Source organism: Callithrix jacchus, chromosome 5 (genome assembly GCF_049354715.1).
Source record: "Callithrix jacchus isolate 240 chromosome 5, calJac240_pri, whole genome shotgun sequence".
In the NCBI taxonomy this organism is placed as follows: domain Eukaryota; kingdom Metazoa; phylum Chordata; class Mammalia; order Primates; family Cebidae; genus Callithrix; species Callithrix jacchus.
Window position 1 is genome coordinate 46,325,273 of NC_133506.1, and position 141,926 is coordinate 46,467,198.

General features: G+C 47.3%; 4 protein-coding genes and 1 pseudogene across 17 annotated transcripts in view; 3 read left to right on the forward strand and 2 right to left on the reverse strand.

The window, feature by feature from the left end:
- Positions 1 to 367: 367 nt before the first annotated feature.
- BCAS4 (breast carcinoma amplified sequence 4) lies at positions 368 to 90,610 on the forward strand. 6 transcript variants are annotated; one of them, XR_013535255.1, is made up of 6 exons: positions 368 to 625; positions 26,818 to 26,889; positions 38,371 to 38,472; positions 49,556 to 49,690; positions 72,288 to 72,385; positions 85,268 to 85,398. XR_013535255.1 is itself a non-coding variant. In XM_002747669.6 (5 exons), exons 1-5 carry the CDS (start codon positions 446 to 448, stop codon positions 85,388 to 85,390), a joined length of 612 nt encoding a protein of 203 aa, XP_002747715.1. In that variant the 5' UTR covers positions 368 to 445; the 3' UTR covers positions 85,391 to 90,610. The 6 variants fall into 6 exon arrangements, 5 of the variants coding, with proteins under 5 accessions (XP_002747715.1, XP_054111443.1, XP_035154810.1 ...); XM_002747669.6 differs by lacking the exon at positions 72,288 to 72,385 and having other exon boundaries at positions 85,268 to 90,610; XM_054255468.2 differs by lacking the exons at positions 72,288 to 72,385; positions 85,268 to 85,398 and adding an exon at positions 51,392 to 61,497.
- A 7,194-nt stretch (positions 90,611 to 97,804) lies between these two features.
- ADNP (activity dependent neuroprotector homeobox) lies at positions 97,805 to 137,154 on the reverse strand. 5 transcript variants are annotated; one of them, XM_035298920.3, is made up of 5 exons: positions 136,561 to 137,154; positions 134,351 to 134,525; positions 109,954 to 110,066; positions 108,088 to 108,180; positions 97,805 to 101,974 (listed from the first exon to the last, which is right to left on the reverse strand). In XM_035298920.3, exons 3-5 carry the CDS (start codon positions 110,059 to 110,061, stop codon positions 98,864 to 98,866), a joined length of 3,312 nt encoding a protein of 1,103 aa, XP_035154811.1. In that variant the 5' UTR covers positions 110,062 to 110,066; positions 134,351 to 134,525; positions 136,561 to 137,154; the 3' UTR covers positions 97,805 to 98,863. The 5 variants fall into 5 exon arrangements, with proteins under 5 accessions (XP_035154811.1, XP_078228115.1, XP_054111441.1 ...); XM_078371989.1 differs by lacking the exon at positions 136,561 to 137,154 and adding an exon at positions 125,062 to 125,095 and having other exon boundaries at positions 109,954 to 110,072; positions 134,351 to 136,095; XM_054255466.2 differs by lacking the exon at positions 136,561 to 137,154 and adding an exon at positions 133,807 to 133,869 and having other exon boundaries at positions 134,351 to 134,527.
- Positions 119,692 to 126,631, forward strand: LOC118153632 (uncharacterized; annotated as a pseudogene). The gene has a single exon (XR_013535256.1). The product of XR_013535256.1 is annotated as an uncharacterized LOC118153632 (transcript).
- Positions 135,203 to 141,217, forward strand: LOC118153633 (uncharacterized). The gene is made up of 5 exons (XM_078375405.1): positions 135,203 to 135,349; positions 136,107 to 136,112; positions 136,207 to 136,786; positions 137,103 to 137,177; positions 139,399 to 141,217. The coding sequence occupies exons 1-4, from the start codon at positions 135,203 to 135,205 to the stop codon at positions 137,174 to 137,176; spliced, it is 807 nt and encodes a 268-aa protein (XP_078231531.1). The 3' UTR covers position 137,177; positions 139,399 to 141,217.
- The window catches only part of DPM1 (dolichyl-phosphate mannosyltransferase subunit 1, catalytic), a 23,363-nt gene continuing 22,072 nt past the window's right edge, over positions 140,636 to 141,926 (reverse strand). For all 4 annotated transcript variants that reach the window (XM_008996130.5, XM_078371990.1, XM_002747659.7 and 1 more), the window contains one exon: positions 140,636 to 141,215. In XM_008996130.5, the coding sequence (XP_008994378.1) occupies positions 141,111 to 141,215 (105 nt within the window). In that variant the 3' untranslated portion in view covers positions 140,636 to 141,110. The remainder of the gene's footprint in view (positions 141,216 to 141,926) is intronic.

The following is a 141,926-nucleotide window of genomic DNA, read 5'->3' on the forward strand; positions in this document are numbered from 1 at the left end:
AGGATTCCGACTTATTCGGCCTGGCGCGAGGCCTGGCTCCCCGGCTTTTAAAAGCTCCCCGGGGTTCTATTGTCCGCGGGGGGCGGTAGCCCGTGCTTTACCGGGATTCCGATGGGGAGGGGTAGCTTACCCCAGTAGTTCTCAAACTTAGCTTTGGTTCAACAATTCGGTTGGAACCACCTAGCAAACATCAAAAGATCCTGATGCCCAGGTCCCAACCCAGAGACTCTGTGGTCCGGACTTAGGAAATTCTGAAAGAGCTCCAGATGACTGCCATCTGCAAGCTAGTTTGCAAAGCCCTGATGCCCAGGTGCTGCGGGGGCGGACGCAGCGCGCGGCTCTTGCCACTGGGTGGCGCTGCCCGCTCGGCCCGGCGCTCGCGGAGCCGCGAGCTGCAGCCGCGGCGAGCGCACCTGCCCCGCCTCCGCCAGGCCGGCCGCGGGGCATGCAGCGGGCTGGGGGCGGGGCTCTGAGACCCGGGCGCAACTACGGGCTCCCAGGCAGCCTCCGCCAGCTGGACCTCGCCGCCCTCCTGATGCTCCTCGTGGACGCCGACCGGCAGGAGCCCATGCGCAGCGGAGCGCGCGAGCTCGCCCTCTTCCTGACCCCCGAGCCTGGGGCCGAGGTAGGGGACGGGGCTGTGGAGTTGCAGGAGAGGGGTATCGCGGTTGGGGGTCCGGGCTCCGAGTAGGGACCCTCGGCTTCGCTGGAGCATCCTCTCGCTCTCGGAGTTGGGGGGCCCGGGGATTCCCCTTTCCTGGAGGGTGGCTGCGGGGCGCCACCCAGAGATGCGCAGCGGGTTGCCCCTGCTCCCTTCTCTGGGCGACGCGGGGCCCCGGAGGCCCAGGCTCGCCTTCCCTCCCTACCCAGGTCCCCCAGCATCCGCTGGGTCCCGAGACGCCGCCCTTCGCCAGGCCGGCCCTGGGGGAGGGGGACCCCGGGACCGCCCCTGCCCTGGCTGCCCCTGAGCGGTGCCCAGGTCGAGCGGCGCCGCAGGCTGCGGCTGTGCGGGGAGTCCCGAGGCCGTGCTGCGCTGCTGCAGCTCGGAGCGAAACCACCACGCCTCTGTCTGCGCTTTCTATTTTAAAAGCACCAAATGAAAAGCAAATCCAAAACGAGACTCTCTACCTTCCGGCTGAAGGCATCTGTCGACGGTGCTGTGAAAAAGTTATTTACCCGAGTTCACTAGGAGTTATTTACGACCAGAATTTCAACCCATTTTCTTTTTAAACCACAAAAGCAGTTCGAGAGTATTTAAAAATAAAGGCTATGCACCCCTCTCTCTTTTCTCTCCCACCCTAATTCTCATTTCTTAGAAAACCAGCATTAACAGTTTGGTGTAAATCATTCTGGACATTTAAAGTGCATTTACAGGGCCAGGCGAGGTGGCTCATGCCTGTAATCCCAGCACTTTGGGAGGGAGGATCACGAGGTCGGGAGATCAAGAGCATCTTGGCTAATGCGGTGAAACTCCGTCCCTACTAAAACTACAAAAAAATTAGCCAGAAACTCCGACCCTACTAAAACTACAAAAAAATTAGCCGGGCGTGGTGGCAGGCGCCTATAGTTCCAGCTACTCTGGAGGCTGAGGCCGGAGAATCACTTGAACTCGGGAGGCAGAGGTTGCAATGAGCCGAGATCGTGCCACTGCACTCCAGCCTGGGTGACAGAGCGAGACTCCCTCTAAAAAAAAAACAACAACCAAAACACGGCACTACAAATGTAGATTTGTGTATATCTGTATATGTCTAGGCAAAGTATTGGCTCACGCCAGAGGTCTCAGCATTCTGGGAGGCTGAGGCAGGAGGTTGCTTGAGGTGGGGATGAGGATGGTGGACAGGGGTAGGTTGAGGTTGCAGCGAGCCTTGATCATGCCACTGCACTCCAGCTTGGGCGACAGAGTGAGACTCTCTTTAAACAATCTGTCTCGGGCTGGGCGCAGTGGCTCACGCCTGTAATCCTAGCACTTTGGGAGGCCAAGGTGGGTGAATCACCTGAGGTCGGGAGTTCGAGACCAGCCTGGCCATCATGGTGAAACCCCATCTTAAAAAAAAAATCTGTCTCGCCAGGTGTGGTAGCTCACATCTGTAATACCAGCACTATTGGGAGGAAGCTGGCAGATCACGAGATCAAGCGTTCGAGACAAGTCTGACCAACATGGTGAAACCCTGTCTCTAATAAAAATTTTTAAAAATTAGCTGGGCATGTAGTTCCAGCTACTTGGGAGGCTGAGTCAGGAGAATCCCTTGAACTGGGAGGCAGAGGTTGCAGTGAGCTGAGATTGCACCATTGCACTCCAGCCTAGACAACGAATGAAACTCTCAAAAAAAATGCATAAAATCTATCTTTCCATATATATATTTATTACATATATATATTTGATTTTTTCTTTTTCTTTTCCTCTTTTTTTTTTTTTTTTTTTTTTTTAACAATTTTGAGGCCGGGCGCGGTGGCTCAAGCCTGTAATCCCAGCACTTTGGGAGGTCGAGGCGGGTGGATCACAATGTCAAGAGATCGAAACCATCCTGGTCAACATGGTGAAACCCCGTCTCTACTAAAAATACAAAAAATTAGCTGGGCATGGTGGCGCATGCCTGTAATCCCAGCTACTCGGGAGGCTGAGGCAGGAGAATTGCCTGAACCCAAGAGGCGGAGGTTGCGGTGAGCCGAGATCACGCCATTGCACTCCAGCCTGGGTAACAAGAATGAAACTCTGTCTCAAAAAAAAAACAACCAATTTTGAACAGAACAGTTTTTAGTTTTTTAGGTTTTTTTTTTTTTGAGACAGGGTTTCACTTTGTCACTCAGGCTAGAGTGCAGTGACATAATCAAACCTCAGTGCAGCCTCAACCTCCTGGGCTCACACCATCCTCCCACCTCAGCCTCCCACATCACCAGGACCACAGGAACACCACCATGTCACGTTAACTTTTTTTTTTTTTTTTGAGACAGAGTTTCGCTCTTGTTACCCAGGCTGGAGTGCAATGGCGCGATCTCGGCTCACTGCAACCTCTGCCTCCTGGGTTCAGGCAATTCTCCTGCCTCAGCCTCCTGAGTAGCTGGGATTACAGGCATGTGCCACCATGCCCAGCTAATTTTTTGTATTTTTAGTAGAGATGGGGTTTCACCATGTTGGCCAGGCTGGTCTCGAACTATTGGGCCCAAGAGATTCTCCAGCCTCAGCCTCCCAAAGTGCTGGGCCTCCAGCCTCAGCCTCCCAGGCATATACCATTGTGGCTAGCCCATTTATGCTAGTTTTCTTATTATCATTTTTTTGAGATGGGGTTTCGCTGTTGTTGCCCAGGTTGGAGTGCAGTGGTGCAGTCCTGCCTCATCGCAACCTCCACCTCCCGGGTTAAAGTGATTCTCCTGCCACAGCCTCCCGAGTAGCTGGGATTACAGGCATGCACCACCACACCTGGCTAATTTTGTATTTTTAGTAGAGACGGGGTTTCTCCACGTTGATCAGGCTGGTCTCGAACTCCCGACCTCAGGTGATCTGCCTGCCTTGGCCTCCCACAGTGCTGGGATTATAGATGTGAGCCACCTCGCCTGGTCTATATTAGTTTTTTTTTCTTGTATCTGGGAAATCACTGAGCTAACGGCCTATATGAGTTTTAAACAAAACGTCGCTGCTGTAATACTGTCCTGCAACTTGCTTTTTTCTTGACTCAAAATCGCACAGGCAGATGGGCAGGGACGGCAGTGGGAAAGTGTGGGGCTTCATTTTGGTGTGATGAGCATGTTCTGGCTGTTAGATAGTTGTGATGGTTGCACAAATTTGTGAATATACTGAAAATTGTGGAATCGTACACTTTAAAAGGATGAGTTTTGTGGTTTGTGAATTTTATCTCAATTTAAAAAATAACATGGAGGCAGGGCACAGTGGCTTATGCCTGTAATTCCAGCGACTTGGGAAGCTGCGGTGGCAGGATCACTTGAGACTGGGAGTTCAAGACCATTCTTGGTAATGCAGGGAAACCCCTGTCTCTACAAAAAATGTTAAAAGATAAAAATTAAAAGCAGTTTAAAAATTAAAAATTACGTGAATATGTTTCCATAAACACTGTCCGATAGAAACAGAATTGGAGCTACAAATGTGAGCCACCTATGCAGTTTTTAGTGTTCTAGGAGCTATATGAAAAACCGGTGGCCGGGCACCGTGGCTCACGCATGTAATCCCAGCACTTGGGAGGCCAACACGGGCGGATCACTTGAGGCCAGGAGTTTGAGATCAACCTGGCCAACATGGTGGAACCCCATCTCTACTAAAAAAACTAAAATTATTGGGAGGCCGAGGCGGGTGGATCATGAGGTCAAGAGATCGAGACCATCCTGGTCAACATGGTGAAACCTCATCTCTACTAAACATAGAAAAATTAGCTGGGCATGGTGGTGCACGCCTGTAGTCCTAGCTACTCGGGAGGCTGAGGCAGGAGAATTGCTTGAACCCAGGAGGCGGAGGTTGCGGTGAGCCGAGATCGTGCCATTGCACTCCAGCCTGGGTAACAAGAGTGAAACTTGGTCTCAAAAAAAAAAAAAATTAGCCAGGCGTGGTGATGCATGACTGTAACCCCAGCTACCCCGGAGGCTGAGGCACGAGAACCGCTTGAACCTAGGTAGCAGAGGCTGCAGTGAGCCGAGATCACGCCATTGTACTCCAGCCTGGGTGATAGAGTGAGACTGTCTCAAAAAACAAAACCAAACCAAACAACAAAGAAAATCCAGAAGAGAGAGAAAAAAAGAAACAGGTAAATTAATTTCAATATATTTAAAATAACAGTATATCTGGGCCAGGTGCAGTGACTCACGCCTGTTGTCCCAGCCCTTCAGGAGGCCAGAGCTGAAGGATTGCTTGAGTCCAGGGAGTTCCAGACCAACCTGGGCAACATAGTGAGGCCCGTCTCTAGTTAATAAAAAAATAAAAATAAAAAGGATATCCAAAATATTTTCAACATGTGATCAATAGAAAAAAGTTAATGAAATTTCACATTCTGTTCTTTGTCCTGCGTTTTCAAAATCAGGCTTTTGACACTGGACTTTCAGTCTGTCTCAGCTTGGACTGGCCACATTCGAAGTCCCATGAGATGTGTGGCTTCCACGTCTGAGAGCCTGGGTCCCTGTGACTCTCTGACTTCCTAGTGTCCCACGATGAAATGGTAATTGTGCCCATTCCTGAGCACACACTGTGTGGCACCAGTTTGCCAAACTCTGTTCATGGCTATGTCACTGTCATGGCAGTGACCCAGTGACTGGGATGGTGTTATGTTGATTTTATGGCTCAGCATATGGAGGTGCTCACAGGCCAAAGGGGGGCGTGTGGATGTAGTGTAACTGACGAATCCTTCATGAATGGTTCAGGGCTGCTGTGTTTTGCCAGGCAGGGTCCTGGGGGAGGCTCAGCGCTCCCCAGGCACACTTTGGTCTAGTGTCCCAGGGACTCAGCGACAGACAGGTTGTCTGTGACTTTTCACTGTCTTTAGCGTCCTGAGTGCGTTTTTTGTTTCTTCTCTCCCTTACTCTCAGCAGCAAGATGTCATTGTGCCCGGTGGCTAAGTCCCAGATTCATTTTGTCTCTATTAGGAATAGTCTTTAAGAGAAACTGCGTGCATTAATTTCATTTTCTCACTCAGGGCTCTCTTTAGCTCAGTCACAGATTTGCTAATGCTCATTTGTAAGGGACGTGTAATAAAGAGACCCAACTCCCTGTAGCTCCATGCAGCAATAACCCACTTAACACGCCTGCTGAAGTTTATTTACCAAAAGAGACAGAAACTGCGCCAGAGCAGAGTCACGTGCAGCCTCCTTTTAAAGCTTAATTCATTAGCAGATCCCCAAGCTGGAACAGTTTCCAGAGGGGCAGATGAGCAGGAAAAGGGGAACCTGGTTTGCAAACAGGCCTGGACAGCAGCTTCCTCCCTACCAGCCTGTCTCCCAGGGACGCTTTTGCCTCTTCCACAGAGCAGTAGGAATCTCAGTCCAGTCAGCCCCAGCCCTAGGGGGTCCTGGGCCTCCCATGAAGTGGGGCCTGCTTCATTCAGCCTCTCTACATTCCAAGTCCTTCCTGGAGGGGACACCACAGGCGGTGAGACGTGCAAGGCCCTTGCCCCATGGCACTGCCAGACAATAAACATGTAAGAAGGCCAGATGCAGTGGCTCACACCTATAATCCTAGCATTTTGGGAGGGTGAGGTGGGCGGATCCTTTGTGCCCAGGAGTTGGAGAGCAGCCTTGGCAACATGGCAAAATCCTGTGTCTACAAAAATTAGCTGAGCATGGTGATGGTGTGTGCCTGTGGTCCCACCTACTAGGGAGGCTGAGGGAAGATCACCTGGGCTCTGGGAGGTAGAGGTTGCAGTGAGCTGAGATCACATCACTGCTCTTCACCCTGGGTGACAGAGGGAGACCCATCTCAAAAAAGAAAACAAAACCATAACAAATAAGACCTCTAAATTGTAATGAATGCTATGAAGCACACAACATGGGCAGATGTAAGATAAGGCGCCTGTGTGTGCACAGAGATTCAGGAGGGTGAACTGAAGGTTACTGTCTGGGTGGGTGCAATCATGGAGGTCTTCCCTGAAGCAGCACTGTCTTAGGATGAGCCCTGAGCCTGAATGGGAGTTGGCTGGCTGAGGAGAAAAATACCCCAGGCAGAGAGAACAGGTCTTACAAAAGCCCTGGGCATGAAGCTGGGGTGTCTTGGGGGATAGAGAGAAGAGGGGGTTGGGGGTGAAACAGCAGGAGATTCGGCAAGTGAGGGGCACAAGCCCTGCCTGGCCTTCACATGGCTTTCCCCAGACGGAGGAGCTGCGAAAGGGTGGTGCCTTGAGCTGGGTTGGCAGGTGAGTTACTGTTTCCAGGGCCTCTGGGGTTTTCTGTTCAACCAGGTTCCCTGCCACCCACTTTCTGGTATGAACTTCCCCTCACATTTTTTTCTTTTGTTTTTTTGAGACAGAGTCTCGCTCTGTCGCCCAGACTGGAGTGCAGTGGTGCAATCTCTGCTCACTGCAACTTCCACTTCCCAGGTGCAAGCAATTCTCCTGCTTCAGCCTTCCTAGTAGCTGGGATTACAGGTGCATGCCACCATGCCTAACTGATTTTTGTTTCAGTAGAGGCAGGGTTTTGCCATGTTGGCCAGGCTGGTTTCGAACTCCTGACCTCAAGTGATCCACCCGCCTGGGCCTTCCAAAGTGCTGGGATAACAGGTGTGAGCCACCTCGCCCGGCCTGTACCTGGTACTTTTAACCACACATAGATTAGTTCAGGGCCCGCAAACTGGTGGCCTAGAGGCCTCATCCAGCATTTGAACTGGTTCAGAGTTCAGCCCTTGAAGGGTTTTAGAAATTGAAATTTTTCTTGGAAAAATCCGAGTTTCTTATTTATTTTTTAAAATGAACAGTCTGGTGATACTAGGTCCGTGTGCCCTAGTAGTGGCCCTCTGCCGCAGCTGCACTGCTCCTTATTGTCATCCTCATCCTGAAGGCAGTGTCAGTTACCAGTTACCATTTACTCTCTGCTTGAACTTTTGATTTTTCTTTTTTCTTTCTTTTTTTTTAAATGAAATCTCACTCTGTCACCCAGGCTGGAGTGCAGTGGTACAATTTCTTCTCACCGCAACCTTGACCTCCCGGGTTCAAGCGATTCCTGCCTCAGCCTCCTGAGTAGCTGGGACTACAGGTGCCTGCCATCATGCCCGGCCAATTTTTGTATTTTTAGTAGAGACTGGGTTTCATCATGTTGGCCAGGCTGGTCTCAAACCCCTGACCTCAGGTGATCCACCTGCCTTGGCCTCCCAAAGTGCTAGGATTACAGGCTTGAGCCACTGTGCCTGGCAAACTTTTGATTTTTCTAGTCAGGATGAGAGAAAAGGGAAATATTTCTCCAAGCTCTACCTGGAAAAAGTAGAAAAATGTATATTAGCCAAAGGCGGCCTTGAGTTTCAAGAAAAATGTGGGAGAGGCATTTTCTTTGTAGAAGCTAAGAATATTACGTCCAAACTGCAAACATAGTATGCCTACGGGAACCTTCCTAGTTTGCGTCCTATTCTTGTGTGACCTGCTGGTCCCCTTTGGGCATTCAAATTTGGGGTGCTGGATTAGAAGTCTGCAGTGGGGGTCTGGGCAAGGTGGCTCTTGCCTGTAATTTCAGTACTTTGGGAAGCTGAGGCAGGTAGATCACTTGAGGTCAGGAGTTCGAGACCAGGCTGGCCAACATGATGAAACGCTGTCTCTACTAAAAATACAAACGTCGTTGAGCGTGCTGGCAGGTGCCTGTAATTTCAGCTACTTGGGAGGCTGAGGCAGGAGAATTGTTTGAACCTGGGAGGTGGAGGTTGCTGTGTGCTGAGATCGCACCATTGCACTCCAGCCTGGGCAACAAGGGCAAAACGGCATCTAAAAAAAAAAAAAAGTCTGTTGGGTGGTACTCCAGGGCATACTCTACTGTCTCAAATATGTAGTTCCAAGATTTATTCCTTAAAACTTTTTTTGAGATGGGGTCTTGCTCTGTTGCCCAGGCTGGTCTTGAATTCCTGGGCTCAAGCAATCTGCCCACCTCAGCCTCCCAAAGTGCCGGGATTACAGGCATGAGCCACTGCACCTGGCTAGTTTCTTAAATTGTATGGCAAACCTGCATTGTGCCAGACGCTTCATCAGGCACTGGGTGAGACCAGCAAGACAGCGGGGGAGGAAGATGAGCAGACTAGTGACAAACAGAGTGACTAATTGGTGATAAATGCCACGCAGAAGACACCTGAGGGGTGATGCAGGCTGAAGGGAAGGAGGATGCAAAGGGCCACAGGTCAAAGATCTGCCAGCAGATGGCCGGCCACAGGGGAAAGATGATGAATTGGGAGGTGCCTGAGTGGAGGGACCTCAGTGACCACAGCGAGCATCGGGGGAGGTAGACAGGGCCCCACTAGGGCCTGGGTCCCCAGGGGAGAAATCTTGATTCTGTTCTAGGGTCACGCATAAAGGACAGGATCTGATTTATCGACTCGTGCCAGGCATAGTAGCTCACGCCTGTAGTCCCAGCACTTTGGAAGGCTGAGGTAAGAGGATCACTTGAACCCCAAAGTTTGAGGCTGCAGTGAGCTATGAGCGCCCCCTGTACTCTAGCCTGGGTGACAGAGCAAGACCCTGTCTCAAAGATAATAACAAATGAAAAGATTCACAGACTGGTGGCTGTGGTGCTAGAATGAATTGGGGGGACCATAGTGGCAGCAGGGAGACCGGAGGCGGCTGCCGTACCATCCAGGTGGACAAGGACTGAGCTGGCTGCCTCCCTGCACCAGAACCTTCCAGGGCATGAAGAGCCAGGGCCAAGGCAGGTGCTGGGAGAGGCAGCCTCTCTCACATGTGCCTGACTTTCTACCCACAAAACCTCCCAGCGGCGGAGGGAGCCTGCCTCAGGGCTCTGGCAACCTCTTATGACAGGACATGTCCTTGCTTTGGGTGAGGGTCTGCCTAGAGCGTTGGATGAAGGTTCCCCATCTGGCTGATCCTCAGCATCACGCAGAAGCCTTAAAACAAACATGTTAGGCCAGGTATGTTGCCTCATGCCTGTAATTCCAGCATTTTGGGAGGCCGAAGTGAGCAGGTCACTTGAGGTCAGTAGTTCAAGATCAGCCTGGCCAACATGGTGAAACGCCATCTCTATTTAAAATAAAAATAAAAACATTAGCTGGGCATGCCAGTGGGTACCTGTAATCCCAGCTACTTGGGATGCTGAGGCAGGAGAATTGTTTGAACCTGGGAGGTGGAGGTTGCCCTGAGCTGAGATCGCACCACCATACTCCAGCCTGGGTAAGAGAGAGCGAGCCTCCGTCTCAAAAAACAAACAAAACATGTTGGCTGGGCATGGTGCTCATGCCTGTAACCCAGCACTTTGGGAGGTTGAGGTGGGCAATCACTTGAGGCCAGGAGTTTGAAACCAACCTGACTAACATGGCAAAACCCAGTCTCTACAAGAAATACAAAAAAGCCAGGTGTGGCGGTGCGCACCTATAGTCCCAGCTACTTGGGAGGCTGGGGCATGAGAATCACTTGAACCCGAAATGCAGAGGTTGCAGTGAGCCAAGATCGCACCACTGCACTCCAGCCTGGGCGACAGAGCACGACTCCATCTCAAAAAAAAAAAAAAAAAAAAATGTAAAAAATAAAGTAAATTGGAGTTTTTTTTTAAAATATATATATATATTTTTTTTTTTAAGAGACAGGATTTCACTGTATTGCTCAAGCTGGTCTTGAACTCCTGGTTAAACAGTCCTCCCACCTCGGCCTCCCAAAGTGCTGGAATGACAGGTTTTGGCCACCACGCTTAGCTGGTTTTGTTTTTTAAAAAATTTTGTCAAAAACAAAAAATTTCGTCTAAAAATTTAAAAATGTATGCACATGTTACAGATCCAAAACACCCTGTGGCCGTGGAGGGATACAGGAGCACTGCCTTCCCAGTCCTCAGCCCTGTGCTCCTTCCCAGATCCCCCTGCTGTTCATTTCCCATGTCCCCCCTCTGGGCAGGTAAGACAAGGAAGTCCCTACCTCCCGACACCTCCGGCCTCTGCATCAGGCTTTTTTTTTTTTTGAGACGGAGTTTCGATTTTTCTTGCCCAGGCTGGAGTGCAATGGTGTAATCTCGGCTTACTGCAACCTCTGCCTCCATGGTTCAAGTGATCCTCCTGCCTCAGACTACTGAGTATCTGGGATTACAGGCATGTGCTACCACAACCAGCTAATTTTTTTTTTTTTTTTTTTTTTTTGTATTTTTTCAGTAGAGATGGGGTTTCACCATATTGGCCAGGCTGGTCTCAAACTCCTGGCCTCAAATGATCCACCTTCCTCAGTCTCCCAGAGTGCTGGGATTACAGGAGTGAGCCACCATGCCTGGCCCCCTCCCCCCACCTTTTTTTTTTAGTCGAGTTTCACTCTGTTACCCAGGCTGGAGTGTAGTGGCGAGATCTCGGCTCACAGTAACCTCTGCCTCCCAGGTTCAAGTGATTCTCATGCTTCAGCCTCCCCAGTGGCTGGGATTACAGGTGTGCACCTCCACATCCAGCCAATTTGTGTATTTTTAGTAGAGACAAGGTTTCACCATGTTAGCCAGGCTGGTCTCAAACTCCTGACCTCAAGTGATCTGCCTCCCAAAGTGCTGGGATTACAGGTGTGAGCCACCACACCCGGCCTCAGGCCCTCTTCACTCATGTCTTGGAGACCTTTCTATATGAACGCACAGGAGCTACCTGATTATTTTCAGCGGTTAGACAGAATTTTATTGTCTGTCTGAATGACACTTTAGGTAACCATTCCTTTGTTGACAGACAGTTAAGTCATGTGGAATCTTTTGCTGTCACAAAGTGTCCTGCAATAAATATCTCTGCACATACATCATTTTGCATTTATGCAAATATGTAGGATAAATACCCAGGAGGTGTATTACTGCATCTGAGGGCCGCTGCATTTTAGACAAGATCAGGTATGTTTAGGGCAGTGTGGCCATAGACAGCATATGCGTTTTATTTTTTGTTCTTGTGTGTGTGTGTGTGTGTGTGTGTGTGTGTTTTCATGTGTGTGTGTATGTGTGTATATGTGTGTGTTTTCATGTGTGTATGTGTGTATATGTGTGTGTTTTCATGTGTGTATGTGTGTGTTTTCGTGTGTGTATGTGTGTATATGTGTGTGTTCATGTGTGTGTGTGTTTTCGTGTGTGTGTATGTGTGTGTGTTTTCGTGTGTGTGTTTTCATGTGTGTGTATGTGTTTGTGTTTCATGTGTGTGTGTGTGTGTGTGGTTTTTTTCCTTTTTAATCTTTTTTTTTTTTTCTGGCACATGCATTTTAAATGTTGGTTACTGTTGCCAAATTATCCTTCCTGGAAGTCAGGGTCTGTGTGGTTTTAGAGCAGACTAGTCAGCCCTTTCTGGACACTCAGACCTTAAGATCAAGGATCCTTTGGGGACCAGGATGGGAACTCTGTCCTGCCTTGCGGACCTGAGAGGAAAGAGTTCCCTCGTTTCTTCTGGGCGGCGGGTCTTTGTTTAACCTGCCAGCTCCTTCCTGTTTGCAGTTCATACCTAATGCTAACTCAGAGGATCACTTCGTTTGCTCCCTGGCTTCCAGGATCTTTCAACCTTCATTTCATCTCTTGTTTTGTGCATAGAGATGAGGATGCTTTTTCTGCCTGGGCTGAATGGACCTTGCTATTCTAAGAATATTTTTCAGTGGGGTGTGTGTGTGTGTGTGTGCGCGCGCACATGCAGCATTACTGAGATGTGATTTGCATACATACAATTCACCTGTTTAAAGTGTATAATTTAATGACTTTTAGGATATTCAAATAATTGTACAACCATCAACCACAACCAATTTTAGAACATTTTTATGACCCCAAAAGGAAGCACTGCACCCGTTATCTCTCATTCCCCAACTGCCCCCGCCACCACCACGAATCTGCTTTGCGTCTCTATAAATTTGCCTGTTCTGGTCATTTCATATGTGTTTGTGTTTTAAAAACACAGATTGGCCAGAGGTTTGAAGGCCACATTCAGCCTACAGACAGTTGTATTTGGCCATCATAGTGTTTTTAATTTACCAGGCTGGTTTTGAACATTCTGAAATCAAGAGAATTTGCATAAACATCTGGATGACCGTTTGTCTTGAACAAAGTAGGGTTGGCACCTCCCTACCTGGCACACGCTGGGGCCTGGTAGCAGCCACCCCATTTAAATGGGGCCTGGGGTCTCCTGTTTGCTGCCGTCTCCACCACTCCCTGTTGTCTCCCTGACCTGGAGGCTGAATGTCACCTCCTCTTTATGACCCCACTTACACTGCTGTTTTTTCTAGAGATAAGTGAAATCTCTGTCAAAAGTGGCAAACTGGCTGGGCGCAGTGGCTCGTGCCTGTAATCCCAGCACTTTAGGAGGCTGAGGCGTGTGGATCACCTGAGTTCAGTAGTTCGACACCAGCCTGGCCAACATGGTGAAACCCCATCTCTATTAAAAATACAAAAATTAGCCAGGTATGGTGGCGCACACCTGTAGTCCCAGCTACTTAGGAGGACCTAAGGTAGGAAAATCACTTGAACCCAGGAGACGGTGGTTGCAGTAAGTCGAGATTGTGCCATTGCACTCCAGCGTGGGCAACAGAGCAAGACTCTGTCTCAAAAAAAAAAAAAGTGGGAAACAGAAAATGAACAGTTTGCAGAAAGCCATCTTCAGCACAGCTCACTTCTCTTGTATTTATTACCTACATGGCTTCTGTGTCATTTGAGTTTGAAGACCCCAATAGAGTTCTCTTATATGGAGGCCACATCTCACTGGGAGTGACCCAGAGTGACTTAGTAGACGTCTTTAGCTTCTGTCATGAGACAGAGTCTGCGGATTGTTTTTCTCACAATTTTCTTTTTCTTAGACGAAGTTTTGCTCTGTCTCCCTGGCTAGAGTGCAGTGGTATGATCTTGGCTCACTGCAGCCTCTGCCTCCCAGGTTCAAGAGATTCTCGCCTCCGACTAGCCAGGATTACAGGTACCCACCACCACGTGTGGCTAATTTTTGTAGTTTTAGTAGAGACGGGATTTTACCATCTTGGCCAGGCTGATCTTGAACTCCTGATCTTGTGATCCACCTGCCTTGGCCTCCAGAAGTGCTGGGATTACAGGCATGAGCCATTACACCCAGCCTTCTCACAATTTGCAAATGGGGAATCAGAGGCACAGAGATGGTCAGAGGTGCAGTTGAGACCACACAGCATAACATACAAGGCTGGGACTAAGGAGCAGCCCCAGCTGCTGTTCTCAGGCCGCAGCTCTTCCAGGCAGTGCACGTCCTCCCCCACCCCTTCCCTTCTCTCCCTCCTCCCTTTCATCTTCCTTTCTTTTCTGCAATGAATATTCATGACTACTGTATTGATTACCAATCACTGGGTGGCAAACTACCCCAAACCTTAGCAGCTTCAAGCAACTGCTGTTTCATGGGTTCACGCATGGGCTGCATTCAGCAGGAGGACTGGCCACCCTGGCAGGTCTGGCATGGCCTTGCCCATGTGTCTAGCGTTGGTGCTGGCTACTGGCTGGGGCATCTCATTTCTCCTCCATGTGGCCTCTCAACCTCTGGGGCTTCTCTCACTGTGTGGCCTCTACAGAAGAGTTGCCTGGACTTCTTATTTTCTTAAGTTTTATTGCTTAATTTTTAATTTTTGTGGGTATATGGGAGGTACGTATATTCAGGGGGTACATAAGATGTGTTGATACAGGCATGCGGTGTGAAATAAGCACATCATGAAGAATGGGGTATCCATCCCATCCCCTTGAGCATTTATCCTTTGAGTTACAAACAGTCCCATTACACTCGTGTGTGTGTGTGTGTGTGTGTGTGTGTGTGTGTAAGAGAGAGAGAGAGGGAGACTGAGTCTTGATCTGTTGTCCAAGGTGGAGTGCAGTGGCAAGATCTTGGCTCACTGCAACCTCTGCCTCCTGAGGTCAAATGATTCTCATGTCTCAGCCTCCCAAATAACTGGGATTACAGGCATGTGCCACCACACATGGCTAATTTTTGTATTTTTAGTAGAGATGGGGTTTCACCATGTTGGCCAGACTAGTGACCTCAGGTGATCAGACTCCTGACCTCAGGTGATGTTCCCACCTTGGCCCCCCAAAGCGCTGGGATTATAGGTGTGAGCCACCACGCCTAGCCCAATTACACTCTTTATTATTATTTTTTGAGACAGGATCTTACTCTGTCACCCAGGTTGGTGTGCAGTGGTGGAATCTTGGCTCACTGAAACCTCCACCTCCAGGGCTCAAGCAGTTCTCCCACCTTAGCCTCACAAGTAGCCGGGACTGCAGGTATGTGCCACTACGCCCAGCTAATTTTGTTTGTTTGTTTGTTTTTGTTTTGTAGAGATGGGGTTTCACCATGTAGCTCAGGCTGGTCTCAAACTCCTGATCTCAAGTGATTTGCCTGCCTCGGCCTTCCAAAGTACTGGAATTACAGACATAGGCCACTGCACCTGGCCTTTAAGTTGTTTTATTTTTTAATTTCAGTAGGTTTTTGGGGAGCAGGTGGTGTTTGGTTATGTGAATAAGTTCTTTAGTGGTGATTTCTGAGATTTTGGTGCACATGTCACCTAAGCAGTGTACACGGTACCCAATGGGTAGCCTTTTATCCCTCACCCCCTCCCACCCCTTTCCCTAAGTCCCTAAAGTCCAGTGTATCACTCGTACGCCTTTGCATCCTCATAGCTTAGCTCCCAGTTACATGAGTGAGAACATACAAGGTTTGGTTTCCCATTTCCAAGTTACTTCACGTAGAATAATGGTCTCCAGTTACATCCAGGTTGCTGCAAATGTCATGATATTGTTTCTTTTTATGGCTGAGTTGTATTCCATGGTATATGTATGTATATACACCATATGCTTTATCAGCTTGTTGACTGATGGGCACTTGAGCTGGTTCTGTATTTTTGCAGTTGCTTTAAACGTACATGTGCAAGTATCACTTTCGTATAATGACTTCAAGATGCCCAGGGGTGGGATTGCTGGGTCAAACAGTAGCTCTACTTTTAGTTCTTCAAGGAATCTCCACACTGTTTTCCATAGTGGTTGGACTAGTTTACATCCCCGCTAACAGTGTAAAAGTGTCCCCTTTTCGCCACATCCACTGATTTTGTATTTTTAGTAGAGACATTATTATTTTTTGATTTTTTGATTACAGCCGTTCTTGCAGGAGTAAGGTGGTATCACATTATGGTTTTGGTTTGCATTTCCCTGATCATTAGTGATATTGAGCATTTTTCATATGTTTTTTTGGCCATTTGTGTATGAGAATTGTCTCTTCATGTCCTTAGCCACTTTTTGATGGAATTGTTTTTTTCTTGTTGATTTGAGTTCCTTCTTGGTTGAGGATATTAGTCCTTCGTCGGATGTGTAGATTGGGAAGGCTTTCTCCCACTCTGTGGGCTGTCTGTTTACTTGGCTGGTTATTTCTCTAGCAGTACAGAAGCTTTTTAGTTGAATTAAGTCTCATCTATTTATCTTTGTTTTGTTGCATTTGCTTTTGGGTTCTTGGTCATGAAGTCTTTGCCTAAGTGAATGTCTAGAAGGGGTTTTCCAATATTACATTCTAGAATTTGCATGGTTTCAGGTCTTAGATTTAAGTGTTTGATCCATCTGGAGTTGATTTTTGTATAAGGTGAGAGATAAGGATCCAGCTTCATTCTCCTACATGTGGCTAGCCGGTTATCCCAGCACCATTTGTTGAATAGGGTGTCCTTTCCCCACTTCATGTTTTTATTTGCGTTCTCAAAGGTCAGTTGGCTGTAAGTATTTGGGTTTGTTTCTGGGTTCTCTGTTCTGTTCCATTGGTCTGTGTGCCTATTTGTTGTTGTTGTTGCTGAGATGGAGTTTCACTCTTGTTGCCCAGGCTGGATTGCAATGGTGCAATCTCGGTTCACTGCAACCTCTGCCTCCCAGGTTCAAGCGATTCTCCTGCCTCAGCCTCCTGAATAGCTGGGATTACAGGCGCCCGCCACCATTCCTGGCTAATTTTTTTGTATTTTTAGTAGAGACGGGGTTTTATTATGTTGGCTAGGCTGGTCTTGAACTCCTGACTTCAGGTGATCCAGCCGCCTTGGCCTCCCAAAATGATGGGATTACAAGTATAAGCCATGGCGCCTGGCTATGTGCCTCTATTTATTTATTTATTTATTTTCGAGTCTCGCTCAGTCGCCCGGGCTGGAGGGTAGTGGCGCATCTCGGCTCACTGCAACCTCCGCCTCCTGGGTTCAAGTGATTCTCCTGCCTCAGTCTTCTGAGTAGCTGGGATTACAGGTGCCTACCACCACACCCAGCTAATTTTTGTATTTTTAGTAGAGACAGGGTTTCATCATGTTGGTCAGGCTGGTCTTGAACTCCTGACCTTATGATCTGCCGCCTAGACTTCTCAAAGTGCTGAGATTACAGGTGTGGGCCACCGTCCCCAGCCTGTGCCTATTTTTATACCAATAAAATGCTGTTTTGATGATGATGGCCATATATATATATATGTATATATATATATATATATATATGTATATATATGAAATATATATGAAGCATATATATGTGAAGTATATATATGATATATGTTTATGAAAAATATATATATATTTTTAGATGGAGTCTCACCCTATTGCCCAGGCTAGAGTGCAGTAGTGCCATCTCAGCTCACTGCAACCTCTGCCCTCTGGGTTCAAGCGATTCTCCTGCCTCAGCCTCTGCAGTAGCTGGGATTACAGGCTTACACTACCATGCCTGGCTGATTTTTATATTTTAGTAGAATCGTGGTTTCACCATATTGGCCAGGCTGGTCTCGAACTCCTGACCTCAAGCCATCCACCCACCTTGGCCTACCAATGTGCTGGGATTACAGGCATGAGCCACTGCACCCAATCCTTATAGTATATTTTAAAATCAGGTAATGTGATGCCTCCAGATTTGTTCTTTTTGCTCAATTTTGCTTTGGCTATGCAGGTTTTAGAATTGTTTTTTTCTAGTTCCGTGAAGGATGATGGTGGTATTTTGATGGGAATTGCATTGCATTTTTGGTGACTTATGGCAGTGTGGTCGTTTTCACAATATAAATTCTACCCATCCATGAGCCTGGGATATGTTTCCATTTGTTTGTGTCATCAGCGATTTCTTTCAGCAGTGTTTTGTAGTTTTCTTAGAAGTCTTTCACCTCCTTGGTTAGGTATATTCCTAAGTATTTTTTTATTTTTTGTAGCTTTTGTGAAAGGAGTTGAGTTCCTGATTTGATTCTCAGCTTGGTTGCTGTGGTGTATAGCAGTCTACTAATTTCTATGCATTGATTATTGTATCCTGAGACTTGGCTGAATTCATTTCCAGTTGTAGGAGCTTTCTGAAGAGTCTTTAGGGTTTTCTAGGTAAACGATTATGTCATCAGCAAACAGTGACAGTTCGACTTTCTTTTTACCGATTTGGATGCCCTTTCTTTCTTTCTCTTGTGTGATTGCTCTGACTAGGACCTTTAAGTTATTTTAAAATGTACAATTAAGTTATTGTTGATTCTTGTTGTCCCGTGGTGCTGCCTAGACTTTCTTATGTGGCTTCTGGTTCCCGGAGGGTGATCAGAAGCTGCGACGTGTCTCGAGGCCTAGAACTGGAAGTCACAGAGCCTTGCTCCCATCATATCCTGTCGGCCCAAGCAAGTCACAGGCCAGCCCAGATTCGGTGGTGGGGAGGAATGGATCCCATGTCTTCACCGGAGGAGCTGCAAGGTCCTTTTGCAAAAGCAGTGTGGGATGGGAGGGAGTTGGAGGGCCATCTTTGAAACATAAGTACCTATCATTTGCCAGATTTCATTCTAGGCTGTGGGAACTGAAAGTTGAATGAAAGAGATGAAAATCTGTGCCCTCCAGAGGTTTCCTTGTGGTGAGGAGATGACAGGAAACAAGTTGAGAAAAACAGGTGGTATGTTAGGTGGTGACAAATGCTAACAAGAAAAGTAAATTGGGGAAGGAGGACCAGGAATAGGGGAGCTACAGGGTCAGGGAAAGCCTCACCAAGAAGATATATTTGAGCAAAAGCTGGAAGGAAGCAAGAGACAATTTTCACCAGTGAAGGGAGCAGCAGGTGCAAAGGCCCTGGGGTGAGGCTGTGGCTACTGTTGTGGATGGGGGCTGGGCAGCAGGCATGGAGATCAGGAGGAGGTGGAGTCTCCAGATGGGGAAGGGCTGGGGAGGCCTCCTCTTAGGTGTTTCCTGAGAGGGTGGAAGATGAGGAAGGACTCTTAAAAAATTGAAACCAGGCATGGTGGTGCTCATCTGTAGTCCCAGCTTCCCAGGAGGCTGAGGTGGGAGGATCCATGGGGCCTAGGAGTTGGAGGCTGCAGTGAACTATGATCCCACCACTGCACTCTAGCCTGAATGACAGAGTGAGATTATGTCTCTAAGAAAAAAAGTCGATATATGATTCACTTATACATTTATGATTTTAAAGTGTATAATTTGTTGGCTTTTAGTATATTTACTGTGTTGTGTAGACATCACCATGAGCTAATTCCAGAACATTTCCATGACCCAGAAAGAAACCCCATCACCGGCCTGGGCATGGTGGCTCACACCTGTAATCCCAGCACTTTGGGAGGCCAAAGTGGGTGGATCACGAGGTCAGGTGTTCGAGACCAGCCTGGCCAAGATGGTGAAACCCCATCTCTACTAAACACACAAAAAACTTAGGCAGGCATGGTGACACGTTCTTATAATCCCAGCTACTCAGGAGGCTGAGGCAGGAGAATCGCTTGAACCCAGGAGGCGGAGGTTGCAGTGAACCGAGATCACACCACTGCACTCCAGCCTGGGCACCAGAGAGAGAGTCTGTCTCAAAAAAAAAAAAAAGAAATCCCATCACCATTAGCAGTTATTCCCTCCTCTCCCTGCCAGTCCATCCACAGGGGCAACCACAACTCTACTTCTTTCCATCTCTGTGGATTTGCCTTTCTCTTTGGACATTTTTTTTTTTTTTTCTGAGATGGAGTCTCACTCTGTTGCCCAGGCTGGAGTGCAGTGACACAGTCTTGGCTTACTGCAACCTCTGCCTCCAGGGTTCAAGTGATTCTCATGCCTCAGCCTCCCGAGTAGTTGAGACTACAGGCTCATGCCACCATGTCTGGCTAACTTTTGTAGTTTTAGTAGAGATGGAGTTTCACCATGTTGGCCAGGCTGGTTTCAAACTCCTGACCTCAAGTGATCTGACCGCCTCGGCCTCCCAAAGTGCTGGGATTACAGGCGTGAGCCACTGCGCTGGCCTGGACATTTCTTAGAAATGGAATCCTGTCATGTGTGACCTTTTGTGCCCGGCTCTTCTCACTTAGCATTGCATTTTCAAGAATCGTCCATGTTGTAGTGTGCGTCCGTGCTTCATTGCTTTTCACTGACAAATGATATTCTGTTGTATGGATACGCCACGTTTTGTTTGTTCATTCATCAATTAATGGGCATTGGGTTGTTTCTGGGTTTGTTTGTTTTTTTTGAGACAGAGTTTCACTCTTGTTACCCAGGCTGGAGTGCAATGGTGCGATCTCAGCTCACTGCAACCTCTGCCTCCCGGGTTCAGGCAATTCTTCTGCCTCCGCCTCCTGAGTAGCTGGGATTTTAGGCACGCGCCACCATGCCCAGCTAATTTTTTGTATTTTTAGTAGAGACGGGGTTTCACCATGTTGACCAGGATGGTCTCGATCTCTTGACCTTGGGATCCACCTGCCTCGGCCTCCCAAACTGTTTTTTTTTTTTTTTTTTTAAGAGACAGGGTCTCGCTGTGTTGCCCAGGCTGGAGTGCAGTGGCTATTCACAGGCGTGATCCCACTACTGATCAGCATGGGTGTTTAGACCTGCTCTGTTTCTGACCTGGGCCAGTTTACCCCTCCTTAGGCAACCTGGTGGTCCCCTGCTTCCAGGAGATCACCACATTGATGCCACACTTAGTGCAGACACCCGATCCGCATAGCGCACTACAGCACAGAACTCCTGGGCTCAAGCGATCCTCCCACCTCAGCCTCCCAAGTAGCTGGAACTACAGGCACAAGCTACCATGCCTGGCTATTTTTTTTTTTTAATTGAGATGCAGTCTTACGCTGTGTCCCAGGCTGGTGTGCAGTGACGTGGTGTTAGCTCACTGCAAACTCCGCCTCCCACATTTAAGCAATTCTCGTGCCTCAGGCTTCCAAGTAGCTGGGACTACAGGCTTGTGCCACTATGCCTGGCTCATTTTTGTAGTTTTAGCAGAAACAGGATTTCGCCATGTTAGCCAGGCTGGTCTCAAACTCCTAACCTCAAGTGACCTGCCTGCCTTGCCTCCCAAAGTGCTGGAATACAGGCGTGAGCCACTGCACCCAGCCTTTCCTACTTTTTGATTGTAATGAATATTGAGAGCATATGTTTTCACTTCTTTTTTATTTATTTTACTTTTTTTGAGACACGGTCTTGCTTTATTGCCTAGGCTGAAGTGCAGTGGCACCATCATGGTGCCTTGATCATCTGGGTTCAAGCCTTTCTCCTACCCCAGCATGCGAAGTAGCTGGGACTGTAGGCACATGCCACCATGTCTGGCTAATTTTTGTAGTTTTTTTTTTTTTTTTGGAGAGATGGTATCTCACTATGTTGCCCAGGATGGACTTGAACTCCTGTATCAGCCACTGTGCCTGGCCTGTTTTCATTTCCTTTGGGTACACTGCTTGGTCATAAGGTGACTCTGTGTTCCTTTTGAGGAGATGCTGGGCTGGTTATCAGAGCAGCTGCGCCGTTGTACCCGTCCCACCAGCAGTGCGTGAGCTTCCCGTTCCTCCTCATCCTCGCAGCCCTCATCAGTTTCCATTTTTGTGATTGCAGCCATCCCTGTGAGTGCAGAGTGAGGATTTGGGTGGGGAGAGCTTTTGGTTTGGTTTTGAAACGGAGTTTTGCTCTTGTTGCCCAGACTGGAGTGCAATGGCGTGATCTTGACTCTGCAACCTCCACTTCCCGGGTTCGGGTGATTCTCCTGCCTTGGCCTCCCTGAGTAGCTGGGATTACAGGCATGCGCCACCATGCCTGGCTAATTTTGTATTTTTAGTAGAGACGGGGTTTCTCCATGTTGGTCAGGCTGGTCTTGAACTCCCGACCTCAGGTGATCCACTCACCTCAGACTCCCAAAGTGCTGGGATTACAGGCATGAGCCACCGTGCCTGGCCTAGGGCTTTTGTTTTAGCAGGACCGCACAGAGTAGATTGAAGGGTAGTAAGAACAGGAAGCTGGGACCAATGAGCAGGCTACTGCCGTAGTCCTGGCAAGAGATGATTGTGCCTTGTGCCAGGGCGGTTGGCTGTATGGGAGAGAGAGTGAAGCAGCTGGATTTGGGTAGAGACATTTTGAAGGTAGAACTGAGAAGATTTGCTGGCAGATTGGATGGGGTGGGAGATGGGAGAGAAGAGTCCAGGGTGCTTGGAAGTATTTGGCCTGAGCAAGGGGGCGATGGAATTTCCATTTGCGGAGTTAGAGAGGATCATGGGTGGAGGATCTTTTTGCATTTTTTTGTGCCAGTCTCTTGGTGAGCAGGGCCAGCCCCTCTCCGTTTTCTGGGCATTCCCAGCTGGGAAGCTAGTGCTGCCATTGTGAGAAGGGGGGATGTGGGAAAGGAAAGTGAAAACCATGATTTGCAGGTGTTAAAATAAAGCAACCCCACTCACCGTCTCCACCGGCCGTTTCTGAATGTCACTTACAGTTAGCCTCTCACCTCCTCCCCTCTGAGTGAAGCCTTTTCTGCCCAGGGAGCTGCGGAGAACAGCAAGGGCATCCATTTGCTCACAGGCTGTTACAAAGGCACGTGGGCTATAGCTTGGGGACTCTCATTTCTGAGGCCACTTAGGGGATTATCCTGTGAGAAAATTGTCCCATGAGTGATTTGTGGGCATGGCGGGCTGGCTTATCCTGAGTGCTTTCCTGTAAGTTGGGACAATTACAGGACAGTCAGCAAACGCTCTCTACGTTCCCTCCTGCTTTTGGGAACCTCATTAGGTACCAGGGGGTGAGGTGGGGACTGACCATAGCTGACTAGCAGCAATGAAGGGAACACATTCCTTTTTCTTTGCTTTTTTCTGAGAGAAGTCTTGCTCTATCACCCAGGCTGGAGTACAGTGGTGCGATCTCGGCTCACTGCAACCTCTGCCCCACAGGTTCAAGTGATTCTCCTGCCTCAGCCTCCCGAGTAGCTGCGATTACAGGCGCCTGCCCTGCCACACCCAGCTAATTTTTTGTATTTTTAGTAGAGACGGGGTTTCACTGTGTTAGCCAGGATGGTTTCGTTCTCCTGACCCCATGATCCACCCACCTCAGCCTCCCAAAGTGCTGGGATTACAGGCGTGAGCCACCGTTCCTGGCTGAGGGAATGCATTTCTAACCTCCCCAAAGACATCTTGTCTTTGTTTTGAGACAGTCTTGTTCTGTCACCCAGGAGTGCAGTGGCACATCACAACTCACTGTAGCCTCGACCTCCTGGGCCCAAGTGACCCTCCTGCCTCAGCCTCTCAAGTAGCTGAGACCACACAGGCATGCACCATTATGCCCAGGTAGATTTTTTTTTAAATTTTAATTTTAGAGACAAACTCTCCCCCTGTTGCCAAAGCTGGACTGTAACTCCTGGGCTCACACGATCCTCCAGCCTTAGCCTCCCAGTGTTAGGATTATAGGCATGAGCCACTGTACCTGGCCCCAGTAAACATCTGGTTATACATTCTAGCTCTGCAGTTAGAGTGCTCAGGGTCAAATTCTGGCTTTGATATTTATTAGCGGTGTGACCTTGAATAAGGGACTTAACCTCTCTGATCCTCTATTTCTCAATCCATAAAAGGAGGAAAATAGTACTACCTACTGCATAGGGCTCTTGTGAGAAGTAAATGAGGTAATTCAGATACAGTGGTTAGCCCTTGTTTTTATTCTATGGTAAGAGAGATTGGGTGGGTGCAGTGACTCATGTTTATAATCTCAGTACTTTGGGAGGCTGAGGCAGGAGGATTGCATGAGGCCAGGAGTTCGAGACCAGCCTGGGCAACATAGTGAGACCCCTGTCTCTACAAAAATTAAAATACAAAAAAGAGCTAGCTATGGAAAGCAGCCCCTCATCATGCACCTGCTATGTGTCAGCATCCGTTAAATGAGTTAGCCACATTTAGGATGTCAGGTTAACCTCCTGACCACTCTTCCAAAAGGGCATGATGGTTCCTGTCACAGGAGAGCCAGCAGCAGTGAAATGCAGAGGTGAAGCCATCGGGTTCCAGCTGCACAGCTGGCAGAGGGGAAGGTCAACCCAGCAGTGCCATGACCACGCCATGCTCTTCCTGAGTGGGCCAGGATGGGTTGCGATGCGCTTCCCGTAAGCACAGCGCTGCAAAGACATCTCGGGAAGGAGGCATCCCACCCAGCTGGGGCATGGGCTTCCATGGCTTCCCACGCACTTTGTGCGTTCCTAAGCGTATCTGGACCCAGGTCTGTGTTGTGTGCACCTGCGCTCCCAGGATCTCTCTGTCACCCGCTGCACCCCGCTCCTTTCCTCTCTTTCTCTTTCCCCTGAGTCAGAAAGAACAACCAACCTTCCCCCTCTCCTAACACTGTGACCTCTTGGCTTCATCCTTTCTCCCTTGGGGTGATAATGATATTTTCTCGTTGTAATTTAACTCGGGTGGGGGGATGATCTTTCTTTTTTTCAGTCTTCCCGCCCGTCTCCCTCACTGAGGCACAGAAATAGTCCCAGCTGTGAGATGAAGGTTGCAGGGTTTAAAATTGCAACTTGGTACTATTTATACTCCAGTCTGAAAGATGTTTTTTTGCGCAGTCGTTTATTTTGTTGTGGTGGAGATGGCTCATGCTGGAGGCAGCAGGAACTGGTGGTGTATAAACAGTTCTCTGGGGACAAGTGGGTTGCAAGGGAGCCTTCAGGTGCAGAGGGCGGGGACTAGGCCTGCCCAGAAATCCTAAGCATGCCTCCCTGGCAAAGGACGGTGTGGCCTGGTAGGCAGGGAAAGCGGATCACGTGCTGGTGAACTTTCTTCCTGAACGCCTGGGCATTACAAAAATAACAACAGAAACTGGTATTTTAGAAGTCATAAAAGTGAACATACTTGAGGGAAAAGAAAGATCTTTTTTTTTTTTTTTTTTTGAGATGGAGTCTTGCTCTGTCTCCCAGGCTGACTTGATCTCTGCTCACCACAACCTCCACCTTCCGGGTTCAAGCAGTCCTCCTGCCTCAGCCTCCTGAGTAGCTGAGACTACAGATGCGTGCCACCATGTCCGGCTAATGTTTGTATTTTCAGTAGAGACGGGGTTTTGCCGTGTTGGTCAGGCTGGTCTCAAACTCCTGAGCTCAGGTGATCTACCTGCCTCGACCTCCCAAAGTGCTGAGATTCCAAGCGTGAGCCACTGCACCTGGCCAAGCCCCTAATTTTTACACGGGTGCGTGAAGCAGTTGTATACTGGCAGGCCCTTTGCACATTCGTGATTGGCTTCATTTGTGAAGCATTAAAGGTTTTGTTTTTTTAAAAATGTGTTCCAATGTTTAAACATTGGGGCATTGCCTATTAAATTAGAATTTCTGACTTCTCTTGGAAGATGGAAAGATCTGGCAGCCCCGGGCCTGCGTTTCCTGATGGCGGCTGGTGGCCAGCAGCTGAGGGCTGGATGGGTGTCTCTCAGACCACCATAAGCCCGATGGCTTCACTCTGTGTTCTTGTCCAGCCTGATAACTGGGTTTATTATTTTTCTTCTTCTCTTTTTTTTTAAGACAAGTTCTCACTCTGTCACCCAGCCTAGAGTGTACCCAGCCCAGTGGTGTGATCACAGCTCACTGCAGCCTCAGCCTCATGAGTAGCTGGACTACAGACGCACACCACCAAGCCTGGCTAATTTTTTTTTTTTTTCTGAGTCTCCCTCTGTCACTTGTCATCTTCACTCACTGCAGCCTCTGCCTCCCGGGTTCAAGCAATTCTCCTGCCTCAGCCTCCCAAGTAGGTAGGACTACAGGCACCTGCCACCATGCCCAGCTAATTTTTGTACTTTTAGTAGAGACAGGGTTTCACCATATTGGCCAGGCTGGTCTCGAACTCCTGACCTTATGATCCACCTGCCTCAGCCTCCCAAAGTGCTGGGATTACAGGTGTGAGCCACTGAGCGCAGCCTAATTTTTTTTTGTTGTTAAAGGGATGGAGTCTCCCCATGTTGCCCAGACTGGTCTCGAATTCCTGGTCTCAAGTGATCCTTCTGCTTGGCCTCCCAAAATGTTGGGATTATAGGCATAAGCCACTGTGCCTGGCCATGGAACCTTTACATAACATAAACAATTCAAGTTTCCCTTGTCTGACTCTCTTCCCCAATTCCTACTCCCCAGGGCTAAGCCAACCCTATTAATAGGGTTTCCAAAGAAACTATAGGATACCTGGTTGGATTTGAATTTCAGATAAACAACAAATAATTTTTTTTAGTATAAGCACATCCCTTAACTATTAGCAGTTTGGCACATATCATTCTAGGCCTTTCCCTGTGGAGCCATGTACATTTTTTTTTAATTGCAGAAAACTGAAACTGGAATTTTTTTTTTTTTTGAGATGGAGTCTTCCTCTGTCTCCCAGGCTGGAGTGCAGTGGCACGATCTCGGCTCACTGCAGCCTCCACCTCCCAGGTTTAAGCAGTTCTCCTGCGTCAGCCTTGGAGCAGCTGTGACTATGGGCACATGCCACCATGCCCGGCTAATTTTTGTATTTTTAGTACAGACAGGGTTTTGCCATGTTGGCCAGGCTGGTTTTGAACTCCTGACCTCAGCTGATCGCCTGCCTAGGACATTTTTTGGCATGATTTGTATCCGACAGTGTCTGCAGCTTGCTTTTCCTCTCCAGGGTGTCACCGGGGACACTGTGTTTATCAGAACAGGCTGTGAGGCTGTGGACTGCATCTGGATTAGGATCCTGGCCCTGCCTTTGTTAACTGTGTGACCTTGAGCAGGTTGCCCCACCTCTCTGAGCCTCCATGTCCTCATCTGGACAAGGGTAGCTTTGCTATTTCCCGTATTTGTTGATCTTGTCCCTTTTGGAAGCTGCGGAGAGTGGAGAGGCCATGGTGGCTTTAACTAGTCCTCCATGATGGGCGCCAGGACTGCTGCCCGTTTGTTGCTCTTTCAAATGAGGCAGTGGAAGGGGGTCGAACAGGAGCTGGGCACATAATCCTAAGACTTAGTTTGCTTTAAAAAAAAATGAAGGGTGTTTGTCTCCCTGGAAACCACTTACTAATCTCCAGGATATCGTCTCTTTTTCAGGCGAAGGAGGTGGAGGAGACCATCGAGGGCATGCTGCTCAGGCTGGAGGAGTTCTGCAGCCTGACCCACCTGGTGAGTGGCTGCCTGGCCTGAGAAGGGTGGATGGAGGCCCAGGCCAGGCTTCAGGCCCTTGCTGGAGTTTTCTGGGGAAGCCATTTTGGTGGTGAGTTAGCAACCAGAAGGAATGGGGCAGTGGCCAGCAGTGAGAGGAAAGCCACGTGCACACACTCCCTCCTCCCTCTCTCTTCTCTCTCTCTCTCTCTCTCTCTCACTCAACCCCAAGTGCTTCCTAAAGCAGCCATCTTGATCTCGTCCTTCCCCCGAGATGGTTTTTATTCCGCAGAGGAGCCAGGAGTGGACCACAAGGTGGCACTCTTGGGCACCGATGCAGGGAGCCGTTCAGCGGGGACGCTAGACTATATTTAACTTTCCTCAGCTCTGCGCCGTCCGCTGTGCAAACATGGAGACAGGCAGGAAATGGCTTCAGGCCTGCGAGGCCTAGGAGGAGGCACTTGCTCAGGCCACAGACCATCATGGGGTTGGGCATTGAGTTCCCTCCTGAATCCTTCCTCTGTCTCTGCTTTTCCCTCCTTCTCTGTCTGCTTGGCCCAAATCTCCTCTTCTGACTGGGGAGGAAGATAGAAGACAATGGCCCAGAAGACAAGGCCTCCCATGCCAGAGTCTCTAGAGATCACCTCTAGAGGTGGGCGTGGCAGCTCACACCTGTATTCCCAGCACTTTGGGAGTCTGAGGAGGGCAGATCACCTGAGGTCAGGAGTTCAAGACCAGCCTGACCAACATGGTGAAACCCCATCTTTACCAGCAATACAAAAATTAGCGAGGTGTGATGACGGGTGCCTGTAGTCCCAGCTACTGAGGAGACTGAGGCAGGAGAATTGCATGAACCCGGAAGGCAGAGGTTGCAGTGAGCCAAGATCACACCACTGCACTCCAGGGTGATAGAGCGAGACTATGTCTCAAAAAAAAAAAAAAAAAAAAAGAAAAGAAAGAAAAAAATTGCTTCTAGATCCCAGTACCCCCCCAGGATTGTTGCCAGCCAAGTGTGGAGCCCTCATGAGCACTGATTGAATTTTCTAGAAGTTCCCAAACTTATTAGAGGCAAGCCAGCAACCTGGGCTTGAGGCGTCTGCCTGCAGGCCCAAAGAGTAGAGCTCCATATTGTGATCAGGCCCTGAGTCTCCCCAGAGTGGAGGAAGCCTGCCCGCCTGGGCCCAGTGGCATCCATTATGTCCCTGAGAAGCACGGTGTCTGGACCCTGAGAGCATTTGTGAGAACCCAAGGGAGTAATAGTAACCACGGCCCCAGACATTCATTGATCACCTTCCTTTGTGCCTGGCACTATTCAAAGCCACCCAAGAGAGCAGGCACCAAGTTATCCCTACATATTCAGTGGACCTTGGCCCAGCCTCTGGGGTCATAGCAGTGGTCTCAAGAAAACCTATGTGGTTTCTTCTCTTGAGTCAATTTTTAAGTTCAGATGTGGGTCCAGGTGGGAGCTGGGTAACAAGACAGGCTTTTAACAGCCTGGATTGTCCTTTCTTTACCACCAAACATCGAGTTCTTTCCTTTCTTTCCCTGCTTTTCTTTTTCTTTCTTTCTTTCTATCGACAGAGTCTTGCTTTGTTCCCAGGCTGGAGTGTTCAAGCGATCCTCCTGCCTCAGCCCTGTAAGTAGCTCCATCTTCCAGGTTCAAGTGATTCTCCTGCCTCAGCCCCCCAAGTAGCTGGGATTACAAGCAGGCGCCACCACACCTGGCTAATTTTTTTTTTTTTTTAGTAGAGATGGGGTTTCATCATGTTGGCCAGGCTGATCTCGAACTCCTGGTCTCAAGCGATCCTCCCACCTCAGCCTCCCAAAATGCTGGGATTACAGGCATGAGCTACCGTGCCCGGCCGCATTGGGCACTTTCTCATGAATGGGCCCCGTGATGAGCTTGAGTTTGCAAAGAGATTTCAGTCCATCTCCATCCCCACCAAGCCCCAGTCTATGTGGGGAGACTAATTTGGGTACCAGTTGCTGCCATCCCATGCTACAGTGCTGTTGCGAAAGTGAGGTCAAGGTGTGAAGGGATTTCGGAGCCAGGGGTGTTAAGTCCTGCCTAGGAAATTGGAAAGGCTTCGCAGAACAGGTGGTGATGAATCTGGGGCTGGAAGGAGCAACAGAGAATTCAACAGATAGGGAAGGATGGTATTTTGGCTGAGGGACCAGCCTGTGCAAAGGCGGGGAGGCCAGGGATGTGGTTTGGTAAGTACCGCATGGAGCATCGTGGCTGTAGGCAGGGAAGGCAGGTTGGGAGGATGGTATGGATGGATGCTCCAGGGACACCTTTGTTCTCAGATCCCAGTCTACCATCCATGTGGGCATTCTGTGAAAGGAGACCCAGTGGCAGCCTGACGAGGGCTGGAGGCAGGAGTCCGCATGGACAGGTCTCCAGAGAGACCCACGTGGGCCAGCGCTGAAAAACTGTCGCAGCTTCCTGTGGTGGGACGTGTGTGTCTCTGTTGCCAGGAGACCCAGGATGGCAGGCAGCATCAGGCAGATCCTCCTAACTTGAAGCCTGGAGATGCGTCTTGGAAAGATTTCATCCTGAGGCCACACACAGATGACCCACAGGTCTAATCCTGCCTGCAGATAATTTGATGTTTCTGGGAGGAAAAAATGAGCATTAGCTTGTGATATTTTTAGAATTTCATGTGAAAACTCTAGAGGTCTAGCTTCTCTCAGAAAAGCAAAGATCTGGCCCTCCTGGGGTGCTCGTTCCTTCCTAGCCAAGCATTGGCCATCACATCACGTGGCAAGCAAGCGACTGCCTGCTGTGGGCAGCGAGTGTGCTTTCCAGTGTGTTACAGTGCTGGCTGCTCCTGGGACCCTCCCTGACTCCACAGCCACCATATGCTTGTGTGTTTCTGATAGATGATGTTTCTCTGTTGTTTTTTTTTTTGGCATGGAGTCTCACTCTGTCTCCTAGGCTGGAGTGCAGTGGCATGATCTCAGCTCACTGCAACTGCTGCCACCCGTGTTCAAGCGATTCTCCTGCCTCAGCCTCCTGTGTAGCTTACAGGCACGTGCCACCACACCCACCTAATTTTTTTGTATTTTTAGTAGAGATGGTGTTTCACCATGTTGGTCAGGCTGGTCACGAACTCCTGACCCTGTGATCTGTCCACCTTGGCCTCCCAAAGTGCTGAGATTATAGGCGTGAGCCCCCACGCTCGGCCTTGTTTCTCTGTCCTTTTGACCCTACTGAAAGTGGGAAAATAAAGCCAGACCAAGATGATCCCATGTTCAAGAAATGGAAGAGAACATGCATCCTTTTGGAAGCGAAGGCTCTTCGCATGTGTCTGTGTTGATAGAATGTGCCCAGGCAGCTCTGCATATATGTGATGCTTTTGGGAACCCTGGGGGTGTTTGATTTCGCAGCCCTTGCAAGGGCATTCTGTGCTGATGCCATTTATATTCTAGAAACCCTCTCAGCTCCTAGAGGTTCACACTTGGTTTACCTGTTGTGTCTACTGCATGCTATGGAGCTACATGAGTGCAGAGAGAGATGTCTGGTGATCAGCCCTAGCTTGGGGCCTCTTTTTCTCTTTAAGGGCTGCTTTGAAGTCTACACTAGGGATGAATAGGATCCTCTAGGGGCAGGTGGTGTCACACCATGGGCCACTGTTCCCCTAGGTCCCTGCCTCAGCCTTCAGAAACACGGTTTGATCAATTTACAGGTCCAAAAGAAGCCAGGCCCTGGGCTGTGCAGTTGAGAGAAGCCACTTCCTTTCTGATAAAATTGGGCCATTAGAAATGAAAGTCCAGCTTTCTGTCTCTTATTAGTTCTTCCACTAGCCTGACCTGACCAGTCTCTGTCACTGAAATTCACCCACTGTTCTGGGACCTCTTTTGGACATTTGTTGGCACTTCATGTTCTGATTTCTCCCACTGTGGGGCCATGGGCGCGTCACGTTACCTCTCTTATTTTTTCCTCTGTAAAATGAAGATAATGGTTCTGATTTTCTACTGCTGTGTCACACTACCCGAAAATTTAGTGATGTAAAACAACCACCCATTTATTTTGCAGGCTAGAGCAGGTCACAGAGGACTCAGCTCATTGGAGTCGAAGCTGGCTCCTTCATCACTTGTCTGGTACCTGGGCTGGGGTGGCTGGGGCTGGTTGGCATAACTTGCCCCTGTGCATGCTCTCCACGTAGCTGGCGTGGGCTTCCTCATAGCATGGCTATCTGGCCTCCCCAGAGCAAGCGATCCAATGGGCTGGAGGGGAAGCTGCCACATGTCTTGAGGCCTGAGTATGGAAATTAACACAGTGTCACTGCTATTGTAGTTTATCGGTCAAAGCAGTGACACAGCCCAGCCAGAATCAAGGGGAGAATACAGATTTTACCCCTTCATGGAAGGAATTAAGGAGTTTGTGGCCATCCTTAATCTACTACAAATAATTTCCGTCTCCAAAGAGTTACTGTAAGGAATAGATGAGGCGGAGATATGTGCCTCACACCTCCAGAATGGCTAGATCTTACAAACCACGAAAATACCGAGTGTTGGCAAGGATGTAGAGCAATGAAGCTCTCACACATTGCTGGTAGAAATGCAAAAAAACTACAGCCACTTAGGAAAACAGCTTGGTAGTTTCTTATGAAGTTTTTTTTTTTTTTTTGGACACGGTCTCACTCTGTTGTCCAGGCTGGAGTGCAGTGGCACTATCTCAGCTCATTGCAGCCTCTGCCTCCTGGGTTCAAGCAATTGTCATGCCCAAGTAGCTGGGATTACAGGTGCCCACCACCATGCCTAGCTAATTTTTGTATTTTTAGTAGAGTTGAGGTTTCACCATGTTGGCCAGGCTGATCTCGAACTCCTGACCTCAAGAGTTCCATCCGCCTTGGCCTCCCAAAGTGCTGGGATTACAGGCGTGAGCCACCATGCCCAGCCTCTTAGAAAGTTGAACATTGTTTAACCTACATCCCAGAAATTTGAATTCTTTTTTTTTTTGAGATGGAGTTTCGCTCTTGTTACCCAGGCTGAAGTGCAATGGCGCGATCTCGGCCCACCACAACCTTCGCCTTCTGGGTTCAGGCAATTCTCCTGCCTCAGCCTCCCGAGTAGCTGGGATTACAGGCACGCACCACCATGCCCAGCTAATTTTTTGTATTTTTAGTAGAGACGAGGTTTCACCATGTTGACCAGGATGGTCTCTATCTCTTGACCTTGTGATCCACCCGCCTCGGCCTCCCAAAGTGCTGGGATTACAGGCTTGAGCCATTGTGCCTGGCTTCTAATTCTTGTCATTACTAATAAGGAATGAAAACAGGTGCCTGCCACACAAAGATTCACACACAAATGCTCATAGAAGCCTTATTCGTGATATCCCAAACTGGAAACAACCCAAATGTCCATCACCAGTAGAATGAATGAAGCAACTGCTGTTTATGCATATATTGGAATACTACACAGCAGTGAAAAATAATTGACTCCTCTACACAGCAACATAGATGATCTCACACATGTGATATTGAGTGAAGGAAATCATGGCCACATGGCCAGGCACGATGGCTCACGCTTGTAATCTTTGGGAGGACAAAGTGGGAGAGCTGCTTGAGCTCAGGAGTTTAAGACCAGCCTGGGCCACATAGGGAGACCCCATCTTTATTTTTAAATAATAATAATAAATTTGAAAAACTTGACACAAGAATACATTCTATGTGATTCCGTTAGTCTGAAGTTTAGGAATAGGCAGACCTAGTCTATGGGTGGTGTAAGTCAGGTAGTAGTTGGTTTGGAGAGGGCAGTCATGGCGGGCAGGAGGACTTACGGGGTGATGAAATATTCTGTATCTAAGTCTTGGTGGAGGTTACACAGATGTGAACATATGTGTGGATTCATCAAGCTGCCCACTTAGGAGCTGTGCACTTTGTGTCAGTTACACTCACTCAGTTAAAGATCACTGCTGGGCACAGTGCCTGCTATTTCTTTATTTCTTTATTTTTGAAATGGAATTTTGCTCTTGTTGCCCAGGCTGGAGTGCAGTGGTGCCATCTTGACTCACTGCAACCTCCGCCTCCCGGGTTCAAGCCATTCTCCTGCCTCAGTCTCCCAAGTAGCTGGGATTATAGGTGCCATCACCACATCCTAGCTAATTTTTGTATTTTTAGTAGAGACAAGGTTTCACCACGTTGGCCAGGCTGGTCTTGAACTCCTGACCTCAGGTGATCTGCTTGCCTCAGCCTCCCAGAGTGCTGGGATTACAGGCATGAGCCACCGCAACCGGCCCAGTGCCTGCTATTTATTAAATGACTAATAAATGGTAGCTACTACTGTCATCATCATCATTACCAAAGCACCAGCGGGGCGTGGCACAGGTGAAGTTGTCCACAGTACGGCTTGATTTGGAAAGCCTTCCAGCTCAGCGCGCTCTGGGGTTCAGGTAACTTGTCCAATCCCTCTGAAACTCCAGTGGCCTTGGGCCCACCTTCTGCCAAGGAGCAGACTCTTACTTCACGCACACAAATGGAGAACATTTCCTGTTGGCCTTGGCCCAGCAGTTGCATTTGGTGTGGGTGCATGTTCTTGGGTCAAGTGCGTTTGGCTCTGCTTCCTAGGGGCCCTGAATCATCCTGGACAGATGACTTTGCTCTGTGATGACCTCCGTACCTGCTGCCCAGACTTCTGGGCTCTGGAGACCAGCTCTGGGGAGGTGGGAGGATAGTTGGGGGAAGGGTCTGTGGCCCCCAGGCTAGCATACCTGGTTGGTTGGTTGTCCCGGCAGAGGCTCTGGAGCATGGAGCCTTTTTCACTGACATCTCTTTGCTCTTCTCAGAGCCTGGTCCAAGGCGTGCAAATGCAAATGCCTGTAATGTAACGAGAAGTGGGTTGGAGATGAAAAGTGTGTCATTTTCCTTTTGACACCTCTATAAGAAGAAAGTGCTCCTCTGGGTAGCCATGGATTCCATGTTGGGGAGACTGTAGGGAGTGTTGGGGACTGGGGTTAACAAAAGTGGCAGCTGTCACAGCTCCAGCTTATTGTTGCCATGTGGAACGTGGGCTCAGCGTGGCCAGGTCTTCTGATTTTTCACAAGAAGGCAGAGGTCTTGGTTTCTAAGGGAAAGATCCTGACTTTGACCTCCTGGCATCTGGTTTGGTTGTACTGTTCTTGTTTTTTCAGGTGTGGTTGGGCTGACACTGCCTCACCCTGATGGAACGATGTCTGTAGATCTCGTGTTAGGAAGGGTGGCCTCAGGCCCATCTGGGTTGAAATCCTCCCTCTCCCACTTTCTAGCTTTGTGACCTCGGGCAGCTCATTTAGTTTCTCTGATTCTCGCTTTTATCTCCCTTAAAATAAGGTTGAAGAAGAAATAGTTCTTGCGTCACGGGGCTGTCCCCAGCACACGGTGAGCGTTCGTGGAGTATGCTCTGTCAGTTTCATGCCCCTCCAGACTGGTCCTACATTAACCCTACAGTTCCTTTTTTTCCTTTAAATTTTTTTTAAATTTTTTAAATAGAGAGGATGCCTCACTATGTTGCCTAGACTGGTCTTGAACTCCTGACTTCAAGTGATCCTCTTGCCTCAGTCTCCCGAAGAACTGGGATTATAGGCATGAGCCACTGCACCTGGCCCTAAAGTTTCCATTATGGTTCCCAGCCCAGGGTGGAATCAACGGTAAGGCTAGGGTCCTTCAGCCCCTGGGATTGCACTCCCTGACCCCCCGTTTTGAGTACCTGCTGGAAACCTCTGGGCAGGTATAAACAGTTCCCTGTTGCCTTTGGTTTCAGCCATTGGAGAAGCTGCATCAGAGAAGGGACTTCTCTAAAAATAAGAAACAGGCTGGGTGTGGTGGCTCACACCTGTAATTCCAGCGCTTTGGGAGGCCAAGATGGGCAGATCACTTGAGGTCAGGAGTTCAAGACCAGCCTGGCCAACATGGTAAAACCCATCTCTACTAAAAATACAAAAATTAGCTGGGCACAGTGGTGTGTGCCTGTAATCCCAGCTACTCCAGAGACTGAGGCTGGAGAATCGCTTGAACCTGGGAGGTGGGGTTGGATTGAGTAGAGAGGGCGCCACTGCACTCCAGCCTGGGAGAGAGAGTGAGATTCGTCTCAAAACAACAACAACAAAGAAAACCAAATAAATAAAAATAAGGAAAAAATAGAGAAGAGACTTCTTTGTTCCCAATTCTTTGGGATTTAGTGAGCTAGGTGTGGTCTTGAATCTCCTCTCTACCACTTTCTCTGTCTCCTGTATGTTGCCAATCCCAGCCCGTACCCTGAAGCTCATTCTCACTTTTCCCCCGTTTTGTTTCTTTAGAAATTAACAGAAAGATAAGATTCGAGTTTATTCCCCCATGTTCTGACCTTGCCCTCAAGTTAATTATCTGCTCTTTGCTACATCAGGATGATTTTCTCCAAGTTTAGCCTTGTCGAGGGATGAGCTTCTCTCTAGAAATCCGGCCTTGGGAAAGAAAGGGAGGAGACTGAGGACTTTTCCCTGTCACTGGTAACAAATGCTGGAGTCAGACAGAGAATAGAGCTGGGGTGGGACACAGGGGAGAGGAAAGGATTGTGGAAACCCCCGCGCTCAGGCCGCTCTGGAGGGAGCAGCCCCAGCCTTTGCTGCCTGGGGAGATTCAGGCCCATCATTGCCAAAGCCGTTGACTTGAGAGAAGCTGTAGATTTAGACCTACTTCCTTGAGTTTTAAAACCACATTTGTGTATTTTATTTGGGAATAGATTAGATTTACAGAAAAGTTAGAAAGATTGTTCAAAGAGTTGCCATATTAACCCTAAAGTTTTTTTAATACACTTTTAATTTTTTGTTTGTTTGTTTTTTGAGACGGAGTCTTACTCTGTTGCCAGGCTGGAGTACAGTGGCACGATCTGGGATCACTGCACCCTCCACCTCCCAGGTTCAAGAGATTCTCCTGCCTCCGCCTCCCGAGTAGCTAATTTTTGTATTTTTAGTAGAGACGGGGTTTCACCATGTTGACAAGGATGGTCTCGATCTCCTGACCTCATGATCCACCCACCTCGGCCTCCCAAAGTGCTGGGATTTCAGGCGTGGGTTACCACGCCCGGCCACCATTTTTAGTTTTTTAATAGAGATGGCGCCTCCCTATGTTGCTCAGGCTGGTCTTGAGCTCCTGGCTCCCTTTGTTACCATCTCATATCACCATGGTACATTTGTCAGCACTAAGGGGCCAGGCATGATGGCTCACGCCTGTAATCCCAGCACTTTGGATTGAGGCAGGAGGATAGCTTGAAATCAGGAATTCAAGACCAGCCTGGGCAATACAGTGAAACCCTGTCTCTACAAAAGATAGAAAAGTAGCTGGGCATGGTGGTGCACAGCTGTAGTCCCGGCTATTCAAGACGCTGAGGCTGAAGAATTGTTTGAGACCAGGAGGTCAAGGCTGCAATGAGCCATGATCGAAGCCCTGCACTTCAGCCTGGGTGACAAAGCAAGACCCTATAAACAGCCTTCCCCCCTCCAAAAAAAACCTAAGAAACCAGCGTTGGTGTGTTGCTGTTCCCTGAACTCCACGCCTTGTTTTGATGTCACCAGTTTTCCATGAGGGTCCTCTTTCTGTTCCAGGATCCATTCTAAGGTGCCACATGGCACGAGGTTGTCACATCTCCTTAGTCTTTTCCGGTCTATGACAGTTTCAGTCATACCTTGCTTTTTGTCACTTGCACAGTTTTGAGGCATGCTGGTCAGGTGCTTCCTAGAAGGTCCCTCAATTTTGATTTGATGTTTTTCTTGTGGTTAGACTGGAGGCAGGCATTTATGGAACAATCACCACAGAGGGGGGCTTCTTACTGCACCCATCAGAGGGCACCCAGTGCCCACATGGCATCACGGATGCAAACCTGCATATGGTGGTGCCTGCCGGCTTTCTCCAATGGAATTTACCATTTCCCCCTTTCCAGACCCGTTCAGTTCTTTGCATGTATTAAGCTTGTGCACATTTACTTTGTACTTCGAGTTGTGATCTAATACTATGTTAGCTTTTTGTTGCTCAGATTGTCCCAGCTTTGGCCATGTCACTCTTGCAGGTTGGCTCTGTGTCCCTTGGGTAAGCCCCATCCTTTATTTAGTGGAACACTTCCTTGCTTTCTGGTGTTGCAAGATGCTCCAGGCTCAGCTCAGTCCTAGAACCAGCCATTTCTCATGGGAGCCCCACTTGAATTTTTATTTGTTCTAGAGACAGGGTCTTGTACCGTCACCCAGACTGGAGTGCAATGGCGCGATCTCGGCTCACTGCAACCTCCGTCTCCTGGGTTCAAGCGATTCTCCTGCCTCAGCCTCCTGAGTAGCTGGGATTTAGAGGCATGCACCATCATGCCTGGCTAATTTTTGTATTCTTAGTAGAGACAGGGTTTCACCATGTTGGCCAGACTGGTCTCAAACTCCTGACCTCAGGTGATCCACCCACCTGGGCCTTCCAAAGTGCTGGGATTACAGGCATGAACCACCACACCTAGCCGCTCCCCAGAATTTGAGAACCATAAGTATATTGTCTTTTTTGCACAGCGAAGATGTGATGACATGAAATGGAGTCTCTCGTTCTCTCACACGGAAGAGTCAGGCTTGGTTGTTGGGCTCGGAAGGAAAATGGAACCATCGGTATCTGATTTTAGTGATCAAGGGAAAGATACATGGCTTCATACAGTTCACTTTGGGGGCCGTTGCAAGCAGAAGAAAATGAAGACAAAATGAGACAGTGCAGGGAAGTACTTAGCACAGTGTCTGAGTGTCGGAAGCATCTAATACATGAGGCTTGTGGTTTTCATTAACATGATTAATGAATATTAATCAGAATGATCCACTTGTTCATATTAATTGCAATGCAGTGAAAACTGGACTGACTTTGGCTTTGGTTTAGAGAAGAGATTCTAATTCTTTCCATTTGCTCCAGTGCAATCGTTTAGAAAATGAAGATATTTGGCTGGGCGCGGTGGCTCAAGCCTGTAATCCCAGCACTTTGGGAGGCCGAGGCAGGTGGATCACGAGGTCAAGAGATCGAGACCATCCTGGTCAAAATGGTGAAACCCCATCTCTACTAAAAATACAAAAAAAATTAGCTGGGCGTGGTGGCACGTGCCTGTAGTCCCAGCTACTCAGGAGGCTGAGGCAGGAGAATTGCCTGAACTGAGGAGGCAGAGGTTGCAGTGAGCCGAGATCGCGCCATTGCACTCCAGCCTGGGTAACAAGAGCGAAACTCCGTCTCAAAAAAAAAAAAAAAAGAAAGAAAATGAAGATATTTAATTTGGGAGGGGTGTTGCTGGGTGTTTGGAGTTAAGTGATTAATTTGTGGTTCATTAAATAACACCTGGGTAGGTCTGGGTCCGCAGAGGCAACGAGGTTGTTCTTCCCCTGGTGCTCTGGGCTGTTCCAGGGCCTATCTTGGGAAGGACACCACCTGGCACCTCAGCCATCAGTGAGGTCTGCACAGACCGTGGCCAACCTCTGAGGCAGGCGGGAGGACGCGGTGACGGGGCAGAAGGCCTGATGAGCTGCTTTGTTCCTTGCAGATCAGGAGTGATACTTCACAGATCCTGGAGGGACACATCCCTGTCCTTAAGGCCAAACTGACAGAAATGCGTGGTATCTACGCCAAAGTGGACCGGCTAGAGGTGTGTCTGGGAAAATGAAGGTTCTGAGGCTGTGGACTTTATCTGGCTTTTGCCTTTTTCTTGAATACGCTGCTCCGGCCTTGAGCATGTCAGGCATTAAGCCCGATAGAGGGGGTTGGTGGTGGGGGTTGCGGGGGGTGGGGGGGGGTCTGCACTCAAGCGATATTTCGAAAAAATCACAAGTGAGACTTTCTTTCCAGGTCAGGTATGGTGGCTCATGCCTGTAATCCCAGCATTTTGAGAAGCCAAGGTGGGAGGATTGCTTGAGCCCAGGAGTTTGAGACCAGCCTGGGCAACATGGCAAAACCCCATCTCTCTAAAAAATATAAAACTTAGTCAGGTGTGGTGGTGCATGCTTGTGGTTCCAGCTACTTGGGAGACGGAGGTGGGAGGACGGCTTGAGCCCAGGAGGTCATAGCTGTGGTGAGCCTTGATTGTACCACTGCTCTCCAGCCTGGGCAATGGAGTAAGATCCTGTCTCAAAAAGAAAAAAAGTTTCCAACGTGTAAAAATCAGGGTGGATTTTAGGCCAGGCGCGGTGGCTCACATCTGTAATCCCAGCACTTCTGGAGGCCAAGGCAGGCGGATCACAAGATTGGGAGATGAGACACTCCTGAATAACATGGTGAAACTCTGTCTCTACTAAAACTACAGAACATTAGTGGGGTGTGGTGGTGTGTGTCTGTAGTCCCAGCTACTCAGGAGGCTCAGGCAGGAGAATCGCTTGAATCTGGGAGGTGGAGGTTGCAATGATCCGAGATCTCACCATTACACTCCAGCCTGAGCGACAGAGCAAAAACTCCATCTCAAAAAAAAAATCAGCGTACTTTATATAAAAATCTGCATTTTAAACTTTTGAAAATTCAGAAGCTTTGGTAACGCTGGGCCCACATTTCCTTAAATGCTTTAATCTGTTTATGTTTCAAGGCATAAATATATAATGTATATACATCTACGTATGTAGTTTAGTGAATTTTTACATATATCAACATCATGTAATGATGACTCAAATTGAGAGAATATCTCCAGCCCCTGGGTTGCATTCTTGCAGCATTCTTGCAAGAATGGATGAAGGCTGAGTGTGGTACCTCATGCTGGATTACAATCCCAGCACTTTGCTAAGCCAAGGTGGGTGAATCAGTCGAGGCCAGGAGTTCAAAACCAGCCTGGCTAACATGGTAAAACCCCGTCTCTACTAAAAATACAAAAATCAAGCAGGCGTGGTGGCGCACACCTGTAATCCCAGCTACTCAGGAGGCTGAGGCACAAGAATCACTTGAACCCGGGAGGCAGAGGTTGCAGTGAGCCAAGATTGTGCCACAGTACTCCAGCCTAGGCAGCAGAACAACACTCTGTCTCAATAAAAAGAATGGATAGAGCTGGTGGCAGCTGCTTCCCAGAAGGGTACGGGCTCTCCAGTTTTCCACAATCCCCACTGTGCCCTCTTGCCTGACTGCTCTCGTGGCTCACTCATCTTTTACTCGCCTGGCTGAGATGCATGCCGTCTCATTTCCTCCCTGCTGCACTGCAGAATCAGTCCCCTCATTGTCCCCGTCTCCTAGAGGAGGAGCATAAGCTCTGCAAGGTAAGCCACTTCTCCGCAGTCACACTACTAGTTACATCGAGCCAGGACTCTAGCTCATATGTGCTGGAGTGGACGCTCTTCGTCCACCTGGGCCCTGGGCTTGGGACCCCAGCTCCTTGCACAGAAGAGGACAGGGAGGCTGGGAGGAGTTGGCGGTTGTGTCCTGATCACCTGGCCAGAGGGAATGTGGGGCCCCTCCCAAGCTGCAAAGCAGCCGTCAGCACCGAGTTAGCAGAGAATTAACATTCTTGTCAGCAGAGAATGAAGCAGGAATATAATTAAAACTTTGCCCTTGGAATAGCTGATTCATTTGAATTTTATTCCACACGTTTGAAAGAGGAAAGAAAATGTGAAGATTTGCAGCCTGGTTCTTGCCTAGGTATTACCGTATCAGCCTCTGATCGCTGCTGGGAGAAATTACCATGAACTTAGTGGCTTAAAACAACACGCAGGAACCTCTCTGCACCTACCCTGGCTCAGGAGGCTGCCCAATTAAAAACAACAACGACAACAACACACACACTTTTTTTTTTCTTTTAGATGGAGTCTCGTTCTGTTGCCCAGGCTGGAGTGCAGTGGCACGATCTTGGCTCGTTGCAACGTCTGCCTCCTGGGTTCAAGTGATTCTCCTGCCTCAGCCTTCCAAGTAGCTGGGATTACAGGCATCTGCCACCATGTCTGGCTAGTTTTTGTATTTTTAGTAGAGACAGGGTTTTGCCATGTTGGCTGAGCTGATCTCGAACTCCTGACCTCAAGTGATCTGCCCACCTCAGCCTCCCAAAGTGCTGGGATTACAGGCATGGACCACTGTGCTCGGCTACAACATACATGTATTATCCTGTAGTTCTGGAAGTCAGAACCTCAAAATGTGCCTTACGGGGCTAAAGTCAAGGTGGTGGCAGGTTGGCCCCTTCCAGAGGCTCTGGCCTTTTCTGGCCTTTTTTCTTGCCTTTTCCAGATTTTAGCGCTGCCTGCACTCCTTGGCTCGTGGCCCCTTCCTCCCCCTTCAAAGCCCATAGAATGGCATCTTCCTGTCTTTCTGTTGCTGGCCCTCCTGCTTCCCTCTTGTAAGGACCCTTGAGATTACCTGGATGACCACAGTGATCTCCCATTCCAAGATGCTTCACTTAATCACATCTGCAGGGGCCCTTTTGCCAAGGAAGGTGACACATTCACAGTTTCTGGGACTAGGACGTGAACATCTTTGGGAGCCATTGTTCTGCTACCCACACTAAGCCAGGATTTGCTTTCATTAGGCAAGCACTGTGAAGGGAAGTAGCGAATGAGGCCTGGGGTCTGCAGGCCCTGGAGAGCGAGTGGAAGGAACTGCGTCAGCTGGTTGTGGGACCTGTGGGAACCGGGTTAGGTGGGCGCAGCTCAGGCAGGGGCTCCAGTGGGATCTTGGCTCTGAGCAGGGTGAAGACTGGGATGTTGGAAGGATCCTGGGAGGCCAGGTAATGGGGACAAAGGGGAATCTGACCCAGTGGGGCTGGAGAAATGAGCAGCAGCAGCCAGGTTGTCCAAGCCTTGCCATCCAAGGTCAGGACTTTGGCCTTTATCCTGAGGAAGAGGAAGCCACCGAAGAGTCAGGACAGCCTAGTGGTCGGGGGCACACACCCCAGAGCAGGGCTTCTCGGCCTCAGTGCTGCTGACCTGGAAAGTTTTCTGCTGTGGGGCAGTTCTGGGCATTTTACGTTGCTTAGCAGCCTCCCTGGCCTCCATTCACAAGAGACTATTAGCATTCCTCCAGCCCCACTCCCCAGCGTGACAACCAAACATGTTGCCAAATGTCCCCTGGGGGCCCAGGTCACCCATTTCGAAGCGCTGATCTAGAGCCGCATAGCCTGAGTTCAAGTCCTAGTGCTACTGCCTCCTCATGTGTGACCCCCAGAAAATTCCGAGTCTCCTTTCCCTATAAAATGGGAGTTACAGTGGTGAGGTTCTTGCACTCAAATCCTTGTTGTATGTACCACATCTGCTTCACGGTGGGCTGCCCTGAGATGGGTGCAGGGCCTACAGCCGAGGGGAGATGCCTGGTTCCCTGCTGGTGATCCTGGAGGAGTATTGGACAGGCAAGCAGTCCAGGTGGGGCAGGATGGCCATGAGAGCACACACCAAGGGCTCCTGGCCAGAGCTAGAACAGAGGGGGCTTCCCAAGTATGTGACCTCGACCCTAAGGTCTGAGATCTGGTGCAGGAAACCTGGGGAGAGAGCAGCTTGTGCAAAGGCAGGTCCAGGGGTGGGAAAAGGCAGCCTCTCAGGCACCTTGGGGCCAGGAGGAGCTCAAGGTCAGGGATGAGACTGGAGTGAGGGGCGTGGCAGATAGTGTAGGGCCAACGTCTGGAGTTTGGACCCTGTTCCAAGAATGCCGGGACCCATCAGAGGTATTGCAGCTGCTGGAACCCCCACTCCCACCAACAAGAAAGTCAACATTGATTATTCTTTTTTCATTCATTCATTCATTCACTCACTCACTCACTCACTCACTCACTGGAGACCAGGGCTCACTAAGTTGCTGCCCAGTCTGGTCTCAGACTTTTTTATTTTTGGAGATGGAGTCTTGCTCTGTCACCCAGGCTGGAGTGCAGTGGTGGGATCTCAGCTCACTGCAACATCCATCTCCTGGGTTTAAGTGATTCTTCTGCCTCAGCCTCCCAAGTAGCTGGTGTTACAGGCATGCCCACTACACCTGGCTAATTTTTGTATTTTTAGTAGAGATGGAGTTTCACCATATTGGCCAGGCTAGTCTCAAACTCCTGACCTCAAGTAATCCATCCACCTCAGCTTCCCAAAGCACTGGGATTACAGGCGTGAGCCACCATGCCCAGCCAATTATTCTTAAAGTATACCATTTGGAGGTGTGGGGTATATTTACCAGGTGATAAACAATCAGCACTATCTCATTCCAGAACATTTTCCCAAAAGATACTGCATGCCTTAAAAAAGAAAAAGAAAAACAAAACAAACAAAAAAAGATACTGTGTGCCTATTAGCAACCATTCCCAGCTCCGCCTCTGGCAACCTCTCATCTGCTTTCTGTCTCTGAATTTGCCTGTGCAGGACATTTCATGCTAATGGAGTCATACCATATATGGCCTCTTTTCACTTGCCATAATGGTTTCAAGGTTCTTCATCTATGTCGTAGCATTTGCCAGGACTTCATTCCTTCTGTGGTTAAATATTTTTTTTTTTTTTTGTATTTTTTTCTTTTTAGTAGAGATGGGGTTTTGCCATGTTGGTCAGGCTGGTCTCGAACTCCTGACCTCGTGATCTGCCCACCTTGGCCTCCCAAAATGCTGGGATTACAGGCATGAGCCACCACACCCAGCCCTGTGGTTAATCTTTTGGTATATGGCTAGACCATATTTAATTTGCCCATGCATTAGCTGGTGGACATTTGGGTGGTATCCACTTTATGGCTGTCATGAATAATGCTGCTATGAATGTTTGCGTACAGGTTTTTGTGTGACATGTATTTTCATTTCTTTTGGGTAGATACCTAGGAGTGGAATTATTGGCAGGTCTCTTTAGGAGCGCCACGGAAACTCATTTTAGGAAGTTTCAGACAGTTTTCCAAAGTGACTACACCATTTTGAACTCCCACCAGCAACTACTTTTAGATGGAGATTGTGAGATTGCAGCCAGGCACAGTGGCTCACGCCTATAATCCTAGCACTTTGGGAGGCCGAGGTGGGTGGATCATGAGGTCAGGGGTTCGAGACCAGCCTGACCAACATGGTGAAACCCCATCTCTATATAAAGAAAAAGAAAAAAAAGTTTAGATAGATGGAGATTGTAAACTCAGATGCCAACAGGAGCCAGGACTGCTAAGGGACCAGGTGTTAGAAGAGCAAGCCCAAGCTCTTCCCATTCCTTTCTGGGAACAACTGGAGCTGAGAAGCAACTGCCACCACTGTGAGGTATAAATCTCCTGGCGGTCACAGGCCGCACTCTGCCCTAGAGTCTCACCAACATTGAGGCCAAGTGATACTCACCTCTTGTCAACACCCCTGCGTGGCTGTTTTCCTTAGAGTTGAGAGATTTCTCTGTAACTGATGCTTGATTAAAAGGGGGGAATCCTGAGTGAGGTTCCAAGAGGGGCATGGATTTGAAGATCAAGAGAGAGATGATGTATTTCCTGTTAGCTCGAGTGTGTGACATCAACAGTAAAACTGAGGGACCCACTGAGAACCTGACACCAGAGCCAGAGAGCTGGGGCTCTGATCTGCCCCTCTGGTAATTCACGAACCCCCTTGGAGTCAATGTCACAGCAAGACCCCCTCATTGCCAAGAAGAGAATGTGCCAACTGTTGCTCAGAGTCAATGTGAGGATTAAGTGAGACCAGCACCTGGGATCCTGCAGGCGCTTAGCAAGGACAGACTCTTATGATGGTGGTTGTAGTGGTCCCCAAGGCTGAGAGAGGGATAGTTTGTCCAGGATGTAAAGTCACTGCTCTGCCCTGCCAGCCAGGAGTCCTGGGGTGACTAGGGTATCAGTGGTTTCCACAGAGTGCTGCCCTCAGAATCAGTGTGACCTGCCAGGTGAGAGCTTGGAAATCATGAGGTGACCTCTCAGCCAGAACTCGACCTTTATCAGTTGTATTAATAAAAACCTTTTTTTTAAAGACAAGTTTTCGCTCTGTCATCCAGGCTGGAGTGCAGTGGTGCAATCACACTTCCTAGCCTCAACCTCATGCCCACCACCATGCCCAGCTAATTTTTTTTGAGACGGAGTCTTGCTTTGTCACCCAGGCTGGAGTGCAGTGGCACAATCTTGGCTCACCACAACCTCCGCCTTCTGGGTTCAAGCAATTCTCCTGCCTCAGCCTCCCAAGTAGCTGGGACTACAGGTGCGTGCCACCATAACCGGCTCGTTTTTTTTGTATTTTTAGTAGAAACGGGGTTTCACCATGTTAGCCAGTATGGTCTTGATCTCCTGACCTTGTTGGTCTGCCACCCTGGCCTCCTAAAGTGCTGGGATTGCAGATGTGAGCCACAGCGCCCAGAAGGAAGTCTTCACATTCTTCAGGCATGGTGGCTTGGCCTATAATCTTAGCACTTTGGGAGGCCAAGGTGGGAGGATCCCTTGAGCCCAGGAGTTCAAGATCAGCCTGGGCAACATGGCAAGACCCCTGTATCGGGGGTGGGAGGGGACGTGTTTAAATTCCTCAATACTTGCCTATATATATATATATATATTTTTTTTTTTTTTTTTTTTTTTTTTTTTTGAGGCGGGGTTTTGCTCTTGTTTCCCAGGCTGGAGTGCAATGGCGCGATCTCGGCTCACCGCAACCTCCGCCTCCTGGGTTCAGGCAATTCTCCTGCCTCAGCCTCCTGAGTAGCTGGGATTACAGGCACGCGCCACCATGCCCAGCTAATTTTTTGTATCTTTAGTAGAGACAGGGTTTCACCATGTTCACCTGGATGGTCTCGATCTGTTGACCTCGTGATCCACCCGCCTCGGCCTCCCAAAGTGCTGGGATTACAGGCTTGAGCCACCGCACCCGGCCTCTTGCCTATATATTTTTAAACAATGAAGCTTTCCTCCTTCCCTCCCTCTCAGCTGATTATAAAGTAGTCCATTTTTATTGAAGAGGAAAATATCAGAAATCAATCATGCACCCAGCCCTCTGGGTGGCCGAGATGTGTGTTGGGACCTGTCACTCACCAGCAGCCACCACAGCCTGGCTGTGCAGGTGGACGTGTGCGTCTCCTCTCGCCAGAGTTGGGGCTGCCCTGGCCCAGGTTTCGGCCTCTCTGGCTTCGGCTCTGCTGGGCTGGCCTTGCTGGCAGGCATCTTGGAGACGGTTCAGACATCACGAGCACGCATTCCTCGGCATCGCCTCACACTCTCCACCAGATTGGTATTAACGCGGGGAGCATAAAATTGGAATCCGCTGGAGGAAGGGTAGTTGGGACTTTCGTCTGAGTTTTACAACCATATGTGCTGGCTGAGCCAGGCCTCTGAGGCTGGAGCCCTTGTCAGATGCTTCCTGGACCATTTCCCACCCACCCACCTCTACACACACACATACACACAGGCATACATCTGCACACACACACACACACACATACACACAGGCATACATCTGCACATACACACACACACACATACACACAGGCATACATCTGCACACACACACACACACACATACACACAGGCATACATCTGCATACACACACACACACACACACATACACACAGGCATACATCTGCACATACACACACACACACACACACACGACGTAGCTAATTCAGCCTTTCAGCCCCTCTGCAGTCAGAACCCCAGGGCGGCCCCAGCACAAGAGAAGCCTCCATCTTGGGTTCATCCAATGTCGTTTTGCTAAGGATGCACTAATTCCCTTATTCACTCATTCATTCATGCACGTGTGCATTCATGCATCCACCATCCATATGGGCCCGGGTCTGGTCTTGGCCTCTGAGCAGTGCTGACTCAGCAGCTCCACCTTCTAAAGGGCATGGACCCTGAATAGATAAGCATTTCAGGTTGGGGTGGCGGATCACACCTGTAGTCCCAGCACTTTGGAAGGCTGAGGCGCGTGGATCACTTGAGGTCTGGAGTTTGAGACCAGCCTGACCAACATGGAGAAACATTTTGTAAAAATACAAAATTAGCTGGGTGTGGTGGTGCATGCCGATAAACCCAGCTACTCGGGAGGCTGAGGCAGTAGATCACTTGAACCTGGGAGGTGGATGTTGTGGTGAGCTAAGATCGCACCATTGCACTCCAGCCCGGCAACAAGAGCAAAACTCCGTCTCCAAAAAATTAGCTGGGCATGGTGGTGCATGCCTGTAATCTGGCTACTTGGGAGGCTGAGGCAGGAGGATCACTTGACCCTGGGAGGCAGAGGTTGCAGTGAGCCAAGATCACGCCATTGCACTCCAGCCTGGGCAACAGAGCGAGACCATCTCAAAATAAAACCACACTCACAAGCAGGGCCGCACCCCATGGAGAAAGGAGAGCAGGTGCTGCAATCAGGGCATGCAGATGCAGAGGCCCTGTAGGGTGAGGCTGGGCACTTTAAAGGATCCAAAGGAAAGCACGTGAAGGGAGAAGGAAGGGCAGGGCTAGATGGCAGGAGGCCTGGCAGGCCTTGAGAGGACTGTATTTCATGCTATTATTGAAGGGGAGGCACTCCCGGAAGCAGCCTGCACTGAGGTGTCCTCATTCCTGTTCCTGGTATGAGAAAATCTTTTCTATTTTACTAATGGAACAAAGCAGGCCACAGAGGCACTGCCTTGTCTGAGATGGCACTGTAGTCGCTCCCTCTGCTGCCTTTAGCCGTGTACACACACGCACACACACACACTGACATGTGCCCACACGTGCTGAGCACAGAGACAGGTATGAAAAGACACACACCAGAGGTCACAAATGGGTGAGTTAAATTTTACTAAGCCTGCACAGCCTTTTTTTAAAGTGTAGATTCATTGATAACATTGAATAAAACAGGATTTTTCATAAAATCCGAATGTCCTTTAAAAATCATAGTGTCTGAGATTTGATGAGCTCTTAATATGTGCTAAACATTCTACTTGTTGAATAAGGATAGTGGTTTATTTGTTTGTTTGTTTGTTTGTTTGAGATGAAGTCTTGCTCTGTCACCCAGGCTAGAATGCAGTGGCACGATCTCAGCTCACTGCATCTTCTGCCTCCTGGGTTCAAGTGATTCTTGTGCCTCAGCCTCCCGAGTAGCTGGGATTATAGGCATGAGCCACCACACCCAGCTAATTTTTTTTTTGTATTTTTAGTAGAGACTGGGTTTTGCCATGACAGCCAGGCTGGTCTCAAACTCCTGGCCTCGAGTGATCAGCTGCCTTGGCCTCCCAAAGTGCTGGGATTGTAGGCATGAGAGCTACTACACCTGGCCAGGGTTCCTACTGTTTTTAATCCCCATTTTTCAGATAATGAAACTGAGGCTAATGGAAGTTAAGTAACTTGCTAAAAGGCACACAATTATTGAGAGGTAGAATTTGGATTCTAATCCAGATAGTCTGATCAGAGCTCACTGCAGCCTTGAACTCCTGGGCTGAAGTGATCCTGAGCCTCCTGAGGAGCTGGAACTACAGGCACATGCCACCATGCCTGGCTAATTTTCAGTTTTTGGTAGAGAACCAAGTTTTTGGGGTCTTACTATGTTGCCCAAGCTGAAATTCCTGGCCTCAAGTGATCCTACCCGTCTTCAGCCTCCCAAAGTGTTGAGATTACAGGCATGAGCTACCATGCCCAGCCAGAATTCTTTTTTATTTATTTTTATCTTATCTTATTTATTTATTTATTTGTATTTGAGACGGAGTTTCATTCTTGTTGCCCAGGCTGGAGTGCAGAGGCACCATCTCGGCTCACTGCAACCTCCACCTCCCAAGTTCAAATGATTCCCCTGTCTCAGCCTCCCAAGTAGCTGGGATTATAGGTACCTGCTACCACGCCCGGCCAGTTTTTATATTTTTAGTAGAGACGGGATTTCATCATGTTGGCCAGGCTGGTCTAGAACTCCTGACCTCAGGTGATCGGCCTACCTTGGCCTCCCAAAGTGCTGGGATTACAGGCCTGAGCCACTGCGCACGGCCTGTTTTTTTTTTTTTTTATTATTTTTTTGAGATGGGGTCTCACTCTGTCACCCAGGCTGGAGTGCAATGGTGTGATCTCGGCTCACTGCAACCTTTGCCTCCTGGGTTTAAGTGATTCTCCTGCCTCAGCCTCCCGAGTAGCTGAAATTACAGGTGCCCACCAGTACTCCCGTCTACTTTTTGTATTTTGTAGGAATGAAGTTTCACCATGTTGGCCAAGTTGGTCTTGAACTCCCGACCTCAGGTGATCTGCCCACCTTGGCCTCCCAGAGTGCTGGGGTTATAGGTATGAGCCACCGCGCCCTTTTTTATTCTTGAAACCGGCAGCTCTGCTCTTGAGGCCTGGAGCTGAGTGGTCCCTGTTGGCCTGGACTCAGCTTTCTGGCTGACCCTGGTTCCCATTAAGCCCCTTTACCTGCTTGTTTCCTGCCTGGCACTTGGTGGCTTCTGAGTTCCCATATGTAGCACATCCGCTATTCAAATGAGCATTTGTGTGTCCTTAATGTAGATGAAAAGTACAAATAAGCATTTGGGCTGTTTCTGTAAAAGTCACCTTTTAACATGGAAGGCTTTGAAATCTGATGAATGTGCCCTGAGACCGCCCCCCGCCACTTTCTGACTTTGTGACTTCCAGCAGGTGCCCAGCCTCTGTGAGCCTTGATTCCCCTCCTGTGTAACATGGAGGCTAAGAAGAGGGTCACTGGGGAGAAGGCAAGAGGTCACCAGCGGAGCTGTGACCCGTCGTCAGGGTTGCTACAGTGCCCCTCCAGCTAAGCAGGCCCTGCTGGCCTTGCGGGAAGCTCCGCTGGAGGGAGGCCTGGAGTCCCCACCAGCCTAGGGAATGTGGCCAGGAATGGGCTCCAGGCTGCACAGATGCGGTATCCCAGCCTCTCCCTGTCTCCCAGGCCTTCGTCAAGATGGTTGGACGCCACGTCGCCTTCCTGGAAGCAGACGTGCTTCAGGCTGAGCGGGACCATGGGGCCTTCCCACAGGCCCTCCGGAGGTGGCTGGGATCCGGAGGGCTCCCCTCCTTCGGGAACGTGAGTATCCTGCCCCGAGAAGTGAGCGGAGGGCCCCTCCCCCTCCCCCTTCCCTCCGCAGATCCCAGCGTGGGGAGGAGCACTCAGGAAGCAGAGTTCAGGGGGCGCATTTCACTTCTGCAGAAGGGAAATGGGTCTGGGCACCTCAGCCTTTCCCTGTCCCACGTGAACCCTGGGCTGTGACGGTTCGTGTCTTCATCCACCATTTTTATTGGGTGCCTACTGTTTGCTGAGTGCTATCTGGGGTTACTGTAGTGAACAGAAACAGCCCCTGCCCTCCTGCCCATCCTTGCACACTTAGGGACAGTGACCAGGATGACATCCAGAATTCTGGCCAGGTTTCCCTTCCTGAGGCAGGAGTCAGCCTCGAGCTGACCTGAGGAGCCGGGGCAGGGGGACAGGCATCTCCCTGGCGTGTGGCTCTTTGTGGCCTGCAAAGGCCTTGCACTTCCTCACCTCTCCTCTGACATCCTGGGATCCTCCCCATGGCCCCGAAAGGAAGGAAGGATCATGTGTCCCTTTTGTTCTATTTTGTTTTCTTTTGTTTTGTTTTGAGATGGGGTCTCACTCTGTCACCCAAGCTGGAGTGCAGCGGCGTGATGTCAGCTCGCTGCAAACTCCACCTCCTGGGTTCAAGTGATCTCCTACCTCAGCCTCCCGAGTGGCTGGGATTGCAGGTATACACCACCATGCCCAGCTAATTTTTGTATTTTTAGTAGAGACAGAGTTTCACCAGCTGGTCTCGAAGCCCTGACTTCAAGTGATCTGCCCTCGATCTCCCAAAGTGCTGGGATTACAGGTGTGAGCTACTGTGCCTGGCCAGCTCCGGCTTCTCACCTATAAAAATGTAGGCTCAGGGAAGTAGATAAAGCTTTTTGTTTTGTTTTGTTTTTTTGAGCCGGAGTTTCGCTCTTGTTACCCAGGCTGGAGTGCAATGGCACAATCTCGCTCGGCTCACCGCAACCTCCACCTCCTGGGTTCAGGCAATTCTCCTGCCTCAGCCTCCTGAGTAGCTGGGATTATAGGCACGTGCCACCGTGCCCAGATAATTTTTTGTATTTTTGGTAGAGACGGAGTTTCACCATGTTGACCAGGATGGTCTTAATCTCTTGATCTCGTGATCCACCCGCCTCACCCTAAGTGCTGGGATTACAGGCTTGAGCCACTGCGCCCAGCCAATAAAGGGTCTTATCTGAGGTCGCGTGGCCTGGTGTGCCTGTCCCTGGGGATGTGCCCTTCACAGGAAAAGTGTCACCTAGCAGGGCCTCTGTGGCTCCTTGGGCTCTGCTTGCAGGTGTCCCCTCTGCTGCTCTGTCTCCACTGTTTCTCCTGCCTGTCCCCACCTTAGCTCTACTTTATCACCACAGCCCATTTAGTGAGTGCTTTTTTTTTTTTAATTTTTATTTTTATTCTTATTTTTTTATTGCATTTTAGGTTTTGGGGTACATGTGCAGAGCATGCAATACAGTTGCATAGGTACACACATGGCAGTGTGTTTTGTTTGCTTTCACCCCTTCACCCACATTTGGCGTTTCTCCCCAGGCTATCCCTCCCCACCTCCCCCTCCCACTGTCCCTCCCCTTTTCCCCCCAATAGACCCCAGTGTTTAGTACTCCCCTCTCTGTGTCCATGTGTTCTCATTTTTCATCACCCGCCTATGAGTGAGAATATACGGTGTTTCATTTTCTGTTCTTGTGTCAGTTTGCTGAGAATGATGTTCTCCAGATTCATCCATGCCCCTACAATCGACACGAACTCATCATTTCTGATTGCTGCATAATATTCCATGGTGTATATGTGCCACATTTTCCCAATCCAGTCTATCATCAATGGGCATTTGGGTTGATTCCAGGTCTTTGCTATTGTAAACAGTGCTGCAATAAACATTCGTGTGCATGTGTCCTTATAGTAGAATGACTTATAGTCCTTTGGGTATATACCCAGTAATGGGATTGCTGGGTCAAATGGAATTTCACAGGATCTCACTCTGTCGCCCAGGCTGGAATACAGGTGTGATCCTAACTCACCTCAGGCTGGAACTCCCGGCTCAAGTGATCCTCCTACCTTAGCCTCCCAAATAGCTGGGACTACATTTCGAAAGGGTGTGATTCGAAATGCCTGATGGGCATTTGCTCTCAAGTCACAGGTTCCTGGCCTTATTTTACCTGCATGAGGCATATGCTGCTCACCTGCATGCTCTCAGGGGAGTGGTTTGCCCAAGCTTGTAACAGCTGGACAGTGGCCTCCCAGATCTCAGGTCTAGGATCTCTTATTGATCCTTCAGAGCCCACGTTAATGCCACCTCCTGTGAGAAGCCCTCTGGGATTGCCCCTCTTCAGATAAACTCCATCTCTTTGCTTTCCAAAGACAATGAAGTCATGAGCTACATCCTTTGTCTACCTCTCCGTCAAGTTGTGGTGACCATTCCTGAGTGACTTTTCCCACTGATGACTTTAAAAGCATGTTGGGGCCAGGCACCGTGGCTCATGCCTGTAATACCAGCACTTTGAGAGGTCAAAGCAGATGCATCAGTTGAGCCTAGGAGTTCAAAACCAGCTTGGGCAACATGATGAAACACCATTTCTGCAAAAAATAGGAAAGTAACTGGGCATGGTGGCACATGCCTGTGGTCTCAGCTACCCAGGAGGCTGAGGTGGGTGGATCGCTTGAGCCTAGCCTGGGAGGTGTAGGTTGTGGTGAGCCAAGATTGCACAACTGCACTCAGCCTGGGTGACAGAGTGAGATCCTGTCTCAAAAAAAAAAGCACATTAGGGGCCAGATGTGGTAGCTCATGGCCATAATGCCACCACTTTGTGGGGGCAAGGTGGGAGGATTGCTTGAGTTCAAGACCAGCCTGGGCAACAAAGCAAGACCTCATCTCTACGAAACATTCTCCAAGCGTGATGACATGCACCTGTGGTCCCAGCTGCTCAGGAGGCTTAGATAGGAAGATCACTTGAGCCTACGAGTTTGAGGCTGCAATGAACCATGATCGCATCACTGCACTCCAGCCTGGACAACAGAACAAGACCCTATCTCTGAACATTAAAAAAAAATTTTTTTAAGTCACATCAGGGGAAGAACAGGACCTTGGCTGCCTGTGGCCTATTAGGACCCGAATATCCTCACATTGGCCCTGCATGTCATTTGATGTACTTTTTTCAGTCTGCACAATCATCCCTATGAGGTCGGCACTCATGTTTCCATTTACAGAGGCAGAGACTGAGGCTTGGAGACAAGAATCACCTATCCAGGGTCGCTGCTGGGTTTGGAATCCAGGCCTGTGGGGCTCTGAAACTGAGGTCCACCCCCCACTTCTGCCACAGGGATGTGGCATTCCCCCCTGGGTGTGGCTGGGGCATGCTGGGACTGCACCCTCTCCTCTCTGCCACACTCCGGGCCTTGCTAAGGCTTGGAGAGCCCCCTAGACCTACCTGTGGTGACTTGTTCCAGGAAGCGCGTCCTGGCCAGGGGTGCGTGAGTCATTCACCAACCCCGGTGTGTTGATCTTGGCCCCACAAGGGCTTTGTCTGGGGGAGGCGGTGCAGCCGAGCGTGTGCACATGTGTGTTCGGACCTTCCAGGGCTGTGGCTGCATGAGAGTGTGGGCTGGAGGGGCCCTTCTAGAATGATGATCATCACAGCTGGAGTTGGGGTCGACGCAGTCGCGTCACACCCCAGCCTGTGGAGAGGGTTGTCTGGTCATTGTTCCTGTTTTACAGATGAGGAAACTGAGTCACTGAGGGGTTAAGTGCTTGCTCACCCAGAAAGTGGTGGAGCTGGTGTTTGAACTTGTGATGTTTGGGCCCAGAGCTGGTGCCCTGCACCCCGCTGGTCCAGTCGGTGCCCAGCCTGACCCCCAGATCTGCTTTCTGGGAGGTGAAAGTCCTCGTAGGGCGCCCAGGTATTCTCAGGGTCTTCCATCTCAATTCTTTCAAAGCTGGGATTTTGTGCCTCCTCTAGTCAGTTCCCCTCACTGCTCCCCCAGGGTGGACACTTCCTTTCAGTGACCCTGAAGGGCCATCACCATCAGAGGCTGACATTTCAGCCTCCACCAAGCCCTTCTTCTGGGGCCAGTTCTGATGCCATGTGCAGGCCTGAGGAATCCGGGCAGCCGAGGGCTTGGAGAGCTTTAGTTTCTCTCCTGGTCTCTCCCCTAGGACCCCACTGCTCCCCCAACGCAGGTGTTTGAGGCCTCCCTCTGCTGGGCTGGCCTGAACAGTGACCATCAGACACAGCAGACAGCCAGGGGGACCTGGTCATGTGGCACCCCAGGGCTGTCTGCTCCTCACCCACCCGCTCTGCCTCCAAAGGTCCATGGATTGGAGAGGGCTGGGACAGGGTTATTGGGTGGTCCCACGGGAATGCTGGCATGGGGTTCTGCCCCTGCGGGGGGGGGGCACACCATTCACCAGAGGCCCAGCCCCCAGAGGAGGTAGGCTGCGCACTGCCCCTGAGACTCGGTGCTGGTATGGACAGTGGCTGTGGCCTGGGCTGGCCCTAGGTGTCCTGTGCAGGAAGTGACCTGGGGTTACTAATGTTCCCTCTCGGCCAGCTTTCTGACTGGAGCCCAGCCTCTCAGCCCTACCTTTGGTCCGCCTGAGAAAGAAGCATTTGCTTCACAGACAGAGCCAGCATGTGCCCCAGGCCCTCAGCGCCCAGCCACAAAATGTACACATGCCCACGCTACGACATGTGTATTTCATGGTACAAAAGGCCACATTTTCAGGCCGTACTATATAAATGAAAGGTTTCATTATGTTTTTATTTTGATCGTTATAACATTGTGAGGTTTTAACTAAGAATTGCTCCTCTTTCATTGTAGCCAAGCTCCTTCTGTGACATGTCTTAGCTGTGTGACTGTAGGCAAGTCTCTTAGCCTCTCTAAGCCCAGAGACAGCCAGGCACAGTGGCTTCCACCCATAATCCCAGCACTTTGGGAGTCCAAGGTGGGAGGACCACTTGAGTCTGAGAGTTTGAAACTAACCTGGACAACATAGGCAGACCACATCTCTAATCGGTTAAATATTATTAAAATCATGTCTTTTTTTTTTTTATCTTAAAGTTATTTCTAATTGTTCCAAGATGGTTTCTCAATGACCTGAGAATAAAATCCAAACTCCTCATCATGGCCTGCAAGAGGCTCATGCTCCAGCCATGTGCACTCTCTGATTGACTGATTGATTGTTTGTTTTGAGACCATCTTGCTCCATCACCCAAACTGGAGTGCAGTGGTGTGATCTCGGCTCACTGCAACCTTTGCTTCCCGGGTCCAAGCAATTCTCCTGCCTCAGTGTCCCAAGCAGCTGGGCTCACAGGCGCCTGACACCATGCCTGGCTAATTTTTGTATTTTTAGTAGAGATAGGGTTTCGCCATGTTGGTCCAGCTGGTCATGAATTCCTAACTTCAGGTGATCCGCCCACCATAGCCTCCCAAAGTGCTGGGATTACAGGCGTGAGCCACCACGCCCAGCCTAAAATAATATCTTTAAAACTCAAAAGCAATTAAGCCTCAGAGAGTCTGACTGAGTCAGTGAGCTGGCTCGGGCAGGTTCATGAGAGGCTTTGCTTACTAGAACACTAGTCTGGATTTGATGGAAAACGATGAGGGCCTGGACTAAAGCAGGGGAGAAAAGCTCCAGAACTCTCAGGAGGGATTCTGGGCATGGAGCAGAAGAGCGTCAGCCCGCTGAGCGATCTCAGCTCACTGCAACCTCCACCTCCTGGGTTCCAGCAATTCTCCTGCCTCAGCCTCCCGAGTAGCTGAGATTACAGGCATGTGCCACCATACCTGGCTAATTTTTGTATTTTTAGTAGAGATGGAGTTTTGCCACATTGGCCAGGTTGGTCTCGAACTCCTGACCTCAAGTGATCCACCTGCCTCGGCCTCCCAAAGTGCTGAGATCACAGGTGTGAGCCGCTGTGCCCAGCTGAAAAGCCAGCTTTGCTTGTGAGTAATGGAGTGGTCCAGGACAGACTCAATGCTTACTGCTCAGCGGTGAGCGAGAGTCACGGGGTGGTTGACATAGAGTCAGCCCTGCTGTGCCAGGCAGCGTTTTCATCTTGTCAGTCCTCATAACATCCCACAAGGGAGGTGCTATTTCCATCCCATGTTACAGGTGAGGAAACTGAGGCACAGAGAGGGTAAGTAACTTACCCAGGATCACACAGTTGGACATGAGGATGTGAAACCACGTTTTTCTTTCCATCACATATTGCCTTGGTAGAGAGCTGTGATCTCTTCTTTCAGGGAGCGTGTGTCTGGTTCGAGAATACAGACAATGACCAAATTGGAAGAAAATGTAGTTATAGGTGGGACATGGTGACTCAATGCCTGTAATCCCAGTACTTTGGGAGGCCTAGGTGGATGGGTCACTGGAGCCCGGGAGTTCCAGACCAGCCTGGGCAATATGGCAAAACCCCATCTCTATTAAAAAAAAATACGAAAATTAAGGCTGCAGTGAGCCATGATTGTATCACTACACTCCACCCTGGGCGACAGAGAAAGAGTCTGTCTCAAAAAACAAAAAGAAAAATCAGTTAGATAGCTGTTTCTAAAGGAGGGCCCTTTACCTGGGCATGGTAATGCGTGCCTATGGTCCCAGCTACTTGAGAGGCTGGGGTAGGAGAATTACTTGAGCCCAGGAGTTCAAGGCTGCAGTGAGCTGAGATTGCACCACTGCCTTCCGGCCTGACAGAGTGAGTCACTGTTGCTAAAAAATAAAATGTATAAAAAAATTAAATGAAAGGGAGCCCCGGTCAGGAGTGGCCTCTGAGGAGGGACCGTGGAAGCTGAGACCTGGATGATGAGTAAGTGTCTGGAGTCAGAAGGAAGAGTACTCCTGGCCGAGGGAACTGCAATTGCAAAATCTCTGCAGTGCACCTGAGCTTGGTGCTTGAGGAATCGCCAGTCCGCGTGAGCCAGGGCAGAGTGGAGAGAGAGGTCTGGGAAGTAGCAGAGAGCAGATTGTACAGGGCCTCAAGGCCACACAGAGGAGTCTAGCACTGTTCTATGATGATCGGAGCTATGGAAGTATTTGTAGCAGGGTTGGGGTGACTTGGTCAAATTTGCTTCACTTGGTGAGAAACCAGGGTTCGTTCTCTGCTCTGGGCTCAGGCTGGCATTCAGGGTCTGTGGTGTCTTGGGACTGGGACACCAGAGCTGAGCAGGGCAAGTGGGTGCCCTCCAGGCTGCAGGTTTGGAATGTTTCCTCCCCTGGAAATGTCTCATGCTGTGCCCTGAGCTCTCTGGAATCCTCGCCTCGCCGTGTCTCAGGGCCCTTGTCCAATCAGAGGAAAGGAAAGAGGCTCCAGAAAGGGGGCCCAGGTCTTCCAGACCAATGTCCCTGAGACCCTGCTGGAGCCTGCACGGGAGGGCTCCTCACATCCGGAAATGGTTTCAGGCATGTGTGGATGTGAGTGTGAAACGGGGCTGGAGCCGTGCGGGCTGCCGGCCTCGGAAGTGCACAGAGGCTGTGGCAGGTGTCCCCTTGGCCCGGGCCAGCTTCCTGCTGACCGTGCCAGGCCGGCCCTCCTGGCTCACGTGCCCAGAGGCGCAGAACAGTCTCACTAATTTGTTGTAAACCACTGTTTGTTTTCTGCCGCCAAAACATCTTGTTCACGAGGTGTCATTTTGATTAATTTTTCTGATGGAGAAGAATGCGGTGCTTCCCAGGGGAGCTCTTTGGCTGACGGCTCTTTGGCTGACCTGGCCAGCTCCTCACAGAGCGCTGCTGCCCTGTACAGGGAAGTTTGGCTGGGACTTGGGGCTGCCTGGCCCACCCATTCACCCCCACCCCCACCAGGGCAGCAGGGGCCTGGGGAGACCGTGGTTGCTGAGATCTGCCCAGAAAGAAAGATGGGCAGGGGGGCCGGAGGGGAGCCAGAGTGGCTTTGGAGCCAAGCAGAGCCAGGACAGGCAGGGTGTGAGATGTCATCTGGTCCCAAAATTGCAGCAGTCCCAGGGTGATCTGGTAACAGCAGTGAGTGAGTCTTCTGGGCATGAGACAGGAGGGAGTGGTGGGGCCTGTGGCGAATTGCAGAGCCCATGGCTCATGTGCAGGAGTGGAGCTTCCCTGGCACCAATCTTGCAGAAATGGCAGCCAGCGGTCACCAGGATTTCCTATATGGGGGAGAAAGCTGGACATTTGGAGGTAGTGGTTGTTAATGAATCTTCCCGTGTCAAAAAGTCAGCAATTTTTCTTACTGTTGAATACTGTGTGGAAAAATGTATTGGGGCTGGACACAGTGGCTCACATCTGTAATCCCAGCATTTTGGGAGGCCAGGGCAGGAGGATCACTTGAGCCCAGGAGTTTGAGACCAGCCTGGGCAACACAATGAGATCCTGTCTCTATTTTAAAAAATTAAAAATAATAAAAAGAACTGCGTTGCACTGTGGGTGGCACCCCCACCCCCCACCAAGCTCTGGACTTCAGGCTGGTGATCTGTACCTCCTTGCCCCACCACTGTGGAGGATTTGGGACCAGGGAGGAGTCGAGAGGCATCTTCTCCACTCTTTTGCACCAGCCTTAGTGGGAGCTCTTCAGCTCTAAGCAGCAACATGACTAACAGCCAAGACTTGTATTGAGCCGCTACAGTATAGGAAGGGCTTTCTGTGCCTTATCTCAATTTCCATAACAATGCCAGAGGTAGCGCCTGTTATTCCAGTTTACAAATAAATGCCCTGAGGCTCAGAGAGGGCTGTTTACTTGTTCAGGATCACACAGCACAACTGGGATTTGATCCAGCTTTGACCTTGGTCAGCTGGTCAGCGTGTGTCTCTACCTCCCTCTGTGAACTTCCCAAGAGCAGGTACCGAAACCTCCACAGCCAAGGCTGCAGACTTGAGAGTTTCGGGCCAGTTCTGCCTCAGCCGCACTTGCTGTTTGGCCAGCGTGATACATGGGTCTATTTAACTTGAGGTAGTTGCCAAAAAGCAAATTTCACATGAGATTTTGAGGATGAGGGGGAGGAAGTTCCTTCTGACAACAAGTAGTTTTTATTTGGGGCGGAGCGCTGTTTGTTGAGCCCTACCTGGAAGCACCTCACCTTTGCCCTTGTGGCTTCTGGTGAAGGAGCAGAGGTCTGAGTGGGCCCTGAGCTGCGTCCCTGCCCAGCTGGCATCTGGCCTGCTATGCTCACTTTTAGTGCCTGCTGGTGCATTTGTGTTTCCTCCCCGGTCGAGCACATAGTAGGTGTTTAATAAACAGTCACCAGTGCATGTTGTGAAGGCGTCCTGCCTGCCTCGCAGATGTCTTAGGGGCGTCTCCAGGCACTGGAGGGGTAGAGAGCGTTTTCAAGGCTGAAAGGGAGGTAATGAGGCCATGGGTGGAGCTGCTCTGCCCCAGCTGGTCTGTAGGAGTCATCAGTGCCAGGCTCAGCGTGCTCTCCTCCCCCAGGACTCCCCAGCTCCTGCCCCTCACCTCCTCTCCACTCCCAGACCAGCACCGCAAGGGGGGCTTGGTCTCTCTGGACATTTCCTCTCCCCTGCACAATCCCCCTGCGGGAGACAAGACAAGGCTGATGGGCTCTGCTTTATCTGGTGGTGGAGCAAGACACAAACAGAGAAGGGAGAGGAGGTTGTGAGGCGCCTTCTCCTGGTCCTGAACCAGCGCTCTCCTGCTGAACCTGTCAGCCCTTGCGGTGAAATGTAGCAGGAGCAGATGGCAACCACGGAGGGCCCTAGGGCGCTGGGTCCCAGGTTTGTTCCCTTCAAGGTGGCGTGCTGTGAGGGGACGGAGGGCTCCCAGCAGGCTGGTCTGGATACCATGTGTTTCAGGCATTTCATTCTTGTTGAGAGTCTGAGGATGAGAGGGAAGTTCCTTCCAATAATAAGTTTTCATTTTGGGGGTGCTGTTTCTTGGGCCCTGTGTGGAGGCACCCCACCACTGCCCTGTTGGTGGGACCCTCAACATGCCCTTCTCACCACAGCACCACGTCGGACGCATCCCCTGTGGCAGCAGTGCCCTGGGCCCAGCCCTGCCATCCTGGGCTTGCTGGACATCGTCTGTGGCCTTTGCACATGCTGGTCCCCTATCTGGAAAACCCTTCCTCCTCCCCGCCTGTCAATGTTAATTCTTGTTCAAAGCCCCAGTCACACAGCACCACCCTGGGAAGCCGCCTAGGTTCCTCCAGCCAGCTCCCCAACCCAAACCCTGGTTCATTCCCTGGCTGGCACAAGGCCTTGGCCGGTCGTCTGCATTTTCACCTCTTGTTTCCCTAGACTGAGAACTGCTCGAGGGCGGGGCCTGTGCCTTGTCTTTGCTGTGGTGCTGAGAGTTCTGATACTGCTGGAGGGTTCCAGGCTCCTCTTTGGGCCACCACAAGCAGCACTTAGTGCCCTGCCTGGTTCATCCCCAGGCCACGGGGGACAGAGTGACTATCTCCATCTCCACTCTTCAGGTGAGGAAACCGAGACTCAGAGAAGTTAGAATATGTTAACAAAGCCAGGGCCCATCCCATTTGATTCCAACGTCCTACATTCTTCACACCCCAGGAGTCGAAATTCAAACACTCGCTGAGACCACGCAAGGCCCTGAGTGATGCAAAGAGGCCAGGTTGGGGCTGTGACCATCAGGGGAGGCAGGGTCCTCAGCTGCAGCCTCGAACGGAGACCAGAGTGGCCAGGCATTGTACTTTTTTTTTTTTTTTTTATACAGAGTCTTGCTCTGTCGCCCAGGCTGGAGTGCAGTGGCATGATCTTGGCTCACTGCAACCTCTGCCTCCTGGGCACAAGCAGTTCTCCTGCCTTAGCCTCCCCAATAGCTGAGACTACAGGTGTGTGCCACCACGCCAGGCTAATTTTTATATTTTTAATAGAGACAAAGTTTTTCCATGTTGGCCAGGCTGAGCTTTAACTCCTGACCTCAAGTGATCTGCCCGCCTTGGCCTCCCAAAGAGATTACTGGTGTGAGCCACCTCACCCAGTCAACACCCCTGTTTTTTGTTTTTTTTTTTTGAGACAAGAGTCTCACTCCATCACCAGGCGCCAGGCTGGAGTGCAGTGGCGCGACCTTGGCTCACTGCAATCTCTGCCTCTCGGGTTCAAGCCATTCTCCTGCCTCAGCCTCCCGAGTAGCTGGGACTACAGGTGCGCGCCACCACACCCAGCTAATTTTTTTGTATTTTTAGTAGAGATGGGGTTTCATCATGGCCAACACCCCTGTTTCTAATCAGAATGTCACCTTCAAGGTCACTCATCATAGCGAAATTCTGCCCCTTGAAGCTCCCCATATCAAAATGCAAACCCCATCCGCCCCCGAAGACTGCAGATCCAGTTCCTGCAGCATTTGGAGGGGGATAATCAAGAGCATGGATGCGGACCAGGACCTCTCACCCTCAGCGCTGTGGACATTTGGGGCAGATCATTCTTTGCTGTGGGGACCATTTTTGCGTGCCGGGGGATGTTTTTTGTGCTGGCAGGTGTTTTTACGCACTGGTGGGTGTTTTCGCAGTGGGGGATTTTTTAGGGGATGTTTTGCACTCGGCGGGTGTTTCGCTGGGTGTCACGCTGGGGCATGTTTTGCGCACTGGCGGGTGTTTTGCTGCATCTCTGGCTTCACTCACTAGATGCACCCTCTCCACAGTGTAACAACCAAAAAGGAGTCCATAAATTGCCAGATGTCCCCTGAGTTAAATTGCCAAAAGTTACCCAGAGTTAAGGACCACTTGCCCAGAAGAATGACAGCTAAACTGGGTGATGGTACGTGGGGACTCATCAGAGTCCCCTCATTGCTTTTATATGTTTCCTATAAATATGGAAAAGTTTCCTTATAAATATGGAAAAGAATAAAAAGTTTAAAAATCTATGAAAGCATGAATTCTGGAGCCGCACAGTCCTGGGTTTGTATCTCGGTGGTGGTGCTGGCTGGCTCCATGGCCTTGGGGAGTCTCAGCTTCCCCCTCTGTGAAATGGGTGGCAGTTCTCCAGCCTCACAGTGTCAGGTTGAGGATTTGAATATGTGTGATTTGCTTTTCATCTGGCAAACTTCTGTGAGAGCAGTCCTCTGCTGTGGGCAGTGTTCTAGCAGCTGAGACTCCTAAATTGTGGAGTGGCGAGCTTTGTTGAATACTCGCACGAGGCAGGCACCCGGACGCTCTGCACTGACCCCATTGCTCAGCTGCTGTGTAGTGAGGCAAGTTGCCATCATTGGCCCCATTTTATAGAAGAGCAACTGAGGCAGCAGGAGGTGGAGCTTCTCGCCAGAGTCAACAGAAGGAGGTAGAAGGGGTGCCCCCAGGCTGCCTGGTTCCAGAGCCTGCAGTCCTGAGCTCCACACTCCCTGAAGGGATTCACTTATGCACTTGGCACAATGCTAGCACATAGTAGGTACTCAGGGTGGGCTGTGAGGATTGCTTTTGTAGATAGCTCTCTTTGGAGGGGCTGATTGTTTCAAACCCCCCACCATGTGGCACCCTAGGTGCGTCTCTGACATCTTCAAGGCTGCCAGAGCCAAGTCCTGAAGCTGCTGTTTACAGAATAACCTGTCAGTTGCTTCCTGCCATGTGCTGATGTGGGCCACCACGGACCTTGCCTGCAGGAACTGAATCAAGTGGCTCACTCCCCTCTAAGCCACTGCCCATCTGGGCCAGCCCCTCCACACTGTTCATGCCAGGAACACATTGGTGGTGCTTATGATGTGTCTCAAATGATGATGGGTCATGAGGGTTCGGGCTAGCCACACCCATGTGGGCACACCCACCAGGGGTGTCCTGGGTCCCCCTCTGGATCCCCCCCTCTCCCAATTCCTCCCATCTTCAGCCCCTCATTCCATCTTGACCACTCTCAGAGGGGCACAGGCTAGGCCCCACCCTGACCCCCTCTCCTGCATCGTGGAGATTTTAGCCTCTGGCTGTGCATCCCCAGCAGTCCTGCTTCCTGCTGTCCATCTTCTCATCTCCATCTCTATTGGTATTCAGGTCTGTCTCTATCTTTGTGTCACTGCTGGATCCATGTCTTGTTCACCCTGCTTGTCTCTGCCTCTCTCCATGTGTCTCTGCATCTCTGTGCCACTCCATCTCCTTGTCTTTCCTGCCTGTGTCTCTGTCCCATGTCTTTCCATGTGTCACCCACACAATCACAAACCTTCACTGTGCCCCCTGCCCCCAGGCCACAATCCTTTCATCCCCCTCATGCCCCACTCCCACCTGCATCTCTGGCTTCTCGAAGGGACCTTCCCGGGACCCCTCCCTCCTCAGACTGGAAGGGGAAGAGTATGGGCCAGGACGGGGTAGGACAGGTCTGAGTCTGTCGTCTACCAGCTGGGCTGGGTGGGACTGTGGGCACCCACTGCTCTTCTCTGAGCCCTGATGTCCACATTGGGACACAAGTGTAACCACAGGAGGGCCCCCCAGGGACACCTTTACTGTGTCACTAGAGAACACTTGGTACTTGGGAGCTGGTAGTAAACACAGCTGTGAACCTGAGGATGAATGCATGATGGACCTGGGTCTCTGCCTGGGCTTAGGGTCTGTCTGGAGAAGAAAACACACAGCCAGAAACTATCAGCGGATGATAACAAGGTGGGCCACATGCATCAGGCTTCCATGCCTGACAGAGAGGGAGAGGAAAGAGGTCAGGGAAGTTGCAGAGGATAGGCCGGGAAAGGCCTGCGGGAGGGAAGAGCCTGGGCTGTGTGTGGCACTGGCGTGGCATTCGCAGGACAGCTTGCAACAGGCTGCTGGGTTGCAGGCATTCCTGAGGGACAATGTGCCTGGCAGGGAGTAACAGGTATAGTTGGTGTCTGAACACAGGTTCTGGAATCAAGCAGTATGCAGAGGTGAGTCGTTTGTCAATGCAGACTCCTGCCGGCTGCCCGCAGCTGTGGACTAGGTCTGGAAAAGGTGCAATCCCTTTGATGCCCACGGAGCCTGGGAAGTACTTGGCTCTGTTCCTGGTCAGCTTTCTGCTGGGAAAATAAACCGTGTCTCATTAGGCAGTAAGTTCATCCCGACACCTGTCCTGGCCGATAATATCACATCTTGTCATGCTTCCAGGCCCAAAGTCAAGGTCAAAGCTCCTGTTACTTAGGGAACCCTAATCACTAACCTGGGAACCTCAGCTGGAGACGGAGATGCTGGTTTTTAAACGGAGGGAGAAGCTGGAGCAGGGAGGTGGCTGTTTCAGGGTTGGACATCCCCGAGTGCCAATTTCGAGGTACCACTGTGACCAGGATTGGTGATCACAGTCTTCCAGCCTCCTTGTCCCTTCTGGGCCTGGCAGCTCTTTGCTGGCCTGAACCTGGCTCCAGAGGCTTTGGGCAGTGCCCCTGGAAGTGTGTGCATTGGTCCGGGGCAGGAGGGGCTCAGTGCTTGGAGAGGCATGGGGGGCTTGTTTGCATGACTGCCTGTCAGCATCTTTGTGCCTGACATGTGGCCTCCTGTAACCTCTCACTCTCTGACCAGCAGGCATTTATTGAGCACCTACTGTGTGCCAGGCCCTCTGATTGACAGATGAGTCACATCACGTAGTGGCTGAGAGATGTTCTGGCACTTGTAATTTTCTTTTTTTTTAAATTAATTAATTAATTAATTTAAAAAAAAAATAAAGACGGGGTTTCACCATGTTGGTCAGGCTGGTCTTGAACTCCCGACCTCAGGTGATCCACTCGCCTTGGCCTCCAAAGTGCTTGGATTACAGGCGTGAGCTACCACGCCTTGCCGGGCACTTGTAATTTTCAAGCCTTCTTTTAAGTTAAACATTGAAGCAGTATCAAAACTGGCTCCCGTAATTGCAATTTAGTTTAAATGTTCATGTTTTGAAACTGAATGCATTTAATAACAAAAAATGCAACATTATAAAATTGTACGTTTGGGCTATTCACAAGCTAATGATGGCATTTTTAAAGCTTATGAATTCAGGGAGCCCTATTAAGAATGAAATTAGCCAGCACTCATTGAGCACGAATTTCTTTTTTTTTATTTTTTATTTTTTATTTTGAGATGGAGTTTCGCTCTTGTTACCCAGGCTGGAGTGCAATGGCGCGATCTCGGCTCACCGCAACCTGCCTCCTGGGTTCAGGCAATTCTCCTGCCTCAGCCTCCTGAGTAGCTGGGATTACAGGCACGTGCCACTGTGCCCAGCTAATTTTTTGTATTTTTAGTAGAGATGGGGTTTCACCGTGTTGACCAGGATGGTCTCAATCTGTTGACCTCGTGATCCACCTGCCTCGGCCTCCCAAAGTGCTGGGATTACAGGCTTGAGCCACCACGCCCAGCCTGAGCACGATTTTCTAAGCACTTTGCGTCATATGGTTATAATGCCCTGTGAGGTGGGAGCGATTATTAGTCCCAATTTCCAGATGAGAAAACAGAGGCACAGAGAAGTTAGTAACTTGGCCAAGGTCACACAGCTAGAAAGGGGGACCGCTGCCATCTGAGGGATTTGGAAATGGGACAGTTTACTGTGCTGGGTGATGAGATGAAGGGACTCTGCTCTCAATGCTAGCAACCCTGGGGCCTTGGGGGCATGTCAAAGTGCAAATTTGGGGCTCTCTGTGACCCCCACCTCCACTCCCACCCTTATTCCCATAAGCAGCATGAGCCTCACCGGGGAATGGGCAGGTGGTGGGAAGCCCCTAAGGCTTTGTGCCTGGGCCCCCAGGTGGCCCCAAGAAGTGAGTTTTTCCCCACCAGGAGTCCCCTGTTTCTGGTTCTGTTGAGAATGTCCGTGGTGGGGGTGCGCATGGTCGGCTCGTCCTGAGGGGTGTTGTCCTCTTTCCCTCTGTCCCTAGGGCCCCACTTTTTTTTTTAGACAGAGTTTCACTCTTGTTGCCCAGGCTGGAGTGCAGTGGGGTGATCACTCACCACTGCCTCAGCCTCCCAGGTAGCTGGGATTACAGGCACACACCACCATGCCCAGCTAATTTTGTATTTTTTGGTAGAGATGGGGTTTCCCCATGTTGGTCAGGTTGGTCTCAAACTCCCGACCTCAGATGATCTGCCCAGGTCGGCCTCCAGAAGTGCTGGGATTACAGGCATGAGCCACCTCGCCCGGCCATCTCTAGGGCTCTTGAGCCTGGGGACCAACCCATAGCCTTCCATCCACCTCCAGCGGCCCTCCCACCCCACACAGTCCCCTCTTGGCCGCCTTGTCTGCTCCAGGAGCTGCTGAGAACTAGTGACTCCAGCCCCTGGGCCAGGCTTAACTCTACTGCCAAAGCTCCACCCCTCTCTTCATTCATTCGTTCAAGTTAATACAGTCATCCCTGGTATCCATGGGGCTTGATTCCAGGAACCCCCTCCGTTATCAAAATCCGTGGGTTCTTGAGTCTCTACTATAGAGAATAGAGGGAGAGAGTTTGCATATAACTAACATACATCCTTCCGTATACTCTAAATCATCTCCAGATTACTTATAATACCTAATACAAAATAAACGCTGGCCAGGGATGGTGGCTCACATCTGTAATCCCAGCACTTTGGGAGGCCAAGGTGGGTGGATTACTTGAGGTCAGGAGTTAGAGACCAGCCTGGCCAACATAGTGAAACACTGTCTCTATTAAAAATACAAAAATTAGCCAGGTGTGGTGGCGAGCACCTGTGATCTCATCTGCTTGGGAGGCTGAGGCAGGAGAATCACTTGAACCCAGGAAATGGAGGTTACAGTGAGCCAAGATCGTGCCATTGCACTCCAGCCTGGGTGACAGAGTGAGATTGAGTCTCAAAAACGTGACAACCACAACAACAAAAAACAAGTAAATGCTATATAAATAGCTGTTATACTGTATTGTTTAGGGAATAATGACTAGAAACTGTACCTGTTCAGTATAGATGCAACCATCCCTTTTTTACTTAAACTTTTCTTTTTTGGGTGAGACAGTCGCTCTTTCACCCAGGCTGGAGTGCAGAGGCGCGGATCGCAGCTCACTGCAGCCTCACACTTCTGGGCCCAAGCAGTCCTCCCACCTTGAGCCTCCTGGATAGCTGGGACCACAGGGATGTGCCACTACCATAATCGCTAATGTACCTGGCTAACTTTTATATCTTTTGTAGAGCCAGGGTCTTGCTTTTATCATTGTTATTATATATAATGATAATGTGATATAGAGTCTTGTCCTGTCACCCAGGCTGGAAGTGCAGTGGTGAGATCTCAGCTCACTGCAGCCTCAACCTCCTGAGCTCAAGCAGTCCTCCCACCTCAGCCCCCTAAATCGCTAAGACTCTATAGGTATGTGCCACCAGCCCGGCTAATTTATTATTATTATTATTATTGTAGAGACAGTGTCTTGCTGTGTTGCCTTGGCTGGTCTCAAACTCCTGGGCTCAAGTGATCCTCCTGCCTTGGCCTCCCAAAGAGCTGGGATTATAGGCTTGAGCCACCACGCCTAGCCTCCTTTTTGAATATTTTTGATTCATGGTTGGTTGAATGCACGAATGTGGAATGCACGGATGTGGAGGGCTGACTGCACGTATCTTTGAACCATCTGTGTGAGTCAGGCACTGTTCAGACCCTTGGTGTGGAGGGAGCAGAGGCCACCTGCTGCCAGCCCTGGCGATGGTCTAGTGTGTGATTGACACCCCAGGGAGCGTGCTGTAAGGAAGGGAAAGGAGAGGTGTCTGAGGAGGAGGGGAGGGGGCCAGGGAGGGCCTCTGGGAGGAGACTTGAGAGCCAGGTGATTGGCGCTCTGGGGGAGGGAAGAAGGAGGTGGGAAAGAGGAGTTCAGGCAGTGGAGGGAGCAGGCTCTGGGGCCAGTGGGAGGCTCAGTCTGGAGGCTCTGAGACCTGCTCAGCCCTTGTCTTACCAGGACCGCTCTGCTGTGTGTGGAGGGAAGATGCCAGGTATGCAGCATGGAGCCTCTGGGATAGTCCAGGAGAGGTGCTGGTGGCCTGGAGCAGGCGGGGGCCAGGCGGAGGTGGGGAGGTGTAGCCAACTCTGGATCTGTGTATGTTAACTGAAATTTTTCTTTTTAGAACATTGTTGATTCATGTTTGGTTACACAAAATAACATGGGGTCGGATGCGGCGGCTCACACCTGTAATCCCAGCACTTTGTGAGGCCAAGGAAGGAGAATCACTTGCGCCCAGGAATTTGAGACCAATCCGGGCAACATAGGGAGACCTCATCTCTACAAAAAATAAAATAAAATTAGTTGGACATAGTAGCATATGCCTGGGGTTCCAAGTGCTTGGGAAGCTGAGCTGGGATGATTGCTTGGGCCTGGGAGGTCGAGGTTGCAGTGAGCTGTGATTGCACCACTGCTCTATAGCCTGGGTGACAGAGTGAGATCCCTTTCTGTGACCAATTGTCGCCAGTGGTAACATTTTTCAAAACTAGAGCGCAATATCCCAACCAGGTTAGCAGCAGGAATCTGACCTGCTGACCTGATGCAGAGCACATTTGTATGTGCCTTAAGTCCTATAGGTTTGTACTCATTCCGTACAATTTACTTGTGTCAGCCAAGACACTGAGCAGGGTCCCACCAGGTCCCCTGTGCTGTCCTTTATAAGCACTCTCGCCCTTCCTGCCCCCTCACTCCCTCCCAACCCCTGGCTACCACTCATCTGCCCTCTGTTTCTCAGATTTTGCCATTTGAAAAATGTTCTATAAATGGAGCTGTGCAGCCTGTAGCCCTTGGGGATTGGCTGTTTTCACTCAGCACACTTCCCTGGAGATTTATCCAAGTTGCTGCATGAACTAAGAGTCTGGGCCAGATGCAGCGGCTCACACCTGTAATCCCAGCACTTTGGGAGGCTGAGGTGGGTCGATCACCAGAGGCTAGGAGTTCAAGACCAGCCTGGCCAACATGGTGAAACCCCGGCTCTACTAAAAATAGAAAAATTAGCTAGACGTGGTGGCACATGCCTGTAATCCCAGCTACTCGTGAGGCTGAGGCAGGAGAATCCGTTGAACCTGGGAGGTGGAGGCTGCAGTGAGCCAAGATCGCACCACTGCACTCCAGGCTGGGCGACAGAGCGAGACTCCATCTCAAAAAAAAAAAAAAAAGTCTGTCACTTGAGCCCAGGAGGTGGAGGCTGCAGTGGGCTGTGATCATGCCACTGCGCTTCAGCCTGTGTGACAGAGCAAGGCCCGGTCGCTCAAAAAAAAAGAGAGTCTGGATTCGTTTGCAGGCAAAGCCAACAGGATCTGCTGGGGTGGTCAAGCAGCAGTTGGAGATTTGAGCATGGAGTTCAGGGCTGGAGGCATCCTGCATTGTGTCTCCGTGAGGCCGAGTGAAGTCACCCAGGAGCAGGAGGCCCAGAGGCTGGAGGTCTGAGTTCACTTGGATTCGGTGTCTCCAGTGCAGCAGATGCTGTCCTGGGCTGCGGGTGCAGCAGTGAACGGGGCAAACGAGCTCCCTGCTTAGCGAGGGGCTGACCAGCTGCAGCAGCGGTGTGGGTGTGGATGAGGGAGTGGGCTCGGGATCTTGTTCCCTTATCGTTTCTGGCTTTGCAGCAGTGGACGGCTCCAGGGCCTGTGCCGTGTGGAGCCCGCGGTGTGGCCCCTGGGGTGGAGGGGCTGGGCTAGAGCTTTGCAGGAGCCCTGAGTGAAATGAGAAGAGTGCAGTGTTGCGCTGAAGGCGAGATGGCCTCTGTCCAACACAGACGGGTCTGTCTCTGGGATGTCCTTTGTACATTTAGAATATCATAGCTTTGGCAGAGGGATGAGGTTGGCAGGTGAGGGGGCTGCAGCCACCTGCCTTTCCTTTGGCTTGGGTGTGGAGAGGCCTGGAATCCTTGCAGCAACTCCCCCAGCTTTCTTTCCCATCTCTTCGCCTGAAGCCCCTTTCCCCAGCCTGGCCCCTCATCCCTGCTTTCAGCCCTCTGGCTGCCTCACATCTGCATCAGGGCCACTAGGTTATTCCTTCATACTTTTTTTTCTACTTCTGTTTGGTTTTTGTTTGTTTGTTTGTTTGATATAGGGTCTTGCTCTGTCACCCAGGCTGGAGTGCAGTGACATAATCATGGCTCACTGCAGCCTCCACCTCCCAGACTCAAGCGTTCCTCCTGCCTCAGCCTCCCAAATAGCTGGGACAACAGGCACATGCCACCGTGTTTGGCTAATTTGTTTGTTCTTGCTATGTTGCCCAGCCTGGAGTCTTGAATTCCTCGATCTCCTGGCCTCAGGTGATATGCCCACCTTGGCCTCCCGAAGTGCAGGTGTGAGTCACCATACCCGGCCTGCAGTCTTGAATTCCTGAGCTTAAGCGATCCTCCCACCTCGGTCTCTCTCTCTCTCTTTCTGCCCCATTCTTTCCTCCTCCTCTCTTCCCCACTTCCCCCCATTTTCCCTCCTTTCCATCTGTTTCCTCTCTCTGGATCCCCACCTCCTGTTTTCAGCGCTCTCTCTCTCTGACGTTTTTCTCAAGCCTTCTTTTGTTCCCCTTGGCATCTCCTCCTGTCTCTCGTGATGTTTGTCCCTGTTTCTGCTGTACCATCTCCGTCTCTCCCTCCTTTCATTTCTCTCCCTCTTAAAAGTTATTCCTCAGACCTTGAAAACCACCCATCCCTTTTCACTCTCAGGGGCCCAGATGGATAAAATGTCTTCATCCGGCAATTTTGTGGCAGGAGAGGGAGGCTCAGGTGCGGGTACAGGCTGCCGTCAGTGCTGCCGGGGAGAAGGACGGCTGGGCTGAGATGCATGTTCACAGCCAGACCACCAAGGACACCCCATGTCTGAGGAAAAGGGGAGATTGAGAAGTGGCTGCCAAGGCTCCCTGGAGGCCTGGAATGGGGAGCAAAGGAGCACGGGACAGTCCAGGCCTTGTCTCTGAAGCAGGTCCTTCAGCTGCACCTGGGCTATGCTTCTCTGTGGGGCGGGGCACAGCTCTAGGAAGGTATTTCTCCAGCCAGGGCAGGAGCCTGGAGGAGCCATCCGAACACCTGCTGCTTCCAGGCTGCTCTGGTTTTGTCCCCAGGGCTTGCTGCTGCTGCTTTTTTTTTTTTTTTTTTTTTTTTCTGAGACCTAGTCTCACTCTTTAACTCAGGCTGGAGTGCAGTGTCATGATCTCCGCTCACTGCAACATCTACCTCCTGAGTTCAATTGATTCTTGTGCCTCAGCCTCCCGAGTAGCTGGAATTACAGGCATGCGCCACCACACCTGGCTAACTTTTGTATTTTTAGTAGAGACAGAGTTTTGTCACATTGACCAGCCTGGTCTGGAACTCCTGAGCTCAAGTGATCTGCCTGCCTCGGCCTCCCAAAGTGCTGGGGTGACAGGCGTGAGCCACGGCAGCTGGTCAGGGCTTGTTTCTTGAATGGATAATAGCTGCCCGCATCAGGAACTGGGCTCCCCTGAGTGATATTTGTGGAATCTGACAACATGGTAGGTTATGTTTGCTTCCCAGAGCTAATTGTTCCTTCTTCTTTTTTTTTTTTTTTTTTTTGAGACAGAGCCTCACTCTGTCCCCCAGGCTGGAGTGCAGTGGTGCAATCTCGGCTCACTGCAACTGCCGCCTCCCGGGTTCAAGTGATTCTGCTGTCTCAGCCTCCTGAGTATCTGGGACTACAGACGTGTGCTACTACAGCTGGCTATTTTTTGTATTTTTAGTAGAAACGGGGTTTTGCCATGTTGGCCAGGCTGGTCTTGAACTCCTGACCTTAAGCAATCCACCTGCCTCGGCCTCCCAAAGTGCTGGGATTACAGAATAAGCCACCGCACCCAGACTAGCTGGTGCTATTTTCAATACTTTTTTGTGGAGTCAACCACCTTCCAGGCCGGCCAACAAAACCTCAGTGATTCTATTGATAATTCAGCATCAGAGTGAGAAATGTACAACTCTGATGTGACAGCGGTTGGTGGCCAGACCTTAGCCGGCTGTCAGTATAGAGTAAGGGGACACTGATCTGGAGGTTGGACCCTGACTGCAGGCATCTGCGTCTGGGCCTCCAAGGGAGGAGGATCTCAGTGTGAAGGGGGATCCAGCAAGGCCACTGGGTGCGGCTCTTGGTTTGTTGCCCTGGGCTACAAAGGAGTCTTCCATTTGCTGCTCAGTCCTGCAAGTGGGTCAATCCCAGCTCCAGCTGAATCCATCTGCTCATGTCTCCCCCCGCCCACCAAATTCTACCATCAGCCCCACCTCCGCCCTTTCCCCATGGTGTTTTCTCAGCCAGGAGCGCCAGCATCATGCTGGCCCTTGTTCCATGCCCAGGGCTCATCCGTGGCACCTTCCTCGACTCACCCTTTGGACTGATAGCACAGGTGATGGTGATATCAGGTGATGAAGAACACCATCCTGGGGGCACAGAGATCTCAGGCGACAATTTGAAGTGCCAAGGGCCCCTTTGTCAAACTTACTCAGAACGTCAAGACAGGGTTAGCAGAGCCAGTTTGCATGAGTTTGGATGCTCCTGAGACCGGCCGGGTCTGTGGTACAAGCAGCACGGCTTGAGCGAGTTCCCTAAACCCCACTGAGTCTCAGTTTCCATAGCTGTAAAATGGGATCACCATTCATACCCACTGCAGAGGACTGTTGTGTGCAGTCATTGAGACAGGGGAAAGGGGAGCTGCTATTGTCCTTACTGTTGATCACGATTGATATTTTTATCTGTTTTTTTCTTTTTTTTTAAATTTTCAGTAAGACGGGGTTTCACCATGTTGGTCAGGCTGGTCTTGCTATTATTATCTTTTTTAAGACAGATTCTCGCTCTGTCACCCAGGCTGGCGTGCGGTGGTGCGATTTCAGCTCACTATAACCTCCACCTCCCAGGTTCAAGACATTCTCCTGCCTCAGCCTCCTGGGTAGCTGGGACTACAGGTATGCGCCACCACACTGGCTAATTTCTTTTTTTTTTTTTTTGCATTTTTAGTAGAGATGGGTTTCACCATGTTGGCCAGGCTAATCTCTAACTCCTGACCTCAGGTGATCCGCCCGCCTCGGCCTCTCAGAACACAATTATTGATGTTTAACCGCACTTGTTATCTGTGTTATTCTCCCAGCGCTTTGCATCTGCCGCCTTCTGTGTGCGCTATTTATTTTTAAATGACCTTTTGGCTGGGTGCAGTGGCTCATGCCTGTAATCCCAGCACTTTGGGAGGCCGAGGCAAGCGGATCACTTGAGGTCAGGAGTTCGAGACCATCTTGGCCGACATGGTGAAACCCTGTCTCTACTTAAAAAAAAAAATACTGACCGGGCATGGTGGTTCACGCCTGTAATCTAAGCACTTTGGAGGCCAAGACGGGCGGGTCACCTGAGGTCGGGAGTTTATGACCAGCCTGACCAACATGGTGAAACCTCATCTTTAAAAAAAAAAAATACAAAAATTAGCCAGGCATGATGGCTTATGCCTGTAATCCCAGCTACTTGGGAGGCTGAGGCAGGAGAATCATATGAACCCGAGTGGAGGTTGCATTGAGCCAAGATTGCACCATTGCACTCCAGCCTAGGTGACAGAGCGAGACTCTGTCTAAAAAATAATAATAAGTGACCTTTTTATTTTATGTATTTATTTTTATTTTTTAGAGATGGGGTCTTGCTCTGTGTCCCATGCTGGAGTGCAGGGGTATGACCATAACTCACTATAGCCTTGAACTCCTGCGCTCAAGTGATGCTCCCACTTCAGCCTCCCAAGTAGCTGGGACTACAGGCATGCACCACCACACCTGGCTACTTGTTAAATTTTTGTAGTGATGGGGTCTTGCTGTATTGCCCAGGCTGGCCTCAAACTCCTGGCTTTAAGTAATCCTTCTGTGTTGACCTCCCAAAATGCTGGGATTACAGGCATGAAACACTATTTAGCCCTGATTTTGAAAGATAAATTTGACATGCACATTTTAAAAGGAAATAGCATTTCATTCAAAAAATGAACGTGGGGCCAGGAGTTTAACAGCAGTCTGGGCAGCACAGCAAGACCCTATCTCTACAAAAAATAAGACAATTAGCTGGGTGTGATGGCTCACACCTGTAGTCCCAGCTACTCAGAAGACTGAGGTGGGGCCAGGTGCAGTGGCTCCATCCTAGCACTTTGGGAGGTTGAGGTGGGCAAATCACATGAGGTCAGGAGTTCAAGACGAGCCTAACCGACATGGTGAAACCCTATCTCTATAAAAATACAAAATTAGCCAGGCATGGTGGCACATGCCTGTAATCCCAGCTACTCTGAGGCTGAGGCAGAGAATCACTTGAACACTGGAGGCGGAGGTTGCAGTGAGCTGAGATCGTGCCACTGCACTCCAGCCTGGGTGACAGAGCAACTCTATCTCAAAATAAATAAATAAAAATAAAGATATACTCGTGTGTGTATGGAGAGGAGACACAGTTAGTGGCTATGGGATGGGGAGCAAAGCGCAGACACCTCAGTGCTCAGGTGGGATGACTCCGGCACAAACCATCAATTGAAGGAGGGAGTCGGGACTCTAGGACAGAGGGATGGGGAGGCGCAGGAGGAAAGAGGGGACTTGCCCCACGGATAGCAGAATCTGTTGGCCAAGTTTGGAGGGACCAGACCAGATCAGGAGCCGTGCCCCACCGAGACCTAGATTTGGAGGGTGCCATGACCCAGACTCTTCCCCACCTGCCGTCCCTGTGTATGAGCCTGGGTTTAGTAGCCAGCAGCTCAGCAGAACTTCTGGGGCCTCCTCCTCTGCTGTTTCCATGTTAACGCTTTTCCTCCAGCTAAAAGCAGAATCAGTGGGAATACAGGAACCTTCCAGAGCTGCCCTCTAGGGTCAGCATCACCTTGACTAGATTGTGCCAGTTTGTCCCTGCTGCTGGGTCACCCTGGGCACCGGCTTAGCTCTAGGAGCCCCACCCCTGTGCTTCTGTCACTAGGGCCTCGGCAGCCTCCCACGTCCACCAGCCGCTGTGGTCACTGGACCGGCAGAGGGTGGGGCCAGGGCTGGGCTGGGCAGGAGGATTCAGATGGGAAGAGGCCTATGCCTGTCACACAAGCTCTGCAGGGCTGGCCAGCCCAACCCCGAGGGCAGGATTGGACACGCAGGGGCTGCCTACAGAGAAATGGGAGGGGTTCTGCTCACAGCTGTCAGAGTGTTCTGGAAGACTCAGGGCCCTGGGGCAGACACAGACATTGCAGGCAGGACAGCCTGATGTACAGAAAGCCTGGAGCCAGGACCCAGCAGGGAGGCCAGGACCAAGGGATCAGGCCCTGGCGGCCGGCCGTGGTGGGGAGTCATCCATCACAGGTCCTCACTCACGGCTCTTGTAGGCACTGGGGGAGACAATGGGGGAGGGACAGCAGGCACTGGCCATGGCAGTGGTCCCAGGTCAGCAGTCCCTTACCCAGAGGGCTCAGGGTAAGCCCTGAGGGCTCTCCACTGGCATCCTCCACAGCCTTACGGAGCCTCTGCCAGCTCGGATCCCCATAGGGCTCCACAGATCCTGCAGGCCAGGTGGGGATGGTGGCAGACCAGATAGTGCATGTCCTGGCGGACGGGGCCGCTCACTGCACCCTGCGGGAATGTGGGCCCACTGTGGCTGGATAGCGCAGTGTTTTTAGAGAAAGAGGCACTCCCTGTTTGTTTGAACGTTGCAGTTCTTCACTGTCGACAACAAACTCATTTTGAAATTCGTCTGCAAGCCGGATGCTGACCAAAGGTGACCCGTCTGTGCTCTCTGAGTGGGCCAGATCAGGCAACCCCCTGAGGGTCCTGAGGGTGGAGGGTAGATGCTGAAGGGACATCCTGGTTCCTGACTGAGAGCTCACCCCCAGCCCCGCTCAGCTCCAGGGTGCCCGTGTGCTGGGACAGCAGAGATGCTGGAGCTGGGCAAGCCTGGGGTTGAACTCCAGCTCCACCAATTTCCAGCTGAGTGCTATGGCCAAGTGACTCCTGAGCCTCAGTTTCCCCTTCTGGGATTGGAAAACTGAGGGGAAAATGGGATGGAGGATCCCTCCTCTCTCAGCCTCTGTGGGGATCAATCTCTGTGACCTGCAGGCCCTGTCACAGCCTGGGCACTCTGTAAATGCTCAGTTCTTGGTCACTGAGGTTGAATTAAGAGAGGTTGGGTCTTGGTTTATGGAGTGAGACTGATCTGTTTTTTCTCTTGGCTTTAAAGTAAAATGTATGTTACAGAATCAGAGTGAAGTCGCCGTGATAGTACAGAGACTCCCTCTGCACCCCTTGCCCAGCTGCTTCTGTTAACATTGTACTGTGTGCATTGTCACAGCTAAGGAACCAACACTGGCATGTTCTGCTGAACTCAAGTCCACAGCTGCTTCGGTTTCCCTGTCTTCTGCCCCAGGATCTCGCACTACATTCAGTCTTCGTGTCTCCTGGGCCCCCTCTGGTCTATGACAGTTTCTCAGACTTCCCTTTTGTTTTGTTTGGGTTTGGTTTTGAGAGAGGCTGTTCTGTCGCCCAGGCTGGAGTGCAGTGGCAAGATCGTGGCTCATGGCAGCCCTGCCCTCCAGAGCTCAAGCGATCCTCCCACCTCAGCCTCTCAAGTACCTAGGACTACAGGTGCATGCCACCGTGCCCAGCTAATTTTTGTGTTCTTTGAGTTTTGTTTGTAGAGATGGCATTTCCCTGTGTTGCCCAGGCTGGCCTTGAAATCCTGCACTCAAGGGATCCTCCTGCCTTGGCCTCCCAAAGTGCTGGGATTGGCCAGGCATGGTGGCTCACTCCTGTAATTTCAGCACTTTGGGAGGCCAAGGCAGGCAGATCACTTGAGGTCAGGAGTATGAGACCAGCTTGGCCAAAGTCTCTACTAAAAATACAAAATTAGCCAGGTATGGTGGCAAGCACCTGTTATCCCAGCTAACCGGGAAACTGAGGCATGAGAATCACTTGAATCTGGGAGGTGGAGGTTGCAGTGAGCTGAGATCATACCACAGCATTCCAGCCTGGGTGACAGAAAGACACTCCATCTCAGAGAAAAGAAAAAACCCACATGAAGTGCTGGAATTACAGGCATGAGCCACCGCTCAGCTTGCCTTTCCTTGTTTGTGATGACCTTGACAGTTTTGAGAATATCAGGTAGGTATTTTGAACAATATCCTTTAATTAGGGCCTATGTGATGTTTTTCTCATGCTTAGACCAGGGTTGTGGGTTTGGCGGAGGGAGAGCGCAGAGGTAACCGCCCTTCTCATCACACCATAGCAAGGGATACCTCAACGTGGCTCAGCACTGATGCTGCTGGACATGGGTCACCTGGCCGAGGTGGCATTTGCCTGGTTTCTCCACTGTGCAGTTTTTCTTTCTTTTCTTTTTTTTTTTTAAGACGGAGTTTTGCTCTTGTTGCCCAGGCTGGAGTGCAATGGCACGATCTCAGCTCACTGCAACCTCCGCCTCCCATGTTGAGGCGATTCTCCTGCCTCAGCCTTGAGCAGCTGAGATTACAGGCACCCACAACCACACCAGGCTAATTTTGTATTTTTAGTAGAGACGGGGTTTCTCCATGTTGCTCAGGCTGGTCTTGAACTCCCAACCTCAGGTGATGCCCCACCTTGGCCTCCCAAAGTGCTGGGATTACAGGTATGAGCCCCCGCACCCGGCCACTGTGCAGTTTCTTTCCCTCCTTTCCATACCCTGCCCTTTGGAAGCAAGTCACTAAGTACAGCCCTACTCAAGGGAGGAGGGACAGTTAAGCTCCAGCTCCAGGAGAGGCAAATGCAGACAAACAATTTAAAATTCTTTTGGAACAGTTTTAAGATTCACACCTCTTCCTTGTCTGCTTGCTTTTGCTTCTAGTAGTCATCACTTCTTTGGGTGATATTCTCTCTCTCTCTCTCATGCCCACCCACCCACCCACACACACACACACACACACACACACTAATTTCTGCCGGGGTCTTGCTCTATTGCTCAGCCTGGAGTGCAGTGGTGCAGTCACGGCTCACTGCAGCCTCGACTCCCAGGTTCAAACGATCCTCTTACCTCAGCCTCCCAAGTAGCCGGGACTACAGGTGTGCTCCACCATGACCAGCTAATTTTTTGTTTTTTTCTAGAGGTGGGGGGGTCTCACTGTGTTGCCTAGGCTGGCCTTAAAGTCTTGGACTCAAGCGATCCTCCCACCTTGGCCTCCCAAAGGCCAGGATTACAGGCTGCCCCACTTAGCCTGATCTTTTCATTTCGTTATCTGAACAACCCAGGCTTGAGTCCTGGCTCAGCCCATTTACTCTAAGTGTGACCTGCGTGACTCACTATTAAGGAGGGATCGTGAGAACAAGAGGATGTGCGGCTCAGGCTGCACCTGGTGCTTTGAGCAAATCGGTTGATGCTTTTTCCTACTGTGATGAGAAGTCCTGTGGTGGCCAGTCGAGCTGACGGGGCATCTCAAGGAAGTAGTCAGGGACCCAGGCTTCCCTGGCTGCTGTTCTGCCATCCTTAGCATGTGGCTTTTGTCTTTCTGGTCCCAAGGTAGCTGCAGCACCTCCAGCCTCACTGCCGTGCTCCAGGCAGGACTCCGTGAAGTTGATGGCATTATCCCCGTTTTGTAGAGAAAGAAAGTGAGGCTGAGGAGGATGAGAAACCCTGACTTTAAGAGTGCCGTGAGGTTAGAAATCGGGTAACTGGGTGTGTAGTAGGCATGGTTGTTTCCACAGTAGGAGGGGTCTCTCTCAAGCTCTCTGGTACTGGAGTGCCCTGGGGGATGAGGGCGGGCCTCGGGCAGCAGGCACCTGAGTTCCTCCGCTTAGCTGACTTGAGGCTTTAGCCTCCCAGGGGCTGGCCCAGGCTCTGGTGTGGCTGTGGGTGGCTGGGCAACCTCAGCTCCCAGCCTTCGGGTTGGGCTGCAGTGTGGACGCTTCTCCTTTTGGGGTGGAGGATGCTGGGCCTAGCAGCCCTGATGACCTGTGCCTCTTGCCTGTTCCGGGCGAGCCAGGACTGGCTGGGGCTGCAGTGATCACCCAAGAGCAGCCAGCCACATAAAAGTGAGGCCGGAGGGTGGTCACCGAGGTGGGCCTGGCCCTGTGCCTGGCAGCCATGTCTGGTAACCTACTCTTCAGTGTCCACTTGGATGGGAGATGTACAGGGAAGGGTTTGCCGTCCCTGTTCTATTTGGAGGACAGATTTAATTCAGAGGCAGACTGTGGTCTGGGGACCAAATCTGGCCTGCCATGTTTTTTGTTGTTTTTGGTTTTGAGATAGAGCCTCGCTCTGTCACCCAGGCTGGGGTACAGTGGTGCAGTCTTGGCTCACTGCAACCTCCGCCTCCTGGTTCAAGTGATTCTCCTGCCTCAGCCTCATGGGTAGCTAGGATTACAGGCACCTGCCACCACAGCCAGCTAATTTTTGTATTTTTAGTAGAGACGGGATTTCACCATGTTGGCCAGGCTGGTCTCGAACTCGACCTCAGGCAGATCCTCCCACCTCGGCCTCCCTAAGTGCTGGGATTATAGGCATGAGCCACCACACCCAGCCTGCCATTGCTTTTGTAAAGTTTTATTGGCACACGGCCATGCCTTCTGTTTACATACTGTCTGCAGCTGCACTGGTACTACCAGGGCAGAGTTGAGTAGTTGTGACAGAGACTGTATGGTTCGCAAAGCCTAAAATATTTACTGTCTAGCTCTTTACAGAAAATGTATGTTGACCCTGACCTGAAAGTCATGCAGGGTCAGGGATTTGTGATTAGGGCTTCCCAAGAGGGAGATGCAGGGCGGGCAGGACTGGCCCGGGGCCACGGAGGGGCTGTGGAAGCGGCAGCATAGGGCAAAGAAGGCCCAGAGGTGGTGGGCTTGGCGGTAGAGCAGAGCTTGTTCTGACCGAGGGGCTTCAGAAGAGAGGCTGCGGACCCAGCGGGGCCTGAGGCTTCACCCCGTCATGTGCTGTGACAGCCGTTTGGGATCTTTGTGAGAGTAGGAGCTGTCTGGTGGTACGGATTGCTGGGGCCAACTCTGAGGCTTCGGCCAGATGCAGCAGGTCACGGGAACCATGGGGGCCTCGGGGGCCGGGGCACCTCAGCTCAGCCACCTTCAGCCACAAGGGACTGTGGCCCTGGAGCTGCCTGATGGTCTGATTTTCCAAGAGAAACCTGCAGTCTGCTTTTCATGGGAAATCTGGTTTGTACACGTTTGAAGTTAATTCCATTTTTACAAAATCACAAAGCAGACCCAGCACATGTGCGTTTGGCCTGTGGGCTGCAGGTTTGGGAACTCAGGTGTGCAGGGTGGAGGCAGGGACCTCCGGGGGTGTGGGAAGACTCGGCTGCCAGGCCCTGCGCCCCAGCACTCCCTCTGGCAGAGGCGGGGCCCTGAGCTGGGGGTGAGCTGGGGAGGACCTCACAGCAGTGTCAGGTTTCTATGTCTTGACCTATCCTGTCCCAGAGCAGGGAACATTCCTGCCTACAGCCTGGGTGGAGGGGGTGGGGAGCCAGATTCCAAAGGGTTGGACATACCTCCTGGACCTCAGCAGGGACTCACTCCCAGCCAGAGGGTGAGGGGTGGGAGCTGGAGAGCTCTGAAGAAGCCCCCTCTGAGATGTTCAGGGGTGAAAACCCTAGGGTTTGAGTTTGCTGCTCCCTCCCCAAGGAGTCCTGTAGGGCAATGGGCAGGGGCTGGTCTTGAAACTGGACAGCTGGAGTGGACCCTGCTCCATGGCTCCCTCGATCCTGGGACCTCTGAGACACAGCGACTCCTCCCTGGCAGGCTGCCATGAGAATCCAAGAGAGAACGGGTGTGAAAGTGTTTTCTGTGGCTTGCGGGTGTGCGGTGAGGGGTCTGCCTCCAGGGCGTGGTCCTGTCCACCGCCAGGGTGTCTGCAGCCTGACAACCCTGGGGACATCTGGTTGTTTTCAGCCTCACACGCCTGCCCTCACCTGCTGATTCACCTAGCTGCTTTCGAAGCACTTGCTGCCCCCCTGGGGGTTTATTATTTATTTCAGCAGGGCTCTTAGTCAGAAGCAGCCCTGGTCAGTGTGGCTCAAGGGAAGAAGAGAATTTTGAGGCTCATGAACAGGAAAAGCCCCAGGGCAATTCCAGCCTTTAGCAAAATAGGGCTGAGGAGCTCAAAGTGATATTGGCAGGACTCCGTCTTCCAACTCTGCCTCCCTCTGTGTGGGCCTCATTCTCAGGTCGGTCCCTGGTGGGGTGGTGGGAGTGGCCCACAGCCTGAAATCCTAGGAACCTCTGGGGAAGCATCCCTGTCCCAGAAGCAAGAATCCCAGTGGCCCTGTCACATGCTGACTTCTGGACTCATCTGTGTGGGTGTAGGGGAGCTGCTCACATGGACCGGGCCTGGTCTTGGTCCCACCTGAGCTGTGGAGGGGGTGGGAGCTGCTCAGATGGGGAGTTGGGCCCAAGGGATCCCTTAGAAAAATCAAGAGGCAGCCTGTAATCCCAACAGTTTGGGAGGCTGAGGCCTGTGAATCACCGGAGGTCAGGAGTTCAAGACCAGCCTGGCCAACATGGTGAAGCCCTGTCTCTACAAAAATACAAAAAAATTAGTTGGGTGTGGTGGCAGTCACCTGTAATCCCGGCTACTTGGGAGGTGGAACCAGGAGAATCCCTTGAACCCGGGAGGTGGAGGTTGCAGTGAGCTGAGACAGCGCCATTGCATTCCAGCCTAGGTGACAGAGTGAGACTCTGTCTCAAGAAAAAAGGAAAATCAAGATGCCAGCACCCCAAGGGGATGTGGACAGACAGGCCGAAACCACGCCCATCCATGCCCACCGCTCTCCAAGACTGTGTTTTGGTGGGAAGAGGAAATACCTAGCTTCCTGCCTCCTCCCACTCTGCTCCTGCCTGGATGATTTCAGCCCAGTCTCCTCCCCCTCCACCCCCACCTGGATGACTTCAGCCCAGTTCTCCAAAGGCTGTGGGTGACTGACCCACGTGTCTCCCACGTGTCATCCAAGGTGTCAGCTTGGGCCTGAGTGGACATGGAGCGGCATCAGCCTCTGCAGACTTTTGTCCGCTCTTCCAGCCCAGTGGCCCTGGGGGCTCCTAGTGATTGCCTTCCTTTCGAAGTGCACAGGAAGCAGCTGTCAATAATCCATGACGTTTGGCCAGACAGCGACAGAGCTTGTCTCCCTGCCACCCCCTTGTCCAAATGCAGGGATGACCTTTGCCCTCTGTCACCAGGAAGAATGCCATGATTGGGAGTTTCTTGCATTAGTTCTCTCCAGGCCTAAGAGATGATCACATCATGGCCAGGCGTGGTGGCTCACGCCTGTAATCCCTGCACTTTGGGAGGCAGACATGGGAGGATCACCTGAGGTCGGGAGTTTGAGACCAGCCAGACCAACATGGAGAAACCCCGTCTCTACTAAAAATACAAAGTTAGCTGGGTGTGGTGGCACATGCCTATAATCCCAGCTAGCTGGGAGGCTGAGACAGGAGACTCGCTTGAACCCAGTAGGCGGAGGTTGTGGTGAGCCAAGATTGCACCATTGCACTCTGGCCTGAGCAACAAGAGTGAAACTCCATCTCAAAACAAAACAAAACAAAAAGATGGCCGCATGTAGAGCTGCGAGAGGCCTCTCACCAAGCCTTCTCCTTGGCTTCTTCATAATGATATTGATTTTTTTCCTCCATTTTTAGAATCCATCTCCTTGAGGGAGGAGACAGAAACCCCATCTCTCTTCATAGAACCATTTCAAAAAGGAATGGAGGGTTGGGTTGAGGCCCAGCTGGCTTAGGAGAGGCCACCTGGCTGGGCTAGACACTGGCTGTGGCCTGGCCTGGTCACTGACCCTTGCCTGTGTTCTCAGGGTCAGGAGAGGAAAGGCCATGTCTTTTCAGATCACAGAACACTCTTTGGCCCCAGTCATGTGTCAGGATGAGAGGGACAGGCTTTGAACTCTCATGGTTCACTTGGATGTTACATTTTCTAGATACTATGGCAGCCAGTCCTCAGGCCGTCAGAAGGAGGAGGGTAAGATTCCACACCTGTGGGTCACCCACCAGCTGCAGCCCTCCGGCTGGATATGTATCTTGTGGCTTAGTTCCTGGTTGTGTTCCGATTGCGGTGCCATCAAGGGGACATGTGTTCGCTGACCCACAGAGGCAGGGGCAGCTGGGGAAGTGCTGGGAGAAGAGGGCAGGTGGGAATAGATCTCGTCTCCCAGGTCATCCCCTGAGCAAGCCAAGCCAAAATTGGCCGACTGAGGGTTGGATAGGCAGAATGTTCCATTCGCCATGTGTGAGGCTCACCCTTGGCCAAGGTGCGTTGCTTGTCCTGGTTTTCCAGATGTAGAGGCAGTGATGCGTGTTGGTATGAAGTCCCTAGGCAAGAGTGTATGTTCTGGCTTATTTAAGAACCTTTGACGGTTCCCTTCTGCAACAGGGAGGCTTGTGTGGTGTGATGGAAAGTCAAGCCCTGGACGTGAGCAGTTGGCCACTTTCACTTTCAGGGGACACTTGTAACAGCCTCCTCCTGGCTCCACTCTTGCCCCTAGAGTGTATTCTCTTCCTGAAACACGGACCTCATCACACATGCAGCCTCCCACCTAAGAGCTTCAAACGCTCCACAGGGTTTGTAGGATCAAGTTCATAGCTTGGCTTGCAAGAGCCCAAGTGACCCAGGCCCGTCTGGCTTCCTCCCTGTCTACAATCTGATCCCCACAGCCCCCACATGCCACCCACTTGGCACAGTTTGTTCCCTTGGCCTGGAACACTGGCCCTTGGCACCTCCACACCCCCTTCCCCTGACTCCTGGCCAGCTGCTGCTGAGGCCATGAAGGTCCTAGACGGCTTAGCCCTCCGGAACTCCCCCGACCTCTAGGACGAGCTGAGGCCCCATCTGGGCTCCCCAGGCTTTTGTGCCCTCCTACCATTAGCCCACATCACAGGGTGGCATTGTTTCTCCTGGTTCGATTGTGTCCCCACTAAGTGCCATGCTCCATGAGGCTGGGATGGTTGTCTTGTTCACAGCTATGTCCTCAGCAGACAGGACAGGGCTGGCCTGGTGCCCATTGGGTTGGCGGTTGATGGACAGATGCTTGGGGGATGTGACCTGGGGCAGGGCATCTCCTGAGCCTTGGTCTCCCTCTCTGTACTGGGCTCATGTTGACATGTGCAGGGGGAGGGGAGGGGAGCAGGCAGCATGGGGAGGGGCCTGCAGAGGTGTCTGGCATGGGGGGAGCTGTCATTGGCCACAGTCTGGAGCTCACATCCCAGCACCAACACCCAGCTTTCAGCTGTAGCCAGAACTGGGTCTCAGCCAGAGTGGGCAGAGGTGGCCAGGAGATGAGACTGCAGGGAAGCTGGGAGGCAGGGTAGGGAGGTGGTGAGGAGATTCCTTCCCTTGGTCCCCTCCTTCAGTCTCCCTTGACCCTGCATGCTGGCTTGTCTCCATTGGCTCCAACCAGGAGCAGCAGCCCAGCAGCCCCCTCCTTCCTGTGGAGCAGGCCGTGGTCCGTGCAGCCTGGACTCTGCATGAGAATCGCCTGGGAGCTGTGAAATGTCCCACGCCCAGACCACGCCCCAGACTAGGACATCCCACTCCCTGGCGTGGGGCCTGGGCATCAGTATTTCATAAAACTCCCAGGAGATTCCAGCACATGGCCAGGTTTGAGAGCCATCATTCCAGGTGGTTCTCAGTGACCTGGTTTTTCCTGGAGATGCTCAGCAGCCTGCAGAAGCCTGCCAGCCAGGGCACGGGCAGTGAGCGGCACAATGGGAAATCTCCCCTTCCCTGCCTCCCTCGACAAAAATGCTCACCAGAAACGAGGAAGCACTTCTTAAATTTTTTTCTTTTTTGCAAGAGTAGCACATGCATATAGCAATATAGCAGGAACTCTAGGCAGCACAGATGGGTACAGTGGAAGGAAAATCAGTCCTGGCCGGGCACAGCAGCTCATGCCTGTCATCCCAGCAGTTTGGGAGCCCAAGGAGGGCGGGCCTCCGGAGGCCAGAAGTTCAAGACTAGCCTGGGCAACATGGTGAAACCCCATCTCTACTAAAAAAAATATTAGCCAGTGGCGCACGCCTGTCATCCCAGCTACTCAGGAGGCTGAAGCAGGAGAATGGCTTGAACCCAGGAGGCGGAGGTTGCGGTGAGCCAAGATGCCGCCACTGCACGCCAGCGTGGGTGACAGAGCAAGACTCTATCTTAAAAGAAAAAAGTCCTGTCACTAACAACAGGCACTGTACCCAGGCTCTGGGATGGCCCTGCAGAGCTGTCCTGTGTCGGTTTATGGTCCCTTTGTCACACATCTGCCCTTCTCACCTTGCTTTCTTAGTCTTCCTCTGCCAGAATGTATTCATCTGCCTGGCTCTTCTTTTTGTTTTGTTTTTGCTTTTGTTTTTTCCAAGACACAGACTCATTCTGTTGCCCAGGCTGAAGTGCAGTGGTGCAGTCTCAGCTCACTGCAACCTCCACCTCCCAGGTTCAAGTGACTCTCCTGCCTCAGCCTTCCAAGTAGCTGGGAGTACAGGTGCGCGCCACCATGCCCGGCTGATTTCAGTATTTTTAGTAGAAACAGGGTTTGACTATGTTGGCTAGGCTGGCCTCAGACCTTGACCTCAAGTGATCTGCCCACCGTGGCCTCCCAAAGTGCTGGGATTACAGGCGTGAACCACTGCGCCTGGCCTGCCTGGCTCTTCTTGACACCCACAGAGTATTCCATTGTGGAGAAGGCCTGGTCCCTTTGGGTGGCCGGCTTTGTCTGTCACAGGCAGTGCTGTCAGAGAAGCCCAGAGTCTTTGGTCATATGTGTGACTCCGGTGGGATGAACTTGTAGACCTGGAATTCTTGGGTCATCCAGATTGCTGATAGAGCACCATTTCTTGTCATTCCAGAAGTCGCCTGCACCGGTGCCCCTGACGTATGAGCTGCCTGCACTGTATAGGACGGAAGACTTTTTTCCTGTGGACGCCCGGGAGGCACAGTACTGCCGCCGCACCTGCCCTCCGCCTCTGTGAGCTTTGTGCTCTTCCCCTCAGGAATGCTGCAAGTGGCACTGTGTACATGGAGTAGCTTGGCTTTTTATTTATTTATTTTTTGTGTTGCTTTTATTTTACATTTACAAATAATTTTTAACAATGTAGAGATGGGGTCTCACTATGTTGTCCAGGCTGAGCTCAAACTCTTGGGCTCAAGTGATCACCTGCCTTGGCCTCCCAAAGTGCTGGGATTACAGGCATGAGCCACATTGCCTGGCCAGCCATTTTTCTGTTGAGGTAACTTTTGCAATTTTTTTTTTATGAGACAACTGTCACTGAGGCTGGAGTATAGTGGTATGATCACGGCTCCCTAAAGCCTCAAACTCCTGGGCTCCAGTGATCCTCCTACCTCGGCCTCCCAAATAGCGGGGACCACAGAAGTGTACCACCATGCCCAGCTACTTTTCAAATTCATTTTATTTTTTGTAGAGACAGGGTCTCCCTATGTTGTTCAGGCTGCTCTTAAACTTTTGGCCTCCTAAAACGTTATGTTAGCACAAACTTTAATTGAAGTATAATTTACATTACAGAATGGGTTGCCTAAGTGGTTCACTAAATTTTTCACAAACTGAATGCATCTATTTAAGCCTCAGCAGACTGAGAAACCAACCAAGCAACATTATCAGCACTGAGCAGCCCCCTCAGCCCCCTTCTGGTCCATGCCTCTGCCCGTGACCACCCCCAGCCCAGGCTGACAGCATCCTGACATCTAACCATGTAGGCTGGAGTTCCTGGTTTCTTTGCTTTGTATAAAGGGGACGAATGGGATGTGTACCTACAGTGTGTCATCTCTTGTCTCTGGCCTCACTGACTTGATGCTACCTGTGGGAGGTGTCCTGATTGCTGTGTCCCTGTAGATCATTCATTCTCATGGCTGTGTTGTATTGGCTGGGACTGTTTTTAACGAAGGGAGCTTGGACACTGTGCATGCCCCAGTGTGCTTAGGGAGAGCAGACATCGGATGGAAAGCTGGCTGGGCGCTGTGGTTCATGCCTGTAATCCCAGCACGTTGGGAGGCCAAGGTGGGCAGATCACTTGAGGTCAGGAATTCGAGACCAGCCTGGCCAACATAGTGAAACCTCATGTCTACTAAAAATACAAAAATTATCCAGGCGCTGTGGCGCACACCAGTAATTCCAGCTACTCAGGAGGCTGAAGCATGAGAATCGCTTGAACCTAGGAGGTAAAGGTCACGGCAGGCCAAGGTCGTGCCACTGCACTCCAGCCTAGGCAACAGAGCGAGACCTTGTCTCAGAAAAAAAAAAAAATGGAGAAAGTTCATGTTAATTTTTTAGACAAGCAGTTGAGGACACATGTTTAATGGTGAGTGTCTGCTGATTGTTGGGCACTCCCAGACTTCTTTCTCTTCCCAGCACCTGAAGTAGAGGCCAGGGTGAGTTGGAAGGAAATACCATGTGATTAAGCCACAACAACCTGAGTGTCCTAAAGCAGAGACCCACAGGCCCCACACTAGGAGCATAGCCCTGAGGTTAGCCCGCCTGGCGGCACTGTCCGTTCCCACGCCTCTTGGCTATGTGGACTGGGCTTTTCCCTTGCCCTCTCTGAGCCCAGCCTCCCCTGCGGTAAGACGTGAGAACGTCTCTGGCCTGATGGGTTGAGGTAAGGGTGACACGAGGTGAGATGTGTGTGTGCTGAATACAAGGCCTAGTGAGGGGCTCTCAGTAGTGGGAGGCTGATGTTGCAGGGACCAGGCTGTGATGGGGAGAGGGTTGACTGTGCTGCATTTCTCAGCTGACCAGCAGCATCCCAGGGCCTGAAGAGCGAGTGACTCAGGGAGTGTCCTTACATGTCAGAGTTAGAAGTCACAGGAGAGGCCGGGTGCGGTGGCTCACGCCTATAATCCCAGCACTTTGGGAGGCCGCGGCGGGTGGATCACGAGGTCAAGAGAACAAGACCATCCTGGTCAACAAGGTGAAACCCCGTCTCTACTAAAAATACAAAAATTAGCTGGGCATTGTGGTGCGCGCCTGTAGTCCCAGCTACTCGGGAGGCTGAGGCAGGAGAATTGCTTGAACCCAGAAGGCGGAGGTTGCAGTGAGCCGAGATCGTGCCATTGCACTCCATCTCAAAAAAAATAAAAAAAAGAGTCACAGGGCTGTTCTCTCTGCGTTTCCCTGTCCTGTTAGGAGGGCCAAGATTGCACAGGGAAATCTATGGGAAATGGTGACAGTTGAACTAGAAGTAGCCATTGCAAATTTCCTAGGATTTGCACGGCCAAACAATGAGTTTTAAGGGACACTTGGAGAAAGGGACACTTCTTTAAGGGAGAAAGAAGGCTGGGACACTGCGCCCTGGCACGAACCCCCAACCTCAGTCCTCTGAGCGGCTCCACTGTCCTTGTGCCAGGTGACTTCAGCTACGTCCTCATTAAAGCAAGTGCCTGACATTTCCATTGTCAATGATGTCCTCAATTGCTGCCCATTGATGGCCTCTAACCCCTTGGTAAGGGTGACTGCAGCCTAGGAAAGGGTGATCTGATCTTTTTCTTTTTAAAATAGAGATGGAGTCTCACTATGTTGTCCAGGCTGGTCAACCTCCTGGGCTCAAGTGATCCTCCTACCTGGGCCACGCAAAGTATTGGCCACAGAGGCCTGCCTGTCTTTTTCTTTTGTGGCTGATACTGGACAGTTACAATAGTAGAAAGGTCACTGCGGAGTTTTTCCCAAGAGCAAGGCTCTTCAGTGAACCACTTTCCCAGCGGATGTGAACTTCATGCTCACCAAAGCAAGAGGTTTCAAGACAGCAGCCCATGGGGTTGTATCTGATTGGCAGAAATGTGTGGTTTGCCCTGATGTGTTTTAAGAGATTTTCATGTTGTGACAACTGGGTGACCTTCTGGAAAAAAACAGAGCTCCATACCTCACTCAGCACACCTGGAACAATTCCAGAATTGCAAATCGATTAGGAGCTTAATGTATAAAATGAATCTGTTGGCTGGGTGCAGTGGCTCACACCTGAATCCTTCGACTATGGGAGGCCAAGGCAGGTGGATCGCTTGAGCTCAGGAGTTCAAGACTAGCATGGGCAACATGGCAAGACCCCTTCTCTACAAAAAATGCAAAGATTAGCCAGGCATGTTGGTGCTTGCCTGTAGTCCTAGCTACTTGTGGGGAGGTGGGAGGATTGCTTGAGCCAGGGAAGTTGAGGCTGCAGTGAGCTGAGATTGTGCCACTGCACTCCAGCCTGGGTGACAGTGATACTCTGTCTTAAAGAGTAAAATAGAGCCTGGCGCGGTGGCTCATGCCGGTAATCCCAGCACTTTGGGAGGCCAAGGAGGGTGGGTCACCTGAGGTCAGGAGTTTGAGACCAGCCTGGCCAACACGGTGAAACCCCATCTTTATTTAAAAAAAAAAAAAAAAATAGTATGGATGTGGTGGCTAATGCCTGCCTATAATCTCAGCAATTTGGGAGACTGAGGTAGGCGGAACACCTGAGGTTGGGAGTTCAAGACCAGCCTGACCAACATGGAAAAACTCCCATCTCTAGTTAAAATACAAAATTAGCTGGGCCTGGTGACACATGCCTATATATCCCAGCTACTCGGGAGGCTGAGGCAGGAGGTAGAGATTGCAGTGAGCTGAGATCACACCATTACACTCCAGCCTGGGAAACAAGAGGGAAACTCTGTCTCAAAAAAAAGAAAAAGAAAAAGAAAACAAATCTATTGAAGAAATAGGTAAAAACACTGGAGAATTGTACAAAATCAAGAGGTCATAAAAGAAATCAATTTGATTATATATATATATATAAATTTTAAACCTCTGCATGGCAAAACCAACAGAAAACAAACAAAAAAATGCCAAAACCAAATCCTAAGCAAATTCAAAAGATAGATAATAAATTGGGAATATATATTTGCATCTCATGCTACAAAGGGATAGATAATCTCCCTAAGAAATGGCAGTAGCAAAATGGGCAAAGGGTGTGAACAGGAGTTTCACAGAAAATGCAAAACATGAAAAGATACTCAGCCTCAATGTATGCCAGTAAGTATAGAAAAATACTGATGTTACCCTGAGATTTTTCATATTTCAGGCTGGCAAGGTTTAAAATTTTTGATGACACTGGTTTTTTTTTTTTGAGACAGAGTCTGCTTTGTTGCCCAGGCTGGAGTGCAGTGGTATGATCTTGGATCATTGCAACTTCTGCCTCCTGGGCTCAAGTGATCCTCACACCTCAGGCATCCGAGTAGCTGGGATTACAGGTGCACACCACCACACCGAGCTAATTTTTGTGTTTTTAGTAGAGATGGGGTTTTGCCATGTTGGCCAGGCTCGTCTCAAGCTCGTGGCCTCAAGTGATCTACCTGCTTTAGCCTCTTAAAGTGCTGGGATTATAGGCATGAGTCACTGTGCCTGGTCTTGTGGGTGACATTTTGAAGAAAAATATTCCTGTACATTGACGGTGGGACACCATTCTCATGGGGGGAAATTGGCATACCTATCAAAATTAGAAATGGTTCTAACTACTTGGGAGGCTGAGGCAGGAGGATCACTTGAGCCGAGGAGGTTGAGGCTGCAGTGAGCTGTGATCACTGCACTCCAGCCTGGGTGACAAAACCCCATCTCTTTTAAATAAAAAAAAGTCGGGGGGATACATCCTCGGACCCAGTAATTCTACTCCTAGGAATCCAGCTTACACACATCAGAAAGAAAAGATAAATGTACAAGGTTAGTTACTTCACAGTGAGATAGCAAAAGATTAGAAAGAACCCGAGTGTTTATTGATCTGCGATATATTCCTTTATAGCCCAGCCATATGATGGAATACTATAATGTTGTAAAAATGGGTTAAGAGTTCTTTATGAACTGGTGTGGAAATATTGCCAAGATATGAAAGCCAAATGCAGAAAAATGTATGTGTTCTGCTATTATGTATGTGAAAAAGAAAAGCATTACAGTTCTCTGGAAGGATAAATACCAATTTGAGAATGGTGGATATCTGGAATGACAGGTATCCTTTTCACTGTACTTTAAAAGTTCTGACATTTTGGTGTTTGCCTATTCAAAAAATGGTTAAAATCAGTTGCCACCAATTAAAAACTAGGAGAACGCATATAAAGAGCTGGATTTCCTGTTTGTCTGTTGCCTTGAGAATTTAAGCCCACTGTTTTTAATGCCAGATATTCTAATTTTAAACAAACAATGAGCTAAATAAAGTCAAGTTGTTTTCGGGGGAGTCCTGCTCTCCAGGCTTTTCTTATAACCCAAATTACTAATTTATGTCACCTCCTATCCCCTGTGGGCATTTGCATCTGAGAGCCTTAGAACCAGAGACTCAGACAATGGGAAATTTATTCCAAGGATATGGAGTGTGTGAAGAAATGCATCTTGGTTTCCGCTTCATGTGGTGGAGGATGGCAGCTGGATGATCACTGCAGTTCAAGCCCCAATTCCGAACTCCCTGGGCATGGGGTCCCACTAGAGAAGTGTGTGCTGTCCAGGACTCTCATTTGAGAGGTGATTGATACAAGGTCAGACATTAAAAGAAAGCTACACCAATATTCCTCATGAATACAAATGCAAAATTGAGAAAATATCAGGAAACAGAATCCAGCAACATTTAAAAAAAGGATTATTTGCCACGACAAAGCAGGATTTCTTACAGGAATGCAAGGTTGGTTTAACATCTGAAAATCAGTGTACCATACCGTATTAATAAAGGACAAGGCCAGGCACGGTGGCTCACACCTGTAATCTCAGCACTTTAGGAGGTCAAGGCAGGTGAATCACCTGAGGTTGGGAGTTCGAGACCAGCCTGGCTAACATGATGAAAGCCTGTCTTTACTAAAAATACAAAAGGTAGCTGGGTGTGGTGGCATGTGCCTGTAGGCTCAGCTACTTGGGAAGCTGAGGCAGGAGGACTGCTTGAACCCAGGTGGCAGAGGTTGCAGTGAACCAAGATCACACACCACTGAATTCTACCCTGGGTGACAGAGTAAGACTCCATCTCAAAAAAAAAAAAAAAAAGGACAAAAACCACACAATCATCTCAATAGACTCTCCTTCTTGGGGTAAAAAGGGGAGTTCTTGATAAGGTTAGAAGGTAGGCAAATAGCTTCTGTAAGTAGACCACAATGTCTACTTATACAGTTTACTAACTCCCTGGAGATGTTTAATTGACCCAGGCAACTGCAGGTGTCCAGGAATCTTCCTCTCCATCTTAAAGCAAAATCCCACTAAATCCCACTTTGTGTTATGGTCAAGAGTGCAAACATCTTTGGGAGGAGTTCAAAGTAGTTCTAATTTCCAGCAGCTGTCACAGAATCTCCTCTCTCAGTTCTCTGGCCTTGCTGTGGATTCAAAAGTCTGGAAATTCTTACAGGTAATCATCAGCTTGATGCATTTCAGGCTTGCAGCAGCGGGAGTGAAAGGAGGGCAGCAGGTCTGAGGTTGGCCTCTGCAGTCTTCGCCGGGCCTTCTGGCAGAGTGTGCTTTAAGGACTACTCATGATGTTGGGTTTGGGGAAGCAGTTAAGGGGAGGACAGCAGGGGACACATGTATTATATTTGGTCAGAATGACCACATGGTTCCCCTGAAAAACCAAACCAGTGAAGCCTGAGTGTCCAAGGCCAGCGTCTTCAACCAGGAGGGGATTCTCACTGAGCCTTCCACGGAGATGCTCCGTTGTACACGTAACAGGCACAGTTTCAGCTGGAGGAGCCGGTCTTCTGTTGCCATCCCCAAGCCTAGCACTGCTGCAGTGGGGACCACCCAGAAGGTAAGGATTCCAGCCTAGGCCATGGTCTCCTTGTGGCCGTGATAAATAAGGAGATGTTGGGGTGAGTCTACACTCGTGAAATGGTTTTCTACACACAGGTTGCATCTCTTGAGTATACAGGTTCTTCTTAGGCTGCTGGCAGGTGTTTGTTGAATGGCAGGGAAAGAGAATAAATGGTCTCACAGGATGGTATACAGATGATGCTACTCAGGGGAAGGCTCAAGCCTGTAGCCCACGTTCACTGCGCATCTCTTTAAATCATCAGGTCTGTCTGGCAATCAGCTGGGCCACACCTCAAACCAATTACAGGAGAATCTCCAAGGAGGTGGACCTTAGCATCGCCTGTCTTTAAAGCTCCCCAGTTGATTTCAGTATGCAGTCAGGGCTGGGAATCACTGCTTCCAGAGAGTACAGCTCGAGATTTTTCCAGATTTGCTGCGTCTTCTGAGTTGGAGCAACTGCACCTTTTATCTGGTTTTCATACGGCACAAGGCTTCCTTTGAAGTGCTGGGTCCTCAACATCCCTCCGGACCTTCTGAGTATAGCAGAGATTTGGGTTGGAATTGCTTTCATCCTAGCTCCAGAGATGGCTCCCAACTGGTCTAAGCCAACCAAAGTAATGCTAGCTCAGTGACTGACCAGGTCACTTTGGACTAAGCCTATCCGCGCAGTTGGATGCTGAGGAATGGTTCAGTTGGCTCAGAGTTCGGGATTCTTGCTCAATACGGAGTGAAGGGGAAACCACTCAGGTTAGGTCAGTGGGAGGCACCTGTGAATACCTGGGTGCTCGCCTAGGATGAAGCGACCCTGTGTATGGCAGGATGGAGACAGAAAACCTGAACCCTTGCTGATGTTCTTGAGCAGCCTGCCCTCCCCAGACAGCCGGTTGCCCCCTTCTCACTTTTATTAAGCCCAGTCTGAGCTGGATTTCCCATTAACTGCCAGCGAGAGTCCTAATATAAAAGCGTTGGAGGTTGGGTGAAGCAAAGTGAGCCACCACTGCTAAAGGAAACAGAGTTCCCTGAGAAGATCTCGGAGCCGGACTCCAGGCTGGCATTGGAGCCTGTCTCTCAGCCCCTAGCTCAACGCTATCCAGCGTGTGAGAGGTAGCAGAGTCACCCCAGGGTAAGGTGGGTCTGGATTGAGGCTGGGTCTCATTTTGGTGCTCTTGGACCTGGGACCTTGCTGATTTTCCTTTTTAATAGCCCCAGTCTCAGGCTTGCAGCCTCAGCATGCAGTGCAACAGGTAGCAAAAATTTAATGTTTGTCTTGTATTTTACTTTCCATCTGAATTTGTAGCAAATTGTTTTTTGCTTTTTGCTGACGTTGTTTTCCTTTAAAAGGGAGTGGGAGGGTGAGGCATGGTGGCTCACACCTGTAGTCCAAGTAGTTGGGAGGCTGAGGCGGGAGGAATTGCCTGCGTCCAGCAGGTTGAGGCTGCACAAGCTGTGATAGTGCCATTGTACTCCAGCCTGTGTGACAAAGGGAGACTCTGCCCCCTCCAAGAAAGGGCTGACGGGGGTTGAGCCGTAATAAGAACATAAAGCAGGTGTGAGGCAGATGTGGCAACATTGACAGTGGTGATGGGTTGTGAGTCAGTTTGGGGAACGCTGAGACTGGGACTGAACACTGCGTGGGGCTCACAGGTCTTCCCATTCACGGCAGCAGCCGCATTTCTTCTGAGGCCAGTCTCCACTCCAGGCCAACGTGCATAGTGTGGCCGGAAATACCAGCAGTTGTGGACTCAGTCCATGTCCTAGTCAGCAGCTTCCCCTTTGGCAGCTGAGATGTCAGGACAAGTTAACTTCTCTGCATCTTCATGTCAGCACCTGAAACCTGGAGCTCTGACTCCCCTCCCAGGATTTGGGGGTTTTGGAGGAGAGTACAGGAGGACTAGGGTTGGACTGTTTGAGGACTCTAATACCTTGGATTCCTTGGATTCCAGCGCTCTACAATTAGTCCCAGGAACTACATGTCAGTTCTGAAAATACCTGTGGAGTAGCTGTGTGTTCATGATGCCAGAGCTTAAAGTGTTTTGAGGAACAACACTGCCCTTGTAGGAAGGGTGTAGTGGAGCCCCTTGTGGAGACCCCTCCTTGGAGGAGAGGGTTCTAGTTGACCTTCCCCAGGGGATGCGGATACAACTTTGCTGGCAGACTGAGTGGCAGTGGGCAAGCCATGCCACTGTCTCTTCCTCGCTCTCCAAGGCAGGATCTCTGCTTTTGATTCCTGGACTTGCAGATGCTACTTCATGTACACAGCTGTCACGTCCCACTGCAGTCTAGGATGGCAGCCAGAACAGCACTCACATCAAGTATATCGGAAAAGCCCTTTTACTTCCACAGCATTATGGTTCCTAAAAGGTGCCTGGTCTGCTTATTAGAGTATCCATTTTGTTTCACTTATAAGAAGATATTTAATTAAAGGTACATAAAATAAGGATTTTTTTTTTTTCCATTTGAGATGGGAGTTTTGCTCTTGTTGCCCAAGTACCCGTCACCATGCCTGCCTAATTTTTGTATTAGTAGAGATGGGGTTTTGCCATGTTGGCCAGGCTGGTCTTGAACTCCTAGCCTCGGGTGATCCATCTGTCTCAGCCTCCCAAAGTGCTGGGGCCAAAATTTTTTGTTTTGTTTTGAGACTTTGTTTGCTTCTGTTGCCTAGGCTGGTGGAGTGCAATGGCATGATCCCGGCTCACCACAAACTCCGCCTCCTCAGTTCAAGCGATTCTTCTGCCTCAGCCTCCAGAGTAGCTGGGATTACAGGCATGAGCCACCACACCCAGCTAAGTTTTGTATTTTTAGAAGCGATGGGGTTTCACCCTATCGGCCAGGCTGGTCTTGAACTCCTGAACTTGTGATCCGCCTGCCTCAGCCTCCAAAAGTGCTGTGGTTACAGGCGTGAGCCACAGCACATGGCCAAAAATAAGGATTTTTAATAGCAAAAACCAGTTCAGGTTTAAATGGTCTTAATCCTTAAGGCTAGATGGTGTCCTGGATGGGGAAGGGGTATGCATCACAGATGCATTCATGCTGTATGCTGAAAACACACATGTGCAACCAAACTCATTAAATAATGTGGAAGATTTTTCCTGGAAATGACTTCCTGGACCTTCTTTCCCATATACCCTCCTTTTGGTTGGAACGCTTTGAAATCATGACTTAAGAATTTTCAGGGAGTGATTTTGACTATATGCAACTCTTAGGTGCTTTCAAACATAATACCACCTGTACTGTAGCTCCACTTCATTCACGTTACAGTGAGCAGTCTGTTATTAATTACAGTGGTGCAAGCCAGTGGGAAGAAGGACGCAAAGCATAGCAAATGCGGACCTTCCTTTGGTTCAAGTTTTCAAGCCACTTTCCAGCAGTTGGGAGAAATGCCTTTTATTTTTCAAACCTGCCTGTCGAGTTTGTATCAGCTAAGACTGTCTTTTTCTAGATTACCTCATGGTGACCCACTGATAATTGGTATGTTGAAATGCCATTTCCTAACGGTGAGAGCAACCTCTTCATTTTAAGTCTTCTGGAAGCTTTTCCTGCCTGACACTTTGGTGAAACATGCCTCAACTGGTACCAAGATACTGCTCAGCAGGGGGTTGGAAGGGTCACAACAGGCAGGGGAAACAAAATAGAAACCAATGCCTGATACTTGTTATATCCATGTATTCAACATGTTCTACTTCAATAGGGAAAGATAATTTTCATCACTCAAGCTGAACGGTTCTCAAATGTTGGTGGCGTAGAACCTAGAGATGATCCTTGAGCCCCATCTCAAGGGCTCAGTACTAGTAAGTAGTCTGAGGTCTAAGGTTAAAGGAACTACCCTTCTGTACACCAATACTTACTGGCAATAAGCAGGTTGAGTCTTTTCTAGCATGAAGCATTTCAGATGGGAAACTCCTATCTTTAATACACCGTTTTCAAATCTGGCACTCATTTTCTTCCTATCAGAAATGGATTTATTTACAAAGGGGCAGGCATTTGGATCAAACTGACATACAATTCTAAAGCAGTATGAGAGGGAGATACCCTTTCTGCTTGGCTTTCAAGAGGGAATGAAGAGTCTTCTCTCCCTATACTGCACAATGACAAGGCACCAAAGCTACGATGAGAAAATGCTCCATGTGATGAACAGGGAGAGAAACCACAGCCCTACCTAGCTGGTCTATGGAACTCATTCCAAGAAAACTCAGAGGGCCAACAACCACCCCTCCCCAGACTCCCCCACAAAAAAACAAACAAAACAAAAAAACCACTCTAGGATACTTTGGGAAAAAAACCACTCTAGGATACTCTGATTTTCTCATGTTAGAATTGTTCAGCCTACATTTATAAGCATCCTCTAGGAGGTGAAACATTGCCATAGCCTGATGTTAAGTGATCTCCAGATTATTTGGAAAGCAAACAGCAACAATATTCTTTTAAAATGGCTTTTATTGAGACACTTTTAGGGATTCTGCGACATTTCCAGTTGGGAATCTTTATTTCCAACTCTTAAGGGTGGCTAAGCCCTTTTCTGAATGCCAAAAGGCATACTCCCACCACCTTAATGAGAGAACACACTTATATGTCTCTGTTCCAATATCCATCTGGGACCTGGACCCTGAGCCTTGTGCTTTCTGTGCAAGTCTCACTAGTCCTCCACGTAGAACTCAGAAGCTCAAGCTAAGTTCTTCCCACTCGTTAACCAGGGAAGGTAATTTCCAAATGTGAGCTGGCCTAAATTCAGCTGGTATTTCTGATTTGGTAATCTGTGGGGACATCCTGTCCTAAATTTTGGCTGGTGCATGTAGAATTTATAATCTACCTGTATAACAGATTTAACATAGCTCCGTTCCAGCCCTGAATTCCGTAAAGGTTCTGTTCTTGCACTGTTAAGAAGCGTAACATTTTAGGGAGAGGCTGGTCAAATCTCTACTCTCTAATAACAGCATTAGCAAGTCTTTTGGAAAGGGACTCAGAAGTTAAGGACATCAGCCACTTCAGACTTCTTTAGGTCAGTATCCTTGAGAGATGACTGACCAGCCTCCTCATGGATTGGAGCATCCCATCAACTAACTGCTGGAAATGTTGGCCTAATTCTGCTTCCTTGTAACTTTCCACTTTTTAGTCCAAGTTGCTCTTGGGAAATTACGCACAGTAAAAATACCAGCTCCTTCCATCTTGACAGCCCTCTAAGTGTGTACTTTTCAAAGCCTTTCCCTTAATAGCAAGATGGCCAAGAGTGGCAACAGAGGCAGAGCTGCCTGCACTACAGCTGTTCCCATTGTTAAGGTGAAAATGAACACTCACTTCATCTAGAAGAAAAAAACCCCACCAGGCTATTAAAATTCTGCTTTCAAATTAATGTCAATCCCTGTTTACATACTTTTTTTTTAAAAGTCACTGAGACATTTACATATATATGCAGGCTCTGCTCCTTAACAAAAGGTGAACTGAAAAACTCAAGGATGTTTACTTTTCAGTTAAAAGGAAAAAAACCATAAAACACATTTTGTACCAGGTGCCTCAAGAGAAAGCATTCTTTATGCAGATGACAGATCTGAGTTTTCCACAAGTTTCCTCTGTGACTGTGGCTGCCATCTGTGATGAAAGAGTTATGGCACAAGATATAATGGACACACAGGACTGTCGTGTAATAAAGCAAATATTTACATTAAGCACAATACAGCAATTTATTTAGATGCTTAAAATGAATACAAAGGGAAATAAAGATCACAAAATTATACATACTACAACAGTGTGTCATATATTAGATGGTATAAATGAATACACCAGGATGGTGTTTAACTAAAGATAAAACTAAATATCCAAAATGCAGCACTCATTGGTTTGCTGCTTCAACACAACACACTTTTATACAGATCTAAAAGGTGTCAAAATTAGTAGCCGCAAAGTCAATTCTTGCATGTGATTTTAGCTTAAAAGATTTCAGAAAACATCTGAAATACCAGTTTTTGTTTTTGACAGCTGTAAATGTCAAGGATATTCAGAACAAGAAAAATCCTATAATACAAGAGTCCAGATATATATCTTACGTGGCTGGCCTCTGTTGCAAGATTGTACAAGGTTATGTGCAAAAACTAAGTCTGTCCAAAAGTCCATACTAGCGCAGTTTTGAGCTTTTGCTAGGTAAACTAGATACAGCGTTTATTACACAGCAAGGTCAACACTAAAAAAAGAAATCTATGATGGGCACACAGTAACAGTATCATGAGCATCACTTGGATAGGTCTAAAAGACTGTACAAATATACATTTCAACTATTCAGAATGAATACATGAAAAAAAATCGCTTTTCCCAAAGTCTACTATACACATTAGACTGGTAGCTTTTACGCTGGCCCTATACTACCATGTGAATTAGGTTAACGCTTCTCAAAGACATCAGACCAATCATTTTACAGAGGGAAAGAAATGTTGAAAAGGCAGATAAAATAAACCTCTGCTTTTCCTCATGTGTATTCATGAGCCACCAGCTTATTGGTTTTCACATTTAGTTACTGTGTCTGTCAGAGAAGGTTCTGAAGCAAGATCAGCCTATCGTGTCATAGACTTAGAAATAACCACTGGAACTCAGTGGCCACATGTCCCACAGTCCAACCAGTACTCACAAGGCAGTACCAGTTAGAAGACAGCTTTGCAATCACACTGAATGGAGATTAGAGTTCTAGGCTGCAGCATGTCACTGATGCCAGGGAACCTGGCACTCAGGCCTGTTGGCTGCTCAGTTTAACTCCGGCTAAGCTGCCATGCATCGGCTCAGCTACTCCATCAGTCATGTTGTCAAACTGTTCCCCATCCTCACTGTCAATTGTGCTATTCTGCCACTCAATCTGGGGGTTAGATAAGCGCTCATCATTCTCAGATGCATTCTTCCACTGTGACTGGTCCTTGGACCAAAACCCTTCAACTTTTCCATAGGAACTATTCTTCCATTTCAACTGCTCTCTGTCACCTTGCATGGTAGCCTTTTTTTTGGCAGCTGGCTTACTGCTCCTTGCATCTTCACTTTGGGAAGACTCGTCAGACCAGGTTCCTGGTTTCATTTCACAGGTATTGTCCTCAAAGTCTGACACTTGTTGGGACCCAGGCCCGCTCTCAGATGGAGAAGCACCGTCTTTCCACTCAACAACATCGTCTTGGTCAACCTCACTATCAGAAGCGTTGTGCATTAGTTTGGTTGGTTCCTCAGTCAAATGAAGAGTTTCGTATTTTGAACCATCCTCCTCTTTTTGGTCTAGCTTCTCTTCAGATTCTAAAGCATCCTCAGGAATTACCTTTAGTACATGTTCCTCTGGGTTATCATTAGGGATTTTAGGCTCAACTTCAAAAACAGGTTCAAAAGGGCTACCACTTTCATTGGATTCTTCTTCCAAATTTTCAAAACTGTCTGAGGAACTGTCATCTTCTTTCCCAAGGTGAAGCTTTTTGTCAGCAGTCTTACTAGCATTGACTCTGGAATCCTTCTCATCATGATTTTCAAATAGCCACTCAGCATCAAAATCCATCTCATGCTTGACTTTATTTAATTCTTTCATGTTAAACCCCAGCAACACACCAGGCTTGTACTTTTCGCAATCACGAACACATTTCTTCCTTTTGTTACTAAAATGGGAAGCAATGTCACTCTTCCATAACCATAAACTGGCTGCTAGCTTCTCAATTTCTCTCCTGGTGGGATAGGGTTGCTTGTTAAAATACTTTGTTAGAAAGCTTTTCCTGGCTTCATAGGAATCATCTTCATGACCCTTGGGGTCTAAAGCTAAAACGACAGGCTCTTCAGGCTTCTCTTCAAAGAAGCTGGGTGAATCACTATCATCATCTAACTTCCGTTTTTTCAGTAAGGGAAATTCCATTTGCTCGTAAGTGCGCTTCACAGGTGCCAGGCTAGGAGACTGATTAAGCCGAGAGGGTGCATTTGTCTTATCCTGGCCGTTTTGGGTCTTTCCAACTCCCCTGCAGTGAACTAGATGCAGAGTGATAGTCGAGGCGGTCATGTTGCTGGTATACACACCAAGGCAATGGATACATTTGTAGGTGAGCTTTTTCTCAACTGGATGAACTGTCTGAATAACCTGGTGCCTCTCTCGTAGGTGATGTGCAAGTGCATCTGATATGGGTCCTTTTAGGATTGAAAAGCAAAGAGGACAAAGGGTTTTCCCAACATCTTTTTTATAGGGCACTGCAGCTTGAGGTGAACTTTTAACAGGGATATCTGCCTTTTCCTGAACTTTTGGCTGTGGCTTTGGAGGAACTGGAGGGTTATTTTGGGCATGGTAAGCAACAGATTCAGCTGGGGCATCTCTCAGGTTGTACGTGGTTACCAGGAGATGGATGTTAGTGTGACTGCCCTGCTGCAATGTCAAATCAAAACTCAAAGTAGAATCTGTTTTAGGTCCCATCTCTTCATCAATGTGAACCATCCGCATGTGTGCGGCCATCTTTTCCACATCATTGAAAGTTGAACGGCAGTATGGACAAGACAGACCATGAATTAACATATGGTTGAGCAGGGTATCTGTGGGCAAATAGCGATTACAGTACAGGCATTTGCTAGTAAAATTGTGTATTTTCATAATGTAGTTGGCTACTGCTGGGACTTTCTCAGCTTTATGTTCTTTTTCGAAGTGCACACTATAGACATTTTCAGGAAACAGCTCATTACAGATTGTACATATTTTCCACTTTTGAGTTGAGGAAGTGTTACCTGGGGGAGGGCCTGTGGCAGCTGCAGTAGGTTTGGAACTGGACTGACCTAACACTCTGGATGCCTGCGACTGGGAGAGGGAAGGAGACTTTAACTGGCCCGATGAGAGAGAAGAGGCATTGGCAGACTGCAGGGAGTATCTTGCTGGTGCCTGGGACCTCTGCTCTGACCCAAGCCCATAAGACCTTCCATTTCCACTTGGAAGTAACTGCTTGACAGACTGAGATTGTTGAGGAATGGAAACTGGTGCATTGCCCCCTAGACCCAGTCTCATTGACTGACCAACACTGTAACCCTGGCCTACAGATTTGACTCCATAGTTGTTCTGCTGTAGGTGAACATTGGACATCATGTTGACTCCGGTAGAATTTAAGTTAGGCTTTGGTATTGAGAGTCGATTCACCATCTGCTGTGATGGTAAAGACCGGACATTTCCAGAAGCAAGGGAACCAATTCTTGGTGGAAGTCCCATACTCTTCTTGTCTTGAGGTTTGGGAGCAATTAGCATCAAGGGTTTGGATCGGGGAACCACTACATTTGTGTGACCAATCATGGCAGTGACCTGATAGCCAATACGTTCGTGGTCTTCGATGACATGCTGTACCAAAGCCTCATAGGACTTTGGCATGAAAAGGCATCGCTTGCAGTGAATACTGCTCTCTTCTCGGGCATTTGAGCCTAAGGGGACTGCGCCATTAAGTGATTTTTCTCCTGCCTTTGCTATGTAAGGTGCTGCCACGTGCTGAAAATGTTCCCTGTAAATGTGCTTCCTAACTATTTCATAAAGAGGATCTCGGTAAGTGCACTTCTTACAGTAATAAACAGCTTGCTCTACACTGTCAGCCTGCTTAGGTTTAAGGCCATCATTTTTGTTTTTATCTTTGAAAGTGCTGAGGCTGCTACTTGGTGCGCTGGCGTTTGGAGCATGAAATATTTTAATGTGTGTTTCCAAAGTCTTTTTGTCTGCATTGAAGGTACAGTAGGGGCAATTAAGGAGAATCCTATTTTCAAAGTCTTCACTATGGACATTTCGGAAATGACTTTTGTAGGCAGAGAAGAATTTCGAGGAAAATGGACAAGCGCTGCAGCAGAAAGGTTTTGTCCGATAGTCCTAAAGTAAACAAACACAACTAGAATTAGAATGCCACTTCAGATAAGCAGTTAACAGATTCCAGATGCCACCCATTCTTAATAATGCACTGATTTTGGTCTGGTTTTTTTTTTTTTGTAGAGTAACTTTATAAAACAGAAAAAACTCAAAGCTAGCGTATTTTTGAGTGTAAAGTAAAAAGTCAATGCTAAGTTAAGTCACATTTTAGCCAAAGACTAATGACTTCAAGATAAACATTTTGCAGCTAGAAATGACAAGAAAAACCTAAATGAAGGAAATCACTAAAGACTTCAGGTTTACCATACAGTCACGTGTTGCTAAACCACAGAAATACATTCCGAAATATACATCATGGTGTGAAACCCTAGAGTGTATTCGCACAGACCTAGATGGTACAACCTACTACATATCTAGGCTACATGGCATAGCCTATTGCTCTTAAGTTACAAACCTGTATAGTATCTCTGTATTGAATACCCTAGGCAATGATTAGCACGATGGTAAATATTTGTGTTTTTAAACATAGCTAAGCACAGAAAAGGTATAGTAAAAATACAACATAACTAGTAAACTATACTATACAGGGCACTCACCATGAACAAAGCTAGCAGGACTGGAAGTTGCTCTGGGGGAGGCAGTAAATATGAAAGCCTGGGATACTACTGTACAATACTGTAGACTTTATGAACACTTAGCTACACAAACTTACTAAAAAAAAAAAAAAAAAAAAAAAAAAAAAGTTTTTTTTCCTCACTGTTGCTCAGGCTGGAGTACAATGGTACAATCACAGCTCACTGCAGCCTCAACCTCTTGAGCTCACAGGATCCTCCTACCTCCAGCTCAGTCCTGGAGACTTACAGGAGTCTGCCACCATACCTGAGTAAATTTTGTTGAGACAGGGTCTCACTCTGTTGCCCAAGCTGGCCTTGAACTCCTGGGCTCAAGCAATCCTCCGTGCCCAGCCCTAAGAAAGTATTTTTTCTTCCATATCAAATGAACTTCAGCTTGCTCTAAATTTATATGCTTTTAAATTTTTGGCTTATTGACTCTTTTGTAGTAATACTTACCTTAAAATACAAACACAGTTGGCCGGGTGCGGGGGGTCATGCCTGTAATCCCAGCACTTTGGAAGGCCCAGGTGGGTAGAACACCTGAAGTCAAGAGTTTGAGACCAGCCTGACCAACATGGTGAAACCCTGGCTTCACTGAAAATGCAAAAAAATAGCTGGGTGTGGTGGCAGGCACCTATAATCCCAGCTACTCAGGAGGCTGAGGCAGGACAATCACTTAAACCCAGGAGGCGGAGGTTACAGTGAGCCAAGATCGTGCTACAGCACTCTAGCCTGGGCAACAGAGTTAAACACCAAAAACCAAAACACAAACACACTGTAGGACTGTACAAAAACATTTGCTATCTTTATATACCTATTCTATAATCTTTTTTTTATTAAAATTTAAAAAACTTTTTGTTAAAAATGAAGACACAAATGCATACCTTAGTCTAGGCCTACAGAGTCAGGATCAAGAACATCACTATCTTTCACCTTCATATCTTGTCCCACTAGAGGGTCTTCAGGAACATTAACACACGTTAGCATGACAACTGTCATCTCCCATGATAACAATGCCTTCTTCTGGATAACTGCGGAAGGACCTGCCTGAGCCTGAGGCTCTTCTTCCGGAGGTACCACACTGATCAGAAGTAAGTCCATGGTGCTTTGTTTCCTTTTTTCATCACAGATTTGCTTATATGCAGATAACGAACCATGAACATTCTTCTCTATTAATGAACACAATTTGAAATTGAGATCCACGTTTTCAAACTTCTTAAGATGCTTGCTGAGGTCTGCAAAAGCTTCTGCTAAATCCTTCACTGTACATTTTCTTGGGGGTTCTTCTTTTGCTTTTCCTGCAGTTTCCTTTTCTCTTTCCTCTTCAGCTATGCATTCTTGTACCAATTCCCACAGCTCCTCACCGGTTAATTCCTCAGGAACTACCTCTAGGAGATCCTCTAAAGTCATCCTCATCCACACCCAGGTTAAAGTTGTTTGCCATTTCAACCACAGACTTTGTGATTTATGCAAATCCTCTGAAGTCATGGAGAAACCTCGAGTGTATTCTTTTAGATGTCAGGCATACACTCCCTGCTGACATTACCCTAAGCCCAAGAAGATTCTCAATGCAGTCACAAATATTGTAATCCTTCCAGAATTACATCAGAATCTTCTCAGTGTCCTCCTCAGCTATGACGACAGGGCAAAGGACTTTCTCAGCTAGAAGGCCTTAAAAGCTTCTCTAACTCCATCAGTTGGATCTAAGAGGTGGTGTTTGATATTGGGATGAAAACACCAATTAAAGGAGGTGTTTGCTTATTACTGACAATAAGCAAAAGCTTAAAGCGTATGTTATTCTCTCAATACTACCTCTCAATTCAGGAGGTCATCTTGGAAGAGTCACCCATGACTTCATATGGCTCCTACAGTGCACTGGCCAAGTGCGTATATGTACTGATAATGCCTGAAGCCCCTAGGGTTCTCACTGCGCCAAATCACAAAGGGTTTCAATTTGCAGCCTGCAACATTGTCCCCGAACAAGACTGTCATCCGTCCTTAAAAGCCTTGAAATCTTGCATTGCTTTGGCCTCCTTATGGATCAAAGTCCTTTTAAGCATATCTGTTTCCAGAATAAAAAGGATTCATCCATGTTGAAAATTTGCTCTGGCAAGTCATCTTCCTCCAGACTCAGCTTATCTACAGCTTCCCAAAATTCTTCAGCTGCCTTCACATCAGCACTCACAGACTCACCACTTTCCCAATATGTAATGAGTAATGATTCTTGAATTGTTTAAACCACCCAGAACTAGCAATAAATTCAACATCACAGCCAGGTCCAGCCTTTTCTTTCAACACTGCAAACAAACTTTTTGCTTTGACTGTGATCATCATGGTGCTGAGAGGTACACAGCACCATTTGTACCTGTGTCTGGTCTTCAAGCCGGGTCATCAGAAACTTCTCTGTGTCTGGTAAAGGCCCTTCTTGAATTTTTGTTAGTCTCATTGCCTTCAATGAAGCAGATGCTTTAAGAGCTTGTCACTTTTTTCTTGTTCTTCAAGATTGTAGCTATGGTAGAATAAGACATGCCTGACTGGCAATAATTAACCATCACTGATTTTCCACCTTTGTAGTCCTTAATCATTAGTTTCCAGGTCAATCACTCAACATGGCCTCTGACTGGCAACATTACGGATTTTGTATGCCAAGGGGCCATGATGAACAAAATACCATGAGATTAAACCAGTACAAGAGAAAATGATGCAATCAAAAGATACAGTAAACATGAAATATATGAGGTTGCTACCAGTTCACCATGAAACACTGTTTTAAAGTGAACTTTTTTATTAAGTAGTACATTCTAAATTAATAAAAGTATATATAGCAAATAAACCGGTAATGTAGTTTTTAATTATCATACCAAGTAGTCATGTGCTGACGCAGTATGGACTGCATATACGACTATGTTCCCCTAAGATTATAATGGGGCTGAAAAATTTCTGTCACCTAGTATTTACTGTATAGTTGACCCATCAACATGGGTTTGAACTGCTTATATGTGCATTTTTTCCAAACAAATTCAGATGAGCGATACAATATTCTCAGGATGCTAAAACCTCCTATACAGATGGCGAACTTTTGGTATATGCAGGTTCTTCAGGGCCAACGGTGGGACTTGAGTATGCAAGGATTTTGGTAATGAGCTTTTAATCATTATTGGAGTGATTATTAAAAATAAGTGATTATTAAAAAATAAGCACTTCTACTTATTTTTTTAAAAACAATGTTAACTCTAAAACAGCCTCAGGCACGTCCCTTCAGAAAAGTATCCAGAAGGCACTCCATCATAGGAGATGATGGCTCCATGTCTGTTACTACTCCTGAAAACCTTCCAGTGGGACAAGGTGGCAATGGTGATACCACTGATCTGGACCCTGTGTAGGCCTAGGCTAATTTTGTCTCTGTGTCTTAGTTTTTAACAGTTTAAAAGTTAAAAAAAAAAAAAAAAAAAGGCTTAAGACTAGAAAAAAGCTTGTAAGTATATAAGGACAAAATATTTTTGTATAGCTGTACAGTGTGTTTGTGTTTTAAGTATTATAAAAGATTCAAAAGTTAAAAATTTTAAAGTTTGTAAAATAAATGTATGTAGCCTAAGTGTGTTTAAAGTCTACAGTGGTGTACAGTACATTCCTTCATAGTCACTCACCACTCAGCAACTTCCAGTCCCACAGGTGCCCTATACAGATGTACCAATTTTTATCTTTGATACTGTATTTTTACTGTACATTTTCTATGTATCATTATGTTTAGAAACACAAATACCACTGTATTAATCACTCTTAGAGTAGTCAGTATAGTAATATGCCGTACAGGTTTGCAGCCAAGGAGCAACAGGTCATACCATATAGCCCAGGTGTACAGTAGGCTATACCACCTAGGTCTGTTTAAGTACCCTTTATGAAGTTTGTACAACAATGAAATCACCTAACAAGGAAGTTCTCAGAATGCATCCCATCATTAAGCAATGCATCATGTGTGGTATTATGTGCTATAAATAACTGTTCATACTTCTATATGACTGGCAACACAGGGGTGTTTACACTAGCATCACTACAGACGTGTATGTTGTGCTATGATGTCATTAGGTAATAGAGGTTTTTCAGCTCAATTATAATCTTACGGGATCACTGTTGCAGATGAAGTCCATCACTGACCAAAATGTCGTTACGTGGTACATGACTGCAGTAAAATTCAGGGCCAGAATATTTTAGCACAATTAGACAATTTTAATAGATAAAGCTATACCCTTTTATTCCTTTCCCCATTATGGAGAAATTTTCATAGAAAAAAGGCAAATTTCCATTTTTTTCCTCTGATTAAAGTACAGTGTAGTATCAGATTCAGTGCTGATCAAAAAACGACTAATTTCAAAAGTTGGCTTTCTTCTATAAGCCATGCTGCTCTTTCTCAACCAAGAACACTTCAAAACAGTTAATGAAGTTAACAGCTGCTCTGATTCAAATCAAGAAGTTAAATAAAATGTCCTAAAGACTGTGTGGAGGGTGTGGCATTTAAAAGCCAATAATACATTATGGACTATACCAATACCAAAGAGTAACTTTCAGAATTAGGATTGTTAACACTCATCTCGTCAGTCCTTTGATGATGATAGATTAACGGACATATGCTTGGCAAGAGATGATCTTTTCTCCCTAGAAACCAACTTTGTTTCAGATACTGGTTTGAACTAAGATGAAATACTCTGCTTCTCCTCAAAGCTCAACTCTTTAGTATTCAGCTATGAGGCTTTCAGATTGATAAAACTGAATTAAATAGACGATGTGTCCCACTGGAAAGCATTCTCATTCTAAGACTGCTGGCTAGTACCTTTGCCTAGGGTATAAAAAAAAAAAAGAAGTCAAATTTTTGAGGTGAAGTTTGGAAGTACTAATACCCTGAAGAGTATGTTTCAATAGATGAACAGATCATTAATGTAGAATGAGAATCACTCCTCCTCCCTCTATGTATATGACATCATCATGTATTGATATTTGCTGGCACTGCTGACTAATATTGTTTATAATGCCAATATGCAAAAAGTTAAGTTTTATCTCTGTCACTGCTGTCCGACAGAGGACGTCCTTCCCAGGCCTCCCATAGAAGTTGGATGCCATCAACACAGAGATCTAAAAAAAGCTTAATGTAAGGAAGGGTCTGGTCTTTTTCTGTGTAGTAAAAACAAGAATGGCAACACAGACACAGAAACACAGAGGACGCAGAAAGAAAGAAGAGCCAGAGTGCTCTGGGGGAAATGCTGGTATACAGCAGGCTTCATAAGTAACAAAATGTCCCTTTCTTCTTAACCCTAAAGTTTCAGTCTACTGACAAAAACAAAAAGTTTTTCTTAGTCTTCCCACTGCTCAGGAACATATGAAATGCAATTTTGACACTTTCCACATTAGGTTGTTGCCTACAATCACTGCATCATCGCTATAAAAGGCCTAGAACTGAAAAGGGAGTACAGCATGCTGCCATTTGAGGAAGTCTCCTGTGCCACTCACCTGGTTTTTCGTAAGTGAAGGGTCCCACAGTCCTACATCCTCCCATGTAGTGTTTTTCAAATAAAAGTCGTTAGGTTCAAATTGTTTAAAATCCTAGAAAACAGTGAAAGAAGTTTACGAAAACATAGCGATATAAATGCTAACCCAACCTTACATATAAATTCGACTTCTAACTAAGATGGAGGGAGGACAGGAAAACCAACCCCATCAAGGACTTAAACTAGGAGTGATAAGGCTCTTAAATATAAAAAGACATATGGAAGTTACAGTCTACATTTTATATCAACCAACCACTCTCCTGATGGTCGGCCAGGTTTCCAAGGAAACTGCTGAAGTTCTAATTCAGTAAAAAATTCAGCCACACACTAATATCAAAGCACTTTTCATTAGAGTACTGTAACTCATCGGTTATAGTACTGGAATGGCGTTTAAAATAGCAATGTTTGCTTATAGCCCTGCAGATATAATTTCTGGTTCTGTGCAAAAAAGAAAAAAAAAAAATTTTAAGGGGGGAGGGCAGGATATCACATCAGAACGAAAACTCAGAATTTGAAACCCAAAGAGGCAGAAAGAAAGCTATTCAAAGAAAGTTAAGCCATATGATGTTAAATTTATACTCTAATGTAAAAATTTAATGGCCCACTTCCCTCCAGACCAGGAAGATTAAAAGTCTTAGGGTAAAATCCCACTTGTTCCTGAAAGGTTCACAGTTCAAGGTGGAAAACGAAGTACACACATAAATAATCATAGGAGGAACAAATCAAATGCATGACAGAAAACATACTGTGATGCTGGCATTAATTATTTCTGTAAGATGATCCCACAGAGTGCAAAGTGAATGAACTGTTTCATTTGGGCAGATCTACCTGAACTTTGGGTTTGGAGAAAGGCTACTTCCACACCTGGAACATAACTAGAGAAGTCGACTTTTGAGCAGCTTCAGTTTCCAAGATACACTCTTCAAGCATTAGTGGAACTCAAAATAAGAAAATCTGTTGCATGAATGAATTTGCTTTTTTACTTCCAATTCCATTCAAACAGCTACTGACCATCTATTACGTGCAAAACACTGTGCTAGGTGCTGGGGACAAATGGATAAACAGGGTAGCTATGGTCTCTAGCCGGCTAGAACTTAAAGGTTAGGAGGGGAAACAGCTTCAAACTTTTCTTTTCAATCCGGGACTTTGACCAATAAACCATAAGACCTAGAACAGTGAGATGTGGAAAAGGAGGAGACCACTGCATGCTATCTCACAGGGCTGTGATAAAGCTCACAGAATAAAACAGCTTGAAAAACAGTTCATAAAGCCCAAACTGTTACACAAGGGGGAAAATAATAGTCTATGATGGGTCAAAAGGGGCAACAAATGCTCAAATCCTAAGGAAAGAGACAACAAGCACCCACACAACATGCCTCAACAATTAGAAGAAGGTCAACCAGAACATTCAGGCATTATCAGAATGAGAACAGGCTTTGAGTCCCACAGACACTGCTACTTTCTCAGCTGCAAGGCTGGGCCTATTTATTTGTTCTTCATCTGTAAAGTGCATATAAGAATTCCTACACTGCCTCCAGCCTCCATGGTTGTTTTAAGAAATAAATGTACAGACAACTTGACAGCACCTAGTACAATTGCCTGACATGCTGAAGTCCTCAATGGTAGCCTTTTGCTTCAGGATGCAAAAATGAAAAAGACCATTTTAGGGAGAAGGGCACAAGTTATGCTACTGAGAATGCTTTCGTGAAGCTACTGCTGTGGCTGAAATTCAGAATCACATCTAAGAATTGACCATCTTGGCCACTGACACAAAGTAATGGATCAGAAGCTGAGTCATGTTAAAATTTAAAAATGACATGCTACTTACTTCTATATGTTCTTTACAGTATTCCAACCCAATGTCACTAAGTATTTTTTTCACAGTTTTCCGGGCTTTTCTTAAACTGCCAAGATTGTTGACAGGAAGTTGGAACATAGTTTCTATTGGAAAAAAAAATTTAAGTCAAAGTCAAAACACGTACAACTTGTAATATTTACTAATTCCACTGATGACAGGATCATAAACCCTACCCATCTGACAAAAAAGGTGCATAGATATCCTTATCTAGTGTGTAAACACACACACACACGCTTACATGTGCATATAGCTCGCTCCATCCATCCATCCATCCATCCATCCATCCATCCATCCATCTTCATTTTTTAAGACAGAGTCTTGCTCTGTTGCCTAGGCTGGAGTGCAGTGCACTCATGGTTCACCATAGCCTCAACCTTCTGGGCTCAAGTGATCCTCTCACCTCAGCTTCCCAAGAGGATGGGACTCCAGGAGTGCGCCACCATGCCCAACTAATTTTCAAAAATTTTTTGGAGTGACTAGATCTCACTATGTTGCCCAAGCTGGTCACGAACTCCTGGACTCAAGTCATCCTCTTCCCCTGACCTCCCAAAGTGCTGGCATTATAGGCGTGAGCTACTGAGCCAGGCACATATCTACAATGTTTTAAATACTTAAAGTAGGCAGGCAAAATAAGTACTCTCTGATCTTCCTAGTTTTTAACAGGACATTTTGACTATGAGTCTAATGTGGCATAATTATGATTAGACTTAAAACAGTTCAGCGATGAACTTATAGTTGAGAATTAGAGAAATAATAGCAACCAATTAGTTTTAAATCAAGGGTTAGTGCTTTTCTCCTTTTGATGTTAAACCTCTGAAAACAGAAAAGTGCTTACCATTTCATCATCATTACACAGTTTTGAGTGCCAGGGTAGAGTGGGTTTTGTTGAATTGAAACTGTCCTGCCTACTGCTATGGTATTCTTAAAAAACAAAAACAAAAACTTTACAGTTTCTGTATACTGCCCAAATTAAAGACAGTAAAGATATGTGACTCGACCAAAACATGCCCAGTTCACCCGTCTGCAACATACCTGGGCAAAGGCACTCACAAATGGCAACTGTTAAGAGACTTTAAGGAGGATCCTTTGAAATCATGAAAAGCCTGTATGTGTGTAAGAAAACTGAAAAATTATTTGAATGACTTAATACATTAAATCAGCTATTTATATCAACTTTCCCAAGTTCCTTAAAAACAAAAGTTTGTCTTTAATGAGAAAATAAAATCAGTAAAACTTGGGCAGTTGAGAATACGTATGGTTTCTAATGTGATCATAAATGCTTTCTATAATACGGTAAAAATTTGTCAATTTAATCCAAATCTAACCCAATTTTACAGGATATAAAGTAGTTCTAAAACCAAAAACAGCAAAAACAAAAGGCAAAGCACCAAGAATGGAAAATTAATATATGCAAATCCAGTGGTCTAATTAATAAGGCTGTTACTCAGTAATACCAATATCATCTGTAAACTGCAACTAATCCAAATATAAAATGTTGCCTCATTTATTATTTTAATCCAAAATCAATGTCAATTGATTTTGATATAATCAAATTTGATATAAAAAATCAAAAATAAAAAGTGAAATCTACCAAAATCAAACTGTAACTCCCAGAAAATTTGAAACTGGGTATGTTACCCTAACTTAGAATTCTCAAAATATTCTCTATCAAGTACCAAAGTTTAATTGGGGCCAAAAGAGAAAAGTATTTCGAAAAACCTTCTCAACCTTATCATACTCAAGACGTTCGAACTGCTGTTCGCTATGAAGTGTCCCCTGCCCTCTGCCATGCTAGTAGTTTACATATTGTGAAGCCAACTGCAGATTTAGAAGTCTACTCTGATACAAATTAAGACCAAATCAATTTTTTTGGTCCAAATTTTATCACTGAATGATTTAAGCCACCACATAAAGATGGTTTGAAACCATCTTTATGTGGTGGCTTAAAACCAGAAAATTTTTCATCAGTTGCTTCCTTTAAAACAGTTACTACAAACCAAGTCTTTTTTAGAGAGACGCACATACTAGAAATATATTTCAGAAATACAGAAAAGTGTTACAGGTTAATGCTGAAGAAACTGGGTATTAAGATGGATGCCCACAGACACCTAAGACTGGGAAGAGACATCTTGTTTCTCTATTCATTTCATAGACTATGTGCCAAAATTCAGTTATCTGGGAACTTTCTCAGTTAACCCTGCTTCACACTTCATAAGAGATGTGTCCAGAAGCCAGCCATTACTGGTTTCCCTGCCTCCTGGAGGAGTGACTCAACAATCTCAGCAAAACAAAGACAAAGATTTGGAAATGCAGCCACCACTGAGGTCATTAGTCTATAGAAAACATAAAATAAAAATTAAGCTGCAGCTTGGGGTAAAGAAAATCCCATTCTCCTAAGTGCCTTTAAAAGTCAGTTTAAGACATTAAGATGAAACATCTCACACTGCCTGGTAGGTATTTTTTTCTGAAAAAGTGAGTATGCCTGTAAGGGAACTCAGTTGTAAGCAACTTGTAATTTATTAAAAGCGGTATTTCAGCCACAGAGTTGGTGTTGGGTTTACTTAACTATGTTAAATTTAAAAGGCTTATAAATAAAGCAGTGACACTGCTTATTGGGAAATGCTATATCAAAAAATGTTATTTTGCTGTAGGCTTTAGCAACTAGGAATAATCTGTATTTTTTCTTGAGACAGAGTTCCATTTTTTTTTTTTGATCGAGTTTCACTCTTGTTGCCCAGGCTGAAGTGCAATGGCGCAATCTCGACTCACTGCAACCTCTGCCTCCCAGGTTCTAGCAATTCTCTTTCCTCAGCATCCCAAGTAGCTGGGATTACAAGGTGTGTGCCACCACATCCCACTGATTTTTGTATTTTTAGTAGAGACGGGGTTTCACCATGTTAGCCAGGCTGGTCTCAAACTCCTGACCTCAGGTGATCTACTTGCTTGGGCCTCCCAAAGTGCTGGAATTACAGGCAAGAGCCACCGCACCCGGCCAGGGTTCCACTTTTCATGCAGGCTGGAGTGTAGTGGTACAATCATAGCTTACTGCAGCCTCAACCTCCTGGGCAGAATTGGTCTTCCCACCTCAGCCCCACCAAACAGCTGGGACCATAGGTCCACACTACCACGCCTGGCTAACTTTTTAGTATTTTTTTTGTAGAGGTGGAGTTTTGCCATGTTGCCCAAGCCAGTCCTAAAGTCCTGAGCAAGTGATTTGCTTGCCTTGGCCTCCCAAAGTGCTGGAGTTACAGGTGTGCGGCACCAAGCCTGGCCGGGAATCTATGTTAACTCAGAATATTCTACCTCTTTCAATGTAAAGATTATAACTCTCTTCATATGCATATTTCTAACATTCCTAATAATCTTGGAATTCCATAATGCCCCTTTCTCCAGATCAAAGTATGCCCTCCATGCATTTGTTCATGGAGGTCATTTCTTTAAGATTTTCTCCATTTGGAGCTCAAATAACACAGTGGTGTGCACTGGCATCTTCAAAATCATTTGCAAAGATTTTTGTTTTTTTGCTTTAAATACATTTCTCCATAGATAAAACAAGCACACAATTCAGAAATATAAGCAAAGAAGGCTTCCTTCTCACTCCTATCCCTCTAGCCACACTGCTCCCCTTCCCAGAAGGGGCCACGGTTACCCTTTCTTGTGAGCTTTTTGCACTACAACGAGCCAAACAATTCTTTGGAAAAAAGTTTAAATTCTACCAGTCAATCATTACGGGTAATAAGAAAAAGAACAGAAGGGCCTTATGTTTCTCTGCATCTACTGCTTGCTGTTAAGAAACACAAGTTCAAATCAATAGCCGGCTCCAGGGTTCATTAATGTTATCTACTTGGTTCTCCTTTACCAATCTGGACGAGAGATCCATACTTAAGTAACTGAGGGGTGGAAACAGAATAAATAAAAAAATTGTCTCTGCCTGAGATTAAGGTGCCTTTCCTTACTTTTGAATGCAAAGAAAGCTAAAAATTAAAATACAAATAACTATTACTGTTAGGGAGAAAGACACCTTAACACTAATGCCAAGAATGGTCCAAGAGATAGGCTTTGACATGCAGAGAAATGGGCGTACTGTCTCCCCAAATTTGTCCTGTGGGAGCTAATCCTTTCTCTTTTGTCTCCTTGGTTATCAGGATGGTCATAAAAAAAAATTTTTCAGATGAACATCATTATTCCAATACCAAGGAGAGCTGGCTCCCTTCAGCCAAACCTTTCAGCTCATGACATAAAAAAGGAAAAATATCCAATTAAACAAACCGATATTTTGTTCAACTGTTAGACAATCACTTTCAGAGAACCTGCGCTTAGCCACTCAACTGTGCTAGGAAAAGAGAGTTGAGTAACACAGAGTTCTCCCCCTTCAAAAGTCCGTATCTTCCAGTCTGGAGTACACAGCCAGCCCTCAGTCAAGGTTTAGACACTTGTTTTTGGCTGCCCAGCCTCCTCATGGAACTGCCTCTGCCACAACTGATGAAAGACAGGAAGTCTCTCCGTTAGGAGAGGAGTATACCTGACTTAGGTTGACTAGGTAAGAATATTTCATCTGTTTATGTGATGACCACTACAATTGGACATGTCCCCCAAACAAGGCTAACAGTAATTCTGAAAAGGAAAGCTGAAACCTGCCATCACATGAAGGAAGCAGAGGTAGGGAACAACTCCTATTGATATTGTTTAGGGTCCTCAACCCAGCTGTGCCTGAAGAATAGCACTTCCCTATGCCAGTCTTTTCCAATATATAAACACACACATTATTGTTTCTGCCTAAGCTAACTTCATATCACTCACAACCAAAGATTTTGACAGACCCACTGGGCAGTGGGACACAGAACAGAAAGTGGATAATTAAGAGGAAGATAGGGTATTCACGAAAAATAATTACAATTGTGAATTGGGTCTAGTAGAAATTTGTAAGATGAAAGTTATTCTAAAAAATGCTTTGGCCCCCAATTTCATTAAGTAAAAAAACAAAAACACTATACGGAGAGTTAAAACACCCTAAATACTAAAAGAATTAAGAGAAAGCTCAATTATCTATTAATAATAGACTGAAGATTTGCAAGTGTTTTATTTACGACCGAAAGTAACGAGGTATGGGTGCAATGGCTCACACCCACAATCCCAGCATGTTAGGAAGACTGAGTGGGGGAATCACTCGAGGCCAGGAGCAACACAGTAAGACTTAGTTTCTACAAAAAAGCATGGGTGTGGACCTGTAGTCCTAGCTCCACAGGGGACTAAGGTGGGAGGATCACTTGAGCCCAGAAGTTCAAGGCTGCAATGAACAATGATTGTGCTACTGTACTCCAGCCTGGGTGATAGAGTAAGGCCCTGTCTCTAAATAAATAGAGGGTAACTAACCTTTTGGTAAGCACATGCCATCTGATGAACTACATGAAAACATTCAATTATTATTATTTTTTTTGAAAAAGGGTCTCACTCTGTGGTACCCAGGCTGGAGTGCAGTGGTATGGTCACAGCTCACTGCAGCCTCGATTCTCTGGGCTGAAGTAATCTTTCTGCCTCAGCCTCGAAAGCAGATGAGACTAGAGGTGGGCGCCACCACATTCAACTAATTTCCTTTTTATTATTGTTTTTTTAAATTTAATGGAGAAGTGGTCCTCCCTATGTTGCCCAGGTTGATCTCGAACTCTTGACCTCAAGTGATCTTCCCACCTTGGCCCCACAAAGTGCTGGGATTACAGATATGGGCCACTGTGCCCAGCCAACATTCAATTTTAGAGAATAACGGTGCTGAGTGGACTAGCCATACTCATTCCTATTAGTTTTGCATATTATACCCACATCTACTGATTAGGGCCCAGACATTAAAGTTTTACTAATTCAAGCCTAAATCCTATTCATGTGCTTTCTTACAAAGCAAGAGTCAGATAGCTGGAATGAAAATCTCAGATTCATCCAGGCCCTAGGCTACAGATAAATTAAAACCATATACATGAGATATATATATATATATATATATATATATATATATATATATATATATATCTGTGCATTAACTTTTCAGTTTAGGTCCCATCTATTTTTGGTTTTGTTGCTTGTGCTTTTGAAGTCATAGCCATGAATTCTTTGACTAGATCAACATCCATAAGAGTTTTCCTAGATTTTCTTCCAGTATGTTTAGTTTCAGTTCTTGCTTTAAGTCTTTTTTCTATCTTGAGTTGATGTCTGTATACAGTGAGAGATAGGGGTCTAGTTTCATTCTTCTGCATTATGGCAATCCTAGCACCAATTTTCCTAGCACCATTGACTGAAAAGGGTGTCCTTGTACATTATTTGGGTGATGTATACACTAACAGCCCAGATTTCTTTTTTTTTTTTCTTTTGAGACAGAGTTTCACTCTTATCACCCAGGCTGGAGTACAATGGCCCAATCTTGGCTTACTGCAATCTCGCCTCCCAGGTTCAAGCAATTCTGCCTCAGCCTCCAGAGTAGCTGGGATTACAGCTGTGTGCCACCAAGCCCAGTTAATTTTTGCATTTTAAGTAGAGATGAAGTTGTACTATGTCAGCTAGGCTGGTCTCCAACTCCTGACCTCAGGTGATCCACCCACCTCAGCCTCCCAAAGTGCTGGGATGACAGGCGTGAGCCACTGTGCCCGGCCCTAAAAGCCCAGATTTCACTACTGCACAATATATCCATGTAATAAACTGTACTTGCATCCCTTAAATTAATACAAATAAAATTTTAATTAAGAAATAATCTGAGCCGGGCGTGGTGGCTCATGCCTGTAATCCCAGCACTTTGGGAGGCCGAGGAGGGTGGATCACGAGGTCAAGAGATCAAGACCATCTTGGTCAACATGGTGAAATCCCATCTCTACTAAAAAGACAAAAAATTAGCTGGGCATGGTGGCGCACGCCTGTAATCCCAGCTACTCAGGAGGCTGAGGCGGGAGAGTTGCCTGAACCCAGGAGGCGGAGGTTGTGGTGAGCTGAGATCGTGCCATTGCACTCCAGCCTGGGTAACAAAAGTGAAACTCCGTCTCAAAAAGAAAAAAAAAAAAAGAAAAAGAAAAAATCTGATCCTCTCTTCCAACTATCAAAAGTAAAAACACTCCATGTACTAAGAGGTACAGAGAACCTGGCTTATGAGGAAAAAATATTTGTAAGCTCACTGTACAGGGGAAGGACAATGATACAACATTGGTAACTGTGAACTTTAAGCAAAGAGGTAACCAATAACAACAATTATTTATGAAACAACTGCTCTGCCAAAAGCCCTGGATCTAATCAGAAGGTGTACTCTGCTTCTTCTGGGTCAGGCAGATGGATAATCCCCCAGCAGATGACAGTCCTAGTTTAGCAGGCTCAAGGTAAGGTCTGCAGGACCTGACACACCAACAATCGGTGGAGCCTGTGTATGGCAGTTCTTCTGCAGAGCTACCACATCAAGGATGGCATCATAGAGTCTATATTTTTAGGGGCAGAAAAAAAGCAGAAAAGCATTTACCAGTATTATCTGAAAGTAAAACAAAACAAAGACAAAACAAAAAGATAAACCTGTTTTAGATAACCAAAAGATAAACCAGCCATAACAACTTTGAACTGGCACAGATAAGCAGAAGAAAAAACTAGCCTCTAAATCCAACTTGTCCAGAGCATATTTTAAATGATTCCAAGTGAGGATCTAGTATGTCATAGTGGGTCCTACTTTCCTTCAACTGCAGGTGTAACTCTGTTACTTTATAATGTTGGGGAACCAAAACCTGAACATATCCCAGAGTGATGACTAATGAATGTATCAGTTATACTAGCGAATACAAAATCTTAATTTCCATTCTAAAAGCATTTCTAATATTACAATGAGAGCTAAACAAGGATCCTTACGTCTTTCTTGTTGACACCTAAACATAAGCTGCACTTAGTCTCAACAAATGATTTTCGTCAAACCTTATTCACTTTTTTTTTTTTTTGAGACAGAGTCTCCCTCTGTTGCTCAGGCTGGAGTGCAGTGGCGTGATCTCAGCTCACTGCAACCTCTGCCTCCCAGGTTCCAGCGATTCTCCTGCCTCAGCCTCTTGAGTAGCTGGGATTACAGATGCAGGTCACTATGCCAGGCTAATTTTTTGTATTTTTAGTAGAGATGGGGTTTCAGCATGTTGGCCAGGCTGGTCTCGAATTCCTAACCTGCCTCGGCCTCCCAAAGTGCTAGGATTACAGGCATGAGCCACTACGCCCAGCCTCGAACTTTTTATTTTTTAAAAGTAGTGAAACCCTTGTTCCAAAGGAATATTAGGTGAAATATAAAAAAGATAAAAACTAGAAGTGCTCAGGTTGAAAGAAAGAAAAGTTCCCTGCCCCCCAGTACCTCCATGAAATAGTCACTCATCTAAAGTAAGCCCATGATGCAAATTTATGCAAAAGTGGCAGGTTACTGAAATGTAGAATCTGGGCATAGTGGGCAATCAAACAAAAGCATGAAGTTTGATGGCTATAGCAGAATTCCAATAGTTTACTGATAATCTTCACCAAATAATGTTAGTTTGATTAGAGTATGAAGTTATAGGGAATCCACAGTAAACCTAGAGAATCAGAAAATAAAGTTTACAATGTGATTTTTATTTTTAAACATTTCTACACTAAAGTTGTAAAGGAAAATACAGTCTCTCTGGGATTATCTTTTACCTAGGGGTGGAAGAAGAGAAAGTGTGGAATCAATGGCTAGGAATGGTTACTATTAGTGAAGAAAAATGGCAGCTGTCAGGATAGGTGCACAGTGGCTCGAGTCTGTAATCCCAGCACTTTGGGAGGCCAAGGCGGGTGATCCCTTAGGCCAGGAGTTCGAGACCAGCCTGGCCAACAAGGCGAACCCCCATATCTATTAAAAATACAAATAAATTAGCTGGGCATGGTGTCACATACCTGTAATACCAGCTATTTGGGAGGCTGAGGCCTGAGAATTGTTTCAACCCAAGAGGCGGAAGCTGCAGTGAGCTGAGATCACACCACTGCACTCCAGCCTGGGTTAACAGAGGCTCTGTCTCGAAAAAAGAAAAAAGGGCCAGGAGCAGTGACTTACACCTGTAATCCCAGCACTTTGGGAGGCCGAGGCAGGTGGATCATCAGGTCAAGAGATCGAGACCATCCTGGTCAACATGGTGAAACCCCATCTCTACTTAAAAAAAAAAAAAAAAATTAGCTGGGCATGGTGGTGCGTGCCTGTAATCCCAGCTACTCGGGAGGCTGAGGCAGGAGAATTGCCTGAACCCAGGAGGCAGAGGTTGCCGTGAGCCAAGATAGCACCATTGCACTCCAGCCTGGGTAACAAGAGCGAAAAAAAAAAAAAGTAGCTATATTTTCTAAATTAACAAAAATTAGGAAGACAATCATGCTATTATGACAAACAATTTCATTTTTTAAGTAACATCAGCCCAAGTCAATATGTAAGAATTTCAGAGCCTTGATACTTAAATTACTCCAATTGATGCTGATACAAGAATTTTTGTACAGATCTTATAACCCCCACTGAGGTTTACGAGTAAGATTTTTGAAGTTTCTTTAAACCAATGATCTACTAAAGAAAGTTAAGTTATGCTGGCAATTTTCTAAGAGTTCGGACAAGTGTTTGCTTCTCATGAAGAGAACCAAAGCACCAGTTAATGTCACTGCTACCTGTGACAGTACTTTATTTATTTTTGAAAACAGATTTTGTTATGTCTCTGTGGAAACATTTAGTATCTGCTAAGATAAAAACTAATCAGAAAGAAAATATCAATCCTGGGAAAGCAAAATGAAGGGGTATGTGTCTAACCTAAGGGTCTGCAACCTGGTTTACAGTGGGAAGCTGGAGGAGGTGAAGGAGAGAATTCTGGCCAATAAACCCTGGCTATGAGAACTGGCCAGGACAGCGGAAGTGCACTGCACTGGGCATGCTCAGCTGGACATATAGAAATCGTTGAATTTTTGTTTCAACTTGGAGTGCCAGTAAAAGATAAAGACTATGCAGATTGATCTCTTCTTCAGATTGCTGCTTCTGTGGGCCAGGATGAGACTGTAGAAGCCCTTCTGGGAAAAGGTGCTCAAGTGAATGCTGTCAATCAAAATGGCTCTACTCCCCTACATTCTGCAGCTTCCAAAAACAGGCATGAGATTGCTGTCATGTTACTAGAACGTGGGGCTAACCCAGATGGTAAGGATCATTATGAGGCTACAGCAATGTACCAGGCCCCAACCAAGAGAAACTTGAAGATGATTCATATCTTTCTGTACTACAAAGCATCCACAAGCATCCAAGACATTGAGGGTAATACCCCTCCACACTTAGCCTATGATAAAGAGTGGAAGAAGCAAAGCTGCTGGTGTCCCAAGGAGCAAATATTTACATTGAGAATAAGGAAGAAAAGAAACCCAGCAACTGGCCAAAGGAGGGTTTAATAAGAGAATGGTCGAAGGTTAAACAGCCTGGCTTTATTCCTACTTCATAGTTGCAGCGTCATCACCAGTGTCCTGGAAACTAATGTATTTGTGCACAAGACCTCACCTACGAATGTTTTCTCACCTTCAGTCTTATAAACATGTTGACTATTGTTCCTACCGAGGTTCTTCTTCTCAACTTACAGCTTGCTTTCCAGGCACTGAATAACTGTTATCATTGTTCTACTGTTGTCGTATGTCCTTGTGTACTGAAATTTCGGTTAATTCTGAGTAAGTAATTCTGTGGCTATTGTGAATCTTCAGCACCCTCCTATACACCTTATATCTGTCTCTGAAATAGAATAGCTCCAACAGCAACAGGCTAGTCGTTCTGCTAGATGGTTCTAGGTGGACCCGTAATGTTCCTCCATATAGTTAAAACATCCTAACTTGTTTTTCAAGCTCACTCAGGCCTATGCCAAATATTTTTTTTTCCCCCAAGCATGAGATTTTATTTTTGTGATAGAAATATTTACATATTTTAGTGGACCAAATTTTAAGTTGGAGGGTGTGCTCTAATATAATGAAAAATAGGCCTGTGTACATGTCTATTTTTTTTTGTTTTTTGATGAGCTACTTCCCAAGGTAAAATATATGTTTTTTTTTTAAAAAAAAAAAAGGGGGGGGGGGAGGAGTTTTAAAGTACCTATATTTGAGTCACCTTATATTGAAAAAAAAATCAAGCTTGTTAAAATGATATTAACAAAATGTATTCTGATTTGTATTTCAGAAACTAAAAAACGCTGAAAGAAAAAAAAAACATCATTCTCATATTTACACATTTTCTTTCCTTCCTACCTTTCCCTCAGAAACATATTTAATACCTGTCTATTTTACTCATTGAGTCAAAAACTGTTGTCACAGCAAAACCCTATTTCTTCTTATAACCCATAAGCCGTCGTTATTGTTACTACTTTAGGATTTACATCTGAAGTGGTGAACATACTTTATTTGCTTTGCATGTGCCACTAGTCCTATATTTAAATAAAACCAGTTGCAAAAACGTTTATATATTTGCATTTTAAAAAATTAATCTCATACAGCTTTGCTTTAAGATTGAGAGCCCACAGCCAGTCTGGAAGCAATCACCCCACTCAATCTTTTTCTAAAATACATAGACCTGAACAGAGGTAGCTGATTTCCATTCTCCTATAAGCTTGGGCAAAAGAGCTTACAGATGGTGGAAACTCTAATGGCTTTCTTTTCCTCTCCTCCTCAATCTCAAATCTACAGAACACGTTAATTCTAACTCTCTGGGGCAGAATGTTCTTCTGGGTTAGCAGATAAAACTGCAGCAAGAGAGGGGTAAGAAAATAAAGTTTAGTCTCCTCTTTCCTTAAGCCTTATGGGAAAATATGCAGTAGTATTGAGGCTAAAAGGGGGATGAGGGAGTTAGAGAACAAGGAAGATTAGAAAGAAAACTACTTTGCAAATGATGACACACATGTACTCAAGAGCTAAACCTGAATAATGAATATCAATTATACTGCTTAGAATGATCATATTAGAACACTATTAAATAAAGATAAGCAGCAGGCTGGAAATATAACCAATTTCTGTATTCTTCTATTCTTACTAACTTCATTGAACTTTTATATTCTCACAGTTTGATACTGCCTCCACAAATATTGATTTTCAAGTTTTTAACTGTATCAATTATTAAATTCTTTATAATTAAGTTTTTATAACCATTTCTTTACTTGGGAGTGTACATTTACGCAAGGCGAAAGATAATACTTATCTAAATACAGCATCCTGTACAAAAATGTTCAGTCAAAGTAATATGTTTTGTCACTTTCCATCAACGTGTGTGAATCCTTTCTACAAAAAACTCTGCTCTAAAAGACGGTCTGATCACCTCAAGAAAGAGGGGTAGGGGCACAAAATCCCACCAGATAGCTCATTCCACACTGGACAGCTTCTGTTCACAGGTTTACATTTCACAATGCTGTGTAACATGCCCATAGCTCTCGGTTCAGCTATAAATTCCCAATCACATGACAGATTTTCAAAACTTTTAAGATACCCCCTGTTCTCCCAATTAACCAGGATCAGTTTTTCTCACCATTCCTTCTGTGATCTCACAGGCTGCTCTCCAAAGGATAAGCTCCAGCTTGTCAGTCTCCCTGGTTCCCTGGATAAACTGTTATTTGGATGTGACATATTTAGAAGATGGTCAAGTTAGAGAACACTACTCTAATTCTGGACATTATTTTTTCAATTAATGCTCCTGAAAAGTGCATTTGTATAAATGATATCCACTTCATAAATCTGACATAAAATATATTTTTAAAAATATGCAGTGCCAGGCCGGGCACAGTGGCTCATGTCTGTAAACCCAGCACTTTGGGAGGTCAAGGCAGGCGGATCACTTGAGGTCAGGCATTCAAGACCAGCCAAACCAATGTGGAGAAATCACATTTCTACTAAAAACACAAAATTAGCCAGGTATGGTGGTCCATGCCTGTAATCCCAGCTACCTGGGAGGCTGAGGCAGGAGAATCGCTTGCACCCAGGAGGCAGAGGATGCGGTGAGCTGAGATTGCGCCATTGCACTCCAGCCTGGACAGTGACAGCAAACCTCTGTATCGGAAAAAAAAAAAAAAAAAAAAGCAAGTAGTGGCTTTTCAGAATTAGCTTGTTCAGCTGGTGATAAAAGAGATATTTTGGACTGAATCTAAGTAACAATCACCAGTGTTCAGTGTCTCCTCAACTGTAGGAACACAAGCATTCTGTTTCTGAAATGAGGGGGAAAAACAAAAAACCAAAAATTAAAGAAACAAATGTCCAGTACAGGCCTTAGGAAAGTCAAAAGACTGATTCATCTTCCAAATCACACCATCAACTGAAATCTCTTACGAAAAAGCAGCACTCTGAATCACTGAAAGAACCTAGGGTTTGCCTAATCTAAACTCTTCTCATCTTATAAATTAGCAGCTGAGGTGAAGCAACTGCTTGCCCAGGAGCGAGCTGGGTCTCAAGGCCACCCTCCAGACCTAAGATGCAGCACTCCTCTCATTACCCATGCTGACCAACTCTACCTCTGACATTCACTAAAAACAAACAGCAGCATGTTCCCTACATACATCTGAAAGCGCCAGAACTTCAATACCCAAGGTTGAAACGGCCTTAAAAAATTAAAAAGCTATGCCAAACCAGCTGAAGCGGTAATACAGAGATTAAGAATCTGTACACATCTCAGGTCAGTCAGATGATCCCGTCACCTCCAGAGAAGAATTCAGCTCTAAGGACACTTGTCTTAAATCACTCTTTTACCATCACCATGGATGCCAAGAGTCACCAGTCACATCTAAGAATCTCTTTCTATCCAAATCATAATAGCTTGTAAAATGAAAACCACAACCTTGGTACCCTTAAAAAACAGGCCAGCTTTTCAAAAAACAGATGTATCAGATGTCTCCCCTTTATTATCTTCCCATTGTTAATACTCTAAATATGTTATTCTGAAAGTCCCTTGGGAAACTAGAGGCTTCCCTTTTTTTTTTTGAAGGGAGGGAGTCGGTAGGAGGCTGGTCTGTTCTCAACTACCTCCAGCTTCCCTATCAAATATTGTTATGTAAGTAATTGAGAAACTAGAACATATGACCACAAAGAAACTTGTATATCAATGGTCTCAGCAGCATTAATGAATAACACCCCCAAAATAGGAACAACTCAAATCAACTGATGGATAAATGAAATGTGGTTATATCCACATAATGGGATATGATTCAGCCACGAAAAGGAATGAAGTACTGACACATGTTCCAACATGGATGAACCCTGAAAACATTATACTAAGTGAATAAAATCACAAAAGGCCAAATATTGTATAATTCCACTCATGACATTGTAGAATAAGCAAATTCATAGGGACAGAAAAGTAAAATGGTGGTTGCCACGGGCTGGGTGGTGGGAGAAATGGGAAGTTATTGTTTAACAGGTACAGAGTTTCAGTTCTGCAAGATTAATAAAGTCTTGAGCTAGATGGTGGTGATGGTTGCACAAGGTGAATGTACATAACTGTACACTTAAAAATGGCTAAAATGGTGAAGTTTATGTATACTTGACAACAATTAATAAATTCATTATTTAAAAAGTGGCTACTGGAAAATGTAAGGCAGCAGTGTTGATTAGGAAAGCAGACAAAGTGAGCTTATAATTTTAACAACAGGGTAGTTTGGGTTCAAAGTCTGGGGCATTTATCACTGATGGGTCTGTTTACCAAAATGAGAATATTTGTTACTATTCCCCAGAACAGGACAGATCCTCTAGAACATACCGTGGATGTAACACAGCATTTTGAAGGTCTCTACGAATTTCCAGACCCTTTTGGACACTATAATCATTTAATATGAGTACATTTGTGGAACCTAGGTACTCAAGGAAAAAAACTGGTAGGGAGTTCATGTTCTTGGCAAATCTGCTCCAGTCCAAGAGGCCAGGAACAGTGTATTACTTTTGGCAATGAAGGCCCTGATTCACTCCGCCTTAACTAATAGATTTAATACAGTTGGGGTTTCTTAAGCGAGGCATTCAACTATTTTGTTTTGCAAACTTGAGCATGTGGCAGTAGAGAAAAAATCTTCAGAGAATTTCCATATGTTAAATTTTCAAATCACCTTCAGTTTTCCACTACAAAAGTAGAAGAGCAAGAGAAGTCCTGGGAAAAATAAAATGGGAAGCTTTTGAAACATAACAGAATGACAAAAAATTTCAGCACTTTAAGGAAATTTGTTTTCTTTCATGCTGGTGTAGTTCATTAATAGCAAACCAACAATCTAACGGTAAATAAATCGCCTGGTTCATCACATTACCTACCAATTATCCAAAAAGTATAATCACACTGTGACTTCTAAGTTTTATTTTAAAAGCTCATCACAGGTGATCTCAGAGATTTAGTAAAATATAACCTAAAATAGTAACAGATACAGATGGCATTTATGCCTGTAAATTATAATCATTACATATTATCTTTTAGCACATTCATTTTCCTGACCTCAACTCATGGACAAAACAGAACCCTAAAATATGCACCAGGACCAGCGTGCCATCTCACAGGTGTGGCTCACAGCTGTAATCCTAGCACTTTGGAAAACTGAGGTGGGAGGATCCTTGAGCCCAGCAGTTCAAGACCAGCTTGGGTAAACATAGTGAAGCCTCCACTTAAAAAAAAAAAGAAAAAGAAAAAGAAAAAGCCAGGTGTGGTGGTGCATGCCAGCTACTCAGGAGGCTGACCTGAGTTGCAGTGAGCAATGATGGTGCTCTAGGCTGGGTTACAAAGGGAGACTCTGGGAATTTGCTTTTTTTTTTTTTCCCCTGCTCTCTCTCTAACATCTATGTCAGAGGCGAGAACAAAGTAGGCACTCAATAAATGCAGACTGAATGAATGAATCCGTGCCCAGAAAAGACTTACAGATATGACATCAAGTAAGTATTTGCAGTCAAAGAGGCAATGTATCAGATGTGTCACAAACTAAATCCTAGGAGGCTTCATAAGAGATTTAGTTCATTCTCAGAGAGGAGGGTGGCAAAAGCTACTGAGTTGGGGCCACTAACTTAGGTAGAAAATTTGCATTTACTGCAAAAAACTTCTGGTGCGGTTCCAGAGGCAAGAAAGCAAGGCGTTCTAGAAAGTCCTTGCTCAACTCCACTGAGTCAGAATAGCTGCTGTCAAGCTTCTGAGTAACAAGGAATGAATGACTGGAAAGACAGGGTGAGGATAGGATGGGGAACCTTGAATGTGAAGCTGGAGTCTGCTGCCATGACTGGTAGGCAGTGAGGAGATGCAGCAGATATTAAAGTAGAGAAGGGATATGATTCTAATGCCACTTTAAGAGGATTAATCTAGTTGTGTTCAGCAGGTCCCATTAAGAAAGGTCCAGTGGGCCAGGTACAGTGGCTCACACCTGTAATGCCAGCACTCTGGGAGGCCAAGGTAGTATATCACTTGAGGTCAGGAGTTTGAGAGCAGCCTGGCAAACATGGTGAAACCTGGCTCTACTAAAAATACAAAAAATTAGCCGGGCATGATTGCAGGCACCTGTAATTCCAGCTACTCAGGAGGCTGAAGCAGAGAATCACTGGAACCCCAGTAGGAGGTGGAAGTTGCAGTAAGCCAAGATTGCTCCACTGCACTCTAGCCTGGGCAACAGAGACAGACTCTGCCACAAAAAAAAAAAAAAAAAAAGAAAAGAAAGGCCGGAGGAAGTCAGCTAAGTAAAAGATACCACACCTACCCAACCCTCAGAATCACCTGAGGGAGTTTAAACCCATGCCACATCTTCTCAATCTGAGAGGTCTGGGAAACCATCACTGCCTTAGGAGATAAGATACTGGGGGTGACTGTAAAAGGAGGGGAAAAGAAAAGGTTCACAGGTGAAGATTATAGCCTAAGTAAAAATTTGTGCTAATAATACTGTTTTCATGGACAACAATTTACGTATCAGCCATATGTAAGAAATTTGTACCTTATAACTTCAAACTTCCTTACCAAGAGGTACAGTGACTTAGCACAGTGATGCCTTTCTTTGCTAGAAAATAAAGATAAGATGCAGTGGTCCACTCTACAGTTGGACAGATCTGTATTGAAATCCTTGCTCTGCCACTGACTAGCTTTGTGATCCTACACGTTATTTTACCTCTAGAGGTCTATTTTCTTACAGTGTAACCAGAAGGACACTATCTCATTGTTTTAGTGTCAGAAGGATTAAATGACATGATACAAGTGAATGCTTAAGACAGTTACCATTATCACCTTAAACCAGATGAGATACTAAAATAATCACCTTGAAAATTCTGAGTTCACACTAGGGCACAACCTCTCCAAAAAGCTCAAACTATTATGCCTGAGAATCAGATGTGGTTGCCATAACAACATCTGTTCCTGTACACATTACAATGTGCTACATGCACAGGAGTGTTTTTATACAATATTTTACATCCGTGTGAGCCATGCATACTCAGGTTAGCACATTCTTAACTTCACAAGCTCAGTGACACTTAAAATATTTATGCAACAGAACATCTGCAACTAAAATAAACCTAGGTAACTTAACAGTTATGTAGAAACATAAAGCTGTCATCTAGATTTTGCATATCTTATGTTTTAAAAATTATATAAAGTCACTGGTCTTTTAGGAAGATTTTCAGACTAGAAGATTGGTGCCCACAACTGGAAAACCGTGACTGTGTTGCTGCTTATCCTGGTACTTTGAGTATTCAGATTTCAGGCAAGAATACTAGCAGTGACCGCCGGAATTTCCAGTACACCAGTAGAACCAGCTGTTTTCAGGCTGTACTCCTGTAAAAGTTTAAGATCTGTACACAAACAGAGGGAAGATGATGCCTGAGGAACAAGGTGAAAGCTAGGAAGCCAGGGGTCTGGCCCCTGACCCTTCATCAACTTAAGAGTTCACCTAAAATTGTATTTTGGAAGTGGGGGAAGATGCCTCATGCTTTAAACAAGAAAAACAGACTGAGGATACTTTATAATATACCAATCTAGATAAGGAAAAGTGTGAGGTGAGGAGCACTTCCCAGTTTACTTCACTTTAAATAGGTACTGCAGCAAGGCAGGGGCACAGCACAAAGAGTGATCCTAGCACTCCGCTGCCTACATAAGAACTCCACAGGCATACAGTCACTTGCTGTCACTGTTTAAGTGGACAACCTGGCCTAAGAGCAATTTAAAAAGGGAAATAACTCACAAGCAGCCCTTAAGGGGTATTTTAGGGGAGGACTCTCAAAAATTGAGTTTTTCCTCTGCCGTCACACCACGCAGAAGTTGTGACATTGTCTTCTGTGACCAAACGTGGTTTTTCCCAAGCAGCAGACATCAGCTGGGTGTCCTCTAACTTGGTTATAGTGTCATATTCCACAAGTTGGGAGGCTCAGTCCCTGAGACTGCTCTCCCCTTCTTCAAACACTAACTGGAAGTCTGGGCCTCCAGAAATTCTGATGCTTTAAGCTGGGGTTACTAAGACCCCCCTCAAGTTCTATTAATTTGCTGGAACATCTCTCAAAACGTAGGGAAGCACTTACGTTTGCCAGTTTATTATAAAAAATACAGATAAAGAGATGCATAGGGGCTCGGAGGGTCCATGCTCTCCCTGGGTGCACCACCCTCCAGGAACCTCCATGTTTTCAGCTATCCAAAAGCTCTCTGAAGCCAGTCCTCCTGGGTTTTTATGAAAGCTTCATCCTGTTGGCATCCTTTCCTACCTCCTTTCCCCCAGGTATAGGGTGGGGCCCTCTCTAGGGAGGGTTTCAAGACCCACAATCAGAAAGCTGGGTGAAGATTAGTCTTGCCTTGGGGTGGGTGAAAGGAGTGCAAGAGAAGGTCAGAGAGATTATTTTCTGAGGCCTAACACACCCAATATTCTAACAAAACATGGTAATAGGGGTTATGGGTGTTATGAGCCAGGAACCGTGGTGGACGAAAACCAGTATGTATCATAACACCACAAAAGGACAAGCAGATATGTCCATTTATAAATTATTTCAGAAGCATGCCAGGTGTTTGTATCTAAATGATGTAAAATTCTTCACGCTTTATCAAAACTACTCAGAAATAATTTCCCACAATAGGAAATATATTTCTTTCACTATTCTTAACAGAATAATTTAATTAAACCATGTTCTCAGTTTTTAAGCCATCTCTCAGGATCAAGGATTCACCAAAAGTATCTTTTCAAAAGCATTCTTGTACCAGGTTTTGCCTCTTGATGGCTCAGTTTTTTATACTTTTTCCCAGTTTTTATTTGCATTTTTCTTGTTGCCCCCCCCTTTTTTTTTAAGGCAAATTCTCACTCTGTCGCCTAGGCTGGAGCGCAGTGGCACGGCTCCCTGCAACCTCTGCCTCCCAGGTTGAAGTGATTCTCCTGCCTCAGCCTCCCAAGTAGCTGGGATTACAGCTGTGCGCCACCACACCAGGATAATTTTTTATTTTTAGTAGAGATGGGGTTTCACCATGTTGGCCAGGCTGGTCTCAAACTCCTGACCTGCCCACCTTGGCCTCCCAAAGAAAGTGCTGGGACTACAGGTGGGAGCCACTGAGACTGGCCTCTTACTGCTGTTTTTAAATGTAACTAATTTTGAAGCAGGATTCTGAGCACTTTTTGCATTTGGATACTCCCAGTCTCAGCTCACAAGAGCAAGAATTCTGTCAACCTAAATTTATAATTCCAATCTAAAATTTTAATACATTCCACCGTATTTCCACTACACAGGAATTTCTTCAAAAGAGACCACTCAAAAGGTTCTGAAGTCACCAGCTTCTACCAGAAGAGCAGAGCTTTACAGATGGTCGACTGAACCACAGGTTTCCACAAGCTCTTAAATGGAGCATGAAGGCTTCAGAAAAAGAAAGGGTAAATGCCAGCAATTATCAAAGACAAAAACAATTGCTCAGGAAGAGAATGAACAAGACTGCCTTAAACTAAAAAACTGGGAAAAGAAAAGGGACCATAAACAAAGTTTCTTTTTAGATTCTTATAAAGTTAACTTCAAGGTAGAAATATGCTACTTCAATTAACTGCCACCTGCACAATTTACACCCAAACTCTCCCTGCTGAGGCTGTGGCCAGCTTCTTTAAATATAGGGCCCATTGGGATCCTTGAGTATAAGCTCACAAGGAAGAACAAAACCTTACTATGAAATGATAAAGCATTTATGTGAACCTCCATTAGCCAAACAGCTTACAGGAGCACCACAAAGGCCTGTGTTCTGAGCACAGGCCTAGGAACCAGCCCAGACATATTTGGTGGCTCACTTTATCATTGTATGTGATAATGTCTTGATTTCCCTACTTGTGAAACAAGGACAGTTCTGAGAATCAACAATAATTTATAAAACGCCTGGAAAATGAAATGGGCAAGCCATCAATATTATAATACATAAAGGCCAGCGAGGGGGCCTTTACACTTTACAGTGCATCCTCATTCAAGTTATCACAGTCACAAAAGAAGTGACACATAAATACAACCCACAGCTAAGTGACTCAATTACAAATATATACCCTTACTAAAGAGGGTATCAGGATATGTAGATTCATTTTTAATTCTAACAGCTGGTCAAATAATGCATGACTTTTAGATTATGTGTATGCTTTTAAATTATATCTTTAACTTAAATCTAAAGCTAGGGCATATATTCAGAGCAGCCTTCCCTTTGTAAACTCTATTCAACATTGTCCATGCTTTCCTCTTATTTTCTTTATCTTTATTTCTAGTACACTGCTGAAATTCTTGAGGGGTTCCAGGATTTCTCCAGCAGCTATCTTGGAATCAAGGTTAAGGATCAAAATGCCAAAGTTTGTGAGTGAATCTCAGGGAACCCTGAAGGCAGTGGACTGAATTAATACATAGAGATGAGAGGACCCAGGACTAAAACACTGATATGAATTTTGCATTTTTCATTGATTAGAATAAACACATGTGCCCTGCAATCAAAACTGTCACCTTCCATAGCTGGCTCAAATGTTATCTGTGACTTCCTACACACATACACTCTACATAATCAAGTTGACTTGAGAAGCATAATACGTGAGGAGAGCCTTCTCATTCCAGCGAAGCAGAATATGAATTCTCACTTAAGCTGACCCCAAAACTGGCACATAGCAAAGGTAGGTCATAATGTAACACAGGTGTAAGGAGTACTAAGACACAGAGAGAATGAAAGAACATAATCATCCTCTCCTCACTTTCTAATTAACAGGATCAGACAGACAAACAAAAAAAAAAAAAACAAGAAGTCACAATGGCCACCCATGATGGACAAAGCATGGATGGTTTATCTAATAAAGTATCTCAAAATCAAGGTGGAAAGTGCCAATGTAAAAACAAGAAACAGCTCTCACATTCAAAATATCAATTAATTAGCATGGGGCTTTGGTTTATACCAGTTTCAAACACCAAGTTTCCAAACTAACAATATAAAAGATGTTAACTGACACTGATGTACAACAGCAAAACATGGCATTTGCTCCACAGTCAGTATCACAAACTCTTACAAAACTAGGAGAGGGGCCAGGTATGGTGGCTCATGTCAGTAATTCCAGCTACTCAGGAGGCTGAGGCAGGAGAATCACCTGAACCCAGAAAGCAGAGGTTGTAGTGAGCTGAGATTGTGCCACTGCACTCCAGCCTGGGAGACAGAGCGAGACTGTCTCAAAAACAAACAAAACAATAAACTAGGAAAAGAAAAACTTTAAGTTTATGCAATGCTAGTAACAAGTCAAGCTCTGTGAATCTAACTACAATTAAATTATTTACACATAGGGAGCAATGTTTCTCTTAATGTACATGTGTCTCAGGCAAGAGAATGAAGGTTAAACTCCCACTGAAAGTATTTTACCTTACAAAGGACACAACAGACTTTATGACACTCTTTTAAAGTAAAACTCCATTGGAAGTCCAGGTTGAACAAGTAGCTTATTTACACAACAGTCATGGGTATTTTGCTGTAAACCACAATAATGCTTCTAACCTTATAAAATAAAAATTTCAATTATTTACCTTTTATATCATTTTAAAAATCTTTATTTCACTAACACTTAAATACGTTACTTAGAAAAAAGTATATAAAGTTTAATTCTGGTATGTTTTTTACTACACTTATATGTATTGTCCATCTCAATACATCTAACAAATGCCATCTCAAACTAAATATATTTTCCCCAAACTACACCTCTGATACTTCAACTTTTCATTTGTATTTAATAATACGATAACCATTTCCAGCTCTAGAAAACCCAACTGTATTCTATGTGTATGTGTGCACACACAACACATGCCCCAATTATGAAATCAACTGGCTGAGGTCTATTACAATTATTGCAGTTTTGTTACTTATACAAGATTCTCAAAAGAAAAATGACAAATTCTGAAGTTTTTCTTTTCTCTTTTCTACCCTGTGAAGTATCAATCCCTACTTTCTCCTGTATAGCAAAACAGCTCTATCTTCCTTAGGTTGCAAATTTCACAATAAAACTTGTAGCCAACATCATCTCATTCAACTAATATACTGCTGAGTATTTCAGTTTTCAAAATACTAACGTTTTTAATCCTTTCAAAACTTTTAGGGCCAGGCGTGGTGGCTCACACCTGTAATCCAAGCACTTTGGAGGCCAGGGCTGGCGGATCACCTGAGGTTAGGAGTTCAAGACCAGCCTGACCAACATGGTGAAACCCCACCTTTAAAATTAAAACAAAACAAAAAAACTTTTAAGTAGTTACAAGGAAAGCAACAACTTCACACATAGTATACCTTATGTTTTTAATAATCAAATATAAATAATAAGCCACTGTGGCTTGATAAAAGCCTACCTGTCGGTTACTTGCAAGTGGTACCAAAACCACCTGTTCAATATCCCAAAGTTCTTATTTTAATATAAATAGTATTAAAACTCTTCCTGCACTCTGGTATAAGGAGAAAAAGATAAACTTAAGCAAAGCAAAGCAAATTAACAGAGGGAATGTCTAAAATCAATGACTTCCAAGATTAGCAGTGCCAGGGGCATTAAGAGTTTCAGCCCAATCTCCTATGTTTTCTATACAGGGACTATAAGAACCAAAATCAGGGGGGAGGGAAGAGCTCCCCCCCCAAAAGAAAAAAGAACCAAAATCAAAGAAGTTAATTTCAGTATATAGCAGCTCCTGGTAAGGTAGTCTCAGGAAATTTTTTGACAAAGGCCAAGATAAAGAAAGAATTTCTACCTAAAGTTCAGTTGCACAGACTACCCATTCCCACACTCTAGTTGAGTCTTTTACTATACTTTAATAAGTATACAGTTTACCTACTATAAATCCCAGTCTTCAAGCCCAATTATTTCACCTTTTTTTGGGGGGTAGAGATGGGGTCTCGTTACGTTGCCCAGGCTGGTCTTGAACTTCTGGCCTCAAGTGATCCTCCTGCCTCAGCCTCCCAAAGTTTTGGTTTCACAGGCATGAGCCACCTCGCCTGAACTCCCCTTACTTTTTTTGAGTGTTAAAACCAAGAAACCTTTGAAACTGTAGAATACGTGCTTTCTAAGAGCTCACAGCAAGTTTTCCTTTAAGGGTAAATGACTGTTACCACTTAGGACATCATTTAACATTTGTTAAATAAAACAAAAGCCCCTCCACAAACTTCATCTCCAACATTCCCTCAAATAAGTTGTCTTCAAATTATATGCTCATTACTAGAACTTAAGTAACTGTATATAAAACACCAAATAAAGATAAAAACTCTACCTGTCTACACATACTATACAGTATTTAAAAATTAAAAGAATCCCATTTAAAGATCTGATTTTTTTACAATTACTAAAAAATTGTAAAAGCAATGTAGTCTCTAGTCAAATACCTGTACCAAAGGGCCTCCTTTTCACTCACCAAAACGTTAATTGGTAGCAATTCTCCAATGAAAAATTCTCCTGTTAAGCACCAACTGGTTAACTAGGTATCAAAGAATACACCCATTCAGTTCCCCATAAACTTATCTTGGTGTATTTACGTAAGATACTTGTAACAAAGTCTTAAAGGTACCCACAAACAACCACTGTCAATCGTTAGTAGCAAGAACAAGTTCATGCAAAAGCATGTTTTCATCAGATATTTAAGGCTTTTAGAAGCTTGGAAATTGGGTCATCAAAGTAATAGTAACTGAATACTTAACATACTTTATACACAAGGGTGTAGAATGCAAATGATTACAACAATAACAGCATCTGCAAAAATTTCTCTTAAAGAAGCTGTAAGTCATTTCTTATGTTAATAAGTGTTCAGAACCCACTACTGCAACAGCTCTAACCGGTTCCTTGAAGAATGTGGCTAGGCTGAAATTTTGGAAGTGTTGGCTTTGGTGGTGACCAAGGAGGAAGAAGTCTCTGGCTTCCCTGTTGCTGAAGTTCCCACCCTCCAAAATGAATATACCCACCGGTGTGAATTGACAATGTGGTCCAAAGAGCAAGGCAGGAAACGGAGTCCAGATCCTCAAAATGGTAGTACAGGGCATAACCACTAGGCCACCTATCAGTTCAGTACAAAAGGTACAACCCTGCGCATCATGGTGTAAAAGCTGGGGCCTAGGTTTCGCATTGTGCATCTCACACCTATGGAAATAACAAGAGGAGTAAAATCTATAGAAATCAACACACCCTAAGAAGGTGGGTGCTCACAGAAGACTGCTATCAACATTTTGGTAAAGGTGGTTGGCTGCTGAGATAATGAATGGCAATTACAAGTCCAATTTTGGAGGGAAACAAATTTTTTACAATCAACACTTGAGTTTGACAATGAAGAACCCAACATGGGCTTGATGTTTACCAACAAGGCTTTGCAAATCATGACACCCATCTTCTCACTTATAAAAACTACTACCCCACAAAAATCCAACATCTCTCAAGAATGATTTTTACCTCTCAAAGAACTGGAAAGATCTGGGCTATGATGAAAGGAGTTAATTAGCTATGCCCCCAAACCTGTTACTTTCAGGTTTCAAACTTTCTCCTTTACCACCAGACTTAGGAAAGCTATGGTGACACAGTCAAAATGTTATTCTAGAGAAAGGGAATCCGAACCAAGGATGTGCCAAGGTGAATCGTCAAGAACAAATGTGGACTGTCTGAGGGCCAACAGTTATGAAAAAGTAAAAGGAGCAAACTTCTAAAATGCAGGGTGGGCTCTTTAAAAGGAGTAAAATCACTGCTCTTGACTCACTTAATCCTTCGCCATGTTGCTGTCAGCTCACCAACTAAGTGCGAGTGTGACTTGCTGGGCCCATTTTCCCATGGTCTGTAGAAGGCGCTGTGAAGCACATCCTGTTCTAGCTCGGGGGCCCTTCCCCCCTCTGCAGCCTTACCCAGTGCAGAGAATGCGCCCCCTACTGACTCCAACACTCATCGCCTTTAGCCGACTTGGCTGCGGTGCATTTTGGGTGGGGGCTGGTATTTTCTCCATGGCCATAAACCAGAAGCAACAATGCAGATTTCTAAAGAAACTGTATCAAGCTATCCAAGAGATTCTTATTTTCCTTTCCATTCTGAAGGTTCAAGACACAGGCACAAGAAGCATCAGGGATGGGAACTGGGTGTGTGGGGATGGAGAGCATTAACATGGCAAACACAGCAAACAGTTTGGTTCTTTTTCCCTCCTAAGCCTTTGTCTGTAAAATGGGGTTATGGCAAGAAGTGTCCAGAGAAACTGGTGAATGCAAAAACATTAAGAAGACTTCGCGTGTGTGTGTGTGTGGGGGGGGGGGGGGTGTGTGGCTAAAAAGGTATCAGACCTAGAGTCTTGCCTTGGGCAGAAGAGGAAGAGAAGCAATCGCGCCTTTTCCAGCAGACAGGGATCAAGGTTGGGGGGGAGGGGAAGGCAGGCAAGCAGCCCAGAGGAAAGAAGAGGTGAATAGAAGGTGCTCCCAAAACTACTCCCCATTCATTACGAGAAAATCTTTTTGCAGCTTTCTGGATTTCCATTTTCTACCATCTTACTGCAAAGTTAGGGCTCAGAATGTTCGAAGGAGGTGCTGACCAGGCAGCTGAGACTGGGAAAAGGGATGGTTGGTAGACTGTGGTCATGATAGGAGGGAAGCTGGCAGGTTGGGAAGGAAGGATTGCACAGGGGAGGTAAAGACTTTCACTCCGTGCCATGCATGCTCCCCGGCCCCCTCAACCCCGTCCCCCCTCCCCCAGCTAAGGGTGGGTAGACCCGGCAGAAGGCTCGTTCCAGGCATGGGAGTGTGCGTGGGGGGGGCTCCTTTTGGGGGTGGGGGGCGGACGGGATTAGTTCTAGGGATGGGAGAAGCTAGGTTCTGGCTGGAGGCGGGGTGGGGGAGATGCCATTAGCTGCAAAAGCTCCCGGCAGCCAGGCTGGCTGCTGGCCTCGGTGGGCTCACGGGGCGGAGAAGGGGGTCGGGCTGCAGGAGGAGGCGCCTGGCCCTCCAGAGCAGAGCCGGGTAGCGGTCCGTGCCGGGACTGGCGGCCCGTCGGCGCCGGGGTGTGCAAAGAAGCGTGTGTGCGGCTGGAGGGCGGCGATGCGAACAACAATGCGCCCGCGCCCGGGGCCGGGCTGGGCAGACGGCCGCGCGGGCCGGGGTCGGGAGGCAGGGCTGGGCCGCGGGTCCGCGCGCGGCGGCGCCAGGCTTACCTTGACTCGGCCTCAAGGCGCGCGTGGGGCCGGCGTGCTCGGGGGCCGGACGGCGGCGGCGGCGGGCGGATGGCGGCGGCACGGCGGTGGCGGCAGCGGGGAGGGCGCGCCCGGGGCCTCGTCGCGCTCCGGCTCGGCGGGCTCCGGCTCGCGCCGCGGCCGCGGGTGCTGCCGGGGGGCGCGGCGGGCGCAGCAGAGCGGCGGGCGGCGGCGGCGTCGTCGAGCGGTGCAGACAAAGGAGGGGCGGAGGGAGGAGACGGAGGGTGTGGGAGAGGCGGCTTCACCGGCGCGGGCGGCGGCGGCCGCGCTCCTCTCGCTCCTCAGCAGCGGGGACCGAGAGAGGGAGCTGTGTCTGAGAAGACGCCAAAATCCCCCTTAGCGCTGCCTGCGGGAGTGGGAGGGGGCACAAGATGGCGGCGGCCGGGGGGGGCGGGAGTTCAGCTCATGGATCCCGGCGGGCGGCGGAGGGGAGACCGGGCCAGCGGAGGCGGCGGCGGCAACAGGCGGGGGAGGGGGGCTGATCCCGCGTCTCCCCTCAGCAGACAATACAAGCGCCTCGGACCGAGTCCCCGAACCTGCCCCAGCCAAAATGGCGGCCGAGAAAGAGAGGAAGTGACGTAAGTGCCTCATTAGCATAAGAGGACTCATTGTCCAGCTAAGTAGGGGGGGCAGTGGGGACAGTACCCCTAACCCCCTTTCCCCCAGGGAGGCCCCTCTTACTCCCACCTGTGCTTGCACCTAACTTTTCCTGAGGGAGGGTGCTCTCAGAACCCCCACCCCCGCCTGAGGGAAATTATATAATCCCCACTGAGGTGGGGGAACTCTCGCGAGAACCAGGAGGATTTACCATTGACCCACTAGGAGGCGCCGTGGATAATGGCCGCAGTGCGCTCCCAGGGCCCGGGTGCTCAGCGGGCGCCTTCCTCTGGCCGCAGCGCCGGCGGCGGAGGCAGAAGCAGCGGGCCGCAGCACGCCCAGCACTCAGTCAGGTGGCCGTGCTGGGGATCCCTGCGCGGGCCCAGCTGGGCCTGGACTACATCTGGCGGGAGGGGTGTGCAGGGCGGCCCGGGGCGGCTCCACGTGCTCAGAGGCCCGCGCTTCCTCCACGCCTGAGAAGCGGTGGAAAGGCGCCGGAACACCTGGCCGGTCGCGTCTGATGTCTCCTGCCTTAAATGAGGTGTGAGGGCCTCGTGCTTCACACAGTGACTTGGGATGAGACACAACCCCAAGGATGCCTGCCCCTTCCTGGGGGGTATTCGGTGCAGAGGGGTCGAGATTTTATTAAGGTTCGCCATTACTCTGTGACTTGACATTCTTCCCAGTAACAGTGATGGACTCTTCTCTTTGACCTGAATTTAAAAAAAAAATGGGAATCCTGGTGCCTTGAGGACTCCCAACGGGTGAAATTTCAGGATGAGAAGTGATGTTGCCAATGGGGGCATTGGCTCTCTGCAAGATCCTTAAACAACACACCTTGTAGTCCTAGGGACATAACTTTTGGTGCTCCCACAATCTGGGTAGTGTAAGACAGCACATGGTTACGTTGAAAAGTTAGGTCAAACCCAACCAATGCATTATTTTCCTCAACATTTTTGAACCAACCTTTTAAAGTAGGTTGGTTAAAGTATCATGATTTAAAGTATCATTGGTTAAATGTACTGGCAAATAATAGATGTCAGTAGTGAAGAATTAACCAAGCCTGTTTCCTTAATATGTGATTTGTAAATTCAAGTCAACATACTTTTAAGCCATACTTAACATCCGAAAATAATCTGACTTCGTTGCAAGTAACATCAACTGTGATTACACATAGCTGCTCAACGTCTAAGACTTCAGTTAGCCCTGTTTAAAAAACTTTCATACAACACATTTCTGAAATTGTGATAAAATATCTTTAAAAACCAAGTCAGTATTTCAAGGGAAAACAGCTGAAAAATGTTGTGGAAAAAGGGGTTGGGGCAAAGCATTTGATTCAAAGAACCAAAGATAATCTAATTACATACTGCAGAAAACAGACAAAAACTAATATGAAATAAGCAAAGTAAGTTTAAGTTTAGTTTTCCTTAGATATACTTAGATTCCATATAGTGATAATGCAAATACAAAGGGAAAACATCTGGATTTCATCTTTGGCCTCATTTACAAAGCAAAATAGGATGCTGGATTCAGATGTAAATGTTTAATTTTACAGTGTTTGAGCACCAGATTTACTACAAAAATGCATCTAAATAGTCCAGATTCTTTTCTAAATGACTTCCAAATGCTGTGAGTCTTCAATGCTCAAATACTGTCTCTACTGTAAATTCTAAGAGTGACAGTGTTGTAATGATTGTGGGAATAACAAATGAAAAGATTGAAAGAGCAAACATTATCTACTCTAGTGAGATCTGAGAAGGCAGTACTGTGTATCAGGTTCTCTAAGGTGGTTACTTAATTTCTGCTCCACATACTTGACACTGAGAACTTAACTTTGAGTTTAGGTTAAGAATAAATTCTAATCACTCCAAAAAAACAGAATATTACATTTCTATTATCTTAGCTTAAAACTAATTGCACATCAAGCACTAATAAATTTTCTTGTTGTTATTAATGAGAAATCTCCTCCCCAAGGAAGGCAGGTCCCTTATTGGACAGCTGGTCCGTTCTGGACAAAAGGGAAACAGTAGTGATCCTTATTGAAATGTGTATTATGGGTTCAACTACAGAAGTATGGGAGGTTTTCATATTTGAAATGACACCACAGGTTTTATAGTCTGGGATTCATTTCTGGTAGAATCTGTCAGAGAGAAATGCAAATAAAAATTAGACTTTCAATTTCTTTCCTTTTAAAAAAGACAGGGTCTCACTCTGTTGTCCAGGAATGATCACAGGTCACTGCAGCCTTGACCTTTCAGACTCAAGTGAATCTCCCACCTCAGCCTCCCAAGTAGCTGGGACCACAGGTGAGTACCACCACACCCAGCTAATTTTTTTATTTTTTGTAAAGACAGGATCTCCCTGTGTTCTCCAGGCTGGTCTCCAACACCTGTGGCTCAAGCTGTCCTCTTGCCCTGGACTCCCAAAGTGCTGGGATTATAGACATGAGCCACTGTGCCTGGCCTCAATAAATTTCTTCAGCAGCCAAATTAAGCCAGGAAAATGTAGTAATCAGGAATATTGTTCAATAAATAATTTAGAGACACCCCTTTTATTTGCAAAAGAAAGTCAACTTAAACTAATTTTCTCAAAGCATGCCCTTACTCAAATTTTAAAAGATACTACATGATCCATAACCTATGCTACAGTTAGAAATTAACTGATCTCTTCTGAAATACTTTAGAGAGAGTAGATAAACGTATTATTAGCCCTGGCTTTATTGGATAGCTTAGCCTGTATTTTAACTGGCAGAAGTGCTTAAGGAAGAGATTTTTCATATTAGTAGAGATGTGAGCTTTGCTGAGGGTCTTCAAATAATATGAAAACAATTCTTTTGAGAAAAAAATTGTTACGCTGGGCTTGGTGGCTCACATCTCTAATCCCAGCACTTTGGGAGTCCAAGGTGGGTGGATGACAAGGTCAGGATATCAAGGTGATCCTGGCCAACACGGTGAAACCCCATCTCTACATAAAAAAAGAAAAAAGTTAGCCAGGCGTGGTGGCGTATGCCTGTGATCCTAGCTACTTGGGAGGCTGAGGCACTTGAACCCACAGGCAGAGGCTGCAGTGAGCCAAGATCGCACCACTGCACTCCAGCCTGGGAGACAGAGCAGGACTCCATCTTAAAAAAAAAAAAAGAAAAAAAGAGAGAGAAACAAATTGTTACATAATTCAGTAAGATGTTTAAAAATTACTGTAGCAGCTATGTTTCTGCCTCAGTATCATTAATACTTTTCCTTACTGATAGAGGTTATTGCTCAAAAGAGAAAGATACGACTATGTAATCTACTGCTGCCAAATTGCTTCCCAATTCACAATATGCATTTTAAATAGACTTGCTTTGGTAGATGAAATGCTTCATCAATTCCACAGCTGAAAAGAACCCAATTCTAAAAGCCTGCTCTAAATGGATTTTCTAGTTTAAGAAATTTGAGATGCATTTTTAAGGAAAGGGCAGAGGTGTGTATTTCTTTTACAGATCATACAGATACAGCCATGATATAGCTATAAACATTTCATCAGTTAACATTATCTTACTTCTGACATCTATTGGGTATAAAGATTCATGATTCCAGTATTTATAAAGAATATTTCAAATTATTCTCCATGTAAAAAATTCTACATTCACTTACTCTAATCAAAGCAGCAATACTTTATGCAAAAAAACCATATACATTTATTTATAGGTCTTAATACAGCAAAATGTAAATGAAAATTGAGACCATTAAAACTCATTAGGCCAACAACTTTAAAATTACTTAATCTGAAATATAGAAGTTCTTCATAAAAAAGATGTGTGAAGTTTACCTTACCTTATGGTTTATACTTTAAGAGTACATTTTATCAAAATCAGTAACCAGGCTTCTTTCATGTTTAAAGTGAAATGAACATAAGTATAAATGATTATATTTCTTTTATGTAGTAGCAAAAAGAGTCAATAATCCTCTCAAGAAAGATACTATTTCATTTCCTCCCAACTTGGATTCACCATAAACACGATCCACAAATGATATTGGAACCTAGTTAAAAACAAAAAACAAAAAACATTAAAGTCAGTCTTCAAAAATAATTAGGTAGCTTAGCAGGTATACCATATTACCAACACAACAGAAACAGGACTAAAAAAAAGTCCTAAAAAGAAGTCCTTAAAGTAAGTACTTTAGGATTCTTAAAGCAACTATGTGTAGCCGGGTGCGGTGGCTCACGCCTGTAATCCTAGCACTTTGGGAGAGTAAGACGGGTGGATCACCTGAGGTCAGGAGTTCAAGACCAGCCTGGCCAACATGGTGAAACCCCATCTTTAAAAAAAAAAAAAAAAACAACTATGTGTATCTCCAAGTCTTTAAAATTAAATGCATCATCTAAAGATAGGTCACATGAACCAATCTACAACTGTTTAAAATGCACTGATCCTAGGTATCACCTTGGTTTACTCAAGTTTCAGTTTGCATTTCAAAGAAAAATTATACCCCAAAAGTAAAGCGGCCTTTTGCTTAGATTTTTCAGTTGTTTGTCAAATTTAGCTATAACAGCTTAGCATTAAGTAAAACATCTTGCAACTTCCACGGGAGAAGTGACATTTCAGGTTAGTTATTTTCTTGCTATGAATAAGAGTTTTACTAGTAAATGAGGAGTCTTCCCTACCCTAAGAGCTCACTCGCTAGCCCTAAGTATTACAGATCACCACTCCCTTGGCTCTGTAATTCCTGGTCTTCACTTACAGGAAATGG

Bases quoted from the DNA above. Each gene is read 5' to 3' on its own strand.
- BCAS4 (XM_054255468.2), top strand. From the start codon at position 446: ATGCAGCGGGCTGGGGGCGGGGCTCTGAGACCCGGGCGCAACTACGGG. The intron at 26,890-38,370 runs GTGAGTGGCTGC...TGTTCCTTGCAG, and splicing joins TCTGCAGCCTGACCCACCTG to ATCAGGAGTGATACTTCACA. The intron at 38,473-49,555 runs GTGTGTCTGGGA...CCTGTCTCCCAG, and splicing joins CCAAAGTGGACCGGCTAGAG to GCCTTCGTCAAGATGGTTGG.
- ADNP (XM_078371989.1), bottom strand. From the start codon at position 134,518: ATGCACAATGCGAAACCTAGGCCCCAGCTTTTACACCATGATGCGCAG. The intron at 108,181-109,953 runs GTAAGTAGCATG...ACTGTTTTCTAG, and splicing joins ACTGTAAAGAACATATAGAA to GATTTTAAACAATTTGAACC. The intron at 101,975-108,087 runs GTGAGTGGCACA...TGTTTACTTTAG, and splicing joins CTTCACTTACGAAAAACCAG to GACTATCGGACAAAACCTTT.
- LOC118153633 (XM_078375405.1), top strand. From the start codon at position 135,203: ATGGTCTGTAGAAGGCGCTGTGAAGCACATCCTGTTCTAGCTCGGGGG. The intron at 136,787-137,102 runs GTGCAGACAAAG...TCCCCTCAGCAG, and splicing joins GGCGGCGGCGTCGTCGAGCG to ACAATACAAGCGCCTCGGAC.